This window comes from Mustela nivalis (genome assembly GCF_964662115.1).
Source record: "Mustela nivalis genome assembly, chromosome: 4".
Classification (NCBI taxonomy): Eukaryota; Metazoa; Chordata; class Mammalia; order Carnivora; family Mustelidae; genus Mustela; species Mustela nivalis.
Window position 1 is genome coordinate 17,083,248 of NC_139023.1, and position 144,179 is coordinate 17,227,426.

At 34.1% G+C, this 144,179-nt stretch overlaps 1 long non-coding RNA gene and 1 pseudogene across 2 annotated transcripts; one reads left to right on the forward strand and one right to left on the reverse strand.

Moving 5' to 3' along the window:
- Positions 1–20,727: 20,727 nt before the first annotated feature.
- LOC309863760 lies at positions 20,728–73,811 on the reverse strand. The gene is made up of 3 exons (XR_014311243.1): positions 73,702–73,811; positions 38,792–38,891; positions 20,728–21,054 (listed from the first exon to the last, which is right to left on the reverse strand). It is a non-coding gene; the product is annotated as an uncharacterized lncRNA (long non-coding RNA).
- A 17,085-nt stretch (positions 73,812–90,896) lies between these two features.
- LOC309862443 (F-box/WD repeat-containing protein 1A pseudogene) lies at positions 90,897–92,715 on the forward strand (annotated as a pseudogene). Its single transcript has one exon. The product of its transcript is annotated as an F-box/WD repeat-containing protein 1A pseudogene (transcript).
- The last annotated feature ends 51,464 nt before the right edge of the window (positions 92,716–144,179 follow it).

A 144,179-nucleotide genomic window follows, 5' to 3' on the forward strand; every position in this document is an offset into this window, starting at 1 on the left:
CATTTCTTGATTAGGATTATTTGTTCTTTGGGTGTTGAGTTTGCTAAGTTCTTTATAGATTTTGGACACTAGTCCTTGGGAGAAGATATTTGCAAATGACATATCAGAAGCTCTTTTAAAAATAAAGAAGAGAGGAGAGAGAGATTAAATAGTTATGAAAAACACAAAATGGCAGATTCATATAACATATAACAACTAAATATAGAAACAATGAGTACTTCCAGAAAATTTATAGAGAAAATAGTGGATAAAGGTACCATCTGACAAAACACGAATGGATGATAAAATACAAGTCTTAAGGGAGGATGTTAAAGGAAAGTTGTTTCATGGCATCTGACCATTCTGAGTTTGAAGGGCATAGGGGACAGTGAAACACAAAACCCTAATGAGAGCCTGAACTAGGAAGAAAATGATTACTCAAAGAATGGTTTTAATAAAAATAATTGCAAATCTGAAAATCAACCAGTTTCTGGAATTTTTGTGTTGTTTTTCTTTTAAAGACAGGAAAAAAGGGAAGAATTTCAGCTAGGTTCCTCAAGTGCCAAAACCACTTGCAAGTTTAAAGTTAACCATATTTTATCTAAAGTTATCATTAATAAATAGCATTTATAAAATAAGAATTATTAAAATAAAAATATTAAAAATAAAACATATCATTAATAAAATCATTAATCCTGAATAGGACACAATGGAATGGGATCAGTTGTTTAGGATCCTTTTTATAGGAATGTGTTCATTAAAAAGAAATATAATTAGACATTAAGAAAATATGAATCATATTTCCCTACTTCCATTGGTAGATTATAATCAGCTGGGGCTAATGTATGACAAATGAAAAACAGTGGATGGGACTTCCTTTACCATAAACAAGTATTTCAATTTGCAACATTGAACACTGAGAGTATGGTAAAGTAGCCATCTATTATTGTCACTAAGATGCCCAGTAAAAATTTGAAAAAAAAAACAGGAGTTATTAGATCCTTTATAACACCATTTAAGACAGATTAAATTTCCTTTTCATTTTCCATACTCCAGACCCCTAAATGATCCAATTTATATAAGATGCATTTGGGTTCAACTATACATAAAAAGAATATCATACAACTGAAATTTTTGCTGCCTAGACAATAATATACTGAATACTTTATAGTTAGCTTTTTACATGGTAAAATGTAATTCTCTCAAAGATAGAAATATGATTGTATTCTGAGACTTTAACTGGTTAAAATAAATTTTACTTAAAGGATACCATTAGCTATCTATTGTAGGAGGAACAAGCTCTCTCTCTAGTAAAGTTAAAATATGAAGAACTTGAAGTAGAAACAAAACATAACCATGAATAATACACTTTATAGTGTATAATAAATAAATTAAGGGAAGGGGAATGTCCCATAAGGGCCTATCCTGAAGGAATCTATGGCCAAATATGTGTTAAAAGGATGACTAATTGTGCAACTTAAAAACAACTCAGATTTTCTATAGATATAGGCAATTAGAAAAAGTAACGTGGTAATTGGTTTCAAGTCTATTGCAAAAATGACTAACATGATCAAACGTATTAATGTTTTCTATCTTACCAAGTTATAATACACAAAGATGAAAATATTATTTTATTTCAAAGCTATGGTATATTTTCATTTATATAAATGAAGACATATATAACAAGGACTCTGAAAATTTTATTGACTAGCTTCCCATTAAATTTTAAAACTACTGAAAACAGAATTCAGATTTTTCATACAAAAACTTATCACCAGTGGTCAGAAAAAGAAGCTATATTCATGGGATTTTATATAAAGAAAAGTCTGCATAATAAAAAGTGCAAATTTTTAAAGAAACTCACATACATAATTGAATCTATTGGAGTCCCAGTCCCAATACTTACTATTAATGAGTGATTAAACTATCCTATATTTCTCTGATTAATTTTCTCATCTGTTAAATAGGAATAACAATAATATAGATATTGAATAGTAGTTATTAGATTGGTAAGTATAATATCAACCAAATCTCCTCATACATAAACACTCTCAAAACAGACAGAAAATGTAGGTGTTTCACTGTAGAGTCTTGTTCTGTCATAGAAAACACACTTCCCTTCAAACAGTTTGTAATGAGCAAGTTGTGTGATCCCCTGACATTTCCTTTCTCTATCAAGTTTTCCCCATAAAACCACATGAACAAATTAATCACATTCTTCAAGATTTTGCTCAAAACTTACCTTGTCAATGTTTATTCTGAATTGTAAAACTCAACTTTCATAATTATTGTACCAGTGTATTATACTTTCCAACCTAATATTATACTTTTCCACCCTTAGTGTCCCTCGTGTCTCTTAAATTGGTCTATTGTTTTTCTTTATTACAAAGCAGTAATCTTCTCTTAACATACAATATATCTGTTCATTTTATATGTATATATATATATATTTTAAGATAGAGTCTGACATGAGGCTTCATCCCAGGACGCTGAGATCATGACCTGGACCAAAATCAAAAGCCAACCACTTAACCAATTAAGTCACCCAGGCATCCCTATATTTATTATTTTTTATCTGCATTTCCTTCTTAGACTGTAGACAACAGGAAATGAATATGAATAATATGAAGGGACATAATAAATTAGATAGTTCTTGATTCTAAGGAAAAAAATATTTTTGCATGAATATTACCTAAAATAGAGGAAAAAGGAAAAAAAGTTCCTATTCCAACATTTATAAACAAGCAAACACCAGAATGATAAAATCTCCTGGAGTCAGCGGGAATGGGGAATAAGGCATACTAATCTACTTTGGAATTGTTACCTATCCAATAGTCACTTATGCAACATTACTAGGTAATTCTAAGCATTTTACCTAACTCACTGAATTGCCTTTTGAAATCTATTTCTCTCTACATCATTATATTTGGAGATTTCATTTAACATGTCAATCTCTCTTATCCATATAGTTGTTCAGAATACATTTTTGTTAAAGAGAATATTAGAAGTATTTTCAAGACAAGAACTGGGTGTTTGAGAATAAGATACAATGTTATAAAAGGCTTTAGATATTCAAAGGTAGAAATTCATATTTCTCTGCTTTTCCAACTCATCTGTAGGGTGTAAGACCTGTAGTCTCCTTGGATTCCATGGAATTTATTTTATTTCTTTTTAGCATAGTGATATATCTCAGATATGCATCCTCCTCACTTTAAAGGATACCACTCTGGGATGTGCTTTGCATTTACATAATGCAGGGAAGAGGAACACTTAAAATTGTTGGGGAATCTCTGTTTAGGACTCTTATTCAAATATTGCATTTAGGATGGTTACATTTCTTATCCCTGACCCTTTCACACTGGTTTAGTGTACTTTTTAGGCCTGGAAAAGATTAGCTTTAGCTAAACCACAGACATATTTTTTAGAGATACAAATGTTTCATAGAGGTCCCAGAACTGACAGATCTGAATCTCTTTATTCTCTGAAATGTGACAGAATTCAAGTTCAAAGACATGAGAATACAAGGCACAGATTGTTTTATTGAGAATAACAAAAAAGTTGATCTGTTTAGTTTATATATGATAACTATGATCATTGAAATCTAAAATAACCATTTAGACATTTTAATTTCTTGAGTTCAGCTAAATATAAACAAGTTTACAAATTAATATATTTTACACACAAAAGCTTGATTTAAAAACAAAACAAAAAAACAGTGAATGTCTACTACACAAAAGGTGCATCTGTTGTTCCCAGAGAATGAAAAGTTGAGTAAGAAACAATCCTGATCCTCAAAAAGTTTACAGTTTTAACAAATTAAAACAAATTTAGGTTTATAGGGAGTACAAAACAGAATTGCCTAATATTGACTGTACAGGTTGCACTTGATAAGACACTGAAGAATCTTTGTCCTTTTGCTGAATGACATAAAGTGTTTCTAGCTAGAGTAAACAACGTAAAAAAGGCATACAGGCATGAAGTTGTTCAGATTATTAGAGGATTTCACGGGAGATTGTTTTGAATGGAACTTTAGTGTCATGAGACACTGTAGGTAAGAAAAAGTTGGTAAAAGAAAAGTGAGAGAATTGTTTAAAGCCAGAAATTTTCTTAATCTTAAATGACAAATTTAAGAAAATAGATTTTACTATATTTGCAATTAAAATTTTGAAAGCATTTGAAGTGTCATTGTTTAAAAGAATTTTAATTATTTTAGACAGAAATGTAATAATTAGAGACTGGAGTATTAATTAAAACTTAAAATGGGGCTTTCTGCTCCTCCCTGTGTAACAGACAGCTGCATCTTCTGGTGCAGTGCCAGCCACATCCTCAAGACATAATGATGAAGGTTGGAGTAAACAAATTTGGCTGTACTAGGCTCTTAGTCACCAGAACTGCTTTTAACTCTGGTGAAGAAGGCATTGTTGCCATCAGTGATTCCTTCATTGACCTGCATTACATGGTCCACGAATTCCAGTATGATTCCATCCATGGCAAATTCAACCACACAATGAAGACCGAAAAAGGGAAATCTGTCATCAGTGGAAAACCCTCTGCATCTTCCAGGAGCAAGATCCAGTCAGATCAAATGGCCCAGTACTGGTACTGAATACGATGTGGAATCCACAGGGGTCTTCATCAACATGGAGAAGTCTATGGATCACTAGAAGGGTGGGACCAGGGCGTCATCATCTCTGTCCCTTCTGCTGATGCTCCCATGTTTATGATGAGTGTGAAACCATGAGAATATGATAATACCCTCAATATTGTTAACAATGCTTCCTGCACCATGACCTGCGTGGACCCTCCAGCCAAGGTCATCCAAGACAAGTTTGGAATTGTGGACAGGACTCATGACCACAGTCCATGCCATCATTACCAGCCAGAAGACCATGAATGGGACCTCTGGAAAGCTGTGCTGTGATGGCTAAGGGGCCACACAGAACATCTATTCTGCTCCTATTGGCACCAGCAAGGCTATAGGAAAGATGATCCCTGAGCTGAATGGTAAGTTTACTGGCATGGCCTTCTGTGCCCCTTTCCCCAATGTGTCAGTCATGCATCTGACCTGCTGCCTAGAGAAAGCTGCCAAATATGATGACATCAAGAAAGTGGTGAAGCAGGCATTGGAGGACCTCCTCAAGGGCATGCTAGGCTATACTCAGGATCAGGTTGTCTCTTGTGACTTTAACAGTGACCCCCACTCTTCTATCTTCTATGCTGGGGCTAGCACTGTTCTTGATGACTACTTTGTCGAGATCATTTGCCAGTTTGACAATGAATTTGTCTATAACAACTGGGTGGTGGACCTTATGGTCCAAATGACCTCCAAGGAATAAGAGCTCCCTAGACCACCAGCCCCAGCAAGAGCAAGAGGAAGAGAAACAGAGAGACTCAGCTGCTAAGGAGTCCTTACCCCAACCCATCCCCTAACACACTGAAAATCTCCCAACCTCAAAGCAGTTTCCATCTCAGACCCCCTGAAGAAGGGGCAGGACTCAGGGAGCCCTCCCTTATTTCATACCATTAATAAAGTATACTGCATTCATCCTAAAAAAAATAAATAGAATTTTAAATGGATTACATGATTACATGATTACCTACATCAAGGTACTGATAGTGATGGTGATGTCACATTTTTCATCATTGACACTCTAACTTATTTACTAAAGTTCAGTCTTTGAGTGATATTCTTGGTTCATAACTGGTCACTGAAATCACTTTGAAGATACTATATTCCTGATTTCAGGAAACTAGAGCCATAATTTAGATAAATACTCATGCAAGGAAATGACATAGAGCCACTAACTTAGTGCTAAAGAAAGCCATTACCTACCTTATTTTAGGTAAAGCTGTACATGAAACAGAGTTTTTCAACTGGAATGATGGTAATTTTTAAAAAATAGTTTATTTACTTATTGGCAAACAGGATCACAAGTAGGCAGAGAGGGAGGCAGAGAGAGAGGGAAGCAGCCTCCCTGCTGAGCAGAGAGCCTGACACAGGGCTTGATCCCAGGACCCTGAGATCATGACCTAAGCCGAAGGCAGAGGCTTAACCCACTGAGCCACCCAGGTGCCCCTCAACTGGAATGATGGTAATTTTTAATGACAGTTTACAGATCTGCAGTATGAAATCAGAGTTAAAACTCATTTATTGAAAAATATCTTGTACGATAAAATAAAAAACACATGAAATCCTTAGGACTAAGTCAAGCAAAACATAATCCTTAAGGACAAGTAGAAACTTTGTTCAGAGTGATTAAAGAAACTCTAAAACAAACCAAAAACTGGAAGAGACAAATAATTGTGAAGAAAAAAACTATGCTTATGATTATGTCTCAAAGTGTAAAATATCAATTCTAAAATTGATCTATAGATTCAATATAATCCCAATCGAAAGACCAGCATAATTTTTTTGTGGAACTAAACAAGCTTATTCTAAGATTTAAGAATAGGAAAGGTCATTCTAAGAATAAAAAATAGAAGAACTAACTCTACCAGATTTCCAGACTTACTATAATATTATAGTAATTTAGGCAATGCAGTAGGCAGAACAATGTTCCCCTAAAGATTTCCATGCTTTAACTCCCAGGGATGGCGAATATGTTATTTTATGTGGTAAAAGGTATTTCGTAGTTGTGATTAAGTTTAAGCACCTTAAAACAGGAAAATTATCCTGGATTATCTGGGTTGCCCCCCAAAATAAGGAGGTTATCCTGAATTCTCTGGGTGGGCCAAATATAATCAATGACTCATACAAAAAGGAAAAAAGGAAGAAAGAAAGACAAAAACATGAGGTAAATGTGACCATAAAAGAAGGATATGAGAAGTTAGTCTGAGATAGACTCAACCCAATATTTCTACCTTTTATCTATAGATTGCTACCTTTTTATAGATCTATAGATCTATAAAGAGCTAGAGATACATCTTTATAGATGGAACCAAGGATTGCAGGTAGCACCTAGAAGCTAAGAACAACTCTCAGTCCTATAATCAAAAGAAAAATGAATTCTGCCATCAAGCTAAATAAACCAGAAAAGAGTCTCCTCTAGATACCCCAGAAAGGAATGAAGTCCTGCAACACTTTGAATTTGCCTAATAAGACCAATATCATATGTATGACCTATAGAACTGTAAAAGAATACAGCCACTTCATTTATGGGAAGAGGAGGAGGAGAAGAAAAAAGACTAGTTTCCAATTATGCATGGAAGGAGCTTAGAAGTCACTAGACTGTCCTAACAAGTAAATGCTAAACAGAATTAAATATCAAAAAGTTTTCTTGACTCTGTAAGAAAGTGGAGGACACAGGGCAAACTGTTACAACCAGCATTGCAGTGGCACACAGATGAATACAGGAAACCAGGACTTATCAGAGTAGGGACTTGTGAGTAGAAACTGCCTTTGGGAACAGTACCTAGGTAGGAAAACTTGAACTGTAATTCACTAACTGCTGAAGCCTTGGTACAGATAATTCTGAGAGTTAAAAACTCCAGGAGGACCCAGTTATAGGAGGAATGTGGGTGGCACATTTCCTAATTTTTACCTCAGCAGCTTGATGAGGTTCTTATTGTAAATATTAGAGAGAAATTCCCTCTTGCTTCCAACAAGAAAAGGGAAAGAAGAACCATTTTAAAATATACCAGAACACTCTGTTCTTTTTTTTTTTTTTTTTTAAGATTTTATTTATTCATTTGACAGACATAGATCACAAGTAGCCAGAGAGGCAGACAGAGAGAGGAAGGGAAGCAGGCTCTCCACTGAGCAGATAGCCTGATGCGGGGCTCAATCCCAGGACCCCGAGACCACGACCCGAGCCGAAGGCAGAGGCTTAACCCACTGAGCCACCCAGGTGCCCCAGAACACTCTGTTCTTAACAAGGCCTGCCCTCACATGAAACTAGTTAATCAAAGCCTAACATCGAGAGAGATATTATCAGAACCTAACTGACTGGGAGTGGGGAATTATTCAACTCCAGCTGGCCCTAACCTTCCACATGGAGGAATGGGAATATTCAACTTCAGCCCCTTTTAGCCTTCCTTCCCCTCCTAAGTGGGAAGAAAAATCTGAGGAACTCTTGTAAAATTCACTATCCAAAGACTGAGACTTAATCATTGGAATGATTCTTTCCCCCGACTCCTCACCACTGTATTACTAAAGATCTATTTATAACAGTTACTTTCGCCCTGGACATCATGTCCAGCTATCAAGAAAAAAATCACAACACATAACAAAAAGCAGAAACAAACAAATAAACAAAACAAAACAACAACAACAACAACAAAAACCCTGCTACACGTTAAAGGCATAGAGCAAGTAACATAATCAGAGATGTTGGAATTATCAGACCAAGAATTTAAAACAACTAAAAACTATGATTAAAATCGTAAGCGCTCTAAAGGATAAAGTAGATAACATACAAGAGCAGATGGGCAATGTAAGTGGAAAGATGAAAATCCTAGAAAGAACCAACTAAAAGAAGTGCTAGAAATTAAAAACAAAAACAAAAAAAAAAACAAACAAAAACTGTAACAGAAATAAAATAAGGCCTTTGATGGGCTTATTAGTCTGGACACAATGGAGGAAAGAATCTATGAGCTAAAGGACATATCAGTAATAACTGTGAAAACCAAAAAAAAAAGAAAAAAAGAAAAGAAATGCTGAAAAATTCAAAAACTGTGGGATAACAACTACAAAAGGTATGCAGATAATGGAAATACCAGAAGGAGAAGGAACAAAATAAATATTTGAAATAATAATTAATGAACATTTCTCCCCAATTAATGTCAGACACCAAACCACAGATTCAGGAAGCCCAGAGATCACTAAGTAGGAAGAATGCTCCCTCACCAAAACAAAACAAAACAAAAAAAGCAAAAAACAAACAAACAAAACTATATTTAAGCACATCAACTTCAAACTACAGAAAATCAAAGATAAAGAAAAAGTTCTGAAAGAAGCCAAAGGTGGTAAAAAAAAAAAAAAAACAGTATTATTTATGGAGGAATATAGATAAGAATTCATCTGATGTGTCAGAAATCATGCATACAAGAAGAGAATGGAATGAAATACCTAAAGTGTTGAGAAGAAAACAAAACAAAAAGTGAATGCCCACCAATCTAGAAATTCTACCTGAGAAGTTATCCTTCAAAAGTAAAGGAGAAGAAAAAACAGAGAGATTCTCAAGGGGAGTTGCAAAGTGCGGGGTTTGGGGGTAGGAAAAGAATAAATGAAACAAGATGGCATCAGGAGAGAGACAAAGCATAAGAGACTTTTAATCTCACAAAACAAACTGAGGGTTGCTGGGGTGGGGGTGGGGTGGTAGCGAGAGAGTGGTTGGGTTATGGACATTGGGGAGGGTATGTGCTATGGTGAGTGCTGTGAAGTGTGTAAACCTGGCGATTCACAGACTTGTACCCCTAGGGCTAATAATACATTATATATTAATTTTTTAAAAATCCTGATTTGAATGATAAATTAAATGGCCATTCAATTTATGTCTCCAGGAAAAAAAAAAAAAAGAGAGAGAGAGAGATTCTCAGACAAAAATTGAAGGAATTCATTTTCAGTAAGTTAGAAGAGAATAATAGAGATCAGAAACTGGGATCTATGTACAATAAGGAAGAAAATCAAAAAGGGAATAAGCAAAGATAAAATAAAAAGTTTTATTTTTCTTATAATTTATTGAGATAACAGATAAGAGTTTGTTCAAAGCAATATTAATGATGTAGTTGACTATGTATGTTTATGCATATATCTTATGTATGTATATTTGGTTATGTATGCATATATAAAAGTAAGATGAGTAACAGCAATGGTATGAGAGATAAGAGGGAGGAATTAGGATTATTTCATTATAAATTACACTACCTGTAAATTGGTACAGTGTTATTTGAAAGTGGACTTGAATTAGTTGTACAGGTATACAGCAAATTCTAGGACAATTTTAAAAAATAAAAAAGGAAGTATAATTGATATGCTAAGAAAGTAAGAAAATGGAATTACATAAAATGCTCAGTTAAAGCCATGACAAAAACATGGAACACAGAAAAACAACAAAAACAAATAGAAAAGAGCAATGGATGTTACTTTTTTTATATTGATTATATCAATAATCACTTTGCATGTCAACAATCTAAACACAATGATTATTAAACAACAGAATTTGTCAAAGTGGATAGAAAAAAAAAATTAAAGTGTAGTTTGTCTCCAAAAAACTCACTTTAAATACATGGACCATCTTGATCAAAAGTAAATGGATGGACAAAAAATACACTATACTAACACTAGTCAGAGTAGGAGTAGCTCTTCAGACAGAACAGACTTCAACACAAGATAAATTATCAGTAATAAACAAGGAAATTACATAATAATAAAGAAGTGAATAATCCAAGATGATTTAAGAATATTTGAGGTTTATGTGTTTAAATAAAAGTCAAACTATGTAAGGTAAAAACTGATATAACTTCAAGGAGAAATAGATGAATCCACTGTCATTGTTAGTGAGTTCCACAGCCTTCTCTCAGAAATGGACAGATTTAACAAACAAAAATCAGTAATAACCTAAAACACATCTCAGATTATTTTTAAAAATAAAAATCATACATCCATTCTATATTAAAAAAAAAAACCTTAAAAGCTCCACCAAAAAATACTAGAACTGATAAATGCATTCAATAAAGTCACAGGATATAAAATCAATGTACGGGAATCTATAGTATTTCCATACACTAATAAAGAATCAACAGAAAGGGAAATTAAGAAAACAATGCCATTTAAAACTGTACCAAAAAAAAAAATGTTTAGGAATCAACTTAACCAAAGAGGTGAAAGACATGTGTTCTGAGAGTTATAAAACATTGATAAAAGAAATTGAAGTTGACACAAAAAAATTGAAAGAAATTTCATGCTCATGGGTTGAAAGAATTAATATTATTAAAATGTCCATACTACCCAAAGCAATCTAAGTACTTCATGCATTCCCTGTCAAAATACTAACAGCATTTTTCATAGAACTAGAACAAACAATCCTAAAAATTTTATGAAACCACAAAAGACCTCAAATAGCCAAAGCAATCTTGAAAAAGAAAAACAAAACAAAGTATCACAATTCCAGAATCCAAGTTACATTATAAAACTGAAGTAATCAGAACAGTTTGGTACTGGCACAAAAATAGACACATAGATCAATAGAACAGAATAGAAAATCCCAAAATAAATCCACAATTATATGGTCAGTTAATTTTTGATAAAAGGAGGAAATAATATACCATGAGTAAAAGAGAGACTCTTCAACAAATGGTGTTAGGAAAACTGATAGCTACATGCAAAAGAATGCTACTGGACCACCTTTTAAGCACCATATGAAAAATTACAAAATAGATTAAAGACCTAAATGTGAGATCTGAAACCATAAAAATCCCAGAAGGAAACACAGGCAGTAATCTCTTTGACATAAGTTGCAGCAACATTTTTCTAGATATATCTCCTGAGGCAAGGGAAATAAAAGCAAAAATAAACAATTGGGACTACATCAAAATCAAAAGCTTCTTCACAGCAAGGGAAACAATCATCAAAACTGAAAGGCAACCTACAGAATGGGAGAAGATATTTGCCCATGACATACCCAATAAAGGGTTAATATCCAAGATACACAAAGAACTTATAAAACTCAATATTTCCCAAAACCCAAAACTCTAATTAAAAAATGGGCAGAAGGCATGAACAGACATTTCTCTAAGAGACATACAGATGGCCATCAAACACATGAAAAGATGCTTAACATCACTAATCCTGAGGGAAATGCAAATCTAAACTACAATGAGATATCACCTCACACCTGTCAGAGTGGCTAAAACCAAGAAACAAGTGTTGGGGAGGATGTGGATGAAAAGGAACTGGTTTACACAGTTTGTGGGAATGAAACTCGTGCACCCACTGTAGAAAAAATTATAGTTTCCTCAAAAAGTTAAAAATAGAGAGGTTCCTGGGTGGCCCAGTCAGTTAAGCATCTGCCTTTGGTTCAGGTCATGATCCCAGGGTCCTGGGATGGAAACCTACATAGGGCTTTCTGCTCAGTGCAGCATCTGCTTCTTGCTCTGTCCCTCTCCGCCCATCCCTCCCCTACTTGTGCTTGCACACACTCCCTCTCTGTCTCTCTCAAATAAATAAATGAAATCTTTTTAAAAATTTAAAAATATAATTACCCCAGGATCCAGCAATCATGTTATTGAATATTTACCCCCAAAATACAAAAAATACAAAAAATACAAAAACACTAATTCAAACCTGCACCCTTGTGTTCATAGCAGTATTATTACAATAGCTAAATTATGGAAACATGACATAACACAATAAAAAATAAATAAAATAAATAAATTATGTTAACAGTCCATGTCCATCGGTAGAGGAATGGATAAAGAAAATGTGTTGTATGTAATACAACAGAATATTATTCAGCCATAAAAAGGAATGAAATCTTGCCATTTTCAAAAACATGCATGAAGCTAGGAAGTATAATGAAATCAGTAAAATAAGTCAGTCATAGAAAGACAAATACCATATGATAGTACTCACATGTGGAATTTAAAAACAAAACAAAACAAAACAAAAAAACATAACAAAGAGAAAGGAAAAAAAGAGCAAAAAAGCAAGAAATGTATTCTTAACCATAGAGAACAGGGTATAGTTACCAGAGGGGAGCTGGGTGGGTAGATGGGTGAAATAAGTGATAGGGATTAAGGGTGCACTTATCATGATGAGCACTGAGTAGTGTATAGATGTGTTGAACCACTCTATTCCATTCCTGAAACATATATAACACTGTATGTTAAACTGTCGTAGAATTAAAATTTTAAAAATCAATTAAAAACTTTAAAATAAGTAAATAAACAAATAAATAAACAATACAGCAAGGAAGTAATCTCAATAGAAATTAAAAATATTTTGAACTAACAAAAGAAAATACAGCTTATCAAAATTCATATGACGCAATGAAAACAGCACTGAAATTTATGGCACTGAATTCATTATTAGGAACAAAAGATCAGGGTGCCTGGGTGGTTCAGTCGGTTGAGTGTCGGACTCTTGATTTCAGCTCAGCACTGGGTGTGAAGCCTTCTTAAGATTCTCTCTCTTTCTCTCTCCTTCTCCCTCTGCCCCGCCCCCTCTCTAAAAAATAAAAATCACAAATAAGATTCAAAATCAATACTAGAAGTTCCCATAAAAAAAACAAACAAACAAACAAAAAAAAACAAGGACAAACCCAACAAATCCAAAGCAAGCAGAAGAAAAGAGAAGGGGGAAAAAAATTGGAGCAGAAATCAATTAAATTCCAAGGAAGGATCTAATAGAAAAAAAATTAATAAAACAAAAAACCCTTCAATTCTTTTTTTTAAAGATCAACAAAACCAGAAAGCCTCTAGCCAAACTAAGAAAAAGGAGATAGGATACAAATGATTAAAATCATAAATGACAGCAGGTCTAAAACTACAGATCACAAATATTTAAAGAATAATAATTTTAAAAAGTATGAACAAACTCTATACCCAAAATTTGTTAACTTAGAATTCTTTGAAATACACAATTTTGTCAAAACTCACACAAGAAGAAATAGACACACTGAATAAACCTATACCTATTAAATAGATGAAATCAATTATTTTAAAACTTCCAAAACAGAAGTTGATTGCTTTCTGATAAATATGTTAGCAAACATTTAAGGAAGATTGATTTCTGATTAATATTTTAGCAAACATTTAAGGAAGAAATTACACCAGATCTCTGCATCTCTTTCTGAGGACAAAAATAAAGGGAATATTTTCTAACTTATTCTATGAAGCCAGGGTCACCGTGTTACCCAAACCATTCACAGACATTAAAGGAAAAGAAAAAAAAAAAGAAAAAAGAAAACTACAAACCAGTATATCTCATGAGCATAGATGTAAAAACCATAAACAAGATATTAGAAGTACTATATATATGATATGTGTATATATGTATATATGATATATTGATATGTATATATATCATATATATGATATATATGATAAAAATTCTTCTTGAGAAGACAAGGCACATTGGAAGAAAATTTTGCAAGAGTCATGCCAAATAAATGTGAGAATGAATTGAAAATCACTTTGTAGCAGTTTGTCCTTAACTGTAAAGATAAATCTACATCTTCTGTGGCCCCTCAATTCCACTCCTAGGTATTTGCTAGTGAAAATACATGCTATACAATCCAAGACACATGTGCATAATTCTGGATAGCAGCATTGTTCATAATATTCCCAAACTGGAAGACTTAAAAATATCTATCAAAATTAGAAAAGTTAATTATGAGTTCTAATTTATAGAGCAATGCCAATGAGCTAATTACATCTATGTATTTCTGCATGAGATGGGAGAATTTCTTTAAAATGTTGAGTTAAAGAAATTGGCATAAAACAATGAAGAGTGTTTAGTTCCCACTTGCACAAATTTCAAAACAAGTTCATTATAATGCTTGGAGACACACATCTATTTAGTGTACCTATAAAGCAAGGAGGTGATTACCATGAAAGTCAAGATAACGATTATGCAAAGTGCAAGAAGGAGATTTTAATTCAAAAAGCAGTCAAAGGCTCTGGGGAATTGGGCAAATTTCTGTTTACATAGGTGTTCACAGTACAATACAGCAATTACATGTATTTCTTACTGTTTTGAATAGTCTTCTATAGTATATTGCCTTCTACAACAAAAATTTTGAAACAAACGAAGTTAAATGATGTCTTTTCCCTACTGAAAGCTGCAATGACTTCAAGGGCCACTTTGAGTGAAGCCCAAAGTACTTGTAACAACATACAAGGACTTTGCTTATCTGGCCAGCTTGATCTGTTGGAGCTCATCACCTACTTACTCTCCCTTGCTCATTCTGCCGTCCACACACTGGGCTCTTTGCAGTTTTTTGAACACCTAACCCCACTTCAGGGCTTTTTCACTTGTTTATTCCTCTGTCTAGGAAATGATATCCAAAGATATCCTCATGCCTTCCTTCACACTTGCTCTAGGTCTTTGCTGAAACTTCTCACTCTCAGTGAACAACCTATTTAAAAGTGTAAAGTACTATATGCCTCATTCTAATTGTTGAAACCTCACACCCCCTCCCTTTCTTTAAATTTCTCCATATTTCCTATGACCATTTAGCTCACTACACTTTTATACATTTATGTACTCAGTTTTTTTTTTTTTGGTTTATTTTAACCATCTGTAGAGAAATATTAGCTCCATGAAAGCAGAGGTTTCTATTAAATCAGCAAATAAATTAATTGAATGAATATTTATATTACATAACTTTCTCATGCCTTCAAAGGACTTTCCTTATGATGGATGTAAATTTGATGATCATCCTGCATTTACTTTCAAGTCTTACAACTTCTGTGACTATTTTCTTCGAAGAAGTGTTTTTACATGAAATTACTTTATACTCAATGCCTCATTTTATTTATTACAGGGTGGATTTAATTATTAGTATTCTGTATCCAGACTTGCATTTAAATATTAGTAGTCTGAATCCAGACTTGCATTTAAAAATGTATTATTAAAAATAAACCCCTGGTTCTGTAAGAAAAAAAAATACTTATCCTGGCATGATTGTGTTACTGTACCACAGAAATATGGTATCTCAGGGTTTGTAGATTACAACAGGATTATAAGAGACTGGTATTCACCTAGAAAAGACTGTATTTTGAATACAAAATGAATGCCATATACGCAAAAAAAAAAAAAAATTGCTAGCAGTTTTTTAGATATAAGGAAAGTTGGCAGATGTTGCCTGATGAAGAAAATCAACATCTTGCTATTTGACAGTTGGTTGTCTGTTCCAGATTTAATATGAGCAAAAGAAAATACAAGAATAAGAGGAAACTGAGAATAAGAGGCAAAGATAGACAAACCCTGAAGAAAAAGACTGGAATGATGTATGGAGATCTGCAAAAGTATGTTAAATTATGAGAAAGTACTGGGAGATATGAGAATTACATAATGAATAACAGTTAAAGGTTAAGGAGAATGGAATAAATTGTGAACCAGGAAAAGTGAATTTAAAGGGGGATAAATAATTTTTTATTCGATGGCACGTTTAGGTAAAAAAATTTATATATATGTTAGTGTTAGAAAAAAAAAAAAAAGAGTTGAAACCGAGAGTAAACAAACACTGGGTACGCAGGCAGGGAAAAAAAAAAAAAATCTGTCCCTCTCTTCCCTTTGGAGTGATAGGTAAGAACAGCAACCACAGAAACAACAGCAGAAAATTCCCTTAGGTGGCAGGTTATAGACAGAAATCTGAAATCTGTGCTTTGGGGTAGAGTAATATAAAAGTCAAATGGTCAAAAAATATATCAGAGAGAAATCATCTAAAAGTGGTGATTTTAAAGTGCTATTGAGGTTAACATCATATGGCTTGGGAAAGGTCTAAAGGAAGATAAGAAAAGTAAACTTTGCCACTTGGAATGTGACTGTATGGATAGCTGTGCCTGGAAGTGCTATCGGCTGATATGAAAGTGAGAAAGGTCAACATAGATTTTACACACACACACACACACACACACAAACACACACATACACAGAGGATTGCCATATCTATTTATTTTTACCTACTGAATTTTGGCCTTTGAAAGAAAGCCAATATCCAGATGATGCTGAAGAAAGTACCAGATTATAACAGCCTAAAATATCAAAAGGCAATTCTCCCATTAAAAGTTTAAAGGAACATTTTAATAAAAGTCAAAAATTAACATACAAATATTGAGCAAAACCTAATAAGAAGACACATACATTGGAGCCATCACACTCTTCATACACACATACTGTTAGGAAAACAATAGGACAAGGTACCTTAAATAAAATAATTCAACAAAGCCAAAGTTAAATCTTAAAAAATAATTAAATTTGAATGTTATTACAGACTATAAAAACACAATCATCAATTAATGTGAGCCAGAAATGGGAGAAAATATTATGGACTTTTTTGATTGACATCCAAAGTAACATTATACCTTTATTATTTTGAAGAACCATTAGTAATATAGTTTGTCTATGTTCACCCTATTACAAAACTTATTTTATAATATATTTACATATTAATGAAATGACCTAATTTAAAATATTGTACATCACAAAACAAGCATTTTTTATCTCTTATTTATAGTTGTATAAGACAATGTGAGAGATGCCATAAAATAGGGGGAAAAAAGGCTCAGTGGTATAAAAGGAAAAAAGTGTGTATTTATATATTAAATATATATATAAATGTGTATATAAATATACATAAGTATATAAATTATATATATTAAGTATATATTATAAATCCTACATTGTGTATATATATACACATAATTGTACATAATGATGTATATATCATATAATGTATAATATATCATACTATATATCATATATTATATATATGATATACATATCCAATGTATATATCATAATTGTATATAATGTATCATGTTATAATATATCATATGATATATGCACACATTGTATAACATATATAACATAGGATATGTAATATATAACATATTAACATGTATCATAATATATTATATTATAATATATTATAAATAATATATGATTTATAATTATAGATTATATAAATATATTTATATGAATATAAATGTGTATATAAATATATGTAAATACATACAGAAATGTATATAATATGTATATTTATATATATTTATAAATTTGTAAGTCACTGAATGCTTAATATGTCTTAGGAATGCTATGAAACATGTTACATTCTCTCATGCAAATGCAAACATCTCTATTAAAAGTGAAGTTGGGGGCACCTGGGTGGCTCAGTTAGTTAAGTGCCTGCCTTTGGCTCAGGTCATGATCTCAAGGTCCTGAGATCAAGTTCCATATCAGACTCTTTGCTCAGCCGGGAGCCTGCTTCTCCCTCTGCAGTCTTCTCCCTCTGCCTGCTGCTTCCCCTCTTAGTGCTCTCTCTTTCCTTTATCTCCCTCTCTCTCTAACAAATAAAAAATAAAACTTAAAAAAGAAATTAAAGTTGTAAGCATTAAGGTGATACGCTATAAGAGAATAATTACATTTCGGAAAAGGGAGACATTTCTATTGGCCGGCCCGTTCTCCAAAAATAGTATCCTATGGTAACTTGCTTCAAAGGCTGGGCTTGAAGAAGAGGTAGGGTTTGGATAAATGACAAGAATAATATAGCATTCTATGTGGATGCAATATTGTTAGTAAAAATACAGAAATCACCAAACAAGGGACACAGATGAAGAAAGAGGCGATCAACCGGAGTATAGCAAGGAATATAGTAAACGTATAGTATGCGTGGGTGGTGGGAAGTAGTGGGAGAAAAGAAAAACTAGGGTGCTGCACATTTGCCATATTCTATAATAATGTGTGAGTCATGGAACTAAATCTCTTGATTTTTATCAATGTCATTTTGATCAATGCTGTTATTTTGTAATCCATGTCCTGATGTAGAAAGTATTATCATTAACATTCTTATTACTAAAAAAAAAAAAAAAAAATCAGGTGAAAGCACAGTCAATGCCTTTTATTCTTCAGTTATACCTGTACATATTTGTTAAGTGTGCAGTTATAAGCAAAGATGGACACGTATGATACCACCTATCATGACTATTTCCTTACCTTATCCTTACAATTTTTGATAGTAATAAAACTTACGGGTTTTCCATAGAAGAAAATGGCTCTTGATGAGCATTCACAGTCAGGATTCCTTCTGCCTATGATACAGTTTGTCTTAAAATAGCTCTGGTGGACACAGCCTACAGTAACTCCCAATTCCCAGTGACTCATGGCCTTGTATAATCCCTTCCTCATGAGTGGGATTATAGCCGTCATGACTTGCTGCAAGCCAACAGAATATATGGCAAAGATGAAGCAATTTTGCAGATACAATTAAGGTCTCAAATCACTTGATTATGAGTTTCTCACAAAAGAGATTATCCTGATTGGTCCTGACTTAATCAGGCTAAAGCCCTTTAAAGAGGGACTAGTATCTTCCTTGAAGTCGAGACTCCCTTTCTTCCTGGCCTCAAACAAGGGAACCACTGTGAGTTCAATAGCCACAAGGAAGTAAATTCTACTAGTAATCTGAGGGAGCTTGGAAATGATTTTTTTTCCTAATGGAAACTCTGATGAAAATTCAGTCCAGCTGAAATTTTTATTCCAGCCTCAAAATAAGAGTATAAGTAGAGGATCCTGCTGACAAGATGCCCTCCTTGACCAAACTTTAGTCAGACTCTTCTCAAACCTCATCTCATCTAGGTCTTGACCATTAGATTTCCATGTCCATTTTTGAACAGCTTAATTTCAGCAAAAATCCTACTAAGTTAGTTTGGCAAGATTCCTCACTTTTTTTTTTTTTTTTAAAGATTTTATTTATTTGACAGAGATCACAAGTAGGCAGAGAGGCAGGCAGAGAGAGGGGAGAAAGCAGGCTCCCCATGGAGCAGAGAGCCCAATTCAGGGCTTGATCCCAGGACCCTGAGATCATGATCCAAGCCGAAGGCAGAGGCTTTAACCCACTGAGCCATCCGAGTGCCCCATTCTTCTTCTTCTTTTTTTTTTAAGAGAGGGAGTGTGTGGGGGGTGGCAGGGTTTGCAGAAGCAGAGGGACAGGGAGAGAGAGAGAATATTAAGCAGGCTTTATGCCCAGTACTGAGCCTGATGTGGGGCTTAATCTTACAACCCTGAGATCATAACCTGAACCAAAATTAAGAGTCAGATGCTTAACCAACTGAGCCACCCAGGCACCCCAGCAAGATTCCTTACTCTAGATATCTGATCATCATCAATTATCTGATCAAATTTTTTATCCTCTGACACTTATTATCTGACCACCCTAGCCTGCCTACAGTAAGAAGCCTGTCAAGTTGTTTTAGCCAGAATTTCTCCTTACTCTTGATGTTCCTCTTAGTAATTTTCCATCCACTTACCTCCACCTGCTTCTTGGTATAAATCTGCACTTTTTCAAGCTGCATTTGGAATTGAGTAAAGTCCTACACTGAATTATCTTCTCCCTTATTCAATAGTCCTGAGTAGAATCTGTTTTTACTGCTTTAACTACTATCCAGCTATGGTTTCTCTTTAACACAGCTAAACTTTGCCTGGACTTCTGATCCATGATAATTAGTGTATTTTCTAATCCACTAAATTTGTGATAATTTGGTATATCACAAGAAAAAAACTAGTGCAGCAGCCAACATAAAAATATTTTCTTTTCAGTAATGAGAGTGAAAATTAAAATTTTATATCTGATCACAGACTCCCCCTCAAGAAAAAAAAAAAATATATATATATATATACAGGTACAGAATACCCATGGGAGGACCAAAAAATGTTTTCTTATGCTCATACCCATATAACACTGATTTCTTCTCATCTTTTGCAGATCATGGGGTTAAGTAAGTGTATCTCTTTCTGCTTGATCTCAGAATCTTTTCAAAGTGCTTATAAATAAAGAGTGAAAAAGTATTAACAAAGCAAACCATTAAGTTGCAATTGAGAACATTTGATTTACTAAAGAAATTTTGATAATGTGAATAATATGCATATGGAAATGTAAGAATTGAGCGTACAGGTTTGGGGAGATAAATTCTAAAATCTTTTCAACAAACATTTGAATTACTCATAAATTCTTTGCTTAGTTATTAAACAACAACAACAACAAAAAAGGATTGAAATTGGTAAAAATTCAAGCTCTTAATGATGTTTTTCTCGACATGTACATTGTCTGATTTGGTTTTACCTAGAAAGAACCATTAACAGTTAAATATTTCTAAGGAAGTATGTTAACTCCAAGTGTCAAGGGACCCCAGGAGAGTAGTGAATAAAAAATAACAGCATTTCTTCTTTGTTAGACTCTCACATCTATGCTTACTGAATATCATGCTGAGTATCCAAAGAAAGTGTGTATTTTTCTGAAACAGAAGCAGGATACTATAGAGCCAACTTCATTCTAACTTCAGAGGATCCCTTGCTGTGCCATCCAGACAATTAAATCACCACATTCCCTTGGTGAGTTACCTGGAACACAGCAGTGCCTAGAAAATTAAATCGAATATATCTTGTTTTTATCCATTTTATTAGAACTATTTCAATTGAGATTTTAGAGGATTTTTGGTGCTTGTTTGCTTACTCTAATATTTCATAAGGTGGATTTTTTTCCAATAATGGCATATAATAAATAAAATGAATAAATTGTAAGTGGAATGATCATTAAATAACTGCATTGATAAAACACTGAAAATTAAGAAAAAGTTTTAAAGGGCACATAAGAAAGTAGCCTGTAGCATTAATTGGCTGCTGTGACTTCATAATATTATGATCTATTATGGCTATGATCAATGATAAAGTAAAACCAAACCACAGTGCTGAAATAATATTCATGTATTATAAAATTGAAAGAAAAAGGTCAAATGTAGAAAACTTAACTCCAAGAAAATAAATCTTGTATCTTCCATTAATGCCACATCTTAATGTTGATAAACATTTATTCCATAAAGAGCATCTTCTAACTATTAAAGCTGTTGCTATCCTTTTAAATTGGGTAAACTTAATGAATTGTTATTCCAATAATAATGTAAAATTTTATCCACAGAATTATCTTAATAATGATGTGAAATGGATTATCAATTTTGCTTATAAACTCTCCATATTGCTTCATCTCTAATTCTTTTTAAATTTAACTCAATCATACAATTCAAAGAAAAATAATAGTGCTTTGTGGGGTGCCTGGGTGGCTCAGTTTGTTAAACATCTGCCACCCGTTCAGGTCATGACCTCAAGGTGCTGGGATCAAGTCCCACATCTGAATCCCTGCTTAGTATGGAGCCTGCTTCTGCCTCACCAGAATTAAATCATGCTGGCACCCCAACCTCGGACTTCCAGGCTCCAAAACGGTGAGAAGCAAATTTCTGTTGTTTATAAGCCACCCCATGTGTAGTATTTTGTTAAGTAGCCCTAATACACCTGGGTGGCTCAGTGGGTTAAGCCTCTGCCTTCAACTCAGGTCATGATCTCAGGATCCTGGGATCGGATCGAGCTCTCTGCTCAGCAGGGAGCCTGCTTCCCCCTCTCTCTCTGCCTGCCTCTCTGCCTACTTGTGATCTCTGTCTGTCAAATAAATAAATAAAATTTAAAAAAAAAAAAAAAAGGAGCCCTAGTAGACTAAGAAAATTGCCTCCCTGAATGTTTCATTATTTTCATGTTTGAATTTATATTAAAGGATGATAATTGTGACAGACTGTATTTTCCAAGAAAGATCACATTATCTCCTATCAGACATGCTTATTTGTAATGTAATGTTATAGCTCTTTCATTAAAAGGTGGTCTATCTCCCAACCCCTTTCAACCTGGTAGAACTGGTAACTGCATTGACCAATAGAATACAACAGAGGTGTTGTACCAATTCCATAGGTCAACAGTAACTAGCCTGAAATCTACAGCTTATCACTAGGAAGCCATTTGGTTTTATGGAATGCAGTTACCCTGGCATGACAATGCTGGGAAAAATTTCAGGTTCAGGCTCACGGAAGGTGAACTATCACGTAGAGCAAGAAGAGGTGGTGCAGAGACAGAAAAATGGAGAAATCAGTATCATCAAGGTCCCAGACATTTGAGTATAGAAAATCTTGAGTGATGGACATTGGGGAGGGTACATGCTATGGTGAGTGCTGTGAATTGTGTAAAACTGATGATTCACAGACCTGTGCCCCTGAAACAAATAATACATTATATGTTAATAAAATTTAAAAAATAAAGATAATAGTTAAAAAATGCCATCTTGAAAGTGAAACTTCCATCCCCAACCATCTCAACCAACACCACATAGATAAAAAATAAACCACTTAAATAAACTATTCCAGAATCTCTGCCATAAAAATTTGGGCAAAATGAAATGATTTTTACACAATTATAGTCCAGTGTGGTTTGTTATTAATTGACCCTTGTGGAGCTTGCTAACTAGAAATAGGATCCTGCCATTACAAGACAGTGAAAAGAACCCTGAAATGGAAGATTGGAAAGACAGTGAGAAAACCATATTTAGGCTAGACAAAATTGATTGTACTATGTACTTGTGCAAAGTTGAGTGAAACGAGTGTCTGTAATAACATGGAAAATAGATACTGTTTTTAATGAACTGACTGACCCACAGAAGACACCCAGGCAAAAAGCTTAATGAGCTAACTGGCTTTAACAAAGCTGTAAGAAACCCAAGACTTGGAGAGGCCCTGGAGAATGAAATGACTTGAGAGGAGAGGGATCAAGGCCAAGTAGCTCCAAGAAATCTGGTAGGCTAAATAAAAAGCTATCTTGAAAGTAGAACTTTCAGCTTTATTAGCCCTGACAAACACCACATTCTGATACAAATCATCCAACTACTCATCTTTCAAATTCCTATGCCTTAAATTATGAGCAAAATAAATTGTTATTTTAAGCCACTAAGTTTGGAGTGGTTTTGTTATAAAGCAATAAATAACTGGAACCTAATGACTGATTTCCCTATGTGACTATAATTTAAATAGATTACTCCATTAATTTTTTTAATTACAGAAAATAAGTTATAATACTGGTTCTAAATGTGCCATTTAAGGTCTTAGAAATTTCTAAACTATAAATAGGATCAGATTTAAACAGCTGGATAATTGGATTTTTAGAATTGTATTTTCTCAATAATATATTACTCCCTCTCTCTCTCTTTCTCAAATAAATAAATCTTTAAAACTTATAGCACATAGAAGGGGAGAGAATCCAGAGTCAATGGGCAAAAATAAACAGTTCTTTTTTTCTTTTTTTTTTCCATATTCACCAGTCAAAGGAATCTACCTCTGTTTGATGGGATGGTGCCCCAAAAGCCATAGGGATATAGGTCAGGACTACCCTATATATGTAAGGATTAATTTTTCTTAAAATGTTGTTTTCTTTGTTTATGCTTTCTTTTGAGGGAAACCAAATCAAATATAAAGTCTAACAGTTGACATATCCAAAAATGATCATGTGTGCCTGTATCTATGTCTGTATATGTTTTCTCTCAGTTCTTTGACTATAGTAACGCATTGGCATCTATTTTTTTGTTGAAGAGAACTTTGTTTTCAGACTATCATTCCTATGTAGTCAATTTTTCTTCTCTCTGATAGTTTTAAAGATTTTTTTTTTCTCTTTACTATGTTCTACAGCATTACTATGTGGTCTAGGATTAACTGCATTTATCCTGTCTAGAAGTCTGTGTGTACTTTCAATCTGAAAGCTAAGGTAATTCTCAATTCAGAAATATTTTTAGGCATTTTCACTTTAGATAAGCTTTTTCTTCACTGTGCTCTCATATTAGTTATGGTTGAGTCATAAGTATATTCTCTATAACTTTCAATTTCTCTTCTAACTTTTAATTTCTTTATCAGTCTATGCTGCATTCCAGGTGAATTACTTGGTATACCTTCCTGCTCAATATATCTTTGTGCTCAGTCTGAAGATTATGGTGCTGTAGGGAGTTTTATTTTTATATAAGTTGCTGCATTTTAATACCCACAAACTATAAATCAAATTATATGATTTTAATATCCATCAGTTCTTATATAATGTCTGTCTTTGTTTCATAATTTATGATTTTAGGTGTGTTATGTCTTTCCATTTTCTCTTTTAGTATCTTCAACATGAAGTCATGTTGAAATTGCCCTAATGTGTGCACTTTATTTAATCGCTTCTATTTTTCACTGCTGTTGATTTTGCTGATCAGTTGTTTGGTTTTTTTGGTCTTTTTTTGTTTTGTTTTGTTTTTTTAGCATTAGCTTTCCTTACATACTTGGAATATCTGCACAAATCTCACATGGGAAACCAGCCCCTCCTCCATACCCCCGTACTTAACTCTTCTCCCATCTTCATCCAGGGGTTTTACATTTGCCCCGATTTGGATTCCCAGACCCCATTCTGGAATCAGGAATTATACCAACTCCCATGCTGTAATGACTTATGGCCATTCTAGATCTAATTATTGAGTTAATGGGTAGACAAGGTATAGGGATAACTTGTTCATTTTCTTCCTTCTTTCAAGCAGCTTTATAAAAAAAAAAAATGAAAACAAAAACAAAAAACAAAACATAGCTCCTAGATATGGTTATAACTTTTTAAGTCTCTTTTCTTGCACAAATAAGGAGTCTTATTCCAGCTCTCATTTTCGTGTGGAGTGACTGGATCTTGTCCTATAGAGCAGATTTGCCATTCAATAATTTGCCCCATAGGAGTTGATATATGATGCCTTTGCTTACTTAGAGTCCTTTCCACCAGTATACCCATGGGATTAGTAAAAATTTGTGGAAAAACAATATGTATTTTTAAATTTTAGTTTTGTTATGGTTGGAAGAAAAGGGGCAGCTTGAAGTATTCACAGAGTTATCTTGACCAGAAATCTCCCGAGAACTCATTATTGCTTGTTTCCCATTAGTGTATGTTCCCTATTCTCATCAAGACAACAAAGCCTTCACTCTAAACATCAGGCAATATTTTTCCAGATATCTATATGCTATAAAGGATCTTAATCAAGGAATGTATAAAGACAATAAAAATATCCACTAAAAGAGAAGGAGTTTAAACATAGTTCTTGGTGGGTGGGGGGCCTAGGTGGCTCAGTTGGTTAAACGTCTTGCCTTCAACTTGGATCATGATCCCAGGATATTGGAATCAAACCCAAGTCAGGCTCCCTGCTCTCAGCGGGAGCCTGTTTTTCCCTTTCTTCCACACTTGTGCTCTTTCTTGCTATCTCTCTCTCTCTCTCTCTCTTTATATCAAATAAATAAAAAGTCTTTATAAAGGGGCGCCTGGGTGGCTCCATGGGGTAAAGCCTCTGCCTTCGGCTCAGGTCATGATCCCAGGGTCCTGGGATCGAGCCCCACATGGGGCTCTCTACTCAGCGAGGAGCCTATTTCCCCTGCACCCCTCTCTCTGCCTGCCTCTCTGACTACTTGTGATCTCTGTCAAATAAATAAATAAAATCTTTTAAAAAAATCTTTATAAAAAGATAAAATAAAAATAAGCATAGTTCTTGAAACATGTTAAGTTCACCATATAAATAGATAAAATGAATCATAAGAATTAAATATACTTTAATAATCAGTTCTGTTTCCTGCATATCCAGAAACAGGGGATAGATCTTAAACTAGTTGAATGAAGAGTGTGCTATGAACTCTGATTTGTCTTCATTTTCTCTACGTTTGATCCTGTTGTGTATCCCTGGTTTCTCTGACATATGTTTTGCATTGAATCTTTCATTGTTAATCACAGGTAGTCATCATTCTTTTCTTTGCTAATGTTGGCAATTGCTATAGAATATTTCTCTCGTTTTCCTTCTGGCTAGATTCCTCGAAGTGAATTTCTTTCGGTGAGCATGCATTCTTGTGAGTATGCAGGATAAAGAAAAGACTTACTAGACTAACTTTGGTGGGGGAAAAAATTGACATGTGTTTTCATCTAAGGAGTGCTCTCCAAGGAAACAAGGAAACATCATGAACCTTTCCAAGTAACTCAGTTTCTCTCAAGATCAGTAGTTTGCGCTGTATTACTACTTAGCTACTTCATGGCGGCATAACATAAGTCAAATAAGAATGCAGTCAATTACTGAGAGTACATAATACAAGGCATAATTCCTATATTTAAGAAGATGCCATCTATTTGGAAAGGTGGAGAAAAAATTTTTCAATACATTTATTTTGTTCCATGCAGGTTACAGTGAAAGAAGAAAATGTGAGCAATGGACAGATTAGGTCCTGGAAAATTGTCACGACAGTATGAGATAAGAAAGGTCTAAATTGTTAGAGAGAAGGAAGTTGGGGTAAATTGGAAGGGGAGGTGAATCATGAGAGACTATGGACTCTGAAAAACAATCTGAGGGGTTTGAAGTGGCAGGGGGTTGGGAGGTTGGGGTACCAGGTGGTGGGTATTAGAGAGGGCACAGATTGCATGGAGCACTGGGTGTGGTGCAAAAATAATGAATACTGTTATGCTGAAAATAAATAAATTTTAAAAATAAATTAATTAATTAAAAAAAAAAGAAATGTCTAAATCATAATGATGGCATAGAACTGAAAAGAGCACACCAAGAACCAAAGCAAAAAGGAGTCAGGATACCAGGAAAATAGACCTGAAGAAATACAAGAAGAAATACAAGAAAGAGGAATAAAATATGATGATCATAGTAACAAGGAAAACACTGGCAGAAAACAACAACAACAGGTTCTGTTTGCTAAGTGCTGACGGAAGTATTTCAAGCAGAGGAAAATAGAACAATGTTAGCACCGGAGACAGAACAATAAGAGCAATTTTATTTATTTTTTTTAAAGATTTTATTTATTTATTTGACAGAGAGAGATCACAAGTAGGCAGAGAGGCAGGCAGAGAGAGAGAGAGGAGGAAGCAGGCTCCCTGCTGAGCAGAGAGCCCGATGCGGGACTCGATCCCAGGACCCTGAGATCATGACCTGAGCCGAAGGCAGTGGCTTAACCCACTGAGCCACCCAGGCGCCCCTATAAGAGCAATTTTAATGAGAAAAACTAAGTTATAGGAGTTCCAAGTTTGATGTGACTGAATGCCATCTTAAAGGAGAAGCCTTTAGACACAACTTTTAAAGACAATAATACAAGGGGGAGTATAGCCTTGAAGAACATTCAAGAAAATGTATAAAATGGGAAATAAAGTGTAATTCATCTTAGATTTAGTTACTTTCATCAAATCTATCTAAGTTCTGGGTACTTAAGATGGAATTTTACATTGTTCTTGTCACTTCAACAGTTAAGTAGTGAAGAAATGGCTTTTCTACTACTTTAAAAAAAAATTAGATCTTCCTTAAGAATATTTATGCTTTAGTTGTGTTGCTTAATTGCCATATCTCTACATAGCATATCTCTACACCATCAGAGCCCTATGGTAAAAGCTACTACAGAAAACTGAAAATTCCCCTGCTTCTTTCTGTAAATGCATTCTCATTTTCATCTGTAATTTAATTTAAAAAAAAAGTTATCATTTTAGATATGCAGAAGTGTAAAGTATGCCTGAATCAATGCCCTCTGGAATTTCTCTTTGGAATATCTTAAGTACTTTGAAATACACAGTTAATTAATAAAACTGTAACAGTTTTCCTGGATTTTTTTTTTCCCCAAGCACTAAAGTTCCATAAAGAGCAGAGTTAAGGAGCTCTAAGGAGCTCACGTAGTGTCATTTGTGTCCCTTTCCATCTTGGCCCTGTAGCCTACTTTGTAGAGGGCTCCATAGAGAATTCTACAACACTGGGTGGCGCTATATACTAACAGAAAAAATATATATATATTCAGCATGAATATAGGTTTTTCTAGTTTCAGTTCATTTTTGCAATTTTGATATCAAGTTACGAGATATTATTTTGCTGGTCCTTCTGATATTCTACTCACACAAATGTCTGGTGCAAATTGGCCTATTAGCAAAGAAATGTCAACCATGTTGCTCCAGCTAGGTAACATTTCAAGAGAAAGCCTTATGACAGACTGGAAGGAAATAAAAACATTTGATAAGGAAGCATTTTCCCTCATGTTGATGACTGAGGATATTTGTTGGAGGAAAACATTAAACAAGTCACAAATTTGCATAGCCAGTGAATTCCAAACTAGCACCACATTTTCTACAACTTGGTTTTTTAATCAGTGATGTAATAATTCAAACACAATATTGAAGTTATTTAATTCACTCACCTAGATCTTCCCAGAGTCATTAAGAAATAAATTGAGCCATCCTTTTTGGGAAATTGGATACCAATATATTTGTATTCAAAACAGATAAATATAGGAGAGTGTTTTGCTAAGTTTTTAACAAAACAATTAAAAATGCATTTTTGTAGGCAAGTGCTTTTCGCTTTTCTCTTATCAATGATGTGTAACTACTGTGCATTTTTTCAATTTCCAGGTAAAGAATTGCATTAGCATGTGAATGTCCTCTTTTGCTAGCATCCGGCCTCCACACTACCACTTCCACTCCATAACTAGGGGTAAATTTGTTGTTATCTATCCAGTGGTTTTTTTTTTTTTTTTATTCATGAAGTACATTTTTACACATATATACCATTTCCTGTTTTATACTAATAGGATCATACAATGCTTATTGTTTGACAACTTGCTTTTTCAGTTAAGAGCAGATCTTAAACATCTGTGTCAACTTGAAAGTCTAATCAAACTTAAAGCAGCAGATACTCTATAGCATGGATATGTCATAAATTCTTTAACCATTTTTCTAATTGAATTGTTAGGGTGTTTTTTTTTTTTTCTTCATGGAAAACAGTGCTGCAATAAACATCCTTTTACACATATCTCTGTGCATATGTGTATTTCTATTAGATGGATTTTAAAAGTAAAATTGTTGAAGTGAAAGGAATGAGTTTTCATACCTTTAATCTAATTTTGCATTCTCTCTGATTATATACTAGGAGAGCTGTTTATGGGAATTCCAACCCTTGTTCTTGGAAAAACAAAACAAAACAAAACAAAAAATCAGTATGAATTTTTCTTTAATTCTTTTTTACCCTATTTTTTTTTAATTTTTCACATATCTAAATGGTGCGATGCTATGTCTCTAGTGTTTTCATTGATAAGCATATGTGAAATTGTGGATTCTTCTATATTTTATTGTAATTTATAGGCTTTTTAAGAATTGCACATTTATACCAACATATTTTCATTCTAGGTTTTTTTTTTTTGCATGGCATCATAAACATTTTTTAAAGATTTTATATATTTATTTGACAGATCACAAGTAGGAAGAAAGGCAGGCAAAGAGAGAGAGGGGAAAGCAGGCTCCCTGTAGAGCAGAGAGCCAGATGTGGGGCTGGATTACAGGACTCTGAGATCATGACTTGAGCCAAAGGCAGGGGTTAAACCCAATGAGCTACTTAGGCGCCCCTATAAACAATTTTTTATCATGCATTCTTACTTTTTGTTAATATAGCCACTCCAAATATTTGTTCTAGCCTCTCATTTGTCTATTAGCATTGCTTATACCATCTTTTATGAATATAAGCTAAAAATTGCTGATTATCTCTATTAGTTTCTTTCTTTATGAATTCTAACTTGTATCTTACTAAAGAAAACGTTTTCCACTCAAAAATTTTCAAGCTATTTGCATTTATTTTTTGTGACTATTTTTATAGTTTAGACTGTTACATTTTTCTCTTCAGTTCTTCTAAAATTCAATTTTGTGTAGGGCATATAGGAGAGAATTAAAACTCTTTTTCTCAAATTTAGCCAATTTTCCAGACCATTTATTAAAGAGTTTATCTGTGTCCCACTGATTTGAAATACTGCTTCAGTTAAAAACTCTAAAAATCTTTTTTGGAGTTTTGAATAAATATTTATTTTTTGTTTTATTGTTTATGCTTCATTTCATAAAACTTCTATCACTATAGTCAAATGATATCAATAGCATTCATAAGCTTATTTTAAAAACATATATGATTACATGAGATGTTATTTCTCAAATTATAATGTAACTGAATTAAGCTAAAGAAGATTAAAATTCTCCTTCAAAAATGTTAAAATGACTGTTTTTCTATTATATATACATATTTTACATAATTCATAGTGAGTTTCTTTAATATTTATAAAATACTATCTTTCTCAACAGATTGAAAACAGCTATCCTGGACCTGGAAGCTAACAGTCATATGATGATCTAGGTATGAGACAATTTATATTGGCAAGGAGAAGAGATAATGGTTTTAGTAATTTTGCAATTACTGTGTCTGTATAGCTTGACCTTTTTTAGAATGTAAAGCTGGACAAGCTAAACATTTCTCTTGGTAATACAGATGAAGACTTCTTGGACTAGATTTTAGTCTGTGGTACATCTTCTGACAATATGATATTTTTTTCTAGATACAAGTTCCTTATCAGATATGTGTTTTGCAAATATTTTCTCTCAGTATGTGGGCTGTCCTTCATTTTCTTTTCTTTTTTCTTTTTCCATTAACATATAATGTATTATTTGTTTCGTGGGTACAGGTCTATGACTCAACAGGCTTATGCAATACACAGAGCTCATCACAACACATACCCTCCCCAGTGTCCATCACCCAGCCACCCCATCCTTCTCACCCCCCCCCACTCCAAGGCCTTTTTTTTTTCCTTTGAAGAAGAGCAAGAACAGTTCTTTATAACTCATTCTTGATAAAGGTGCCAAATTTACATAAATTTAGTGTAGGACTATGAACTGCTTTTATCCACCGCATTTTTGCCACCAGATTTGTGGGGTTTTCCTCACATTAACCAATTCTTTAACTCTATGCCCCAAGTACAGGTCCTGCAATTTAATTGAACTCTGACACTAACTATCCAGAGTTCATGCAGACCCCACAGGTTGGGGATTCGGTCCCACAAAACTGCCTTTGTACTGCAGATCCCTGGAATAATGACTCCCAGGTCTCCTGTACTTTTGATTGATGGCTATAAATCAATAATTGATAATTTGCTAGAATGATTCACAGAACTCAAGAAAGTGCTTTACTTACTATTATTAGTTTATTATAAGAGATAAAACACAGGCAGAGCCAAATGAAAGAGCTGCATAGGACAAGGCATGGGGGAACGGGCATGAAGCTTTTATGTTCACTCTAAGTACATCACCATCCCAGCATCTCAATGAATTCACCAACCCAAAACTTCTTCATTATTTAGAGGGTTTTATGGAGGTTCATTACATAGGCATGGTTGACTAGATCTTTGGCCATTGGTATAATCTCAATCTCCAGTGCCTCTGCACTCACTACAGGGCAGGGATGAGACCAAAGCTTCCAACCCTCTAATCATGACTTGGTCTTTCCACACACCAGCACCTATCCTGAAATATCTAGGGGCCCTCAAAAAGTCTAAGAATCACCTTATTAGCATGGACACAAGTATCGCCTTAAAAAGGGATTATGAATAACAAAAGATGTTCCTGCCATCCTTATCTGCATCATGTTTTAGAAGCTCTGAATCAGGAACAAAAGACAAAGACCAAATGTATATTTCTTATAGTATCACTGAAGCTTGCATTATAAATAAAATATGATTTCTAATAACATATTCACATTTCTAATATTTATATTTATGTAAGAATAAATAATACTAATTTTCACTAATTTAAGACCTATTGTATATATTAAAATATTGAATATGACTTCTTATAAATAAAATTCTACTGTAGACATAATAATCGTATGGTAAGATGTTTAGATTAAGCAATAAAATATAAGCATTGTTTAAGTATTTTTCAAATATAAAACATATTCTTAAACAGTGTGAACTATATAATCCTATCAAAATACATATATTACTAATTTATAATTCAGAGTTTTCTTCAACTTTATTCCATTTCATCTGTAATTAGAACGTTAAGCTCCACATTTAAAACAGTGAAGATGGAAATTCATGTGTCCTAAGAAACTGAAAATAGCTAAGTAACCCTTATATGAGGTTACTTTTATTCAACTGAACACAATGTTTGGAATCTGTTTAAATGAACACAATAATTAATTATATTACATTATCGCTCTTATTTGCTATGATTGTTATTGCTTTAGATATTATAGGACCTCTCCAGATCACTTTCTGATATCAACAATATAAACTACTCAATGTATTCATCATATTTTTATATTAATCATTATTCCATGAACTACTATGCATTTAAGATCATTATTAAAACTTTGGTCTGTCTTCATTCCACATAGACTTTAATAGAATCTGGACTTTCATTTAACTTGTAAGTCAATATAAGAACACTCATATTTCTTCATAACAATATCCCTCCTATTCACTCTGTCTTGAATGTGTAAACTCTTAAACAGAACATTCTAAAACTAAATTATTTTAATTCATGCATTAACAATTTAACTTAACAAATAATTATGATTTCACAGGAAAGGAAGTAAGACTGTTAAATTATTTGTATTAGTTTAGCAGTTGCAAATTAATTTTAAGACAAGAGTATATTTGTCTTTTGATATTGTGTTTGTGAGTAATATAACTGCAGATGCAGATATTATTAAAGTCTAATGTAGTTATTCTTCTTATCAATATTGATGGTTGTCAAGATAAAATTAGAAGAATTGTATGATTTTTTTGTACATATAATCAGATTTTGGAAGGATTTAATATCCATATATTTGAGGAAAACATAAGGTACCCACTCCAATGTGAGTATATCTACACTTGATTTTGCTGAAGAATTTTAATGAAAATTTATAACTTTGGCTAACATGAAATTTAAGTCCATTTAAAAGATAATTAAGAAATTATTGTGAATGTATTAACATTTAATATAAAACTATATCTTTAAATATGCAATTTCTTACACTGGTGTATTTCAAAACAATGCATTTTTATATGTACATTAAAATGAAAGATGTAAATACTATGTCCATATAGACTTTCACTATTTCCCACAAATATTTCTCTTTTTTTGAGATCAAAATTTTTCTCTTCTCTAATATTTTTTAAAGATTTTATTCGTTTATTTGGCACCGAGAGAGAGCACAAGCAGAGGAAGGGCAGGCAGGCAGAGCGAGAGGGAGAAACAGTCTCCCTGCTGAACAAGGAGCAAGGAACAAGGATCCCTATGTGGGGTTCGATTACAGGACCCTGGGATCATGACCTGAGCCAAAGGCAGCAGTCTAACAGACTGAGTCACCCAGGTGCCCCACCAACAAAGATTTCTTTAAAGCGATTTAATATGTCATTGATACTTCAAATGCCTTTATCTATAATGTCCAAACCAGTTCTGTTGCTCTCTCTACCTTGCTTCTCCACATATCACATTTCTAACCATGTTCTTAAAAACCTGAGAATGTCCTACCTACCATATGGTATTGTCCTGAGTGCCTAGGTTTTAACATCAGTGAAGCCAATTTTGTATCTAAGCTATTCCTAAGCATTAAAAAATGTTGGAAATTTGTATCCATTGTCTTAAGAAATTAAGTTAAATTGAGAAGTCCATGACAGAAACTGAACAGGAGTCTGTTTGCCGGCCTCAGGTTTCTTCTGTGCCTGAATTAGGTTTATCACCTGCTGCCTTAGGAGACTAGATGTCTGGTACTGTCCCAATTACAGAAATATCCACCTGTGCATACTATGCAAAGCAAACATATTCCTTTGAGTCTATAACATCAAATACAATATTTGGCTATAAATTAGAGTGGTAAGAGGATGGACATAGATATACGTGTGCTATATAAAATTTCCAGCTAAAGTTTTAGAATCTTTGAAGTAATGAACTCTTGCTTCTATTTTGTTTTCAATCCAAAAGACATTTAAAAAGTACTAGATAAATGCTTGCTTAACTTAAAAAATTATAAAAATAATTATGTCATGGAATTGCAAGAATTAAGTGGTTAATATATGTAAGATATTAGAATACAACAAGGTACAGCACGTAATATTTTATATACGTAGCATTTTATATACATAGCAATTTATAGAGAGAGCAGCTGCAACCATTGTGAAGTACAGTAAAATAAATATTAATCAGACACATTTACTTGTATCAGGGAGCAAAAATTCCTGATTCCCTTTCAAGGTCCTTCTAACTGGACTAAATCAAATTTACTTGAGACAAATTAACAGGAGAAAATCAAAATTTTATTTTGTACACATGAGGAATCCACACAAACATGGAATTTCTAAAGATGGTGATGCAAAATGAGGTATATATGTCATTCTGAACTAAGACGGGGATAGAATCTAGAACTTCAAAGGGAAGGAATGCAAATCACAGGAAGATGAAAAGTAAATATTTGATAAACAAATGGTTACTGGTCCACTCAGAAGCAATGGGACATACAGGACTTCCGTCTGATGGGTTTTTCTCGGTTCTTCTAGTTTATATTATAATGTAGATATTTATGGGTATAGCTTTCTTCCTGGATTTGTTTCTCTATCTAAATTCTTTTTAGGTAGTTAAGGAGGAAAAAGTAAAGAGCTTTTTCTGATTCTACTGGGTTTTAATTGCTTTTTAACTCAAAACAATCATTTATATCAAAGTGGCCCATGTTCGGGAAGCCTGTGCTTGGACCCTACATTTAACTTGCGAATATGCATTTCTTTTTAAAGAACAAAATAAGAGCTAGATTACCTTTGATTAGTTTTGGCTTCTAGATGGTGTTTCCCTTTGAAAACAAGGGTTAGTTTAGTTTGAACAATGTCTGTTCCAGGTTTTATTCAAATTTACTTGCAATAACCAAATATTCCTGATAAAAAGAAGCAACTTCTAAAATAGTTAATTGTGGTAATAGAAGAAACATTTGAGAACAACTCCTCCCAAAAAAAAGTTGGGAGTGGCAATGAAAAAATTTACATAGGAACAACTTAGAAATGTCCTATGAACCTGAACCTTTTATAAAGTCCTTGGGTTTTGTACTCCTACAAACTGAGGGCCTGGTAAATTTTCCGTTGGCAATTTAATCAGGCCGTCTTCAAAGGAAAAGTATTCAGAGATATGTAGTTGGACTTATATTGAGAAAATTACATATAGTTTAATAAGGCAAGAGTTATGATGGATGGAAGGCACAGGACAAATTGAGAGAGATAGCGTGTCTCAAACCGAAGAGTGGTTCCACCAGTAATAGGGAGTCACTGTAGGATTTTAAACAGGTAGTGACATGATACTGCATTTTAAAGAAGGTATTTTGGATTTACTAGGTTAAGTTTATATGTTCATTTATCTGACAAATATTCATTGTTATATGTGCCAGATACTGTTCATAGATGTTCAGAATAGCAAGCTGAACAGGACAAAAAGAAGTCTTTTTCACGGAACTGACAATCTAGCAGGACAATTTTGCAATACACAAGTAAGTAAATAAATAAGATTTTAGGCAGTGCTAATATCATGAAAAGAATAAGTATAATTAAGTGATACCATGTGATTGATGGGTGTGATCAACTGTTGGCAACATTAAATAGCACAATAAATGAAGACTTGTTAAAGAGTAATGTCAGATTTGAGACCAGAATGAAAGGAAGGAAGTCGTCACTCAAAGGGTTGGAGTCAGAGAAAGAACCAATACAAAGAGCTGAAGAAGAGCTAGTGGTGTTACAGCAATGGAATGAAAGCTAGTGAATATACAGCAAATTTTATGAGAATAAAAGTGGAGCAACTGAAGATTTAAAGCATGAACAGCTCATGTACAGTGTCATAGCAGAAGACTTCAGAAAGACTATGATTTCATCTTAAGAATGGGAATCTATTGGTTGATGTTTAAAAATAAATAGGGTCTTAATTACATGTTTAAAACATATAAGCTTAGCAGTTGATTTAGCAGTTGATAAATGAGAATTATGGAAGAGGGCAACTAGCCAGGGAGATATCACAAGTGTCCATGTGAAAATTCGTGGTGGTTTGTCCTAAGTGGTAACAAAGGAGATGGTGAACCTGGAGGTAGAGCTGTCAGCACTCACTAATAGGACAGATAGGAGGGGTAAAAGGGAGAAAGACAAACTGAAGATGATTCCAGAGCCTTAAAAAAGAAAGTAGATGACTAAGGTACATCATTAACTGAGGAGCAGAAGTAAATTTGGGTACATATAATTAAGGTCACACCCTATATATAATATGGCTTCATGAAAAGATGCAAGAATCATTTCAGGATTATGATGATGGAAAATTAAGTCCAGATTTTACACAAGACTACAAAGAAAAAAGAAGTAACTATGTCTTTCTCCATTTAAAAGTCTTCATTTTCTAAGATCAATTACTCTAAAGTCTGCTCTTCTATTTCTTAAAGCTCTAATAGTCTATAGTTTTCTCAAAATAGTAATTCTTACCTTATTGTGTTACTGTGAGAAATAATCAGATAGAAATAAACCTGGTGTGGTCAGATTATGTGGAATAGTCCTTTACATAATATATTGGCAAATTTTAATGTTACAATATAGTAATATGTAAAATGATGTATAAATATTATTTATTGAACACATGTATTCATTGAATAAATTTTAATTGCCATTTCTTATATATAATAGTTTAATAATTTTAATATATATAATAGTTTAATAGTATTCTAGATATATTCTAGATATATTTAACATAGAAGAGAAAAAGATAAATAATTACCTTGCTATCATAGAGTCTTTCATTAAGACGTCTACTAAGTTTAGATGGAAAACAAAACAAGCAAATAATATATAAATCAATAATTCAGTCAACAAAGATTTATTGAGCACCAACAACATTCTGGGCATTGCTATAGAAGCAGGAAGTACAGAAGTGAGCAAAACAGACATATCTCTTCTCTCATGGAAATTATGCTCAGGAAGGCAAAGAAACAATGAAACAGATTAGATTAAATCCTGGATCAAGTTTCCTAATAGAATGATGATTTCGTGGGTGACAATTTTGATTTGTTAAAATGCAAATCAGGTATTTAACTGGTACTCATTGGGAGTTATTGGGAGTCTCCTTAGAATGTGTCTACAACAGTCCCCAAACACTGAGACCAGAACTTTGCAGATATTCTAAAACATATAAGAATGTTTAGCAATGTTGGTAAGTTGTCAATAAATTTAAATTTTTATATAATTTTCACAAAGAATATACAATGTGAATTTTAATATTTAAGGAAATGGAATTTTAGTGAACTTTTTTTAAAGATAACATTCACGATGATAATAGTATATTGATTTAGAGTAAATATCTTATATTGAACATGATCAAAAGTTATAATGTTCGGGAAAAAATTAATTCTTTTGAGTTCACTTAAGTAAAAATCACAGTATAAAAGCAAGAAAGGACCTGAAAGATTATTAGTGACTCACTGTTAATTGTTTCTTTAGAAGACTAAAGGAAACACTGCAGTTGATACCCTATTCATTTTACCAACTTTCTTTCCACTGACACTCTTCTAGAGTTCCAGACTGGTACCACGTGTCTCCATGGAGGGTGACTGAGCTAAAATCCTCAATCAATTAGATGAGCAGGTTAATATAACCTAAGTCCCTTTCTCAGGAGGAGCAGGATAAAGTAATGGAAAGTGAGTGGACTTAAAAGTCAGATAGATGTGACTGGAATCCCACTTATCAGCTGAGAGAATCTGGTTAAATCCTTGAATCTTACTGAAGCTTAAATTCCTCATCTGTAAAAATGGAGATAACAATATCTCTCTTACAGAGTTATGGGAAGCCTGGAATGAGATAATATGTATAATTCATTGAACATAGTGTCTTACACATAGAAATGCAGCTCAATAAGTTTTAGATTTTCTCAGAATTAATAAAATTGTCTTTTTACCCACATCGGTCTCATCTTACTACCTCCTTCACACCAGAAAAGTGTGATGGTTATTTAATTAACAATTTTACTATTTGTTGATTAATCAGACACATTATACTGCATCATTTTTTAATTTTTATATTGGTCGTTTTTAGAATCTTGGAACACTGAAAAAAATAAAATTAAATTAAGATGCTAAAAAAATGAAATGAAATGAAAAGTCACGTAAAATAACAACGTTTTTGTTTGGGTGCACTTATTTCTAAATTTCAAGATAAACGGTTTCCACTTTGCTTCTAAAAACTTAGCAGATAACTCTAATCAAACGGCCCTGCCCTATTTTTTATCAACATTTTCTATCATTCTTTTGCAGCCATAATATTTTAATTGTACCATCACTATCTGTATCTCTGAAAATGCTGTTTCCTCTCCATGCCACTCTTTTTCGACTCTTCTTCAGCTGTTTGAAACCCACTCTGCTCGATGTACGATGTACACATCCATCTGCATTCTCAAAGAACCACCCACCTTTCTATCTGCAGAACAATGCTGATCTGGAGTTCCTTGAGATGCAGCTTATTTCCCCATTCTTGTCCTCTTCTCTAGGATAGAGCCTGAGTATTTAGCACTAAATAAATAAATGAGGAGATAAAAATAAAAACCAAAGTGTTCAAATTAAAATACATAGGTACCTGCTGATACATTTTACCAGTGTGTAGGGTCACAGAGGACTTTTGAAATCTATTACGGACTGAATGTTTGTGCTCCATCTGCATCAATTTCATATGTTGAGGATGTAGCCCTGGTGTTATTGGACTGTATTTGGGGAGAAAGTGATAAGGGTTAAATGAGAACATAAAGGTGCTGGTCTAATTGGATAGAGCTGATGTCCTGTAGGAAGAGGAAAAGACACCCACACTCACCCTCTACCATGTGAGGGCACAAGTCAGGAAGAGAATTCTCATCAGGAATTAAATTGGCCAGCAACTTGATCTTAGATTTCCCACCCACCAGAACAGGGAGAAAGTAAATTTCTCTCATTTAAGCTTGTCTCTGGTATTTTGCTATGGCAGCTCAAGCTAAGACAAAACCCAGTTATGCTTTATATAATATGGATTTTATACTTTATATTCTTTAAGAATTATTCCCTGACTTGAATAACTCTGCTAGTAAAATATGTATAATTTGTTTACTAAAGAAAAATTAGTATTAATAAATTATGGGAAATAAAATTGTGTTTGACATTTGAGATTTAGCTAAATGATTTGCAGATGTAAATGCATATATTCTATTAAAAATTCCACTGGATACTATGCATCCCAGATAGAATTGAGCTGTCTCCAGTTTTATACATCCATTACAGAATTAGTTCTACTTAGGATATTTTCACTAAACAGTGTGCATCTTTGAGACCCAAATTATATCACTTTAATAAAGCCTTGTATGATGGAAAATAGCTTCTCTAAGGAACCCACAGTGAAAGCAGCATGTATGAAGATACTTGTTTCATGAATCACCTCTGAAATTGAATCCTCCTAATATATTATTGACAAGAGACTTGGGGCTCCAGATTTTTTTTTTTTAAGATTTTTTTATTTATTTATTTGACAGACAGAGATCACAAGTAGGCAGAGAGGCAGGCAGAGAGAGAGGAAGGGAAGCAGGCTCCCCGCTGAGCAGAGAACCAGATGTGGGGCTCGATCCCAGGACCCTGGGATCACAACCTGAGCCGAAGGCAGAGGCTTTAACCCACTGAGCCACCCAGGTGCCCCCCCCTTTTTTTTTTAAGATTTCATTGATTTACCTGACAGACAGAGATCACAAGTAGGCAGAGAAGCAGGCAGAGAGAAGAGGAAGCAGGCTCCCCGCTGAGCAGAGAGCCCGATGTGAGGCTCCATCCCAGGACCCGAGCCGAAGGCAGAGGCTTTAACCTACTGAGCCACCCAGGAGCCCAGGCTCCAGATTTTAAAACATACTAACAAAAAAAAACTCTTAAATATCAAAAAGAATTTTTGCAGAAAAAACAATCTCCACTTATAATCTATACCTCATTCTAAGAACGAAATGACATTGTTAACCTACTTTTATCTCATTCTTTCTCAGTTCATCTCCATATTCCCTACAACAAGCAAGGCCAATAAATTAGAAAGTTTTTAGTCTAGCTGATTTATTAAAGAAAATATACTTTTTCTTAACTCTCATTTAAGATATGGACTTAAACTTCTGATGTTTGTGTAAAGAAAGTACCCTTATATTAATTCAGGATAAATTCAAGGTAAATTTTCCCTTCTCACTCTTACATCCACCCTAAAAAAATTGGCATCACCCTTGTTTTATAAAACAAACAGTGGAGCAAAGAATTGACAAATAATGTGATCGAAGTAGAATTTTCAGTAAATGGTAGAAAGAAGATTGGAATTGGCCTTCTTTTAGAAGTCCAGATTTTTTAAAAAGATTTTATTTATTTGAGAGAAAGAGAGACGACACCTGGGCATGGAGGACAGAGAGAGAGGGAAAGCACACTCCCCACTGAGCAGGGAGCCTGATGTGAGGTTTGATCCCAGAACCCCGAGATCATGACCTGAGCCTAAGGGAGATGCTTAACACAAGGAGCTACCCAGGCGCCCCTAGAATTCCAAAATTGAGGAGTAGATGATGATGATGATAAAGATAAAATAGAAGTCCCTCTTTTCCCCAAAACTCTTACAATACTAAGAGATAGTGGTCCACCTAAACACTTAAAAACAATTCAAAAGGTTTACAAAAGATATTAAGTTATATGTCCTTAAGTAAAACATAAAATCAAAGGAGAGGGGAAAATACACACTACTAAAGTCAAAGAACAGTTCACAAGCAAACTATTTAACCAACATTGTTTCTTTTGCATCTGAAACATAATAATGACATGTTGCATGTAGTGTAGGGATGTTTTTCCTGGCATTTTACAATGCCACAGTTTGTTAAGTATTATTATTTTAAGTATTATTTTCATCCCAATAATAAAATAAGGAAACTGAGTTTAAGACCATTGAATAACTTATCCAAGGTCACTTAGCCAAAAGATGTCAGTGCTGAATCAAGAATCAAACATTTCACTCCTGTTCCAGAAACATTTTTCTTAAAATCTTCAAATCTAGAACAAATGCCACTTCCTCTTCCATAAAGCTGCACTTAGAATTGCCTTCAAGCTATATGTAATCCATATATCTTACAATAAGAAATGTTAATATTCATTAATCAAAGCACTTATTTATTGGCTTTGTTATCAAAGTAAAAAACACGCTTTTAATAAATATTTAATTCCCTCCTAAGGGCACCAAACAAATAATACCATTCATCTTCTACCTCTTGTACATACAGGCATGGAAAGGTTACTGAGGATTGAAGTGCTTGCAGGAATCAATATTAGGCTGTTTAGATTTACAAATTCTTGGTGGTAGCAATGCTAGTAAATATAGCCCATTTGTCATTTTTTATTTTAAACTCAGAATGGAAATAATATACTCACTCTCACAGTGCATACTGAGTTATGAAACCAATAAAATTTAGATCAAATATTAGGTAAAAAGACTGACATAGGCAGAACAATGAGTACAGACTAATAAACTTACTAAAACTTTAGTTTGAAACAAAACACAAAGAAAAAGAGCTACTAAAAGTGTTTAACACTTCCACAGTGCAATCTCACTTTCAGTTTCATCATCAACTATAGAACTAGCATAAAGATGCAGCATTAAGAAAAATCAAATTAAAAAATGTTGCATTAACCTACTTAAAATAGGATTTAAAGACATTTGAAAGAGACATTAAAGCCTTATATATTATTGAGGGCTTCAAAGATCATAAAATTGTTGCTTTTTGTAAAAAAATGTTGCCTTTTTTATGAAATTTTCACAAATGTAGAAATGGCATCACATATTGTATAATCTAATGATTACTCATATTGCTTGGAAGTTGGAACTCTTTTTGCTCATTAGGCAGATACTGGAAATAATTAGTAATTAGGGAACCAATAGTGTCACACTGCTTCCAGTCCTGTCTTTCAATAAATTCACATTTTGATTAATTGCCTTTTCCTTTTTTTGTTTCTATTATTGCCCAGAAGACCGTCTCTTATCATTATGTATTTCCAAATAGAAGCAGACTAAGAGGAATTCATTAATGTCGTTCTTTTACAGGATAATATTTGTAAGTTTGAATAACTTAGTTACTGATGACAGTTCAACACATTAGGTTAATTATAAGACATAGAAAACAGGACTTAATTTGATCTTAGCCATCTCTTGCCATAGCTCATTGTGTTAAGAGATATACTTAATGAGTAATAATACTTGCCGCTGGCAAGACAACAAATCCTAGAGTTCATTAAAATCCATTATATGACTATTTTATTTTAATTTTTTCATGAAATTCTGATTAGGTTGACATATTTTTCTTTGTATTTTTATGGCTGATCTTTTTTTTTTTTTTTTAATTATAACCATTGTATCTTCCTTGGTTGCTCAAGGACAGTTAACCATTAGATATGAAAGACAATAAAAATACAGAAATATCATCTTATTCATCTGTTTCAGAGGGAAGTATATTGTCATTCTAAATGGATTTTACATATTTAACATGCAAAAAGTAGTGCATTTTAAGAGAGTGGCTAGTAATCAGTTACAGGTTGCACTTAATTTTCTTCCTCGGAACTTGAAACTATCAAACTTCAGTTTTTCTTTATGTAAAATGATGAACATTGAAAATCTCAAATAAACAACCTAGCTTTACACCACAACAAACCAGAAAAAGAAAAAAAATGAAGCCCCAAATTAGTAGAAAGGAGAAAATAATAAAGATCACAGCAGAAATAGAGACTAAAATGACAGTGGAAAAGACCCATGAAATCAAGAGCTAGTTCTTTGAAAAGATAAACAAAATGATGACTCTTAGCTAGACTTACCAACAAAGAAAGAGAGATGACTTAAATAAATAAAATCAGAAATGAAAGAGGAGATATTCCATCTGATACCACAGAAATACAAAGGATCTTAAGAGACTACTATGAAAAATTTATATGCCAACAAATTGGACAACCTAAAAGAAACAGATAAACTTCCAGAAATAGTCAAACTTTCAAGACTGAATCATGAAGAGATAGAAAATCTGAAGAGTGATGACTAGTAAGGAGATTAAATCAGCAATCAAAACACCCTACCTAGGACTAGGTTTGGTGTATTCTACCAAACAGTCAAAGAATTAACACCAATTCTTGTCAAATTCTTCCAGAAATAAGAGAGGTGGGAATATTTCCAAGTGTATTGTATAAGGCCAGCGCCATCTTGATAACAAAATCACACAAGAACACCAAAAGAAAAGAGAATTACAGGCCAATATCTCTGAATAACATAGACACAAAATCTTTAACAAAATATTGGTAAGCCAAATTCAACAATACATTAAAAGAATCATATACTATGATCAAGTGACACTTATTCCAGGGATGCAAGAATGATTCAACCTCTACAAATCAAATGATGTGATACATTATATTAACAAAATGAAGAATAAAAATCCTATGATCATCTCAGTAAATACTGACAGAGCATTTGACAAAATTCAACCTTCATTTATGATAAAAACTCTCAATGAAGTGGGTATACAGACAAAGTACCTCATTATCATAAAGGTCATATATGATGGAACTAACATCATTCAATAATGAAAAGCTGAAAGCTTTTCTTCTAAGATCAGGTACAACACAGGAATGCCTCACTCTTGCCACTTTTATTCAACATAGTATTGGAAGCTCTAGCCAGTGTGATTAGGCAAGTAAAAGAGCTAAAGTCATCCAAGTTGGTAAGGAATAAGTTAAACTGTAATTCTTCACAGATAACAGAGTATTATGTACAGAAAACCATAAAGACCCCACCAAAAAACTGTTGGAACTAATAAATAAATTCCCTAAAGTTACAGGATGATGAATCAATGTATACAAATCTATTGTTTCTATACATTAATTATTAATAAACTATGAAAGGGGCATCAGGGTGACTCAGTCAGTTAAGTGTCTGCCTTCAGCGCAGGTCATGGTTCTGGGGTCCTGGGATGGAGCTCTGGGTTGGGCTCCTGCTCAGCAAGGGGCATGCTTCTCCCTCTCCCTCTGCCCCTCCCTGTGCTTGTGCTCTCTCTCTCTCTCTCTTGCTCACTCCCTCTCTCAAATAAATAAAGAAAATCTTTAAAAAAATAATAAACTATGAGAAAGAGAATTTAAGGAAACAATCTCATTTATAATTGCATAAAAGAAAATGAAATACCAGGAGTGAATTTAACCAAGGAGATGACATAAGTGTATACTATGAATTATGTCAGTGAGTAGATAAACTGAAAAAGACACAAAAATAAAAATATTCTATGCTCATAGATTAGAAGAATTAATCATGTTTAAATGTCTATATTACCCAAAGCAACCTACAGATTCAGTAAAATTCCTATCAAAATTCCAGCAGCATTTTTTTTTTAAAGATTTTCATTTATTTATTTATTTGACAGACAGATCACAAGTAGGCAGAGAAAGAGAGAGAAGAGAAAGCAGGGTCCCTGCCGAGCAGAGAGGCCAATGTGGGGCTCGATCCCAAGACCCCGAGACCATGACCTGAGCCTAAGGTAGAGCCTTCAACCCACTGAGCCACCCAGGTGCCCCTCCAGCAGCATTTTTCACAGAAATAGAAAAATCCTAAAATTATATGGAACCACGAAAGACCTGGAGGAGCCAAAGCAATCTTGAGAAAGAAGAACAAATCTAAAAACGTCAACACTGCCTGACTTCAAACTATATTACAAAAGTATAGTAAAACCATATGAAATAAAGGGACAGAAAAATAGACACATAGATCAATGGAAGAGAACAGACAGCCCACAGATAAATCCAGGCATGTTATGGTCAACTAAGTTACAACAAAGGAACCAAGGATATACAATGTGCTGGGGGAGACAATCTCTTCAATAAATGGTATTGGGAAAACTGGACGACCACAGGTGAAAGAATGAAACTGGACTGCTATCTTACATATTACACAAATATTACCTTAAATTAGATTGAAGGTTTAAATATTGCTCCTGAAACCATAATACTCCTAGAAGAAAACATAGACAGTAAGTTCTGTGACATCGGTCTTGCTATGATCAAGAGGTGGGACTACTTGAAACTAAACACCTATTGCACAGCAAAGAAAACTATCAAAAATGTGAAAAAGCAATCTGCTAAATTAGAGAAAGTATTTACCAATCTTAGTTTGGATAAGCGGCTAATATCCAAAATAAATTTTTATCTATTTCTTTTTAAGATTATATTTATTCATGAGAGTGAGAGAGAGAACATGAGCTGGGTGAGGACAGAGCTCCCTGCTGACCAGGGAGCCTGACCCCAGGCTCAATCCTAGGCCTTCTGGATCATGACCCGAGTGGAAGGCAGACACGTAACCCCCTGAGCCACCCAGGCACCCCCAAAATAAATTAGTAAAAACTCATGTAATTCAATAGCAAAACAAACAAAGAATCTGATTGAAAAAAATGGACAATCTGGACAGACATTTTTCCAAAGCAATCATTCAGATGACTAACAGGTACACGGAAAAAATCCTTAACATCACTCTTCAGGGAAAAGAAAATTAAAGCCATAATGAGCTATTACCTCATAGCTATTAAAATGGTTATTATCAAAAAGCCTACAAATAGCAAGTGTTGATGAGGATTTGGAGAAAAGGGAGTGCACATGCACTGTTGACGGGAATTTAAGTTGGTACAGCCCCTGTGAAAAGCACTGTGGAGTTTCCTTAAAAAACTAAAAAAATAGACTTACCATATGATCCAGCAATTCCATTTCAGGTTATTTATCCAAAGAAAATAAAAACACTACCTTGAAAATATATATGTACCGCCCCATTCATTTCAAACTTACTTATATAGCCAAGATATGGAAACGACCTGAGGATCCAACAATAGATGAATGGATAAAGAAAATGTGTATATATATATATATATATATATATATATATATGCAATAGAACATTATTCAGCCATACCAAAAGAATGAAAACGCAATTTGTGACAACATGGATGGACCTTCATGGCATTATGCCAAGTGAAGTAAGTCAAAGAAAACCAAATACCATATTATCTCATTTAAATATGGAATGTTCTTCCCCCCCCCCCACAAAAAAAAAAGGAAAGAAAGAAAAATGAGCAAATGGGCAAAATGAATGAAGAGAGCCAAAAGATAACTTCCAGTTATAAAATAAATGAATCATGGGGATATAATATACATGGCAATTATAGTTAATAATACTGTATTGCATATTCAAGAGTTGCTATAATAATAAATCTCAAAATTCTCATCACAAGAAAAAAAAATCTATAACTAGACTTATGGTAATGAATGGTAATTAGATGTACTGTGATGAACATCTTCAATATTTATAAATATTGAATTGTTATGCTATATATCTGAAACTAATATAATGTCATATGGTAATTATTACTCCATAAAAAGAGAGAGAAGTCAAATCAATGAAATTCATTAGAGAATAAATATTTAATAGTTAAACATTTATAATATTTTCTATTATTCTTTGTGAGTCAGAATTATTTTAATCATAGATCACTTTTTATGTGGATTTTAAAAAGGACACAGTATAATAAATTTATGTCTACATAGAGCATTAAAGGGCCTTTCTTAGATATAAGTCATAGTCCAAAAAGTTCAAAATGCTGAGACATTGCTGTTTGTAGAATAAGCTTAAAAGTAAATGAAGAGTTGGTTACCTTGTATTCTGATTTAACTCATCCCATTTGTCCGAATTAGACATGTAAAATATGCATTTTATCCTCCTTACTCTTACTTTTTTTTTTTTGAAGACTTGAAAAACTTTTCTGTTTACTCAAAACTTTCTGTTTATTAGTATTCATATACCACAGATAATCCAAGCTGACTCTTGGAAAAAATATTCAAGCAAGAAGTATTAATTTTCAGAGTACTTTAAATTTTCCTCCCATGCAATTGGTTTCACAACTTAAATCTAACTGACATTCTTGGATTATTCCCTTCCTCCTCCTAATCAATGACTTTGAATGAAATTAAGTCAACTTGGAAATAAGGGTATTTTAATTTAATACATAGATGTTGTTCTGGGAAGTTGATATTATTACCATTCTCATAAGAAAGTAGTTGTCAAGGAAATATAGCAGATCATCAGCAAAGCAAACATTTGCACTCAGGTCTCTTTGAGGCATTTAACTCGAACTGAAGCATTGGCAGTTTTTGTTCTGGTAAAGGAATTCCTGATGTTATCAAAAACACAGAGCAAAGATTTACAAGTCAGTCCCTCACCACTTCCCATCTCTTAGTATCCATAAACTTCTACTAGTAAGTAGTCGATGGACACGCACATGCACAATCCTAGAGAGGAAGTATTATTGTTCTTTCCAAAGGGCAGTAAAAGTCACATAACAGTAACTATAGCATCTCCTTTCCTCTCAAATAGTACTTGGAGAAGCCCATTGTTCACTTATTCATAAATAAGAACTGAAAGCCTGAAACTGAAAAAAAGTGGTGGCTGAGTGGTTAAGAAGCTCAATAAAACTGTCATTTGTTTCAGTCTGAAAAGGAAAGTAATTAGAGTTAAGAGCTCACAGGGACAGGGTCTAGTCTTCATGTGGTGACCAACATCATGAACATATCTGGCACCTAGACCTTGGTGTTTAAAAACAATTCTTTACTAAAAGGTACTAGAATTCCTTGGAGAATTGTCTAATTTCAAAACTAGGAAAGGGAATAAACAAGATGATCCCGAAACATCATTTTGCCTAAAGAATGAATAAAAATGTTCAAAAGACACTGAAACAAGCAAAAAGGGGATCCTACCAATCAATGGACAAATTTATCTTCAAAGTAGTTTTTAAAAGCAATTGTTTGCAATATATTGGGTAAACTTAGAATATCAAGTTTTTTTTAAAGCTTTGGTAATTAAAAATGTGTTCCGTTGGTGCAAGGACAACCTATGTAAATTAACGGAGCACAACATTTAATTTGTCAAAATTGGCATTTCAAAACAGTAGGAAAAGTTTATAATATGGAATATATATCAATTCATATATAACTCATACTACAAACACACACAAAAGTGTTTATATGTAAATTGTGTATTTAAATGTAGGAGATAGGGTCACCTGGGTGGTACAGTTAGTTGAGCCACAAACTCACAATTTTGGCTCACTAGGGCAGTGATCTCAGAGCGAGAGGATCCAGCCCTGTGACTGACGGGCTTTGCCCTCAGCTCATAGTCGGCTTGAGATTCTCTTTCTCTCCCTCTGCCCCTCTCCACTGAGCACACATGCATTCACACTCTCTCTCAAATAAATACATGAATCTTTAAAAATAAATAAATACATGGGGGAGGCAGAACATTATGGTTCTAGAAAATATTAATAACAAAGAAAAAGAATAATAAATGGACATACAAAATAAATGTATATTGGGATTGGAAATACTTGTTTTTATGATATAATTCACATATAATAAAATAAAAAATTTTACTACTTCCTAGAATATCACTTCTGTTCTCTGAAACTGCGTGTAGAGCAGGAGAAGATGGGAGTCAAGTTATCTCAGAAAATCAAAACTTAATAGCTAATACGTAACAGCATACAGCAGGAAATTGTAGTGGGCACCAATTTGAGAGTCAGTCTAGACTTTTTTTTTTTTAAAGATTTTATTTATTTATTTGACACAGAGAGATCACAAGTAGGCAGAGAGGCAGGCAGAGAGAGAGGAGGAAGCAGGCTCCCTGCTAAGCATAGAGTCTGATGCGGGGCTGGATCCCAAAACCCTGGGATCAGGACCTGAGCTGAAGGCAGAGGCTTAACCCACTGAGCCACCCAGGTGCCCCGCAGTCTAGACTTCTTTATCAAGAGTTCCCCACCCACAGATTTCGTTCCTTGTATTGATTTTTTTTTTCTTTCTATATTTTTACTTCCCTGGAGGCAGATCTAAATACAGGTGGAAAAATCACTGAAACTGGGACATCTTGATTCTATCTCTTGGAAACTTGGAATTTAAGTAATATCATATATATATATTATTCCTTTTGTTTTTAACAACACACTATCTACATCATAATTTTATCTAGGATGTTTTGGTTTGTGTGTGTGTGCATGAGTGTTAGAAAAGAAAAGTAATGCAAGTTTTTCCAAGGTAAAACTATTTATTATGGGATAAAGCCTACTCTGATATCAAGAAATTTAGATTTTAGATATTAGGGTATTTTGGTTAACTGGTTGTCTTTATACCTAATTGGAGATACAGATCCAAATCAAAGAAAAATTTTTAAATGATATAAGTTGCATGCTTATAAATAGAATAAAGTGGAGTTAAAGCTGTAACTCTTTGTCCTCATTGACCAATAATGTCATTTTAATTCTAAATTTACACTTCGGCAGACCATTATATTATGATGGAAGTTTTTACCAACACTAAGTGTTTATACAGAATCCTTATCCCTGAATTGTCTTCACAAGCCTTTCATTACCGTGTATAAAAAGCACCCCCTTAAAGTGACTTATAATTTAGATGCAATTTTTAGTTAACAAGCAATCTTAATGACTGTGTATAATGCTAACTATAAACATAGCACAAAGGTTATAGAATAATGTGCATGTCACAGGAGCAAAATTATAGTAAAAAAACCCATTATTTGTATTTTTTGTACATTTAAAACTACAAAGCCCTACTATTTTTAGAAATCAAAACAAAACACCACATTTAAGGAAGGTATTAGGGATGGCATTTATATGTGTGTGTGTCTCTGTGTGTGTTTGTGAACAAACTTGTTTTAGAACACTATTAAAAAAACAAAATGAAAAGCATCTATATTAAACAAAATTATTTGTTGAAGTGCTCTCACTAGTTTCTTACAGAGAGTATGACCAGCCAAATAAGTTAGACCGAATTGTCATTTTAATTATGATGTTATAAGTCACTGGATAAACAATAAAAACTAAATTTCAGTGTTTTCCATCCTTTGGATAAAAGGAAAGTAGCTAATGGTCATTAATGGCGCAAACAGAAGTCTTCTCACCCCTTTCTGCTTTGCCATCTAGTAATTGAGACAGTGTTAATTTCATAATAACTGGATGCTTAGATCCAAGTCAATATGGTTCAAAAAGTGCTAAATTTGTGGTTAGATTTGGGATTATATCCTTTCTTTCTGACTGGCTAGCTATGTGAGGCAAAAGAAATTACAGTTTTTCTAAATGTTATTTTCTTAACTTAGAAACTGTAGATAATAGTACCTTTCTTACAAAACTATTATAACAACTAACTAAAACATTAACTATAAAGTTTGTGAGATAAAAATGTCTGTAAATAATCTTTTCTTATATATAGAGATGCACTTGAGATCCTGATAATATTGTCATAATTCATTCAACATTTTCAAATTTAGGTTTCAGAAATACAAAAATCTTGTTCTTTTGAAATTTGCATTATAATAAACAGTCAGATAACTAAAACATGAGTTATAATTATTTATGATAAGTTTTATAAAATAATAAACAGGACAAGGTCATAAAGAATGGGTAGAACAAGATGGTCTGGGATGACCTTCCTGAGTAGATGACATTGGAAAGGGCTAATAAAGAACTACATATATGTAGACTTTGGAAAAGAAGAGAAAGAAGGAATATATTGTTTAGTTGATATAAGAGAGAAGTCGGAATATGTTGTTGGAAAGTAATCAGACACCAGTTTTTTGTGGGGTCTTATGAGTCCTGTTAAAGAGTCTGATCATTAATAAGTGAAACAAAGGCATTTGAAAATTTAAAACAGAATCGTAGTTTGATTTATAGGGCTCTCTACAGTCTGTGTCTACTTTGTTTATGCATTAGAAGAAGATGAACAGAAAAGAAGGACCAGTTAAAGGATTATTGATATAATCCATTGATAAAGCCTGTATTCTGTATCAGAAGGCTAGAAACATAAATGTGCCGAGAAAAGGTTACAAAAATAAACTCAAAAAAGTCAACCATTTGATTTCTTCTCATCTGTGCCAAGAAGCCAATTTTCTTAGAAAGTCACATGTAAACAATGGAGAACAAACATACTCTAGGTTATGAACCCCCACGAACACTCTCACTCTTATTGCACAGTAGCAATTTGAAACCTATCAACAATCCCAAAACAGTGACTCTGAATAAAATAAAATCCATCACATCAGAACCCTATAATCTTCATGATACCAAAGTCTGCATCCTTCTTTTATGTTAGATAATTTTTTCCTTCTCTGAAGCAATCCTGTTTCTCAATTCCACAATTTCACTGAAAATATTTTATAATGTATTTATCCCTCTCATTTATGCTTATTCAAATATTGTCTCAATTATGTCTTTCAACAACTTTAACACCAATTCAAGATGATCCTGTTAGTGGCTTTTGCAATAATCCACGCAGAAGGCAAAAATAATTTGGAAATAGCAGTGGGGTTGAAGGGATGTATGTGTGTGTGTGTGTGTGTGTGTGCACTGACACACATACAAACAAGTAGAGAAATACATATATATTTATCTTGAATATATTCAATAGATATTTAGAAAGACCGACTTGACAAATCAAAAAACATATAGAGAGGAAAGTTGGTAAATGCAATTCAATGTCATAGATGATTTTGGAAGAAAAGCTTTCAGGGGTTAGCCCGGGCAGAAACAGTACACTGGGATAAAGAATAATATGAAGTAGAAAAAGTAGAAAGGATGAACATAATTCTTGCAAGAAATTTGGAGATAAGTCCCCGGTAAAAGAAAAGTAGGATGTGAAAATCAACAATATGTGCTTAGAGTGGGGTTTTGAAAGGACATGATGTTTTGTTTTTATTTTGCTGTCATTGTTAATCCTTGGAGTATTTTTGTACTTATCAGAAAGAGTAGGTAAAGGGAGAAAAGTGAAAGATCTGTGGAAAATAAAGGGAAAGCAATATCTTAAAGAGCCACATCCATGGTGGGATACATGGGGTTGAGTATCAGGGTAAAGAAAGAGAAAAACATGGATGCACGTACAGCCATTTGTTGTGGGAAATGATGGAAACTCGAAGGAATTTCAAAAGGGCGATGCACTAGGCATTGGAATACACCAGTCAGTCTTTCTTCAAGAGAGAAACTGCTAGGAAGAGTGTGGTTAGTTACCTCCCACCTTCCAGCCACTGCCCCTTCATAACCTGCCACGGTATTTACTTTGAAGTCCCTCTCTGCCTGGACTGCTTCCTGCACAGCTAGGGTACTAGACCCAGGCCATTCCAGGTCAGTGAGGCCTCCTGTAGTGGGACAGCTTGGCGCTGACTCTCCCTAGTGGTCTGCCCAAAACTTGGTCAGAGAGGCACCGTAACCTGCAGTTCTTCCCGAAGGCTTCCTGAATTTCTCTCTCCTTTCACCAGCACCAGACTGGCACTGCAGTCTGCAGACTCTCTCCCACTGCTGTTCCCTCTCTATCATTCACAAGCATGTCCCCAAATAAATATTGCGTGTGCTTGATTCCATCTTGGTGCCTTTGCCCAGAGGACCTGAACTGTCAAGGGATAGTGTCTCCCTTTAATAGAGGACCATATATATGTATTAAAAAAAAAAAAAAAAAGCCTGTGGAAAATCTAAAAGTTAGACTAGTTAGACTAAGGAAATCATTTTTCTTATGAGATATTAAAACATATCAATAAGCTGTAATAAGCAAAAAAAAAAAACAGGAATAAAACAAATGACTTAAATATTATAAAGTTTTCTATAACATATTCCCATATTATTAAAATCTAACTTGGGGCTCCTGGGTGGCTCAGTGGGTTAAAGCCTCGGCCTTCAGCTCGGGTCATGATCCCAGGGTCCTGAAATTGAACCCCGCATCGGGCTCTCTGTTCTGCGGGGAGCCTGCTTCCTCCTCTCTCTCTGCCTGCCTCTCTCCCTACTTGTAATCTCTGTCTGTCAAATAAATAAATAAAATCTTTTAAAATAAATAAATAAATAAATAAAATCTAACTTCAGAAGAACAGGATATCATAGAAGGTATTAAATCAATTTCTATTTGAACAAAAAGTAAATTTTTCTTCCTCAGCTTTAATTATTTACTACACAATATTACAAATAAAATAATGAAATAAAAGATGTAATAGAAAAAAATCAAAATAAAGAGAAAACTATGATATAATGACTATAAACATCTAATCATTAGAAATGAGGTGTTTCATTTTTAAAGGAAATAAAACATTGCAAAGGAAATTATACATGTGATCATGAAATTTATTTTTTTTTAAGATTTTCTTTATTTATTTGACAGACAGAGATCACAAGCAGGCAGAGAGGCAGGCAGAGAGAGAGGGGGAAGCAGGCTCCCTGCCTAGCAAAGAGCCCAATGCAGGGCTCAATCCCAGGACCCTGAGATCATGATCTGGGCCAAAGGCAGAGGCTTAACCCACTGAGCCACCCAGGCACCGCATGATGATAAAATTTAAATGTCTACCTATTACAAAGCTTCTTAAACAAAATTTAAAAACAAGAAAATATACATTTTTTTCCAATAAACATTTATACAAGTATTAATATCTTCATTAAAAAAGAAGATATATTTCATTAAAAATCTCTATTAAAGAAGTAGAACAAAATGGTAGCTTGGTTTTTCTGAGCAAAGTATTTGCACACGTGAGCAAAACCAATTTGAAATTATCAATCAAGGATTAGAAAAAATGAATCTTAGAGTGATTGAAAGAGTTCATAGCATACAGAAAATTAATAGTGGTAGCCAGATAATAGTCAGAAGACTAGACTAGAGGATCAGACAGCCCAGATCTGAATCCAGATCCAACACATTATGGCCAAAAATGTCAATTTTATCTTTTTTTAAAGGGATTTTGGGTGGGTTTTAAACTAATAATTTTTATTTTTGTATATTTTATAAATTTGCTCACTGATCATATTTATTCAGGAATTTGTTTTTTTAAATGATCCATATTGTATTATTTTTATCTGTCTTATCTTATTTTATCTTAGCTTTTAGGTAACATTTAAGAGCTGTACCTTCTTGACAAAATTCACATCAGGATAATGGCAAAAAATGTCAATGGTGGATAAAATAAAAGGAAGGCTTATATCCGTGGGATAGAAATAGAGCAGCACTAGGGAGATATAGAACTTCATGAATGAAATGAAAATTAAAAATTTGCTCAATATTTTTTTTTCTGAAAATAATTTCTTACATTTTGGGGGAAAGTTTAGGACATCATCTGTGAAGAGTGAAATTCCCTTAACTATAGCATAGAAACTATAAATTTTAAGTTATCTATACTTTGTTTGTGAATAATACATTTCAGTAAGATCAGAAGTTGGTCCTCTGTTATTTAGGATATGTGTAGGGATTTTTATGGAAAAGTATTGACAAAAATCTAGGTATGATGCCATAAAATTGATTCTGATGTTCAAAAAGTTATAATTATATGCTAAGCTATTACACATAATTTTTATTTTTCACGCTTAATTAAGAACCCATACTAATTTTGTATTTTTATTAGAGCAAAACTTACCTTGCTTAAGGAAAGCTACAATTCTAATAGACTGGAAGTTTTTCCATGTTCTCTCTCAAACTCCTATCTCTACAATCCCAAGTCCTCATCAGTTACTTGAAGAATTCGTATTGTCTAGCCAGACATTACCGTTTCTGACAATAAGTTCTCACTGTTGAGTTTAAGAAATGTGTGGACAGAATTTTTTTACTTCCCACATTTCACAGTTGCCTCTAGTCACCCTCAAGCAATAGCCGGCCAGAAAGAATGACATTAGATAATTAGGGCTCTCTAAAACTGCATTTTAAAGCTTAGCTACCAGACATGTGAAACTTTTTCTGTTCAAACTTTTGCTCCATGTTCAAATACAGGGTAAAATGTAGAGGCTAGGAGAATTACATTTGGATTTCTACTGACCTGGACTTAAATGCCAGCGCTGTCATTTAACAGATGTAATTTGCCAAATTACACAAACATTTAAACCTCTATTTTCTTATCTGTAAAATTAGGACAGAAAATATCTACCTCATAAGTAAATAGAAGGATTGTCTTAACTGGAATGATGTATATAAAGCTCAGAGTAAATATTTGACAGATAATAGTGAATACTGTTGTGATAGCAGTGGTGATAGAAGTAGTAATTGTAGGATTTTATTGCTTTGATGATTTATTTCTATCATAGCCGAATTATGATCAATTGGACTAACAATAGCTCATTCTAGACTTTGCATTCTCATTCTTATAAGAGTGATATGTATAAATTTGCTTAGAAGAGGAAGATAGTTATAGAGCTACCAAAGCCTGAAACAAGTTCACAAGAAACCAATTACTTAATAGAAAAAAAAAAAAGTAAATCTAACCTCAGTGAACACTAATGTACTAAGCCTAACTACTTGAAATGGTGACAATAGACAAAATTTATGCCTAAGCCATTGAATAGAAACTTCTATTTTCATTATCTTAAGGTCATGAGTTTCTAATTCAAAACCAGTGAGATTAAAGGAACAAGGAATTGCTCAGCAAGAAAGAAATTGAGTTCAAAACTGTGTAAACTTATCTAATATAAACTTCAGGTGACATCCAAGACTGGAAAATAGGGCAGTCAAGTCATAAAGGTTAAGATCAAAATAGTTTTTAAAAATTTGCACTTGACTCTGAAATTTGCATACAACCCACAAGGTATGCTGGAGAATTGAAAAGTGATCACTGTTGCTAAATGGCCTGTAAATAGTAACTAGAGAAGTATCATTATCTTAATCAAAAGCAGTCATTAAACCCACATTTAAATTGGCTGGTGGTGCAGTGTTGGGCATTGTGAGCAAGGCAGCTTAAGATGTAGTGATTCTTACCCTGGGGAAGGGAAGAAGACAAAAAAAAAAAAAAAAAAAAAACAACAACAACAAAAAAGACCCCACAACTTTATATCTGGTGTGAAAGACAAACAGAATAGCATTAACAAAATACATTAATAAGAAAAATATATGCATTAAAACAAGAAAAAAGAGGATTCATAGTATTTCTAAATGATTTTATATGTAAAACAGCTCTTTTGTTATTCCTTTAAATAGATTCATCAGTGCACTTACATCACAAGACTGATTTAATCCCAATTTTAAAGGTTTCCGTAACTACATGCATTGTGGTACATTTAATGATACCATCTGAGCCCATTTGCAAAAGCCAGAGAAAGTAGCCAACAAAGGGTACACTAAGCAACCGACAAATCTCACAATTGTCACTTTCAGGACTATCATGATAGTAAGATCATGCTCTCTGTTTTTCCATAATGAGTTCTCATGCCAGTGGTTGCCTATATTATGTCATATTTTAACTAACATTTAACATAATCAGGATACTATATCTTATGTGTGCATGCGTACATCTCCTATATTGCATAGAGAGGGATGATATACATCAATGCACCCAAGAAGCAGGAGGTATTTATTCAGGTAATTATTCAGAGCATTCAAAAGACTGTGCCCTGAATTTAAACATATCTCTAAGTCAAATGCCAAACCCTACATATCATAAAAAGGGCTATGTCTACAAGAATTAATCAAATATTATCATGAAGTCATGAATTCTTTGAGATTCTCCTAGTTTGGTTTGGAGAAGACCTACCTTACTTCACTTACACATGTCAGTTCTCAGGCTGTGCCTTGAAAACATACAGAAACTGTGCAGATGTTTTATAAATGGACACGCTTTAAAAAAAATGTTCCTTTTATCCTCAGGTAAAAGAAAGATAGCATCAGCCAATCAAAAGAAGAAGCAAGAGCAATTCAAGGAGAGACTTTTTTTTATTGCTAATTTCCAGAGGGAATTAACCAATTTTCTGTATTACGATAGAATCAGCATATTGCGGATTGGACCTATAGATAATGTCAAAGCAGAAGAGGTGCTTTCAGCTTTGTGTGCCTGCTGAATCTTAAATATGAACAACTGCTGGGCTTCTGTTTGCTCCACGATTTCCGGTCAGGTTTCATCAGATTGGAGCCTGCTGTTTAAGCTGTATTTAGGACATGACCCTAGCAGCTGGCTCCAGTGAATGAGCCGCTTCAAGGTGGTTATTACTATGCATGTAATAACTAAAGAATTTGGAAGAGCTAAGGGAAACACTGATCCTGTGTATTCTATTGAATATTTTGGTAGAGTTGAGCCCAACTAAGCAAGGAGCATATGAAAAATAAAAGTATGGTAATTTATACTAAAAATAACTTTAATATTACCATCTGGATGAGAGAAAATGCCATATGACTATGTCAGAGTAAGGAGAGTCTGTATTTTTAACTGCCCACAACTTAAAAAGAGCTTGAGAGGTTTTATTAAATTTCACAAATTTACAAAAGCATTATTTTAATACTTGATGTTTGAATAATGTCTTGCAAAATTAAAAAGGTCAAAACAGGTTCACCTAGGTGGCCCAGTCACTTAAGTGTCTGTCTTCCACTCAGGTCATGATCTCAAGGTCCTAGCCCCAGGATATCAGGCTCCCAGCTCAGTGGGGAGTCTACTTCTCCCTCTCCCTCTGCCCCTCTCCCAGCTAGTGCATGTGCTCTGTCTCTCTCTCAAATAAATAAATAAAATTTTTTTAAAAATAAAAATTAAAAATACATTTATCTTTATATCCAATTTTTGTAAGGATGAAGACTATATCTTATTCAACATTTTATTCCCGTAAGACACACCATATTGTGCCTACCAATAAATGTTTCTTGAATTAAAAATTGTCTACTAACATTTGAAAACAAAAATGAGAGATTTGGAGAAGGTCTAAAGAAATTTAAAAACCACCCAAAAGTGTACGCTGTAACATGAAATAACCCTAAATGTCTGGGCATATTCAATCTTGTATTTTCTGTGCAAAAGACTAAAAATGAAAATACAGAGTAGTGACAAATGTCATACTTCTAATGTGAGAGATCAAAAAAGAAAAGTTATGAGTATATCCTTGCTAGGTTTTATAATATCTACCTGATTCCAGAAAATATAAGATGTTAGAAGTTCTATATCACTCTTTCACAAGGTAAACAACTTGGATGTGGTCAGTATATTCATTTACTCAAGTATATCATTCACTAAATACTTAAGTAACTGGTTACCATTACCAAGGTCACCAAACCATTTGGAAATGGGAAATGACATATCTTTGAAGTGGTTGCATGTAGAGTGGTAAACACATTTGTTTTAGGTCAACAGTCTAGGGTTGTCTAAACACTAAAATATAGACAATTCCAGGAGAAATTGTGGTACTAGAATCCAATGAAGCCCCGAATCTAACCAAAATGTTTAATGAAAAATTAAAATGTTGTGCTTCGGGGGATAAAGGATTAAATGAAGACACTTCATCTATGCTGAAATGGAGATAAGGTATTTAATATATTTTAAACATTACAAGGTAGTATTCTTTTTACCATTTTAATTAAAAAAATATATATATAGAATTCAAAAATATTTCTTTCTTGTTTTTCCCCTAAGACATAAGTAAAATTTCCCCTAGTCACTTTCATTCCCTCCCCCTAGGTGAATGACATACTCTAACTAGATCATATCTGATCAAGGGTTATACAGATTAATCTCCAATGACAAGGTAAATCTCCGGGTTCATAAGTATCTCCACGACTTTTTTCTCCTCTCCTTCCAGACTATTATACCAGCAGAGTCACACTGGACTGGGATACTGTAACCTGCCTCTAGGGGACTACTGTGACACAAACAGTCATCTCCCAATGAAATCTGGAGATAATCTTTTAGGTTGTATAAAGTTTTGACCTTACCTAAAAAGTTTAGGAATAAACATGTTGTATAGTTACATAAATACATGTTTTCAGTTAGGGCTTCTCTCCATTGAACTGTCTCTATTCCACAGAGACTTAATGGATGCATTTTGCTTTCACTCAGTTCTTTCCTATTCATTCCAAATGCTTAATGCAATTGCAGGCCATTATTTTGCAATTACTCAATAAGAAAATACTTTTAAATGGGAGCTTATGAAAACATTTCATAGTTTTTCAATTGAAGCAAAAAAAAAATCAGGTACAATTCTTATTTTAAGAAAACAGCAACCAAATACACAGTAAATAGAAAAGTTAATATTAGATATTTCTTTCCCCATATTTCAGCTAAAACTGAAATATGGAGAGTTAAAGAATATTACATTTTGTGCTCTCTTTATATTAGGTTAGGTGTGAAGAATTTGCTTGGCAGATGACAATGAATTCAAACTCATTTATTCCACTGCAATTTTCAGCACTTCTGTATTAACATGTCCACATATATTAAACTATTTTGATTTCACCAGAAAAGTATTATAATGACTTTTAAAGTCACATTTTAAACAGAAAAAATCATTCTAGAATGTAAATATACTATTCAGATTTTATAAGTTAGTATGTTTAAATATTCTATACTTAGAATTCTAAAAATATGTAATGGCTTTCTATTTTTACATTACATATTAGAATTACTACAACGTATACTTATGAATAACTTCATATGCAACTGCATAGCATTTCCAAACTCTTGCTAGTAAATTAAAAATAATAATATTATAAATAAGAACAAAAGGCATTATAGACAAAGTACTTAGTATTAGAAAGAATCCAAAGTAATCAAATCAATTTTTTAATTTTACATAGAAATTTTCTGTACTATCCCTGACTTCTCATATCGAAATATAAGTTATTTCAAATTATTGCTGCTATTGAATATTTAATTTTCACATGATTTCCATATTTGTAAAGAAAATTTTTTAGGGCACCTGGGTGTCTCAGTTGAGCATCTGCCTCAGCTCAGGTCATGATCCCAGAGTCCTAGGAACAGCCGCATATCAGGATCTCTGCTCAGCAGGGAGTCTGCTTCTCCCTTTCCTGCTGCCTCTCTCCCTGGCTTGTGTACTCTTTCTCTCTCTCTCTCTCAATAAATAAATAAAATCTTAAAAAAAAAATTAAGTTTTTTTTTAAAAGATTTTATTTATTTATTTGACAGACAGAGATCACAAGTAGGCAGAGAGGCAGGCAGAGAGAGAGGAAGGAAAGCAGGCTCCCTGCCGAGCAGAGAGCCCGATGTGGGGCTCGATCCCAGAACCCTGGGATCATGACCCAAGCTGAAAGCAGAGGCCTTAACCCACTGAGCCACCCAGGCGCCCCTGTGGTTCCTTTTCTAATTAAAGAAACCTTCTACTAGGTTTTACTCCTCCTCCATTTATCATACCAGAACAAAAAGAAACACTTAAAATAAAACAAAACAGTAAATGAAATAAAGTGCCATCACTGTGTAAAAATAATCAGACCTGCAAGAGACCAAGTGACACTCAGAGAAGTAGGAGAACTCAGATTTATTTTACTCCGATGGACCCAGATGAGCTCATGTTCGAGGTTCTGGGCCCCAGAACGTGGAATTATAGGGTTTTTATGGGGGGTGCTGTGGGTCAGGTTCTAAGGGCTATGCTGGTTGCTGGTAGGTGGTTTTAAATTGGGGGACCTGGTGGGTATTGCTTTAGGCTGTTAGGTCAGTGCAGTGGGCTTATAGAAGGAACCTGTTTACAAAAGCAGAAGCAGCTGGTTATCTTTTGCTCACTAGTGGGGCTTCTGGTTATCTCTTGCTCTTTCTATCTACTGGGGTCTGCTGGCCCGGGCTTGCTCTGGGTAATTTTCCTCTTCATTATGGTATAAAAAAAGGGTAATGAGAAATCCAACCAGTCACTTTTTGAATGGAATGTATGGAGCTTTATTCAGATAACTTGAATTAGTACTGAGTGTACTCAAAACCCTCAGTAGAGTAACTTATCTTTAACAATTCGTTTTAAAGTCCATCAGAAACATTTGGAGCAGTGCTAGTTGCTTACATAATAAGATCAAATCTGTAAGGCTTGAGTACGATTGCTTAGTTCTTACTTTTTTTATTCCACGTAATTTAGTTATATCAGTTTTCTAGTTACTCTATAAAATAGATTTAAAATCTGCAATACAAATTAAAATAAGTTGAACAAAGTGAAAAATAACATATTTTAAATCTCAGCTTTATCTTTTAAAAAAATCAGGAAAAACTATCAGAAACTATAAAGAGCTATATGCTAGTTATATCTCTAAATCAAACAAATGTCTTCTTCCACTTATTTACTTTATTAGAGTTCAGTAAGGAAATAAAAATACAATAATTTGAACAGAAAAAATTAACATAAAGAATTCTTAATTATAGCGAGAGATTAGAATAACAAGGGATTGGCTAATAGGCCCTAAAGAGAATTCTTTTTTTTTTTTCAATTTCTTAAAATTTCATTTACTTATTCTACAGAGAGAGAGAGAGCGCAAGAGCAAGCAGGATTAGCATCAGAAGGAGAGGGAGAAGCATACTCCCCACTTCACAGGGAGACCAATGTGGGCCTCAATCCCAGAAACCTGAAGGCAGAGACACCTTATTAACCCACTAAACCAACCAGGCATCCCAGGACCTAAAGAGAATTCTGAGTAACACAGGACTCACAGATATAATGAATAACATAATTGCAAAGATAATATATAATAACTACTGTAATGGACTAAATGTCCCCCTCCCTCCAAATTTCATATTTTGAAAACCCCACACACAATGTGATGGTATTAGGAGGTGGAGAGTTTGGGAGGAAGTTAACATTAGATGAGGTCATGAGGGTAAAACTTTATGAGTGGAATTTGTGCCCTACAAGAATCATGAAAAAGCTTGCTTCTCCTCTCTCCTCTCTGCCATGCGAGGGTATAAGAAGTCATCAATTGGCCAAGAAGGCCCTTGCCATAACTTGGCCATGTTGGCTCTGACTTTAAACTTCCAGCTTCCAGCATTGTGAGAAACAAAGTTTCTCTTGACTAAGCCACCCAGTCTATGATAGTCCATCAAAGCAGCCTGGACTGACTAAGACAGTCACTACTTGAATGGTTGAGAGAAAGCACCTGGGCTAGTGTTCCCTCCTTACTTGCCCTCACCCATAGTCCTGGGCCAGGATCCTGACTTTCTTGGAGAAGGCACGGCCATGACTCAGCAAATGACAGAGTCATTTTGCTGGTGCTGGGTACTATGAACTTGAAAATCCTCCCTCTGGAACTTGCTAGGAACCTGTCCTCTGGGTGCCTGGCAAAGCCATTCACAGGGAGCTGCTACTCCTCAGAATCTGCTGTGAATCAAACCAAAAGGATGGCAGAGAAAACTGCTTGTTGTTGAGTGCTGGTGGCTGCCTTGAACTGCAGAGCCAGGAACTACAAGCTGAGGAACACATCAGAACCAAGAAGAAAAAGCCCCTACCTCCTCCAACATCTCTTCTGGCAAAGTGCTCTACAGCTAAAGCGTAACATTAGTTCAGCTGCCAAAGGAGAAATAGCACAGCTGAGAGGCAATAAATTGATCCATGTCATAGTTATTTATCTTATCAATGAGTATGTCTCTTTTAGCTCTTCTCCTAACTAGATTGGTAACACCAATTCCATTTCTTTGTTTTCCTTTATTAACAGAATATAAAAACTATCAACTATAAACTCTTGTATCTTTTTAAAAAAGATTTTATTATTTTATTTGAGAGAAGTTGAGAGTCAGAGAAAGAGTATGAGTGGGGAGGGGAGGTAAGGGCAGAAGGAGAGGGAGAAGCAGGTGCCCAGCTGAGCAGGGAGCCTGACAAGGGCTGAAATCACAACCTGAGCTGGAATCACAACCTGAGCTGAAGGCAGACACTTAAACCACTGAGTCATTCAGGCACTCTTTGCATCATTTTTTTTTTAAACTCTTGTTTAGTTTCCCCCACTATGGTTAACTAAAGATAGTAAAGCTTTACCTTTATTATACATTTTTCAATCTTGAGCAAAGTTTATTTTATTACTACTGACAACCACAAGACTGAAGGAAGTGTCAAGACTTTCTAAATCCTTCATTTAAATACTAATAATACATACTTTCTAGTACTACTGTAAGGGCCTATTTAGCCAGAGTGGCCTCACTCCGGTTGAACTGCCATTTTGCTGTAAAAGTTAAACTGACTCTGCTCCTCTCCCACTCCTGCCCCCGCCAGGGGAACTTGCTTAAAAACTAGTCCTGGAATCCAGTCCCAGGTAACAAAATTCCAGTACAAGGGTGGATCAGGCCAGGTGGAGGTATTCAATCAGTGGGGGCGCATACTGTCTCCTAGCTACCAAGGTGATGGGCTAGTTTCCATGACTACTGTGGGGTGAATTGTAAGTCAGTTAGCCACCCGTGTGTGGCCAGGCCCAACCACATGGCCTTTGCTCTATAAAAATTAGTCTGGAAAGCAGGGAGGGGTCGTCTTCTCTGTAAGGGGTGGACCCGGCCAGTAGGTTTGATTCTTGATGCTTGGCGTGAACTAAAGCTTTGCTTGACTTTTGCTTTGTATCAGTCTCGCTCCTTTAATCATGGACCCATTATTGGGGTACCCATTTTTGGGGGGACCCAACACTATACAAATTTATTTTTTTCTTTTACCTAACTTATAAAGCAAACAGTAAGATAGAACAAGCTACTAACTCCATTATTCCGAAGACACATGGGATGCAGCCCACCCAGTCCATTTCTGCACACTTCTTAAAATGAGTTCACTCCCTCCCCAAATCCTGTAATGTTAGGATACAGCTTTAAAAGTTATGTTGGTTTCTTTCTTCTTACAAAATGAAATCTAAGCTCCTTAATTTAGACTTTCACATATTGAATGCAACCTACTTTTTCAATCTTTATTTCTTTTTCATGTATCATATTTAATATTCCTTTTTAAGACACAATATGACTCTCCATATCCTCATTAAGTCATGTGCCTTTATGGCAAATCCATTACTCAATGTAGTCTATTTCTTCTTCTGGCCCAAAAAAGCCAAGGTTAATAAGCAGGGTAATTATGTCCACTTGGTGGAACCAGGAGAGCCATCTTACTTTATTACTTTTAAATAGAGTAAGATGATACATGAAATGTGTTGAGAACATGGACTACCACATGTAAATGCTCAATAAATAATACCTATTTTTTGTATTATTATTAGCGTAACTTCAGTTTTCTCACCTCCAGCATTGGTGAAGTGGCTCTATTAGAAACACAGCACATTCAAATTTTCTTACTTCTGGAATGAACAGAAAAATACTGGGCTTTATAATGACTAAATTGCAAGAAAATACCAAGTCAATTACATGATGAATCCCAAGTCCAACTCCCCATGGCCAGAAGTGTTTGCTCCTCTGGCCATTGCTATAGCCTTTCCATTACCATCATTATCACATACAAAAGTAAAAAAAAAAAAAAAAGTGAGTCATTGTGGTTCAAGTAACATAATGTTTAAAGGGCCCAGTTTGAGCTATAGCATTATCCTAGCTCTATTGAAAGTAAATGAGCTTACTGTAGGGTAGAGGCAGAGAGGGCCCCTCAGGGAGAAATCAACATATTATCCAAAGAAATGTGAGGAGTACTGAAGAGAAAAAAAAAAAAAGATGCCTTCTACACATACCCATTAAAAAAAGGTCTCTTTTAAAGAATTCTAAAGTAACCAGATATAGATTAAAAAACCCAGGTGCCTTGATAATTACTTACAATTCCATTATTTTAGGAGCGAATATACTAATGGTCTAAAGAATGTGTATTTGGTCCAAGGTCAAATCCTGGAACATATCAAAGCCAGGAGTAGAACCCAGTTATTTTAATTAAGTTAGTGCTTTCACAAAGAGTTATTCTCTAGAAAGGTACTTTAACATAACAAGCTAAGAAATGCAACTAAATTAGAAGCATCAGCAAAGAAAACTAATAATTTGCAAACTGCTGCATACTAAATAGCAAAGAAGGAATATTCTGCTGAATATCGTATCAACCCTTCAGATCTAACCAAAATTCACAAAAATCCCTCAGAAGGCACTTTTCTAACTTTCCCTGAAACCCATTATTATATTAGTTTATGGCTTCATGTTTCCCATTAGCTGAGTTATTACTTTAGTGTTGTGCAGATTTAGCATATCTGTTTGTGCTGTGCTTTTCAGTACTTCTAAGGAATGCTGATGTTCCTTGCTTCCTAACGGCAAGCTCTCCATTTCGAGACTGATGACCATGTTACATAAGCGGTATGAACCAAACAAGCGGTCAAAAACCAAGTACTATAGACTCGCGAGTTCTCAAAGATCTTCCCTATCAATGTAGTGTTCCAGAACAGTTCTTTCACACAAAGGCTAACATATTTGTCTCAGGACTCAGAAGATCTGAGTTCAAATCCCAGGTGGAATTTACAAGCTGTGTGATCTATGGAAGGATACTAAAACTTTGTTTCTCCAATTTTGCATCTTCAAAATGGATAAAATAATAATAATATCAACCTATTGTGCTATTTTCAAGAGTCAATGAAATTAAAATATATAAAGCATTTAATACATTACCTTGACCAGAAGAATCACACAATTAATGCTGTGATTGTTGTCTTGGTTATCCATGGTCTGGGGTGAAGGCAAGGAGTTTCAAAGCCCTGAGGAGAGGCGAATAGTCTTTACTACAGATGGAAAATGAACCGATAAAAAAAACAGGGGCACCAGACCTTATTAGAGAGGATGAAAATGTAAACATCCAAAGGAGCTTAAGTGTCAAGGTCTAGAAGGATGGAAAGGACATTTATTTTAAGGAATGTCTCATATATGGGTTACTTTCAGTAGCTAGCTTTGGACCTTCATCTCTCCTAAACCTCAATTCCTTCATATTTAAAGTGACGTTTGCAGCTTATAGTCACTGAAGGATTGTTTTTCCTAGGCATTGTTCAAATACTCAAAACAATCAACCTTATAAGCTCAATTATTCATTTCCCCTCAGAGAATGGGGACCAGAAAGGTGACATCGATTACCAAAGATCACCTAAAATTTACTGATGGAGCAGGACCATGTATTTTGGCTCTTAGTTTCTTCAAATTCTCAGCAATTCTGCCTCCTCCAGACCAGCCTGGAAACTACTTTATTAAATCTGTCTAAAGATGAGTTCAAGGATGCATGGAAAATAATAACCATAGAGCCTATCACATAAACTACAATCAGTCTTAGCTGTTTCCACTAATATGATATTGTTGAAATAAAGAGTTCACTGGAATCTGACAGCTTTGTTATGCAGAAAGCACTTATATCTATTTTTTCCCTATATAAGAGAAAGCCTAATTTGAAAGCTAAATTCGTGATTCAAAGAAAGTATTTATGCAAGTGAATGGCTAAAGAAGAAGTAACATTCTTCTTTATATGTTCTACCATATATAGCTCCCACTCCATTTTTATGTCACAGCATTTTTCAGTTTATAAGTAATAAAATATATCAAATTATATTAAATTAAGATATAATATCACCCAAGCTTTTGGAACATTTTCTTTCTTTGACCCTAATTAAAGTGAGTTTGCACAAACTTGTGGACTCATACCTCAGATTTAACCTTTTTGAGCTTGTTTTCTAAATTCCATTAAATAGAAATTGGCATCATTGGTAAATGTGAAAACAGATGTAAAAAAAAAAGTCTTGCAAATTATTTTTTTTAATAAATGGAGGAATTTAGATCTGTTTTCATGTTTAGAAAGATGACTCCAAAAGACCTATTTCAAAAACAGAATTCTAGCCCATGTCTCCAATGTAAGAGTTTTGTAGTTCAGTTGAATTTTTCCATGATGTCATTATATTAAATATATGCCAAGCCAAATTCATCATTTCTTGCCCACCAAATAAGTACTTTTGTTTTCAACCTATAGAAAAGTATAGTATTACAATAGATAAAAAACAAGTAGACAATAACACTTCAAGTTGAGAGTAGATTCAAAAACGAGAGACAGGGTCTTCAGACTTCTAATTCAAGATACTTCTGGCTAATTCCGTTAAGACCAAATAATGTTAGAGAAGCAGTATAACGTGATGTTTAAGGTACTTTGAATCTGGAATACCTGGATATGACTCTTTGTTCTGCCACGTACTAGCCCTGTGACCTTAGAAAAGTTATGTAACTGTTCCATGTCTCTTCTCTCATCTCAATCCTATATACTTCCAATGACCACTATGGGGACTAAATGTAGTAATTCATGTAAAGTACTTAGAGGAATCTGACATATACTGAATAACTATGAGATAGTATTTATTGTTTTTTTTTTTTTTAATTTTATTTATTTATTTATTTTTTAGAGTGAGAGAGTATCATGAGTGGGTCTGGGGAGGGCAGGAAGAAGGAGAGACAGAATCTTAAGCAGGCTCCTTGCCCAGCACGCAGCTGGATATGGGGCTCAATCTCACAGCTCTGAGATCATGACCTGAGCTGAAATCAAGAGTTGGAAGCTTACCCAAGTATGAGATACTATTAAATATTGTTTTTAGTCGAAACACATTGATTAATCATTCTTTCTCCCTTTCGAGTTCTAATCAAATGATAGATGACATAAGCATGCACATGGGAATTCATATGCAGTTGTCAATTCTCACTTGTAGAGCTAGGTTAGAAGATATGGTAGAGTTTTCTATCTTACTTGGAACTAAAGCCACCAGACCCACACAATCTTGACTTAACTAGGGTAGAGAGGCCAAAGAATGACATAACACTCTTCCTTCATAGCACACTCACCTTTCCATCCAACCTGGAGGTTTTGGCCAGAGGATAAGAAACAGCAGAGAGAATATTTCAAAGGTGAAAGGACAATACAGTAAGAACACACTGATCATCATCACAACTTCAAAAATGGGAACCACTAGTTATGAAACTCAGAAATCAGATAAGTCACACAGCATCATAAATGGGAGGATAGAATGTTAGGAGTATAAAGATGGTCCATAAGTGTTTACTATGACATTTTTCCCTTGATAAAAGGAGCTGAACTTTCTTCTCCTTTGTGAAAAACATAAATGAAAAACAAAAACATGTTAAGAAACAAGCATTCTTTGACCAGAGATTTCATATGGATTAGGACAGCTACTATGCAGAAAATGCTTTCTGTAAGTACTTGTTATTTTAACAAATATGGATTGAGATCCTCTTATATACCAGGCATTGTACAGGCACAAGATTTAAAAAAAAAAAAAAAAAAAAAAAGCTAAGGGTGCCTGGATGGCTCAGTTGTTAAGCGGTTGCCTTCAGCTCAGGTCATGATCCCAGGGTCCTGGAATCAAGGCCCACATCGGGCTTCTTGCTTAGCAGGAAGCCTGCCTTTCCCTCTCCCACTTCCCCACTTGTGCTTGTGTTCCCTCTCTCTCTGTCTCTTTTTCAAATAAATAAATAAATAAAATCTTAAAAAAAAAAAAAAGCTAAGATTAATAGTCAGATTCAGTGGTGTATGGATTTTAGGTCGTATTAAGCAAATTAGTAGAGAATCCTGTTTAGAATCTCTGCAGAATGTCATATGCTCCACAAAATACAGGTAATAATATTTCCCCCAAAATATGTTATAGTGTCCAACATAATTTATTTGTAATCTACCAGAATATGTACATAAGCATTCTACAGGTATTTGATCTAGTGCTGAGGAAGCTGGACTAGATAAATGATCCTCAAGTCTTTTGCTTGAACAGATTTCTTTAAGAGCATAAACTCTTGTTTTAAACTTCCAAATGTAAACCAGAAAAAGAGTGTCTTCCTGGTCTCTCCTTTATCACCTTCGGCTTGACCTGAGATACTCCTGAAGAACTTACATCTCCAAGGGACATATTTGAAGACACTGCACCTAGGAGCAACAAGGCTTTTTCCCAATTATTAAACTGTGTGTTCAAAGAGTATTTATCTTTAATACCTAAAGCTTAAAATCCTAAATGAAAAGACACTTCTAGCAGAATTACCTCCCTCAAAACATGCTTTTCTTTAAAACATAATCAAAAACAATCTACATGTTTCTAAGAATGTCTCAGTAGCCATGTGTTTATATGAATTAAAAGAAAAAGTTATTAATTATAAGGATAATACCATATACATAAAACATTGGTTTTGCTTTAAACATAATTATATTGCTTGTGTAGTGTTTTAGTAAAGTACTTTCACAGAAGCTGTTTAGCAGATTTTCCTTCTTTTAGAGTTTTCTGGTGCCAATTTCTCTGAATTAAAGCAATTGTAATAATTCCTTATTATATTTCTATGCATATCTAAGTATTCATAACAAAATATAAGCCTGAGTATGAAGATATGTGTTTAGATATTATGTTTTGTGGAATACTTTCTTGCCCTCATACATCACATAATAATATATATCAATCCACTGTTTTGCAATGACAGTTCTAGCTGTTTTCTTTTTTCTGTGCTTCTGTTCTTCCTGCTTCTTTAAAACACAAACCATTGAGAAGAAGTGAAGCTATCAGAATAGTCACTTTATATTAGCACTCATAGGACACAGTAAAATTGAAAGAAGAAATTGGCAAAGAATAAGAGCTTGACAGGGTTTTTCTGTTCTTTGCGATTTTTCCTTGGCACTTGCAGATGGCTGTTTAAGAATGGGCACAGTGTTCAGCCTGAGGTTTGCAAACAATGTAGACTTAGAAGGTAGAATAAAGAGTCATCAATGAGCATAGTAATGGCAGGAAATGGTTCAAAAGAGAACCCTGTGTTGCATACAGAAATATCCTAAAAACCTGAAAGTAACGCAAGTGATCACTAATTATAAAATTTAGGTTTTCAATTTGGTCAGAGTGTACCTAGCCAAAAAAAAAAAAAAAAAAAAGAAAAGAAAAGAAAAGAAAGAAGAAGAATATAATTATCAAAAAGCTTTTAGGGGCACCTGGGTGGCTCAGAGGGTTAAGCCTCTGCCTTTGCCTCAGGTCATGATCTCAGAGTGCTGGGGTCAAGCCTTGTGTTGGCCTCTCGGCTTGGCAGGGAGCCTGATTCCCCCTCTCTCTCTGCCTGCCTGCTTGTGATCTCTTACTCTCAATCTGTCAAATAAATAAATAAAATCTTAAAAAAAAATCTTTATAACTAGGATATCATTAATCCATTTATTTTCACGTATAACATCAACAAATATTTACAGCTTGTTAGTGTGAGCCAGAACCTCTACTGGGCCAGAGAGCATTGGTCATGCTTTCACAGAACGATCACCCAAGCAAATTATGTATTTGGTTAAACACACAAATCTCATTAAGAATGATCTCTCCCATAAAGTATTTTCTCTAGGGAGCTGTGTGGTATACTGGAGAGACCATGAACCTTAGAGTTGCAGATAATTTCTTTCAGGATTCTCACTCGGACACATTCTAGTTTTGTTATCTTAGAAAAGTTATTTAACCTGTATGAAACCGTTTCCCTAACTGAACGACAGATATGCTAGCTTCAACGTTTGGCCTCAAATATTAAATGAAACAGTGAACAAAAAGGACATCTCACATGGAACCATGCAGGTATTTGATATTTTATACTTATTATTCTAAAATTTCAATAATGGAGGTAGAAATTAATGAAGTCCTGAATTTATTTAAATTATTCTCAGAGAAATCCTGTGGGCCAGGAGTGCCTGGATGACTCAGTTGGTTAAGCATCTGCCTTTGGCTCAGGTTATGATCCCAGGGTCCTGGGATACAGCCTGCACCTGGCTCCCTGATCAATGGGAAGTCTGGTTCTTCCTCTCCCTCTACACCCCCCTCCCCCCCGGTGTTCACATACATGCAAGCACACACAAGTGCACTCTCTCTCTCAAATAAGTAAATAAAATCTTAAAAAAGAAAGAAACAAACAAACAAAAAAACAAACAAAAAAAGTCCTGTGGGCCATTCCAAAATGATTACTGCAGTTATTGTGAATAACTTGATTTTTTGCCTGTGCAATGCTATTCTAAGGAAATTAATTTTATTATTTCCCTTTACTGTTTCTTGCTTTAATTGTCCCTATACACATGTATTTTTATTTATAACCTGAGGAGGAATACTAAAAAAAAAAGAATAAACCAACCTTCATTATTCTCAAATCCTGTTTACGTCAATTTGCCAAAATAGCTAAAGTTTATTTGTAACCCCTAAATCAATATTTGCAGTGCTTTAGGGCAATTTACTGACATACAGAGAGAGAAGGGCAGGGGTTGGGGTTTGAGTTGCCTAGTGCCAGGTTCCCACTTGAGGTCAGGTGAAGCAGCACTGCCTTCTTGTTTCTTTCTCACACAGATATCACCAAACGATGGAGAGGGTAGGGGGGATGTAGTGTAGTGCAAGAAGCTCCTGCTCTGGGGTTGGTTGTATAGGGTTCAACTCAAGAATCACGACTCTGACACCTGTTAGTGGGGGACCTCAGAAAAGTCACTTACTTTTGAATCTTTGTTTTCTTTTTCATAAAATGAAATAAATCTACCAAGGTGAGTTGTTTTAAGATTATGGTAGATAGATAGATAGATAGATAGATGATAGATATGGAAAATTTTCCCTAGGAGCAATAATCAAGTGTTTGCTAATTCAGTATTTTGGGGGGACATTACAGAACATAACTACCATGAATAATAGAATCTAGTGTAGTTTATTTATTATCTGTATTTCAAACTTTGAAAGTTTGTGTGCTATTAATTACCAAACAACTATTTGGAAAATAACCTAAACTTTGGTTAATTTTCCTTTGGAAGAGAAAAAGTTGTTGATGTTAGACTCAGGTGGCCAAGAGCTTCATATAGGAGATAAGAAGTTCACACCTTATTATAAAGTGATTAAATGTCTCCCTATTTGTGGGATAATAAAGTGATTCAGAATGCATTTATTATTTATACAGATAGACTTTTAAAATAACATGGTGGTAAAATTTACAGTTACAATTTGTGCAAACAAGAGTTATCAGAGTCTGTCACATTTCAACCAAAGTAATTGAATTAAGTAATTAAAATCATAAATTAAATTACAATGAACATGAAACATCCTCTGTACCTGTCATAATATATTTTGTGGAAATAGAGACCATTCACATCCCTATGCTTAGACAGATTACCAATAACTGTAACTATATAATTAGATATAACTAATGCAATCTTTTCTTATAAATCCCATTTTTTGAAATAAAATATTACTTTTAAAGTGTTATAGGTTTTCTACAAGTTAAAAGAATAAACTTACAAATATGAAATATAGCTGAAAACAATACTCTTATTTTAGCCTTTATGATCCAAATACTTCAAGGAGAATATTTTAAATTTAAGCTCCAGGTTACTCAAGATTTTGATCTCAAACAAGATTCAGAAAAATAAGTCATAATAATTTTAAAACAGTCTTTCTGTGGTAGGCATAAAGCTCTTTCAGAAAAGTTTTCAAAGAGATCTGTCAGGCAATGCAGATGTAAGTTGAATTTATCTCAAAACATCTCAAAGACATGCTAAGCAAAGTCAGTTGCCCAGAACTAATGATCATATATATCATTATGTATTTTAAGTCAAGTTCATACTTAAAAAACTGTTAAAAGAAATTTCAAAAACCAATCCAAGTAAAGTACTTCTCCTTTAGACAAAAATAGCTGACATTTGGAATGACTTGCCAGCATAAGATGTTTTTTATTCTTTTTCTTTTTTGTCTCACTCAGCTAATTTACGAGGTCCAATAAAATATGTGCTGTACATATGAATGCTTATATTTAAATAAAAGAAAATATCAAATGGTGAGTATATGTATCCTATTGTTTCTTCAATGTTAACCTGAAATAAACTGGCATTTTTCTTCAAAGACTGATATGTGATTGTGTGACCTCAATTTTACCAACTCATACTATATTCAGCAGTGCTACAAGTTGGTGCACATAGCCAAAACAATAATTTGAATGGGCTAAAAGTTGGAATTACAATACAATTCCTACTCTGCCACAATGTAATTTCTGTAAAAACATGTAAAATTAAGTAGGCAGATAACTAAATAAATTCACATAATTTTCTCAGTGGTCATGTGAACCAAGCACAAATTTTGGTTTCCCTTGTTTTTTTTTTTTTTAATCTGGATACAAATTGTTCAAGGATCACAGAGACATTTCTTTTCTGAACACAACCATACAAAAGGAACTCTAAGGATATCATTGCAGGAAATAAAAGTTGGCAATGTTTAAAATAACATGAACTAGGTCCCTGGCTCTGTGGATTTTTCACAAAATTAGACAAAATGGAAATGAGAGGAAAGCATCTTGATATTAAATAAAAATAAATTTTAAGGGGGGATTCAGCATCAATAATTTTAACCTTCTTAGTATTACAAGTAACTAATAGCTTTGAACTCTGGTGCCAGATCATTTCTACTATGCTACAGTGCTTCTTTGAAATGGCTTTGAAACACAATTATAAGCTTCATAAATATATTAGCATTCCATCATAGCTGAGTTCATTATTACATGTATTGAAATAAACTTTGGATCAAATAATTTTCCTTAAATCTTGACCTCCACTAAAAAAAAATTATATAAAAAAGTTATAAACTTTCAAGGTAAGCATTCAGTTTGTACCTTCCAATCAGCGTAGTTACAAATGTTACCATTCTTAAGAATCGTAGGCCAGGAAAACATCAAAGAAGACACAAAATATATGATACTTCCACAAAGTCAGTGCCTGTAAACTATGCCACAATAGGCAGAATGATATCCCCCAAATATCTCCACATCCTACCCCCTTGGAACCTAGGAATGTGTATGTTGCATCATAAAAGGCATTTTGTGATGTAATTGAATTGAGGGTATTAAAATAGAAAGATTATTCTGAATTATAAATGTGGCTCCATGTAATCACCAGGTCCCTTACAGGACTGAGGAGAAGAGGAGACAGAATCAGAAATGGTAACGTGAAAAAGCTCAGTGTGCTAGTTTTAAAGGTAATGGAATGGGGCCAAGAGCCAAGGAAATGCAACTGGCCTCTAAAAACTGTAAAGAAGGCAAGATAAAAGGTTTTCTCTTCATGCTTCCAGAAGGGAAACAACCCTGCCAGCATCCTGATTTTAGCTCTGTGAGACTGATCCATTTGGGTGAACTTGTGGAGTGTGTGTGTGGTGTGTGTTTGTATGTGTGTAAGCAGATTATTTTGGAGGTGACAGAACTGTTCTGTACCTTGATTGTGTTTATAATTGTCAGTACATGTTTTTTAAATTTCATATAATTATACACTGAGTACTAAATTTCACTCTAAGTAAATAAAAGATTTTTGAAAAAGTAAGTTTTCATTAATTTTGAAGGAGTGTTTCACATTTCTTTATAGAAAATTCTCTGATTTTCCTTGTTTCCTATAAATGTTATTTTCTCCTACTATAATCCTCGAAAAGCAAATCAATGTATTATTTTTTCATTATAAACCTTGAAATACTTGTATCAATAGAACTGGAATCTTATGTGTGGCCTTAACATTGTTTTGGAAGAATAAAAAGATTATAGTTCAATTTTTCATTCCTTGTGTAAAAATGATTGTGTTCACTCTGTGCACTAAAGTTGGGTTGAGGGGCGCCTGGGTGGCTCAGTGGGTTAAGCCTCTGCCTTCGGCTCAGGTCATGATCTCAAGGTCCTGGGATCGAGCCCCACATCGGGCTCTCTGCTCAGCAGGGACCCTGCTTCCCCCCCCTCTCCCTGTCTGCCTCTCTGCCTACATGTAATCTCCATCTGTCAAAGAAATAAATAAAATCTTTAAAAAAAAACAAAAAGTTGGGTTGAGACAGGAATGAATAGGAAGATCATGTTAATTTTTTTAAAACTTTCAATAGAGAACTCAGAAAACTCATAATTTAGAAATAGTCATGAACTACTGAATAATTCTACATTCATAAAATTCATACCACTTGGTTCCCAATCAAAAAATTATTAGACATGCAAAAAAACAGGAAAATAAGTCTAACAGAATAAAAATTAAAAATAGACTCAGTAGTAACAGAAATCATGAAATTATCCAACAAATATATCAATCATCTATTGAAGTATTAAAAAATGTAATGAAAATGTAAAGCAAAATAATTCAGATGATGGACTTAGCATGATAGACAAGACAGACAAAAATAAATATGAACAAAGGAGGCCAAAAATTTGAACAAAGCCAGAGTGATCTCTGGGACCATATCAAGCAATCTAGAGAATATGTAATTTAAGTCCTAGGAGATGGTGGATGAAGAAAAAATATTTGAAAAAATAATCGTCAAACATCCTCCAGATTTATCAAAAAACTTAAACCCACAGTACTAAGGAAGCTCAAAAAAATTTGAAAATCTTTGTGTAAACCCAAAGAAAGTTATACCAAAACATCTCCTGTTCAAAATTTTGAAAACTAAGGATAAAGAGAAAATATTTGAAGCAGAGATAAAGACACATTTCATCAGAGAAGGAAAAAATAAAAACAAGCAATTTCTACTTATATAAAACAAAGCTAGTCAAAGTCAACGGAACATATTTAAAGAGTGGAGAGGGGAAAAAAAAATCTGGAATTCTATATCTAGTGAAAATACTCTTCAAAAAATGAAAGCAAAGTCAAGTCATTTTCAGAAAATAAAAAGGTAAAAGAATTTGTCACTGGTGCTTATACTATAAGAAAATTTGAAACATCTTAGTTTATAGAGACTCAAGAAGGAGCGATAATACAAATAGTGGAAGGGTGACCAAATAGACTTTGGTTGTAGTGAATAGTAATAGGCAAAATTAATATTAGAGTAAAAACTAAAAAAAAAAAATAATAATTTTGATTAAGAGTAAACAGAATTTTGTTTTATCCCATGGGTTTTGTGGTCATATTATTAATTTCTTTAAAATGAATAATCTGACACTATTTTATAAAATGTATCACAACTGAAAGAGAAGGATTACAAGAATAAAGACTGTGAAAGGGATGTTTGCTAGTACCTGTAAACATCCTCCTCCCCCGCCTCCTTCTCCATTTTATTTTTTTCAAGTGTATCGCTGCACCCAATGTGGGGCTCTAGCTCATAAGCCCAAGCTCAAGAGTAACAGGCTCTTCTGCCTGAGCTTGCCAGGCATATTTTCAGTCTGGTAATTAATGATTAATGCTTAGTCAACCTGAAGAACTGCAAATTTTGGAAAGGGAGGATTTTTCAAGAAAACATAATCTTTTCCCCAAGTCTCAGAAATTCAGGTATATACCTTCAACACTCCTCTTCCTGCCTCTGGGATTAAGTTCCAAATCTTTAAAATCACTCTCATAAATGTGTTATATACCTCATTCATGTTTAGGTGGGGAGATAAAACAGTATTGAAGATCAGTATTATACAGAGTGTGTTAATTAACTGCATAATGAGAAAGTGGTTTTTAAAAATACAAGGGAACGTTTATGAGGTCTGAATACAAATGGATAAATTGACTGTTCTTTCACATTACTGACTTGTGATAGCAGATAACAGCATTCTAGGCAAAAGAAGCTGCCTGTTTAACCTAGGATAAGTTTTTATACCTGTAATGTTAACTGAAAAGAACATTACAAGCACAGTTTGTCTTTATTTTTAATGCATTATACTTCCATTATATAATTGGTAGACATTACTAGGTACCTGGTTATATGAAATGAATGCATTCCAGGAGCCAGACACTCAAAATCCAGGTAGAGCTGACTTATTCCATAAACCATATCTAAGTCATTTCCTCTCATTGTGGTTGTCCAAAGTCCTATGCAAGATTTTCAGTAAATTCTTCAGAGGCTTCCATTTTCATATAAGGTCCTGCTTCTGTGCATGTAGGAAAAAGTACATTTTCTTTTTTTTAACCAGAGAAATTTTTTCTAAATAGAATGCTAATTTTATTACATTTAATCGAAAATTTTACATTGTTTTACAAAACAGGGAAACATCGAGGAACTAAATAAACGTTAGCATTGTTCCCCTGCTTTCAATCTTCTCTGCAATGCTGGGAACACTATACATAATCTGCAACACAAGTTGGTCTCTCTGATCCTAAACAAACAGGGTTTTGGTGGGGAAGGGGTGGGAGGTTGGGTGAGCTTGGTGGTGAGTGTTATGGAGGGCACGTATTACATGGAGCACTGGTGTGGTGCATAAACAATGAATGCTGGGACACTGAAAAGAAATAAAATAAAATAAAATAATAAAATAAAATAAAATAATAAAACCATTGAGTATTAATGCTTATTTGAGTATTTTCATAGAAAACATGGGCATGTCTCTGAGGTGGCCAGCAATGCTACTGGCAGCATTATCTGTGTCTCTAGGAGAATGGAAGACAGGAAGAAGGAAGAGATTACACAGGTATTATAGTTCCCACATTGATGAATGGATGGCTTTATGGAAAACTTCTGGTTTAGTACATTGGCTAGGATAAAGACTTTTAATCCACTGGTAAAACAATTCCAGAAAGAACCTGTGGTCCCACCACTCCAGCAGAAAGTTTTCTGCTTAAAGAATAAGGTCAGATATATTAACACTTAAAGCTCTATAAAAAATAGATAAGCTCTTTTAAGAGCTGCTCAGTTGTTCAAATTAATGTGAAGCAGGTACTATGGTATGAAATGCTGATGCCTTCCAGAAACTTAGCAATTGGAAAAGTTACTCTGACTGTATTTGCTGAATGAAAGGAATTATTGATAAATCATGTCATTGAATATGATATCATCATATTTCCTATGGACTGAATTGTGCCTCCTGCCCATACTTCATAGGTTGAAGCCCTACTCCCCAGTGTGACTGCATTTTCAGAAAGGGTCTTTAGGAGGTGATTAAAGTTAAGTGAGACCATTAGGGTGGGGCCAGTCCAATAAGGCTAATGACCTCATAAGAAGAGGAAGGAAAAGAGATCATTCTCTCTATATCTGTGCACTCATGTGAAGACACAGTGAAAAGGCAGACATCTACAAGCCAGGAAGAGAGCACTCACCAGGAAAACAGGCATCTTGAGCTGAGACTTCTAGCCTTCAGAATCATGAGAAAATAAGTTTTTGTTATTTAAGCTCCTTGGTGTATGGTATTTTGTTATGGAAGCCCAAGTTAACCAAGATAGTAGTTATTTCCTAAGTCTTAATCTGCTGCCTGATAGACATATATGTCTCACTAAGTTTCACACTAAAAAGCATTAACAGCAAGATCATATTTTTTAATAGGTCATAGAAAAGAGAATCATAATTTTTAACTGAAACTGACTTCATGATATGTTAGTAGTTATTGTCATGGCTACATTCAGTTTTCTTGTTGCCTTGGATAAATTTTCTCCCTATTCTCTATTGGGTAAGGTTATCTTGTTCTTTCTAATTTCCAAAATATAACTTAGATCTGTTGCTTTAGAATTTGACTCACATATTAACTGATCATATCTAGAATGATGTATTTATTCATATTATTCATATACAAGACATTTTAGAAAAATAAAATTTTATTTTAATAATAAATAAAGTAATAATAGTAAACAATAATAGTAATAATAGTAAATAATAATCATTTAGAAATACAGCATCACATTTGCAGTTGGTCAAAGACTCCAAATATTGGTCATTCAAAGTAAAAGGAACGTATGCATTTATTAATAATAAAGGTACAGGGGCTCAATTCAAAGTAGGGTATACTCTAAATTCCCACCACCAATTTCCCATAATTTCAATATTTGGAACAATGAAAAAAAGTTAGTCACAGAACATGTTCAGTTTCATATATTTTGTATATTTTTATAATTACATCTAAAACTCAGGAGCCATGTGCTAACATAAACATTTCTCTCCATAATTTTACTAAGTTTTAGTTATGATTCTTTATGTGAAATATCTAGGCCTGGTTCTGCTTGTAACATCCAATAAATTATCTCATTTCTCGTCATTTATTTTATTTTTATGAAGATGGTATACTTATGTTTCACTAATATAGTTGAAACTCATAAACTTTCATTTAATCAAGAAAGATATGTTACATAGGACAGATTTTATATATATGAGAATGAAACAAAATATATTAAAATATATATAAAATTTTACTAAAATATATATAAATGTAATTCCTAAGTAAAATTATCAACATAAAACTAAGACATTTGCAGTTTCTTAAGTTATTTTCATTCCCTTCAGAAGACCAAATCATCAGCATTTTGCTTAATTCTTCATAGAAAATGACAGTAAGAAATTCAATTTGTAGGGAAAAAAAACTTCTTTTAATCCTAACAACTATGTTTTCTACAGAAAACAAAACTAATATTTCCCCTTATGAAAAAATAAAATTGAGCCAGACACTAGAATATTGAATTATTTTAAAAGCAAGATTATATATGTATGTATGTATGTATGTGTGTGTATATATACATATATTTATATACACACATACCTATATGTATATGGTATGTAGACTTACATGTATATGTGTGCATGTATATATATTGTGTGTATATATATCTAGATAGATAGATAGATAGATAGTAACCAACATCACATTTTCTGTTCTTTTTTACACAGGTGAAACTTAAAAATAATAGCTTTTTTTTCTATTTGTATAGTATATTTTAAATGAACTATCAAGTACATCCTTGGAGTTGGAACAATAAGTTTCTTGCTATTTGAGGAGGTAAGGAGATTTTATTTTCCCTCTCAGCCAAATTATTTTTTCATACAAAGTATAAAAATCAAGTGGCACTCAGGTAGTATAAAACTGTCTATTTTTATATATGTATCTTTTTTTTAAAGATTTTATTTATTTATTTGACAGAGAGAGAGCACAAGTAAACAGAGCAGCAGGCAGAGGGAAAGAGAGAGAAGCTCTCTGCTCAGCAGCCCATGTGGGGCTCGATCCAGGACCCTGGAATCATGACCTGAGCCGAAGGCAGCTGCTTAACCAACTGAGCCACCTAGGCACCCCTATATATGTATCTTTATATGATCATAAATCATATGGATATCCCCTCCTCATTTTGTTCCCTTTCCCCAATAATTCCTTTGCCAATTAGTTTTTCTGTCATTCTATTATTCTTTTCTGAGCCTAAAAACTATTCCTAATCAACTTTTATTCTTAAACATATTAATTTCTCCAAAGTTTCAGAGGATCTGAGAACTTATCCTACTTACAAGCTAATAATGAGCCTTCCACAACCTCATGAATAGTGACAGAAGACATGATACACCTGAAGAAAGTATTTTATTACTCACAGCACAGCGGACACCACTGGCTTCATATTTGCATCAGTTTCTCTTACCCTTCAGATCCATGAGGTGACATGAAACAACCAAGGTAAATGGTGCACACTAAATGAATTTGTGTTAATACTGTGGCACCTCAGACTTTGGGAACCCTGATACATTATGCTGTAATGAACTGCAAGGAAACATGCCTGACCTTTTCCCCAGAGGGGGATATTATCTTTATTATTCTGCATAGTAAATGAACATATTCTCTGATCCAGAGGGAGATATTACTTTTATCTTTCAAGGTTTTTTGCTACTCAAACATCTTGAAAATATGGTCTGGGCATAAAGCTGACAGTGTCTTGGCTCACAAAATATATAGGAATGTGAGTGACCTCCCAACATAACCTTTTCCCTTAAAAAAAAGTATATAATAATAAAAACATTAGCAGTTACCTGGCTTTAACACATATACACACACAGCACACAAATATCTTGTTCTTTTGTCATGTTTAACTTATATTTATTGTCACTATAAAAATTATGTGGCACAGTACAAAAGAAAGTGCTTTGTAAAATTCAACTTACACAAATGTAATTATCACTCTGTTGTTTATTGTTTAGATCTTCTGTTTCCATTTCACCTAATATTGCCACATAACAAAGGGCATGCCTTCCCTCAGAAGATTTTTCTATATTAGAGAAGGGTTCTATATGAGCAAAATGACTTCTGAGACTTAGAGTAACTATAGAAGTATACAAAGTATATGACACTAAAAATATTCCATGATTCCTATTAAACATTTTCATTGTTCCAAATAGTTTATGAAAACTATTAATAAAAAATAATCCTCTATTAATTCCTTTTATTTACAGATAAGGACTAAACTATATTTAGCCAGGACAGCACACCTGATACTGATAAGTAATTTTAAATTTCCCAGCCACTACATTTCAAAAGGCAAAATGAAATAATAATAACAATCATATTTTATACAAAATATCTAAAAATATTACCATTTAAACATATACTTAATAAAAATTACTAATGAAAAAATTCTCATTCTGTTTCTCATACTAAGTCTTCAAACCCCAGTGTGTATTTTCTAGTTTTAGCACATCTCAGTTCAGATACTATTTTTTATTGGACATAGTCATATCCAATAAAATGTATTTCGAGTTCTTCATTTCATCTAATTTTTATTTCAGGGGCTCAATAACTATATGCAACTATTGGTTATCCTACTGGACAATGCAGAGTTAGAAGCTACTGAGGCAGAATTTGTGTTATTTCTCAAGTCGACTTGGTAGATTCCTTCCCACCACGTTCTGTTTTTAAAGGTGTCTCAGATACATGGATTACTAGTTCAGGCCTGGAGAATCCATTTCTAAGAGACTGAATATAAAATATTTGCAAGACAGTGCTGCTAAACACCAGCAAATGGAGGCCAACAGCAACAGGAGTAAACAGAACCTTATCCAGACTCTGAGTGGAAAGAAAGGTATCAGCACTGATAAAAGCAAGGGTACAACTTGAAGAATGTGGCTGACGTATATCAAGAGTGAAGGGAGAGGGCAAAAAAAAGTGATGGGAGAGGCTTTGAATAGGATGCTAAGAGCTAAGAAGATTCTAACTGGTGTAAAGTGGTCTCTTATTGTGCTTTTGATTTGTATTTCCCTGATGGCTAATGATGATGAACATTTTCTCATGTGGCTGTTAGCCATTTGTATGTCTTCCCTGGAGAAGTGTCTATCCATGTCTTCTGCTTATTTATTGGGGTTTTTTGTTTGTTTGTTTGTTTGTTTTGAATGAGTTATTTATTTTTGAATGTTGAGTTTGAGAAGCTCTTTATAGATCTTGGATATCAGCCCTTTATCTGTAATGTCATTTGCAATTATCTCCTCTCATTTTGTGAGCTGCCTCTTAGTTTTGTTGACTGTTTCCTTAGCTGTGCAGAAGCTTTTTTATATTATTTTATTTTATTTTTTTTAAGATTTTATTTATTTATCTGGCAGACAGAGATCACAAGGAGACAGAGAGGCAGGCAGAGAGAGAGAGAAGGAGAAGTTTTTTATCTTGCTGAGTTTCCAAAATTTCATTTTTGCTTTTGTTTCCCTTGCCTTTGGAGATGTATCTTGAAAGAAGTTACTGGGGCTGATGTCAAAGAGGTTATTGCCAATGTTGTAGGATTTTGATGGATTCCTGTCTCACATTGAAGTCTTTCATCCATTTTGACTTTACCTTTGTGTATGGTGTAACGGAATGGTCCATTTCATTCTTCTATATGTAGCTGTCCAATTTTCCCAGCACCACTTATTGAAGAGACTGCCTTTTTTCTACCGGATATTTTTTCCTGATTTGTCAAAGATTAGTTGACCATAGAGTTAAGCGTCCATTTCTGGAGCCTCTATTCTGTTACATATATAGACAGAAAACAAACAAGTATTGGTGAGGAAGTGGGGAAAGGGAAACAATCTTACATTCCTGGTAGAAATGCAAACTGATATAGCCACTCTGGAAAATGGTAAGGAGGTTCCTCAAGATGTTAACAATAGACCTACCCTGTGACCAGAAATTGCATTACTAGGGATTTACCCTAAAGATACAGATGTAGTGAAAAGAATGGGCATGTGCACCCCGGTGTTCATAGCGGCAATGTCCACAATAACCAAACTATAGAAGAAGTCTAGATGTCCTTCAACAGATGAATGGATAAAGAAGATGTGGTTCATATATACAATGGAATATTATTCAGCCGTCAGAAAGGATGAGTACCCACTATTTGCACCAGCATGGGTGGAGCTAGAAGGGATTATGCTAAATGAAGTCAAGCAGAGAAAGACAATTAGCATATTGTTTCACTCATATGTAGAACATAAGCAATAGCACAGAGGAGCCCAGGAGAAGGAATGGAAATCTGAAAGGGGAGAAATCAGAAAGGGAGATGAACCATGAGAGACTATGGACCCCAGGTTTCAGAGGACAGGGAGGTAGGGTATCAGGGTGATGGGTATTAAGGAGGGTTTGTGTTATGATGAGCACTGGGTGTTATGCATAACTAATGAATCATTGAACACTACATCAAAAACTAATGGTGTACTATGCAGTGGCGAACTGAATGTAACAAAAAAATGAAATAAAATAAATAAGCAAAATTTTTAAAAAGAGAGAGAGAGATAAGGAGGTACTAATGAGATGAGATAGGAGATTGACATAAACCTAAGTCATTGCAAGAAAGAAATAATATAAGGATACAAGCATCAGGAAAATTATAAAGAAATATTTGAATTTGTGAACTCAGTACAACTCCCCAATCCATACACACACAGTCACCCACACAGATGGCTGCACACGCATGCACACACACAGAAAGTGAATGGAAGATAATTGGATAAGAGCAAAAACTCTAAAAGGAATATAATTAAAACTTTAATATTTTATTTTCTTGAAAGTTGACTACAATAGCTAATATTAGGTTAACATTGTAATAATTATAATTCTGTAATAACACTATGTAAATATATTACAGCAAGTAGTGAGCTTAAATAGATTTTAATTGAAAACTGACAAGTCCCATTAATCTCTCATGATATATTATGCTTTGTATATCTAGATAACAAATTCTGAATATGTGTTATTTTTAACAAAACTAACATAAACGAAGTGTTTAACATATTAATATGTAGTCTAAGATGAAGCACTCAACATAATTTATCTTTTAAAATTCCTTATTTAGTGATCAACCATTTTCTTTATATACAAAATTTTTCAATTTCCTAGAAGTAGAATGTTAAAGATACATATTGCATGGAAACAATTTAATGTAAACTCACTACAAGTAGATTAACACCTGATTTAGCCAATTGTTTAGAAAAAAATGTTTCACGTCCTTTTAAAGATAGTGAAAGAAAGATACTTACGATCTGTCAAAAGATACTTTTGAAATGCAAAACTGAGGTTACTCTTTATTTAAGTAAATACCACGAAGTGTAAACACTACAATATGAATATTTTAGCACATACAGCAAGCAGATTTATCAAAACCCTTGGGAAGCATGAACTCCAACCTAATGAGAGAACACTTGCAAAGGACAAAGCATGTGTTTTGGAACACTTTGAAAAGAAAACAGATGCAGGGAAATTAGTGCTATATTTTATAGCTACATGATGCAATGAATGTACCATTGATCTGTCAATATCTGTTAATATGATTTTACATAAAAGTATATGGAAACCCATGAAAATTGATAATCCTACTAAATGTAATTTTATATATTTTTCTTTTGTTTCTCTGGGCATTTGTATCTTTGTTATATGCTCTCATTTTTCCATTACTTGATTTTGCTTTCTTAAAAAATGTAGTATTTCATGCTATGAGAGCAACTATAGAATAACTTTAAAACTTTAAAACTTTAAAAATATCTCATTGTTTACAGATGATCTTTCTTAATATTCCCAAATTCGGTTTTTATGTTTAAGAGACAATGTTTGGACTAAGGATTATTCTCAAAACCACATACTTGTGACATTATCTTGTGATGGGAGTACAAAGGAATCCAGAATGTTTTGTTGTAGCTTTTTTACTATGTAACTATGTATCGGACATTTTTCCTGGAGACAGTTCATTAAAAAGGCCTTGGCGGCTGTTTTCTCTCCTTGTGATGGATGTTATGCTCATGTAAAGTGGGAAATAACTGCTATTACTTTTTGTTATGTCCCCTGGAGGTTCAGAAACTCTACTTATTTTGGATTTATCAGTCAGACCTCTCAGATGTGCCATATTTAATTGGGCTACATGGAGGCATCCCTAATAAAATCATACACATTGCTGTGAGCCTCAGGATTTTTTCCCTCTGATTGTCTTTGAATGTGCCATGCTAAAGGAAGACTGTGAAATACAGCAGAGATAACAATACTTTATCATAAAATAACCTTGTTAAATCACAGGACTACTAATAAACTCAATCATCTTCCATATTATTGAGCTACTACTGCCTTCTATGTTGTGCTAATGGGAGGCCCTTCTCATAGCTAACTTTTTATCTTCTTTTCTCTTTTCAATGCCTAATATACAAAGGACTCATTTTTGTCTATTATCTTAGAAATATATGCTTGAAGTCACTGGATACATTCAGGCAGGCAGCTAAGTAATTTATCTTACTCAGGAAAACAACAACAGTAACAACTAAAAAGTAAGTAATAAATCACAAAAAAGTCAAGAAATACGTTTTTCTTTATTATACTTACCATTATGTTGTTTTTTGCCATTTTTGGGTAGAAAAGCAAAGCTTGCTATGATAGCTAATCAAAGCTGCTTATTCTCCAATACCTATCTAGTCTTTTCAAAACATATAATTTATTTATTATTTTTTTAGGCCAATGAGGGGCAGAGGGAGAGGGAAAGAGAGAATCTTAAGCAGATTCCATATTCAGAGTAGAGCTGGATGATAGGCTCAGTTTCATGACCCCGAGATCATGACTTGAGCTGAAATCAAGTGCTAGACATTTAACTGATTGAGTGACCCCAAAACTCTTAGATTATCCCATTCTTTAAAAAAAAAAAAATAGAGTTGGATGTTTAACTGACTGAGCCACCAAGGTGCCCTTCAAGACATAATATTATTTTATTTTCTCTTAAGCTATAATAACAATAATATATATTTTTATAATAGTATTTCACATACATATTTATTGTACTAATTATTACATGATAAGGATTAGGCTATATTATACACATACATTCTCTCTAATCTTTACTATAGACTTGTAAGGTTTCAGTTGTACTTCAGATAAAGAAAATGAACCTTAAAGAGGTTAAGTGGCTGGCTGGAAGTTTACAAAATGGCTGTTGGGACACTAAAGACACTTCAAATGTAAAGTACTTAATTACTGAAGTGACTAAAACACAAATATTTAAAGGGTAATTTTTTCTAAAAGATATATTGAACATAGCTACATAAAATATAAACTTTATGAGGAGTGCTTGCACCTCTCAGTTGGTTAAGGATCTGACTTCAGTTTAGGTCATGACCTCAAGGTCCTGGGATTGAGCCCTGCATTGGAAATTTCCAATCGGCAGGGATTCTGCTAATCTCTCTGCCTTTCCCCCAACTCATACTCTTTCTCTCTCAAATAAATAAATTCTTTAAAAGTTTAAATCTTCATGAAATTTGCCCACACAATTTAATAAATTGATAGCATTTTCTGAAGTTTTCCACCCAATAAACAGGAAACTATTGAGAATTACAGATTGCTACAACATTTAAACTATGGTTATAAATATGAAATACACTTATTCTGTGTGCTACTTTGAAATTGGTTCCTCATTTCCGACTTATCTTACTAACTTCATTTAAATAATAATTACCAGTGAATTCTTAATACTCTAGTCAAATATATTTTTAATATTTCTATGAGAAAAAAAGAAACTAAAAATCACTCAGACACACCCCAGACTAGGCAGCCACCTGGGATATAATGGGGAAAATATTGTTACTGCACTTCGATTGGGACAAGTAATCATCCTGTTAAAACACTTAAATTACTCTTTTTCTTTTACTTCCAAATACCTTATTTGTATATTGTAACTGTAATTGTAGTTATTATAATTTATTGTAATATCTCACTAAAAGAATGCTTTTTTAATATAATTAAGAAGGATTTTAGACTTGTGTATTAAGAATAGAGGATATTATATCAAGAAACAAAAAAGTCAAAGCCATAAGCTGTTAATAGTGAGATGATGTCTTTATTCTCCTCTCTAAAATCTCCCTTACACCAGAAACTAATCCAGTAATTCAGTAAGAAAAATGGCATTTCAATGACCTTACTCAGAAGGTTCTTCGATATTGATTCCATCTCAGCCTGAAAACAAGGACACATTCCTACAATATTGGAAACTTTTGAGTATTTTATATCTCAATGCTTTAGAAAAAAAAGTTATAATATCTCCATAATCCAACTTGATTAGTATTGGGAGGTGTTTATTTAGAGCAGTCTTATATGAGGCTGCTGTGTGAAATAGCACATTCACAATTAACACCAGGTTGGTTTTTCAAACAGGCAGTGATACAATTTTAAGAGTTCCCCAAAGCATTTTAAAGACTGAAAAAACATTTGTGTCATTACAGAGCCATAGTTTAAAGCTTATGAGCTTTCCACCCTACTAAGAAAAGCATTTAAAACAACCCACAGAGGATAGTGTAGGACAAAAATAGGTGGATCTGTAATTACTAGGAGCACTATGGTTTAGCATACAAAATAGGATCACTCCTTTATCTATGAATATTTAATAGCAAAACATATTTTAATAGTTAGCCACCTGTACTCAGTTTTTTCTAAGTTTGCCATTCTTTAGAAGTCTTGGCTTTATAATTTCTTTTGCTGTTTGTGAGACAAACTAAGTTAAATCATTTGGTTGCTCTGGATATCTTTTTACATCTCGAGCCATATCTGCTTCTAAGAACAGTGTTTCTGTCTGGGATAAATGTCTCCCCTTCACCAAATGACTGGACCCAAATTCAACTATTTGAATAGAATTTTTCTACTATTATTGCCACAGATCTCCTGATATCTTTTCATCTGGACTCTTGTAATAGCTGTTGGGCCTCTGGTCCCTTCTTCCTTAAATTCACCCCAAGCACTCCAGAGTGTTCTTTATAAAATGCAATTCTGATAAGGTCAAAAGTCACTGTAGTATAAGTATTTAGATTGGGAGTTTAGATTTTGTTGTTTCCTCATATTACCAATGTGTTTTAAACCAACTAAGGCTTAATTTCCGCCCTCTATGAATTGAGAATAATAATAATATAGCCTAACCTATAAGACAGTAAAAGGGATTAAGTGTTAGTTCATTACAGCCAGGCAACTTTTAGGTACTCAAAAAAAAATGTTAGTTATTAGTGTTAGTACCATATTTTCAAAATCTTTAATTCTTCTTTATAGGATGTAGCAGCAAATCAGAGCTTTCTGGATAAAATCTCCACAAATTGGTCTTAATGAAGTTTTCAAAACATCTCACCACAGATAATACATACTAGACATACATACTATACACGCTGTATTCTTACTCTAATACCGGTTTATATTTTATTTTTTATACAACTATATTGAAACAGAATTCACATACCACAAATTAACACTTCAGAGTGTACCAATGTAGCAATTTTTAGGATATTGACAAATCTGAGTAACCACTACAATGACCGAATTTTAGTACATTTCATCATCCTATTAAAAAAGTCCCATACTCATTGGCAGTCATTCCATTCGCCACTCAATAACCCCCAACTGTCCTTAGCAACTATTAATCTAATCTCTGTCTCTCTGGATTTGCCTTTTTATATGATATATACTACAATATTATATTATACTAATCATTATAATATAATTAATAATACTTAATATTATAATAAATATATTTGCATTTTTATATAAATAGGATAATGCAAGATCTGGTCTTCTGTTTCTGCTTCTTTCATTTAGTACAATGTTTTCAAGGTTTATCCATGTCTTAGCAAGTGTCAATACTAGATCCCCTTTTTATAGCCAAATAATTATCCATCCATTCACCTGTTGATAAACATCTTGATTCTTTCCAGTTTAAGCTATATAATGGTGCCATAAACTAATGTACAAATTTTTATGTGCACATTTATTTTTCTATTGTGGAGGTCTATATACCTAGGGATAGACTTGCAGGGCATGATCAATCCATGCTTAACATTTTGGGGAATCCTCAAACTGTTTTTGCAAGTGGCATGACCATTTTGCCATCCCACCGACAACACAGAAGAGTTACAACATCTCCACCTTCCCCCCACCACTTAGTATTGTTTATCCCTTTTTAGCTTAGCCATCTTAGTGGGGGCAAAGTGATATTAGATTCTGAAATTTTTAACTCACTCTGTGTTCTTATATCTCTGGCCATTTATTCCTGCTGTTCCCTGTTTACAAATCTCCCTTTCTCCTACCTGATCTCTTACTGAGGAGTTGAACTCCTATTTTTCCTTAAAGGGACAGTTAAAAATCCTATATCTGATGAAGCATAATCTAATCTACTAGCAAAAAAAGAAATCACCCTCCACCTACTGCTATAGCATATTAATCTGTATTATAACACTTAAAATATTCTGCTGTGTAACAAATGCAAGTGTTATATTTTTGTGTCCTGCCTCAACAGACTCTAAGATGCCCAGAGGAAAGAATTTTGCTTAACATAGTGTTTTATATATGGAAGACACTTACCGTTCATCAGATTTACATTTGGCCAGTCATTCATTTTGATAACTAGAGAAGTGAACACCCTTTGACTAAGGCATATCAAATGTTTTCCAATGAAGTACTAAGACATAAAAAAATAATGACTATTCTTAGATTATCTAAAGACAAACTGAATTGATATTTCATAATATATGTTAATAATGTGTTTAGCTCTCAGACTCCCTCACTTGATTCCAATTTTCTTCAGGATAGGTATTGTCCCAGTATCTAGAACAATTCCAGAGCCATTTTGTTTACTCAGTCTACTGAATTACAGGGAAATAACAGTTGTAGTTTATGTTTTCTCTCTCAGTAAAGGACAATGATGCAAAGGCTAAAATATCATTTATTCCTTCAGCTTCAGTACTCTCCCAAATTCAAGTATGAGTCAAAACAATGTGTCTTTTTTTTTTTAAAGATTTTATTTACTTATTTGACAGAGAGAGAGAGAGAGATCATAAGGAGGCAGAGAGGCAGAGTGGGGGGTGGGGGGAAGCAGGCTCCCTGCTGAGCAGAGATCCTGCGAGGGGCTCCATCCCAGGATCCTGAGATCATGACCTGCGCCAAAGGCAGAGGCTTAACCGACTGAGCCACCCAGGTAGCTCAACAACAGCAACAAAAAACCAACAATGTGTCTTTGAGAACTACATTAGGCTTCTCATGAAAACTTTGTAGCCACTAGCACGACTGCCATCCACATATATTCATATTCATGATTCAAATTTCTTTCATCGAGAGAGAAAATAATTGATGATGTATTTTTGACATTGGTTACTGCTTCTACCTTGCACAGTATGGCATGGTCTTGCAGAAAGATAACCACAAGAGCCTTGGTCTTCCAATGGGACAGCCTTGTTGTTCTACATCAAATATTCTTCAAGAAGAAATCTGCTTTAGGAAGTTTTCTAATTAATACCTTTCCCTTCCACCCTCAACAATAATGGTTGCTATTATGTATTCATTGCTTACTCCAGGTCAAACATTGTAGTTATTTCTTCATATAAATTGCCTCATTTAATATTCACAGAAAACAAAGAGATAAATAGTATAAATTAGGCAATTACTGTTTACTTAAATAAGTTACTTTATTCTGTATCACCAACACACAGAGTAAAGTAACTTATCCAAAATTTTATGTAGTTAGTGGTGAAGCTAGAATTTGAACACAAGAATACCATTTTTTGATGCAGTGAGGTTGCTGGCAGGGTCTTCTCGGTGTCAGGGTTATGGGTAAGGCCCAGCAGAGGAGAATTCCTCAGAGATAGAAGACTGTAATAATGGCGAACCACCCAGGAAGATAATACCAGAGAAGAATTCACTTAGGCAGATCTATAACGGCTGTGCCAGGCTCTGCTTAAACCAAGATAGAGTATGTCTAGCAAGCACTGCTATGAAGACTGAAAATTGTGTGGCCAAAACAAAACTTGCCAATGGCATTTCCAGTATGATTGTGCCCAAGCAACAAAAGCTCTCAGTAAGCTATGAGAAGGAAAAAGAACCATGTGTCAAATATTTTGAGCAGCGGTCAGAGTCTGATCAAGTGGAATTTGTGGAACATCTTATATCCCAAATGTGTCATTACCAACATGGGCACATAAACTCGTATCTTAAACCTATGTTGCAGAGGGATTTCATACCTGCTCTGCCAGCTCGGGGTTTGGATCACATTGCTGAGAACATTCTGTCATACTTGGATGCCAAATCACTATGTGCTGCTGAACTTGTATGTTAAGGAATGGTACCGAGTGACATCTGATGGCATGTTACGGAAGAAGCTCATTGAGAGAATGGTCAGGACAGATTCTCTGTGGCGAGGATTGGTGGAACAAAGAGGGTGGGGACAGTATTTATTCAAAAACAATCCTCCTGATGGGAATGCTCTTCCCAATTCTTTTTCTAGAGTACTTTATCCTAAAATTATACAAGACATTGAGACAATAGAATTTAATTGGAGATGTGGAAGACATTTACAGAGAATCCACTGCCAAAGTGAAAGAAGCAATGGGGTTTGCTGTTTGCAGTATGATGATCAAAAGATAGTCAGCGGCCTTCGATAGTCAAGATCTGGGATAAAAGCATGTTGGAACACAAGCAAATTCTCACAGGCCACACGGGTTCTGTCCTGTGTCTCCCATATGATGTGAGGGTGATCATAACTGGATCATCAGATTCCACAGTCAGAGAATGGGATGTAAATACAGGTGAGATGCTAAACACGCTGACTCACCATTGTGAAGCAGTTCTGCATTCGCATTTCAATAATGGCATGATGGTGATGTGCTCCAAAGACCGTTCCACTGATGTATGGGATATGGCCTCCCCAACTGACATCACCCTCTGGAGGGTGCTAGTTGGACACCGAGCTGCTGTCAATGTTGTAGATTTTGATGACAAGTACATCGTTTCTGCATCTGGAGATAAGACTATAAAGGTATGGAACACAAGCACTTGTGAATTTGTGAGGACCTTAAATGGACACCAACGTGGCCTTGCCTGTTGGCAGTACCAAGACAGACTGGTTGTGAGTGGCTCATCTGACAACACTATTAGATTATGGGACATAGAATGTGGTGCATGTTTATGAGTATTAGAAAACCATGAGGAACTGGTGCACTGTATTAGATTCAATAACAAGAGAATAGTCAGTGGGGCCTATGATGGAGAATTTAAAGTGTGGGATCTTGTAGCTACTGTGGACCCCCATCTCCTGCAGGGACACTCTGTCTACGGACCCTTGTGGAGCATTCTGGGAGAGTTTTCCGACTCCAGTTTGATGAATTCCAGATTGTCAGTAGTTCACATGATGACACAATCCTCATCTGGGACTTCCTAAACAATCCAGCTGCCCAAGCTGAACCCCTGTGCTCCCCTTCTCGAACATACACCTATATCTCCAGATAAATAATCATACAGTGACCTCATATTTGCCCAGGACTCATTAAAGTTGCGGTATTTGACATATCTGCCAATACCAGGATGAGCAACAACAGTAACTATCAAACTACTACCCACTTCCCCAGACTAGCCGAGGAGTGGGGCTCTGAGACTCCTGTTGGGACACAGTTGGTCTGCAATCAGCCCAGGAGGGTCTGCTCAGCACAGCTGACTGCTTCCATGCTGCTATCAGAAGATGTCTTTTATCTTTTGTGAATGATTGGAACTTTTAAACCTCCCCTCCCCCCCTCTTCTCTCTGCAACTGTTTTTCCTCATTTGGTTCCAGACAAAGATGACTTATAAATATATTTAGTGTTTTGCCAAAAAAAAAAAAAAAAAAAAAAAGAATACCATTTTTCTTGAAAATGCTGCATCTCCCTTTGATTAGTTCCAAATTTCAAAAATGTCCAGAATATGAAATAAAAGCAATGATTCTTAGTTAGAACAACACTACCTTGTCTTCTGTTACTCAGCTCTTCATTCCTCTTCTTATCCACCAATATTACATTTTGTTTTGAAATAGACAATAATTAAATTAACTTTTAAAGCTTTACAGTATAAAATAGGTCAATTGATTATTGTTGGGTTATCTCAAAATTATGGCTAAGAATTACTTAAGATGTTGGAAAAATATGTTATACAGCAAATACAAAAACTTTGAGTAGTATGAAGGACACCTGTATTTTGACAAATAGAAGTATCTACTAGGTGGTACGCTTTACTTGGAATCATATATTATAATCTGCTCTTTCCAGTCTTGTAGGTGAGAAACTCTTTTGGCTTGATAAAATTCTATAAACTGCTTCACATAGAGTCATTCTAGGAAATATTATTACTGGAAAAGCTAATAAAGCTGGCAATTTTTTTAAAAGATAATATGGCATTCATACACCAGAATTGTTTTCAAGAACTATTATATTAAAATACATCATGGACAGGAAGGTTGATTCTCACTTGATCTTTTACATTCAGTGTTTTTGGTTTACATGTTTGGAAGAGTCAGTGTCACCACCAACAAGAACCAGAGTCAACTCAAATTCAAAAAAAGAGCAATATTTTTTTCTCTCTCTCTCAACACTACACAGTGTATCTATATTTTAACAGTATCTTGAAAGAAATCTTTGGCATTCAACACCTATAAATTTTATTTAGACATACAGATTCCCTACTGTAAAAAATGATAGCATAGTTTTTAGACAATTTAAGAAAAAAAAAATCACTCCCTGAGTTGTGCCAAGGGTTTAGTGCATAGATAAATTTCAGTAAACCACACTAATTTTGAGAAACAGAACAATATAAACATAGTAAGTGGGTTAGTCTGGCCATTTGTCTACATGCTTTCACAGTAGTTATTCCTTTACTGCAAACACATTTATCATTTCCCCTTTCTGACTCTAACTTCCCTTGCTATTTCCTTACCAAAAGAATTTCTCCTGATACATTTAGGTTACTCTCTAACATTAGTTTCTTCCCTAAACATCAAACAAAAATGCCTGATGAAAACAGTAAGCAAGAGCAAGCACTACCAATTCAGAAATTCTTGGAATATAGAATTGATTCATCAAAACTTGCATTCATTCACTCAATATTCATTGGGAATTAGACATGTATTAAATAATACAATATCCCTCTGAAAAGAACATACACCTAATCCTATGTAACTTAGTAAATTGAAAATTGTATTTTTCCCCCATTATCCTGACACTGACTATTCCCTTTGACTTAGCGAAATAAGTCAAATGGAGAAAGACAACTATCATATGATCTCCCTGATATGAGGAAGTGGTAATGCAACATGGGGGCTTAAGTGGATAGGAGAAGAATAAATGAAACAAGATGGGATTGGGAGGGAGACAAACCATAAGTGACTCTTAATCTCACAAAACACTCTGAGGGTTGCTGGGGGGAGGGGGTTTGGGAGAAGGGGGTGGGACTATGGACATTGGGGAGGGTATGTGCTTTGGTGAGTGCTGTGAAGTGTGTAAACCTGGTGATTCACAGACCTGGGGATAAAATATATATGTTTATAAAAAATAAAAAATTAAACATGAAAAAAAAAAGAAATTCTGGTTTCTTAATGCAACTCTGTACTAAAACTTTTGTATCTCTATGGTCTAGAATAAGCAGGACAGGCTATCATTGATATCATATCATATGTCAAACAAAGCAGTAAAAAATTTAACTGAATTATCTTAACAACAAATCACTAAGATTTCTTTTAAAAAGGATTATCAATAATTTTAGCACATTGCACTTATGTTATCAACTAATCACTTTAAAATAATACAAAAACATTTTGCACAAGTCTCAGGGTTTTTTTCAGCGCTTGAAGTTCCTCTCAGCTGTATCTGTGGCATCATGGCAGATGGTACATTTCTTTTAATATGAGAATGTGTGCTAAATGTGGATAACCTGCTTCTTTTCTTTCCTTTTTTTTTTTTTTTTTCACTTGTTATTTGACACAGAGAGCACAAGCGCGCAAGTAGGCAGAGCAGTAGCCACAGGGAGAGAGAGAAGCAGGCTCCCCACTGAGCAGGAAGCCTGATAGGGCTGGATCCCGAGATCATGACCTGTGCTGAAAGCAGACTTAACCAACTGTGCCACCCAGGCACCCTTGCTTATTTTCTTTGAAACAACCATTTTATGAGCCTTCTGTCCAAAGTTTAATTAGCTCTTCCGCACTTTGTCCCTTTTTCAAAATTGCAGTTATTTTCATTTTCATTTTCATTTGGGTTAAGAAAAAGGTTGAGATGTACATTTAAAACATTAGCTAGTCACCAAAGAATAGAACGGCCTCCTGAGTTCTGCCAAGGAGAGTAAATTGCTTGGAAAGATGTCAACACTAAAAAACTGTCAATAACTTTTTTGGCTGCTGTTGTTCAAAACATTTTATTAGTATTTGATCGGTGTTTTTAAAACAGACTGAAAGACACTCAGGATTTATAGACTCTGGAAACAAATAATTATATGTGAAGCCAAAATCCATTCCCTTCTCATTATACTATTTCTATTCAAATGTATGAATCCATACTTGAAACTCTGGCATTATATATATTTTTTGAGATGAGGTATCTTCCATCTGGATCCCATCCAGAGAGCTTTAATAATTAAAGTACTAGTGAAATGTCTCATAATGTTGAGGAAAAAGCACACAACAAAGATTCAGGAAACAGATTCCAACCATTGTAGTAGTCAGATTCCCTAGGTCTCAGTTCTGAAAAGTAAGGTATAATTCCTGCCTTCTTTATTTTAAGGGGTTGTTAATAGGAAATGAAATAAAAATCTAAATAATTTTTTTCAAATTAGAAGTAATCTAGAAAATATAAAGCTTTTGTTTTGTAGATACTTGGTATCAACAAAAGAATATCAAAGAATCTTAAGATTTATTTACTAAGAGCAAAATCTATTAAGTGTAAAAAACAGGATAGAAATGGACACATGCAATGCATATGGAACTATGTAAAAAATGCTTAGAAATACCAAAAGATAAACATACTAAAATGTTAATTATAGGTCTCTCTAGGTAAGGCAACTAGGGTGAATGCTACTTTCTTTAATTTTATCCACTTTTTAAAATATTGAGTATTTGTTAGTTTCATAAGAAAAACATCAAGATAAGACTTGAGAATTCTCTCTCACTTATTCATTCATAGTGAATATATTATATTAATAGTGATTTATATTTTATAATTATATTATATTATATATTATATTAATAGTGAATATAAAATGCAAACTTTCTATCACATTAATAACAATTGCTTTAGAAATTAAGATACAGTTAAAACTGAACTTTTCACAACCTTAGCTTTGGATGTCTCAAATATATCATCTATATCTCTCAACAATTATAAAATAAAGAGAAAAATTTTCTATCCTATATAGTTCTTAAAAGTTTTCTCAAGATTATTCTTTCCTCTTCTATTATATTAAAATTTCCACTCCCTTTTATTTAATTTTCCATGTGATCATTTTTTTTAATCTAGATTTTTTTGCCCCAGAGTGTGCCATGCTTCTTCAGCTCTGTGTCTTGCCTGAATGTTAGCCAGGGGTTGTAGCCAACATTTGCAAGCTCCTGGGAGGATCCAAAGACAAGAGCGCCTCACAGTATCTTTAGTCCTGCAGCTCATGGATAGTGATAGAATGACTCTCATACTAAAGAACAACTAGAAGAAGTCAACCGAGGTCTCAGTTTTGTATATGATGCCTTCCTGAAAAGTAGGTATATAATAAGTGTGAAATAGTTCTTAAATAGTTCTATGATATTACATAAGGTGAAAACTGAAATTAGCTGCTTCCCTATATTTCTACTTTATAATAATGTTAAACACTAAAATTGTTGAAGCTAAGGTTTGGTTCTGTAGAATTTAGGTCCTTTTTCAAAAACTTATAGGAAGAGTTCAAGGTTTCACAAACTAAAGTGAGGATGGGGAAGGGAATGCTCGATGGAAAGAGATAATTTTTTCCTTAATATCTATCAGGGAATATATTTTACCATTGTAAAAGGAAATTTAAATGTGGATCATGTGCTTCTTTTATTAATGCTCCTCTTCCCTCACCTTTCAGTTCCATGAAAGGCCGTAGGGTAACTCTCTCAATGGTACCTGGATTACCCCCATGAAAGTTAATTGAACTCCAAAGATAAGTCCTTCAATACTTCAATCTTATTCAAAGGGTATAAAGTACACTGACTAATCAATGAGTATGGTACTTTGAAAACCATCTAAAATATAATATATAATTATCTTCCATTAGGGAAACATATCTGAAAGTTTTATTTTCATTTTTGTAAACAGTTGAGTTCAGGCCAGTTTCTTATTTTGTTTCATTTTTCTCATCTTGCTCTGGCTTGTGTTCAGAACTCCCATTGACTTCCAGAAAGATCTTTGCATTTGGCTCAGCTTCAATAGTGGAAAACAAGATATTGAACAGACCCCATTGCATTTGAATAGCTCTAAAATGGCGATGCTCCCCCTTCCAACTGGCTACCTTACGGTGTATTTTTCATCATCAACATCAAAGAGTGCAAATGACACTATACAAAATATTTTACAAACTGAATTCAAAGACTATAAAATAGTTGCTGACTGTTTTGCAGGATTTTTTGTTTTCTATTATCATGGATATGTAATTTTATGTTGTCTTTATAATATCTTGTGAAGTTTTTAGGGTAGATATGAGTTTTTCTATTGTGCAGAGGAGAAAACATGTGATAGAACTGTTAGCTGTTTGATAATAACTCATAGGTCAGCAGACATCTGACAAGCTTCAGCATTATTTATGGGAGTTTTACAGGTCACTCAGGTGCACTAACTATTTATAGAACGGAAGTGTTTTTCATGTACATATGTATTATACTTTTAAAGTATTTTTAGGTTCCACTGTCTCACTCAAAGACTCTATCTCACTCAAAGACAGATAAAATGACAAGAATCTTTCTCATTTTAATATCAATATCTTCAATAGCTATGATAGTAACATAAATAAGCCATCAGTATCAATGGGTGAAAAAATGAATCAGATTTGAAAGAATCCACAAGTTAGAATTCTCTGATTTATTAATAAAATGTGGATGAAGCAATTCTTATTTTCTCTCAAAATACCATAATATTCATAATTGTCTTAGAATTATGAGAAGAGAAAGGTGACATATTAAATGATGACAGAGGAGAGGATAGAATAAGGAGAAAACAAATTAAAGGACTAAATTACAAATGCGATGTGTAAAGAGTAAAACCAAAGATTTAACAGACCCTGAAGGAGTGCCTGTGGATGAAAAACAATAATGGGAAATAAAGACAAGGGATATTGAATATATCTCCTAAAGGGGAACAATATCACTCTGCTTTCCTTTTGGATACAATTATGTCTACTCTTTGCATCATAAACATTATCAAATTGTCAATTTTCTTCTTTTTCAATAATCATTAGGTGAACAAAGGGCATGCAAGGAAATGTTATGATGTTTATAATATCAAAGTGCACTGGCAAAAACAGTAAGAAACTCATTTGGACATTTCTCCCCTAACTCCTCCATAAAATAAAAGCCTTAATATGTGGAAGGAGGGGTGATAAACACTGTTGGTGATGGTGTATGAGTGAAATACAATTGCATCTGTGGAAGAGGAGAGAAAAAAAACTCCTTCCTCTGCTGGAGAGGAAGAGTTTTCTACTAGGTTCAGAACTCTGCCTGGAGAGAATAAAAATCACTAAGCCACACACCAAAGACTAACATACAGACTCTCTCACAAAGAGGCTTCATTAGAGCAACAGAGAATGCCTCACAAGTTCTCCCTCTTTTAGCAAGTGTTGAAAAAAAAATAATTTGTGAGACACATATTTTCTCTGAGACATAGCACAATGAGAAAATTTAAAGTTGAAAGGAGAGCAATCTGTCATCGGAAAACAAAATCTCCTGGCAAACCATTTCTCACACTTAACACAAGGTCTCCTTAAAGGAATTTGAAGCCAGGGTTGCATTTGGAAAAACTACAGAAACAAGAAACCTCAAATATAACCCAACTTCAAATTAGATTGTCTCACATCTTACACTAGAGGCAAAACAGAAGAAAAACATTTCCAGGGAGAACATTGATGTACTTCACTTCTTATTGTCTCACAAATGATGTCCATCTAGTTTTCAACAAAAGTGTATGAGAACTGTTAAAGGGCAAGAAAAAAAGAAAAAAAAAAAAAAAAACATGAGAGACAAATCTATTACCAGATCCAAATATGCCACAGATGCTGGAATTATTTCAGAGAAAACTTGAAGTAACCATGTTTATTATGTTAAAGGCTTTAAAGGAAAAGATGAACAATATGCAACACTAGATAGATAATTTCAAGAGAGAAATGGAAACTATATGAAAGAATCAAATGGAAATGCTAAGAATACAAACAGTAAATGGAGATGAAGAATGAAGTCTTTCAAGAATTTTTGTTATAAAAGGATGCTTTGAAGGACAGTCCAGCACAAAGCCTGTCAATACCATTCCTATAAGATGTGCAGAGATGAGAAACCCATGGAAGATTATCTCCCCACAGTTTAAATTTGAGTGATTATATAATGGTTCCACAGTCAAACTATTACCATAGTATAATTAATTGTACTCTTTCAAGTGTTAATATTTCATAGCTTAAAATAATGTTGAACATATCCAACAGTTTTAAAGCAATATTTAAATTCCCCTATATTTCTCTAAATGGGTCTATAGTGCCACATTGCTACATCCCTCAGAGCTCCACAGTCCAGTGCTAGAATTCCTTTGGTGAGTTATACCCGACATTCATGTAAGTACCTGATCTTGAGTACTGATGCTTGAAAACAAACTGTATCAATTAGAGTTATCTAGGATGCAATAAAAGAAGCAGGTTTTTACATGTTGAACACAATTTTTGGAATAATATTGGTAATTCACACCTTTAGCAAGTGACAATGAAGTAGATCCTCAGGAACCAATGTAGCGCAAGTGCCAGAAAGAATAACCCATAATACAGAATGCTAAACACCCTTAATATTTTGCCTGCCTCTTTAACATTCAAACTTCAGAGTTCATCATGGGAGCACTGTTTTGATCTAGGCTGGATCAAATGACAACCTCCAGTTACTGCCTATGATATATATCTGATAGAGAAGAGGAAAGTTCTCAAACAGAAATGGAAGTGCTCATAAACTTAGCCCACATGAACAAACATACAAAATAAGACAAAACAAAAAACAGAAAGCACATTCAGGAGACTCACCCAAATAATGGTGAAACAGCAGTAGGAAAACAATATTATTAAACAATGGGGAGATGCCTCAAAAAATTAAAAAACAGAGCTACCCTATGACCCTGCAATTGCACTACTGGGTATTTACCCCAAAGATACAGATGTAGTGAACAGAAGGGCCATCTGTACCCCAATGTTCATAGCAGCAATGGCCACAGTCACCAAACTGTGGAAAGAGCCAAGATACCTTTCAATGGTTGAATGGATAAAGATACGGTCCATATTTACAATGGAGTATTACGCCCCCATCAGAAAGAATGAATACCCAACTTTTGTGTCAACATGGACAAGACTGGAGGAGATTATGCTGAGTGAAATAAGTCAAGGAGAGAAAACCAATTATCATATGGTTTCACTTACTTGTGGAGCAGAAGAAATAACATGGAGGACATTAGGAGAAGGAAAGGAAAAGTGAATTGGGGAAAATTGGTGGGGAAGATGAACCACGAGAGACTGTGGACTCTGAAACACAAACTGAGGGTTTTGGAGGGGAGGAGGATGGGGGATGGGTGAGCCTGGTGGTGGGTATTAAGGAGGACACACACTCCATGGTGCATAAACAATCTTGGAACACTGAAAAAATAAAATTTAATTTAATTTAATTTAAAAAATAAAAGGAATGCCAAAAAAAAGAAACACAAAAGAAAGAAAGAAACTTTTAATGACTCCATCCTATTGTTAAAATACAGTTAATATATATCTCCATCAGTACTTTATAAACTTAATAATTCTTACGCTTGGTCCTGATTATATTTTGAAACTTGGTTATTAATATCACTATCTGTATAGTCTTCATATTAGAATTCTGGACTCCCTCATTTTCTTCTTCTTTCTTGATCTCACTTGTCAGAAAAAAAAAGTTGTAGAGCTCAAAAATGGTATTAAATTGATTCCTCCTTGTGTTTACAACTGTATTGCTTCATTTCAGGCTTTCTGCTGACCTTCTAACTATCAGGATCTCCTCATTTCCCCTCAACTTCCATGTTCTTGCTTTGGTTTCTCTCTCTAAAAAGAAATTGGATCGCATAATTTAGTACTCAATAATGGAAAAACATAAAATAAAAACTCTACTAAAGTCCCATTCTGATATCCCCATAGCATAAGACATAGATCTACCCAATCTCTAAACAATTTGGAAAATAAATTATTACAAGTAAAAGAATACAAGTAAATCTATTTTAATTTACTTAAAACAAGTCAATTAAATTAATGACTAAAAAATTACTTTTTGAGCATAAGTAACAAGTAAAATAATATTTCCATTTTATCCTTGTTTTTTCTATGACATTATTTTGTTTTTAGAATGGCAGAATAGTTTATTTAGAGTCAATGGTTTCCTTTATAAACACTACAAAATTAAATATGATGTATCATTTAATCAACAGAGACTACTCGAAGAAATAACTACAGAATGATCAAAAGATCTTTATCAATAATTCTTCTTTCAAACTGTTATTTCAAAATTTTTTCTTGAAAAACATTAGTATGAGTATTTATGTAAAATGATAACTAGATGAAATATTATCATTGTGGACAAGGAAAATGTCCAAAAGTTCTTATCTATTTTTATTTCATTGTTAAATATGTTATTATATTAAATTTAAGACTATAATTTTAAAAGGCAAAAAATATCATTGAAAGGTAAGGTTTTTTTAAATAGATTGATACTCCAAAGACACAAGGGTTTTTATCATATTAATTGCAGCAAAAACATCTTAGACCTATATCCTTCTTTATTAAAAAATTATTTAGCATATGAAGTGAATTTAATAATATTTACTCAGCTCTAACTTACTTAAGCAACATATCTTTTTATCATAGTTTCTTTTTAAAAAAGTGATATAAAATTTCAGTTTCAAAGTCTAACCAAAAATATTTCAAGATTAAATTAGATTGCCTATAATCTGCATTTAAGGTATTTTAAAAATACAGCTGTGAAGATGTTTTTCCCATTTGAGTATGAAGGAAGATTGTTCAAAGGCTAACAGTTATACATATGCAAAACTTATAAGAAAGACTACTTGAAAACTGTTCATAAACCTGAGGCTATAATTTTACATTTTGAAGGATTGGCTGTAATCTAGTTATGATCATTTAATGTTGACCTCTCAGCCTTTGGCCTTGCATCACATAAAGTGGCCATTTTTATATTTTTCTATGTTTTAAAAAGAATATGATATATGAAACCCATTTAGATATGAAGAACCAGAACTTAATCCAAAATTATGTTTCAATTACCAGATTCTACTTTGTATCAACTAAATTTACATAAAAATCACCAGAATGACTTTTAATTTTAGTCAATCCATCCATATGCAATTGAATTAGCTGGGAAGATGTTCTATCTTATCTATATAAAAAAGGGAAAGGCCGCTCTTGTCTGTTAACAGGGTACCAAAAATCTGTTGGGTTGGATAATATATTCAGTTACAAGTTCTTTAAAGAGCTACAATTTGTTTATGCTGAGGTTAATAAGGAACGCATATTTTATTGGAAGACGGGGAATCAGTAAAAATACGTAGTGCAGAAATGTATTAAAACAAGAAAAAGCAACAAATATGATAGTATTCGTTCTGCAAGAAAAAGAAAAATAACTATGAAGTAGATAATTAGTATGAATTTAATGAGTTAATTTTTTCATCCAATTATATATATTTAAGCATTAGATAGTCCTTTATTTTTCCAGACGAGTAGTTGGATAAGAGCACAGAAACAGTACCAAAAGGTTTTACTTCTGCCTATTATTTTTTAATTGTGTAATTAAAGTAAAGCCATTATATAATGGTTGCAATGAAAACCAAGTAATCATAGTTCAGAAGACAGTAATAGTTGAAAATAAAAGTCCATACAGACACTTTAGATACACTGGAAAGAAAATATCAAGATATACAGAATTATTTGTAATAATTTTCTTATGAAGCATTATTCACATTATTAATATTTCCATTGTCTATTAGTAAATTTACTTACTATAACTGTATTACTACATTTAAAATGATAGAAAAGCAAACCAAAAGATTTCTTTAATGTTTTGATGGTTTTAAATATCAATGCATACTTTAATTGTAATTTCTGAAGTACATTTTAGAAAAAAATAATCTGAAAGAAAAATTCAAACCAATATTTCACAGTATGGAAACTTCTGAATAAAATAAAATCTCCATCTAAATATACTGAATAGAACACTGAAACATAGTTGCTGTGCATAGGAAATAAAGCCAGTATTCACACTGACTTTGAATTTCAGCCACACCTACTTGCTGTGGGACCTGCAGCAGTCATCTAAATTCTTCTCTCAATATATTTACATTCAAAAATAGATTAGTTATAGTATTTCCATTGTAAGGTCATCTAAAGATTAAATGGTTTAATTATTGAAAAGTTCTTAATGCAGTCCTCACTGCATGATAAGCACTAAATAAATGTTGGTATTATTACTATTATTATTATTAACTCATCTGCAGTTTATAATTGCTGCCTTGAATCCCTGACTTAAATGTGTTTTGTTAACACGGAACAAAGAGGTTCACTGAAGTTTCTGGCTGAACTTTTCTGATCTGGCATCATCCTCTCTCCTTAAGCTGCAGCAGCCTTGAGCCTTGTAGTTAAGCTCATGCTTGACTATTTCCAAGTTGAAGAAATGTGTCCTGGTCAAAGCATGCAAATAATTTGTTCATGTTCAGCATCTCTTATGTCTCTAGATATAATTGAAAATCTATCTAATGTCTATAGAAGCCTTTGAACTCTGCAGACCTTAATGTAGGACCTGAGATAAATCTATGGTCGAGCTCATCTACTGAAACACCTATTAAAAATTTAAAGATTTAATTTTCATTTCCCTTTTTTTGTCTTCTTTAAAACTATACAACAATACATTTTTATTGTTTAAAGTACTGGTTATAGACATACAGTAAAGATTAATAATATTTTTCCTGAAATAACTTCAGTCCATTCTCAAAAGTCACTGTCAATCTCACATGTGTGTGTATCTAATAAAAATCTAATTCTTTTTAGTTATACTACATATTTTTCCTATAAGTTATATAAATATATAATTTAAAGTTATAAATACATGTAATACTTTAAAATGATATGCAAGACATAAAAGGTATATTTAAAGGTATATCCAGCTGATAAAAAGAGAGATATCGGATAATGTTTATTTACTAACATGCATATGTATACATACATAATTTAATGTGGATGTTAGCATAATCTGTATATAAATTAAATACAGAGAAATCCAATATTTTTAATTGATCTGTGACATTCCTACAAGTGTTGTATTATTTATAAATATACGCATAGATATACACACACGTAAATTCTCAATTGACAGACATCATATAACATACACATTTTCTTATTTTTGCTTCCATAAACAATTTCCAAAAAGTATTTTTGTATATATGTGTGTTAGAATATGAATTTATAAATATAGATATATATCATGCATCCTTAAAATTAATGAGTATTTTTAGAAATTGCATCCACCAGGAAAAATTTCTGGGTAAAAATGGTTATATATTTAGAATTTTAAAAAATATTTATAGGAGGGGCACCTGGGTGGCTCAGTCATTAAGTGTCTGCTTTCAGCTCAGGTCATGATCTCAGGGTCCTCCAGTCAAGCCCTGCATTTGGCTCCCTGCTCAGCGGGAAGGCCGCTTCTCCATCTCCCACTCTCCCTGCTTGTGTTCCCTCTCACACTGTGTTCCCTCTGTTAAATACATAAATAAAATCTTTAAAACAATATTTACAGCATACACTGTTGAAATTGGGTAAAGCTGCTAAAAATTCCAGAGTCTATGGCACAAATAACTAACTATATAAAGACTTTTAATCTGCCTACCTTTACCACTGGGGTTATGGGAGGAATGACAAAATCTTGTCATCAGATCTAGAATCTTAATCCTGGAAAACTGTTTTCCAGAAAGTTTATAGCAATTTACTCTCCCAGTGGAGGTGTATGGAAGTACTTGATAGAGTAGGCAGTTAGCTAAAGATGAGCAGGCAATGAGACTGCCCAACTGTTAAAAAAGATGGAAATCTCCAACTACCTCCCCAAGGCAAACAGCCCGGGAAAATCCAGGAGAACGCTCTTGGGCCTTCCCTAAAAACCTGGCCCTGCAGTAACATATAGCTTTATTATAATACATTTACTCTGAGGTTTTGACTCTCCTTTGAAGTGGGATGGGAGGGATGGTTGCTATGACATTTCCAAGAAGGACCGTATAAAGAAAAAACTCACTCTCTTAATGGTAGGAGTAATCTTAAATGGTTGGAGGCAACCTCAGTCAGAGACCACCTAGCTATGACCCATAACCCATGCAAGTATAAAAAACAAGGCAACACTGACACCCTACTTCCAACCCAAGCCCTCAGTTATAGCCTCTGGGCCTGCCTACTTTCCCATTTAGAGAGTATGCTTTCTCTGGGACCACTATTCGATGCTTGCTTGCTTCAAGTTTTGACTGAATTCTTTCATGACAGAGCTCAAGGACCAAAGCCAAGGAATAGGACTGTCACTAACTAACGTACTTAACCCTGCACACAGCATCATCAGCCATGGATATTACTCTTTTATCCCCTAGCTTTATTGGTTAAAACTATATTACATTATTAATTTAATTTTTATTTCCTTGACATTTTGGGAGGTTGAACAAAATGATATATATTTTACTGGTAAAATGTATTTCACTTACTGTGAATTATATCTTTATCAATTATCTATTTTCCTCTTAGGTCAATTTATTTCTCATCATTAGAATAAATTCCCATTATATTTACACAGTGATTTTTATTATTCATAACTTTGCATTCTGTTTCTTATAAATCATTTTTTGTCATTAAAAGTTTTAATTTAAACATTTAAATATATCTATATTAAGACATATTAAATATGTTTCTATGGTTTTCCTCTTTCTTTCCATACATAGATAGCTCCATTTGTTTGAATTACACATTTGTGCTTGTAAAGTTTTTAATCTTATTTTTTAATAAACTCTATCTTGCAATCCTATTTCTTTTTACAGTTCTTGTTACACATATCTATTCATGAGCATCAATTACAATATTAGGTTTTGAGAGAAGATGAATGACAACTCACATTACACTATTTGGGAAGCTTTGAGAATGTATATATTATGTACAATCAACTGAAAAAGATCAATATAATTTGCATACCAGGTCAAGGCAAAATTTGCTATACAATTGAAAAATATAACTTACATTCTTTCCCAAAATAGGGACCAATCTATCTCTAAAAGGTTACCCACTGACAAGGTAGGGGTTTTTTTGTGTGTGCGTTGTTTTGTTTTGTTTGCTTTTTTCCCCCTAAAGATAGGAAAATATTTAGGCCTATTTAAATGTCCAATACATAATTGAATTTCTGGATTTCTGCACCACAAAGCATGGAAGATAAGATTTCACCAGTAATATTTTTAGAGCAGATGTTGTCTGTTGTCCACTCTGACTTTTTCTATCAAATATATGATTTTGAATAGTAGTGCCTTTGAATGTTATTGCTAGGGTGAGTCAGCCATAAAATGTGTCAACAGTTAATTTAGTAAATTGACCAAAGGGGTGGCTTCTATTGTTCTCCATTTAAAATTGGATGCCATCTTCCAAATTAAATAAGTTTTCTTTTTTTCAATAGTTGCCATCAAACTGCACTTTCTGGTACTAGTTAAAAAGATCAAGTGATATTTCAAAAACCACAGATTTAGGATATTAAAAAAGATATTTTTAATACAGAATGAGATAATGTCATGTTCATGCTAGTAATAGCATATGGATACACTTTTTTACTAAAAGTTTATCAATATATTCATAATATACATTTAAAAAATGGAGTCCATTGAATACAAGGGTGCTGCTTTATATTTGTGGGAATAATGCTTATTACAAAACTTAAATAAAAATCTGTAAAAATTATTTAAAAATACATGAAAGGAAGAATAAAGTAATATTTCATTTTATAACACTTGAGTTGAAATCTGATACTTTATAAGACTTTTGCATTTATTCTGAACCCATAATAGCTTTCAAACTGCAAACTTGGAAGAACTTTTGATAATCTTGTGTTAATAAGGAGCTGATATAATTTGATACACAAACACTTTCTAACCATAGTATTTCACTGTAGTAGACTGAAGAATGTCATGATCTTGGCTCATTATCAGCGTAAATTGAGAGCATAATAAAGACAAGACAGCAGTCTGAGCCTTTCACATATTTCACTGAATTTTCAAACACAAGCTGGGAGTTTATTTTTTTTTTAAGATTTTATTTATTTATTTGACAGAGATCCCAAGTAGGCAGAGAGGCAGGCACAGAAAGTGGGGGAAGCAGGCTCTGGACTGATCAGAGAGCCCGATGTGAGGCTTGATCCCAGGACCCTGGGATCATGACCTGAGCTGAAGGCAGAGGACTTAACCCACTGCGCCACCCAGGCACCTCAAGCTGGGAGTTTATTAAGAAGAAATAGACTTGGAAATCAAGCAAGCTAAATTTTTAACTACTAACATGTACATCATGTAAGGACCTTTACTAAGAATGCTACCCATGTATTGACTTTATTTCTTACAGCACCCATATGTGATAGGAACTATTATTAATGCTTTTTTTGCAGCTAAGAAAAAGTAGATACACACAGTTATACAACTTCATCAAAGGAATTCACAACGTTTTGATGAGAATGTAAATTTGTAAAGCCACTGTAAAAAATTGTATGAAGTATTCCCCAAAAAATAAAAATATAAATACCACATGATCCAATAGTTCTACTAAATATATACCCAATGGGGAAAAAAAGGGTACAAACATTTCTATGTTTATTGCAGTGTTATATGCAATAATGCTAAATGACTACTGACAGGTGGATCAATAAGGAAGATGTATTTTATATATATATATATAATGTAATGTTACATAGCCATAAAAAAGATGAGATATTGCTTTCTTTGATGACTTGGACAGATCTAGAGCTTATTACACTAAGTGAAACATATCAAACTAAGAGAGACAAATACTATATGATTTCACTTATAAAAAGAACCTAAAGACAAAACAAACAAACATTCAGAAAGCAGAATCAGACCTACAAATACAGAGAACAAGCTGGTGGTTGCCAGAGGGAAAAGGGCTAGGGGGATGAGTAAAATGGGTGAAGGGGAGTAAGAGATACAGGCTTCCAGTTATGGAATGAATAGGTCATGGGACTAAAAGACACAGCATAAGAAATAAACTTGAGAGTATTGTAGTAGCATTCTATGGTGACAGATGGTAGCTATACTTGTAGTGAGTATAGAAAGTAATATCCTATAATGCATGTCTGAAATTAATATAACATTTTATGCCAAATACACTCAAATGTAAAAATTTTAAAAACAAATTTGCAAAGCTAAAATATGAACCCATATCTGTCTGATGTCAAAATGCAATTTATCAACTACACAAAAATATATATTAACATGTGTATATATTATTGTTTGATTTACCATTTTTCTTGTGTGAGATTTTTCTTTTATTACTAGGATTTCTTATCAAAACAAGAGCAAGAATTACAAATCTCTGATTACTCTGTGAGATGCTGAAAAAAAAACCACTTCTAATGTGAGAAATAATTGAGAACAAAGCCCCTCTCAAAAAACTATTGAACAAAACGTTTATTATTTGTATGTGTAACCGAAAGAAGATGACAGCTATTTTTGTTAAACAAACAAAAAAACCCATAGACATTCAGAACAGAATGTATGTATTATTTTTATTTTAGAAGTCTGATTAAGAGATTAAAGCAACCAGCACACCATCTCTGTCTTCTTATATATATATCAATTCATCACTCCTTTTTTTCATTTAGCAAACTTAAGAACAGAGCTTTGGTAAGCAATGATTTGAACATAAAGATGAATAAGATATATTTCCTTGTCTTAAGATAATTTGTTATCTAATTATAATAGAGTGAGATAAATGCTTCAAAATAAAAGAAGAGTTTAAAACAAAGTATTGTGAAATAAATAATGAAGTGGCAATTTCTGCACAATATGTTTGAGGACTCTTATTTAAGTAAGTATTAGGTGAGATAAAATTTGATGTTCATAAGACACAAAAGGTGGAGGCTATTCTTTTTTTTTTTTTAAGATTTTATCTATTTATTTGACAGAGACCACAAGTAGGCAAAGAGAGAGGGGGAAGCAGGCTCGCTGCTGAGCAGAGAGCCCGATGCGGGGCTTGATGCCAGGACACTGAGATCATACATGAGCCAAAGGCAGAGGCCCAACCCACTGAGCCACCCGGGTGCCCTGAGGCTATTCTTGATATACGAAACAATGTAGTCAACCAAAGGTACATGTTAATTGTCCATTGTCCCATAATACATTTTTATCACCTTTACCAAAGTCCTACAAATACACACAATCTGTCATCAAATTCTATTGTTTTTAGAGTGCTGGGTAGCCCAGTTGGTTAAACATCTGCATTTGGCTGAGGTCATGATCCCAGAGCCCTGAGATCAAATCCTACATCAGGCTTTCTATTCATTGGGGAAGGCTGCCTCTCCCTCTCCCTCTGTCTGCTGCTCCCCTTGCTTATACTCTCTCCCTCACTCTCTGTCAAATAAATAAATAAAATCCTTTTAAAATTGTATTGTTTCTGTAACCAAAAGCTATAATGCATTAGTGCTCAAAATAGTAAGTATTTCAGATGAATATTTACCAGTGTAATACTGGTATTTGGTATGAATGCACTCATAAAACATTGTGAGCCATTGCTAAAGTCAGATTAAAACAATAAGATTTTACTTCAGTAAGGCAGACTAGGTAAGTTGTACAACACTCTTAATGAGACAATTGGAAAATATGAACAAAAGAAAATTTCTTTTCTTGAAAGTTTTAACGAGTATTTTTTTAAGTGAAAAATTATAGGGTTAAGATTCAGAAGAATAATGAAATGCAGAGGACAACCTAGCATTTTTCACCATCTACCCCCTAGGAGCTTATTTGAATTATAGAAAGGATATCTTCAAGAGTTAGAGTCACTATTTGGATGGGATAATAAAGCTGGCAGTAAATTTGACTTGGGACTTAATGATCTACAGGGATTTCTAATTACCCACCACATACACATCCTCAATAGGTATAGACACAAAAGAGTGAGAAAAAATGGATATAGTTCCTTCTAGAGACTAATCTAGAAATAAGAGACAAGCTTCAAATGATCCCAGTCATTGAAATTAGAAAATAACGATTATATTTCCCCGGCTACTTACTTCTCAGATGTGAGCATAAATCTTCAGTAGAAGAATGTAATTATATTTGGCCTCAAGTATATCTCCAATTTTTATATATAATGACTGGTTTTTAATTAATCAAACTTTCAAACACATAAAATGATAAAACAGACAATAAAAACAGTCCCACAGATGACTCAGATAATGAATTTATTAGACAGTATTCTTTAAAAATATGTAAAATATATTCATAGAACTAAAAGATGTGATTAACAATTTGAACAGGGAATTAGAAATTATATTCTACATGGGTTCTGAGATTCTACACTGGTTTCTGCTCTCTCACTCTCAATGCGCTCTACTTGGAGATTATTTTTAATGAAGAACAATAGCTTCCACACAGAGAACCACCCTCAAAATCAATAAAAGTAGGTCTACACCCTGTCATCTAATAGTAAAACTTACAAGTCTCAGCGACAAAGAAAAAATCCTGAAAGCAGCTTGGGAAAGAGGTATATAACATACAATGGTAGAAATATTACACTGGCAGCATACCCATCCACAGAGACCTGGCAGGCCAGCAAGGACTGGCAAGATATATTCAAAGCACTAAGTGAGAAAAATATGCAGCGAGGAATATATATCCAGCTAGGCTGTCATTGAAAATGTAGAGATAAAAAACTTCCAGGACAAACAAAATTTAAAAGAATTTGCAAACAACAAACCAGCCCTACAGGAAATATTGAAAGCGGTCCTCTAAGCAAAGAGAGAGACTAAAAGTAACAGACCATAAAGGAACAGAAACAATATACAGTAACAGTTACCTTATAGGCAATATAATGGAACCAAAATCATATCTTTCAATAGTTACCCTGAATTTAAATGGGCTAAATGTCCTAATCAAAAGACAGAGGATATCAGAGTGGATTTAAAAAAAAAAAACTGCATAGATATGCTGTCTATAAGAAACTCATTTTAGACCCAAAGATACCTCCAGATTTAAAGTGAGGTGGTGGAAAACCATGTACCATGACAAAGGACACCGAAAGAAAGCTGGGATGGCAATCCCTATATCAGATAAATTAGATTTTAAGCCAAAGGCTACAATAAGAAATGAGGAAGGACATTATATCATACTTAAAGGGTCTGGCCAACAAGATCTAATAACTTTAAATATCTATGCCCCTAACATGGGAGCAGCCAACTACATAAACCAATTAACAGCAAAATCAAAGAAACACATCGACAATAATATCATAACAGAAAGGGACTTTAATACCCCCTAAAATGGACAGATCATCCAAGCAAAAGATCAACAAGGAAATAAAGGCTTTAAATGACACACTGGACCAGATGGACTGCACAGATATATTTAGAACATTCCATCCCAAAGCAACATAATACACATTCCTCTCTAGTGTACATGGAACATTCTCCAGAACAGATCACATTCTGGGTCACAAATCAGGACTCAACTGGTACCAAAAGATTCCTTCCCTGCCTATTTTCAGACCATAATACTTTGAAACTAGAATCCGATAGAAGAGGAAAGTTGGAAACAACTCAAATACAGGGAGGCTAAAGAGCATCCTACTAAAGAATGAATGGGTCAACCAGGAAATTAAAGATGAATTGGAAAAAATTCATGGAAACAAATTAAAATGAAAACACAACTGTTCAAAATCTTTGGGATGCAGCAAAGGTGGTCCTGAGAGGCAAGTATATAGCAATACAAGCCTTTTTCAAGAAACAAGAAAGGTCTTAATTATACAACCTAACCCTACACCTAAAGGAGCTGGAGAAAGAACAGCAAAGAAAGCCTAAACCCAACAGAGAAGAGAAATCATGAAAATCAGAGAGATATCAATGAAATAGAAACCAAAAGAATAGTAAAACAAATCAACAAAACTAGGAGCTGGTTTTGTGAAAGAATTGATAATATTGAAAACCACTGGCCAGACTTACCAAATAGAAAAGAGAAAAGACCCCAATTAATAAAATCATGAATGAAAGAGGAGAGATCACAACCAACACCAAAGAAATACAAAGAATTATAAGAACATGTTTTGAGCAACTATACACCAGCAAATTTGACAATCTGGAAGAAATGGATGAATTCCTAGAGATATATAAACTACCACTACTGAACCAGGAAGAAATAGAAAACCTGAACAGACCCATAATCAGTTAGGAGATTGAAGCAGTCATCAAAAATCTCCCAAAAAACAAAAGCCCAGGCCCAGACAGATTTCCAGGGGAATTCTATCAAACATTTAAAGAAGAGTTAATACATATTCTCCTGAAACCATTCCAAAAAATGGAAAAAAACAAAAAACAAAAAAAACCAGAAAACTTTCAAACTCATTTTATGAGCCAGCATTATCTTGATCCAAAGACCAGTCAAAGACCGCATCAAAAAAAGAGAATTACAGACCAGTATCCTTAATGAACACGGATGCAAAAATTCTCACCAAACTACTGGCCAGTAGGATCCAATAGTACTTTAAAATGATTATTCCCATGACCAAGTGGGCTTTATTCCAGGGCTGCAAGTTTGGTCCAACACCCACAAATCAATCAATGTGATACAAAACATTAATAAAGGAAAGAACAAGAACCATATGACACTCTCAATAGATGCTGAAAAATCATTTGACAAAGTACAATATCCTTTCTTGATCAAAACTCTTCACAGTGTAGGAATGGGAGGGTATGTACCTTAATACCATCAAAGCCATTTATGAAAAACCCACAGCAAATATCATTCTCAATGGAGGAAAACTGAGATCTTTTCCCTGAAGGTCAGGAACATGGCAGTGCTATTTACTATCACCACTGCTATTCAATATAGTACTAGAAGCCCTAGCTTCATCAATCAGACAACAAAAAGAAATAAAAGGCGTCCAAGTTGGCAAAGAAGTCAAACTCTCCCTCTTTGCAGATGATATGATACTATATGTGGAAAACCCAAAAGATTCCACCCCAGAACTGCTAGAACTCATACAGGAGTTCAGTAAAGTGTGAGGATATAAAATTAAAGCACAGAAATCAGTTGCATTTCTATACACCCACATCAAGACAGAAGAAAGAGAAATTAAGGAGTCAATACCCCCAAAACTATAGGATACCTAAGAATAAACCTAACCAATGAGGCAAAGAATCTGTACTCAGAAAACAATAAAATACTCATGAAAGAAATTGAGGAAGACACAAAGAAATGGGAGAACATTCCATGCTCCTGGATTGAAAGAACAAATATTGTGAAAATGTCTATGTTACCTGGGACATAAATCCCTATCAAAATACCATTCATTTTTTTCAAAGAAATGGAACAAATAATCCTAAAATTTGTATGGAACCAGAAAGAGCCCAAATAGCCAGAGAAAAATTGAAAAAGAAAAGTGAAGTTGGTGTCATCACAGTTCCAGACTTCAACCTCTATTACAGAACTGTAATCATCAAGACAGTATGGTACTGACACAAAAACAGACACATAGATCAATGGAACAGAATAGAGAGAACAGAAATGGACCCTCAACTTTATGGTCAACTAATCTTTGAAAAGCAGAACAGAATGACCAATGGAAAAAATTCTCTTCAACAAATGGTGTTGGGGAAATTGGACAGCCACATGCAGAAGAAGGAAACTCAACCATTTCCTTACACCACACACAAAAATAGACTCAAAGTGGCCGAAAGACCTCAATGTGAGAAAGGAATCCATCAAAATCCTTGAGGAGAAAAAAGGGAGCAACCTCTTTAACCTCAGCCACAGCAATTTCTTCCTAGAAATTTTCCAGGAAGCAAGGGCAAAAAAGAACTATTGTGACTTCATCAAGATCAAAAAAGCTTTTGCACAGCAAAGGAATCAGTCAACAAAACCAAAAACAACTGACAGAATGGGAGAAGATATTTGCAAAAGACATATCAGATAAAGGGCTAGTATCCAAAATCTATAAAGAACTTATCAAACTGGGACGCCTGGGTCGCTCAGTGGGTTAAAGTCTCTGCCTTCGGCTTGGATCATGATCCCAGGGTCCTGGGATCGAGCCCCACATAGGGCTCTCTGCTCAGAAGGGAACCTGCTTCCTCCTCTCTGCCTCTCCTCCTACTTGTGATCTCTGTCTGTTAAATAAATAAAATCTTAAAAAAAAAAAAAAAAGAACTTATCAAACTCAACACCCAAAGAACAAATAATCCAGGCAAGAAATGAGCGGAAGACATGAACAGACATTTCTGCAAAGAAGACATCCAAATGGCCAACAGATACATGAAAATGTGCTCAACATCACTCAGGAACTGGGAAATACAAATCAAAACCACAATGAGATACCACCTCACACCAGTCAGAACTAACAAGTCAGGAAATGACTGGTGTTGGTAAGGATGTGGAGAAAGTGGAAATCTCTTACACTGTTGGTGGGAATGCAAGCTGGTGCAGCCACTCTCAAAAACAGTATGGAGGTTCCTCAAAAAGTTGAAAATTGAGCTACCCTATGACCCAGCAATCTCACTACTGAGTATTTACTAGTGTATGTTTATAGCAGCAATGTCCACAATAGCCAAACTATGGAAAGAGTCTAGATGTCCATCAACAGATGAATGGATAAAGAAGATGTGGTATATTTATGCAATGGAATATTATGCAGCCATCAAAAAACCAGAAATCTTGCCATTGGCAATGACATGGATAGAACTATCGGGTATTATGCTGAACAAAATAAGTCAATCAAAGACAATTAACATGTCATCTCTCTGATATGAGGAATTTGAGAGGCAGGGGGGTCATTGGGGAAGGGAGGGAAAAATGAAACAAGATGGGACTGGGGTGGGGAGAGACAAACCATAAGAGACTCTAAATCTCATGAAAAAACTCAAGGTTGCTGGAGGTGGAGGGAAGGATAGGGTGGCTGGGTTATGGACATTGGGGAGGGTATGTGCTATGGTGAGTGCTGTAAGTTGTGTAAAACGGATGATTCACAGACCTGTACCCCTGAAGCAAATAATACATTATATGTTCATAAAATTTTTAAAAAGAAGAAGAAAAAAGCAATAGCCTCCAATTCTAACAATTCTATGTATTTCAATCCACTCTCTTAAAGAAAATATTAATCTCAATCTAAAGTAGAAGTCATTACAAAGGGTGTAGGAACATAATAGTCCATATTGAATTTACTGTATTATTGAATAAATGGTAAAAAATAAGTGAATAAAACATGAATTCTAATACCAGTCCTATCACTAGCTGCCTACCCTACAAAGTGTCCCAGACTTTTTTGTACCTTAATTTATTCTTCAAAATTAGAAACACTATCTTTCTCTTTCTTCAAGGTTTTTGCAAGGACCAAATGAGATAATGCAATGAAAGTTTTCTGTCAATCTCAGGTCATTTTTCCCCCTAAGTTAGAAGCTAAGTGGGTTTAATTTAAGGGGAAAAAAGTCTCCACAGAAAAGAACTACCTTTGAGCTGTTCCTGACTGACATCTGGTTTTTAGAAAAAAAGAAAAATAATAATGTGCCTTTTCTAAACACCATATGTCTGCTACTCTTCTTTCCCTTGAACTTTAATATTGTAGTTATGTTACTATTAACATGTGCTGGTAATAGGAATAACAAAAAAATGAAAAAGTTATTCTTCTTTAGTATTTTATTAATTTAAATGTGAATATTAAGCATGAAACACCTTTGCATCTTGATTGGAAATCTCTATGAATCTTCCAACCCTGAACCAAAGTGGCAGCATGAAAATACAGTTATCCTTATGCAAATATTTTTCTTAGTGTTTCTTCCTTACATTAGGATATCATTTCTAAAAGATATTTTGGGAAATCATTTTTTAAATCATATTCTTTGAGAGAAATTTGGTAAGTGATAGTATCACAGACCACAGACCCACCATCCACAAAGTAGCATAAATGTATAGAATGATCTCTACACCTAAAAATTAAATATTAAATTTCCAATGAGTCTTCATGCAAATCAGCAGGAATAGCATCAATGTAAAAGTTATCTCTTGTACCCATTACCAAGATACATACAAACAAATTGCAAAGAAGAAAACATCTGTCAAACACAAAAAAAAACAAAAACAAAAACCTAACTCTAAAAAGATCTACATGAAGAGATGTCAGTTATTCATTGTCCCTTTGGTAACCTGGCAACTACTGGAAGATGGAAGGGGAAGAAAAGCCTTGGAAAGTTTTTATTAATGTATCCTCTAGCACTTTTTATAATTATTGTCATCAGACTCCACTGGAATTTGATGTAAGATTGCTATATCACAGACATGAATTCTACTTAACACTTTTGCTACTCTGTCACAAATTCTAGTTAATTCAGTTACCAGTAATACCCTGCTGCATTTAAGGTCAAGGAGATCTTTTTAATTAAGACAGCTCTAATTAAGGTGGCTCAGTTGGTTGGACAACTGCCTTCGGCTCAGGTCATGATCCTGGAGTCCCGGGATCGGGTCCCGCATCAGGCTCCCAGCTCCATGGGGAGTCTGCTTCTCTCTCTGACCTTCTCCTCCTTAATGCTCTCTCTCACTGTCTCTCTCTCAAGTAAATAAATAATAAAATCTTTAAAAAAAAAAAAAGATAGCTCTATCATTCAAGTAATCTTTTTCTATGCTAGTCACCTTAATCCATTGTTGCTTATCTCTGACTCACTCCAAGTTCTTTGGGGTCCAGATTTGTTCTTTCTTTATTTTACCTGAGCAACCTCATGCAGATACTCTCTCTAGGTCTGCATAACATATTTAGCCCCATCAGGCTATGTCAGGGCAGCTGATTTTTACAAGGTACATCAGTTTCCCAGGAATACCATAATTAAGGACTGCAAATTGGGGAGGGGGGTTGCTTAACACAACAGAAATTTATTGTCTTACATTTCTGGAGACTTGAAGTACTAAATCAAACTGTTGTTAAGATTAAGTTCCCTCTGAAGGGAAGAATCCTTACTTGCCTCTTCCTAGCTTCTGGTGATTTGTAACAATCCTTCATATTCCTTGGCTTTCCCCTAGAGCATTTCAATCTCTGCCTTTATGTCACATGGTATTCTCTCCTTTTTTTCTCTGTCTCCACATGGAATTTCCACTTCTTGTAAGGACACCAGTTACATGGGATTAGGGCCTACACTAATGACTCCATCTTAACTTGATTGTATTTACAAAGACTCAATTTCCCAATAAGATCACATTCTCAGGTACTAGGGATTAGGATTTCAACATATCTTTTTGGGGAACACAATTTGGCCCATAAGAAAGGGTTAGGAATACTTTTCTTTAGCCCTTTGTTTCATGTCCTTTCAGAACTTGCAAGCCTCAATTCTTATGATACAGTCAAATAACTATACTCCTCAATTCTCCTCATTAATTTTGGTGTTGAAGGGGGAATTCTGGATTTTCAACTTCCTATACTAAAAGTCTATCTCCACAGCCTTTGCCATGTAATTTTGTAGTAACATCTCATAGTAGATTATACAGACATTCTTGCATCCGTGAGGTAAGACCTTCCCACATAACTTGCTTGGCCAATGAAATTTTGTGACTGTGTTACAAGTGGAAGACGAAACGATACTTGCTTAATTTGGTTGGTTCTTGGACTCCTGCCATAACTCATGAGAAGAACATGCCTCAGGTAACCACTGGTCAAAGGATCAAATAAGAAACATGTGGATCTGTTTGATCCAATCTTTAACCAGTAAACAAACCCAGTAAAATACCTAGATTACAGCTGACCTAACCTGATGAACCACAAAGCTCATGTTTTTGTAAGCCACTGAATATTGGGGTAGTTTGTTTCACAGTATTTTTATAGTAACAGCTGACCTATATTGCTGTGTTCTGATGATTCCATATATATGTCCACTTTATCACTTTCTCCTCTCTAAAATTTTTCTGATTGATTTTGTATGTTCTTCCTATTGAAAATTATGCTAGGTTTAATTTATTGGGAAAACTACTCAAAATTAAAAGAAATGTTTTTCTGTGTCATATATTTCAGAAATTATGCTTCTGATATTATTTGTGGTTATGACAGTTGGTCTATCATAAATTCTACTGAAATTAACTTCCTATATGATGGGGAAAAGCAGGTTCTAAAGACTTAGGCCTGTAGGAACTAATTCCAAGGGTCTCTTATAGCTAAGGTAAACTCATAGTTAATCATACACTCGGGGACACCTTTGGGAATGAAAAGGAATGCTCTTAATACTTATCCCATAAGAAGGCATAAACCAGATTTCCTGTGCATTCTGATGAGGATGATCACTGTTCTAATAATAAAACAACACTAAGGTACGTAGAGAGTTCAATTTCTGTCACTATTATGTCACTTTATGCCTTTCATACAGATCCTGGCTAAGGTATTCGCATTTAGATTTTCTAGATAGTTAGCTATCAGAAAGAGTAACTTCAGGGAACTCCCAAGTTCTCTGAGAGAGCGCCTAAGGGGAGAAGCAGCTCTTTGTTTTTATGGGTACAGGTTCACTGAGTCTGTATTTAGCATCAGAGTAATTCTTACTGAGGAAGATTCATGAAAAATGTATTTCAGAAAGAGTTCAGGCTGGAGGAAGCAGGTTCATTTCCTGTTGACATTTCTACTTCTAGGATTTTTTAGAAATGGTTTTAGAGGGGTGGAGGTGGGGGAAGAGGTGAGCCTGGTGGTGGGTATAATGGAGAGCACATAGTCCTTTATTGGGTTAAGATAGCAAATCCAAACCACATGTCTTTTAACCTTATATGCCCCAGTTATTCTCAAAGCCTTCAACACTGGTTTCAGAATAAAAAGATGATTCACCATCTATTTTTCTATTTTCCTCTTCTAGTCCAGTGGTTCCCAGAGTGTGGTTCAGGACTCCTAGGAATTTCTGAGATTTTTTTCAGGGAGTGGGTAAGATCAAAAATAGTAATAACAATACGTAATAATAATAAGACATGACTTTTTATTTCAATGTGTTGACATTACAATGATGTGGAAAAGCAGAAGTGGGTAAATCTGGTGGGATCTTAGCACAAATCAAAACAATGACTCAAAACTGTATGAGTAGTTATGCCTTCAATACCATGCAGTAGTGCTGAAAGAAAATTCAAATTTTAACTAAGAATATCCTTGATGAACAAGTAAATATATTTATTTTATGAAATCTAACCATTGAGTATACATCTTTTTAACTCTGTGCAAAACATGAGAAATAGGGACACCTGGGTGGCTCAGTTGGTTAAGCAGCTGCCTTCGGCTCAGGTCATGATCCCGGGGTTCTGGGATCGAATCCCACATCAGGCTCCTTGCTCGGCAGAGAGCCTGCTTCTCCCTCTGCCTCTGCCTGCCTCTCTGTCTGCCTGTGCTCGCTCGCTCTCTCTCTCTCTGTCTCTGACAAATAAATAAAATCTTAAAAAAAAAAACCATGAGAAATACACGCTTGCTATTATATAATAAAGTGCAATGGTTGTCTCACAGGAAACCTGTATGAAGATATGTGCGCTTATGTGTTTGAGTCCAAAGTTAGCACAGTTTTTCATGAAACACAGTTTTTTGAAAGGATAACTGACACATCAACTATGGCTATTCAGACTTGCGTTTTGGCAGAAACTTTCTTGAAAATAGATAAAGTGAAACTGCCATATCAAGGAAAAGAAGTAACAGGTAGTTTGCCAAGACTTTAAGCAAAAGGTTGAATCTGGGAAAGGTTGAATCTGAGTCTACCAACTCCCATGAGCCTAAACGTTCCCAATAGGTAAAGAATTTCTTGAAAAGTAGAGAGGTAATATTAATGCAGGTGACATTTTGATATTTGATTCATACAATGAAATGTGCCAACATTTGGAAGATTTTCATAATTTGATGAACAAATATTTGTCAAGTAACAAAGTATGATGGATGTTAAAAATAATCCACTTGGAAATGAGGCAATCAAAATGCAAAATAGACAGTGGTCTTTAAGGTAACAATGTACAAAACATTCATTGATACTGTTTCATATACTATATAGCAACTGACTTTAAAGAAATTACCACATGTTGACTTTTGGTGTAGAATCAAAGAATAATATTCCAAAATGTCTAAAAAGGCTATTTAAATATGTTTCCCCTTTCCAACTACGAATCTGTATAAAGCCAGATTTTCTTCATGTTCTGCAACCAAATTAACATATTGCAGCGGGTTGAATTCAGAGACCAAAAAAAATTTTCTTGTATCTTCTCTATGCTAGACATCAAAAAGATTTGCAGATATATGTTTAAATGATCTTATCAGTAATGTTGTTTTTATTTTGAAAATTGCAGTTATTTTATTTAAAGTATAATTTTATGCTATCTAACGAACATACTATTATTCATAGTTTAAAATTTGGTTTTAATTTTCAACACAATATGTTGGTGGATATAACTCATGTAAACAAAAGCTTTTGGGGGTACACAAAGTTTTTTAAGATTATGAAAGAGTCCTTAAAGCAAAAGTTTTGAGAATCATTGCTCAAGTCAAAACCTTTCTGTCTCTTACGGATGCTTTCTTTCTTTCTTTCTTTCTTTTCTTTTTTTTTTTTTAACTGTTGAAGATACAGAGATAAAAATCAACATTTATTTCCTAAAAACCTTGTTGTTCACAATCCCAATTCTAGACAGCTCTTGTTTAATTCTTATTTTAAGAAGAACATTAATAAAACCTAAAGCATAAAATCATCTGTTATAAGCCTTGCTCTGATGGTAGAAAAATCAATTTGTTGAGGTTTATGTAAAGTACAGGCCAAAGTAAAGGGACAGTGATATGATTATGATTCTTCTGGTGTGTCTTTCTATGAAGTATTATGTGAAATTAGAAGAGTTACACTGTAGATTTCTTTTCTGGATGAGATTATTCCCCCATTTCCATCTCCTTATCTATTGTGAGCTGCTTTCAAATTGTTAAAGTAATGGGTTGCATAGCTAATGTATTTGTTCTGAAAGAAAAGAAATTGTTTTTGACATATATTAAGAAAAATGGTTCTGATGTTTTCTGAGGATTAAGTTTATTTTTTGTCCACTTAGTTTGGTCATAGTGACTTTTTAATCTGTTTGACTTTCTGTTTTATTTTGTTTTTGGAATTTTGTAACACAGTGTTTTTTGCTTTCTTCTTTCTTTTCTTTTCTAAAAAAACTTGTTTCTCTTTGTTCTGATTCAAAGTTTAAGGATTTCATGAGGAATTTGTTGTTCCCCAATAGCTTACTGCAGAGCCAGTTTCAAGGAAGAAATGAAATAACTTAAGTTCCCCAATTTCAGGCATATTCTATTCAGTATACCTCTCACATTATGACTCTCTGGGTTAAAATGTAAAAGAAGAAGGAGTAGGAGGAGGAGGGGGAGGGAGAGGGGGAGGGGGAGGAGGGGGGAGGGGAGCAGCAGCTTTATGAGACATTAGAAAAACTAACTTAGGAAAAATGGGTAAGGTAAATTTAAAAATATGATATTCCAAGATATAAAATCCAAGAACAGACTCTCTTACAGATCAACAAGCATATCCTCCTTGACAAGCTGAAAGGCTTAAAGTTCATGGGAGGTATTCTGTACTTTGTAGTCTTCAGTGCTCTGGGGAAAGATCCTTCAGGAACAAAGGGATTGGATGTGTCTAGTCAGAATAATAGTAAAGGATCCTTTTCTCATCCTATGACTCAAACCCCTAATTATATTAGAAATTCTTATTTGTAAGGATGCTTAAAATATGTTCTTATCTATTTTTTATTCAGTACCTACTAGAGTTTCTGGCACCTAGTAGTCCTGAAATGTATGTTTGTTGAATCATAATCCAGACTTAGTTCTATGTTAGTTTTTCTCAATAAATTTCAATATGAAAAACAACAACAAAAATGCAATGTACCCAATATTCAAATTCTTTGTCTTTCTTTCAAGAAATCACAGCCAGTCCAACACTAACTCAGAAAACATCCCCAGTATGCTCTTTTTTCTGCTCCAGTTTTAGCTATTTGATGTAAAAATTAAATATGTGTGTGATCTGAAAATATAACAGCAATAAACTTTGGCTGCTATACTCAGACATGTGAGTATTTAACTAATAAAAGGTTAATATTATACCAGAGAGAGCCAGGAACTCTTTTCTTCTTACTTAGTATAGAAGAGTCAAATGACAGCATGTGGCAGAGTACCGCTCAGAAGAAAATGTGTGCCAGGCATTTACAGAAAAAATACCAAAGCCCAAGTGTACAATAAAAACTGCCTAGAAAAAGGAAAGGGGGACACACTTCCTCTTAAATCTTTTGAAATTCTGCCTTTTATATCTTTAGTCGGGCTTTTGGCTGTCAAAACGGGAAAGTAGACATAACATTGGAGGAAAATGATGGAAGAACCGTATTTTATTCCTGCAACTCAGGGTGCCATAGTAGAAGCTTTGGGTAAAGAGTGACTTCACAGCAGTGTAGGGTAAACATTGCTTGCTATGAGGTTCTCATATTTCCAAGTTTGGCTGCAGGTGACCATTGATATAATAGTGCAGTGCTATAGACATGATGTCCAAGATTAGAACAAGTCATTCAACAGCAAACCATGAAGGTATAGTTCCAAGCCTTACAACTTTACTTTATAAAATTATATATATATAATTATATAAATATATATATATACATACACACACATTCACATATAATTATATATAATATAATTTTTATAAAATTATATATATATAATTTTATATATTTATATATTTATAATATATAAATATATTTATATTATATATATATATAGAGAGAGAGAGAGAGAAAGAGTTGCTCCTGCCAGTGAGGTTGGGAATTTAGATCAATTTGCTCAGCTCTCAGTGAAAAAAATAAAATAAAATAAAATAAAGATGTATTCTGGATGACCAGCAAATGCAATCTGAGATTACGTGTGCCTAGTACTGGTAGACATGGAAGGATTTCCTTGAGCACAGGAATAAAGAAATATCAGGAAGTGCTAAAATGAAAAACTTGGAATATTCAGAAGATAATAGTAACTTTAGTATAAAATTCTAGGACTCAGTTATTTAGGCAAAAAAAAAAATAAATAGATAAATAAATAAATAAATAAATAAGAAAATAAAATTAAAAAGTCATTCGAATTCGTTCCCTAATGACTATAAAGAATTTTTCTTGCTAACAAATATAGTCCACTTCAAAATTTCCTCACAATTCTAACTTTGAAATTCTCTTTTCTCGCAGAAGGTTTCTAAGGTTTTAAGACTGTTTTTGTTTATGCCTATGCACTTTTAGTGACATATTTTATTTCCTTCATCTAGCTTTATTCTGCACTCAGATTATGTAATGAGACAACATCTATCTCACATGTTATGAGTTCTAAAAGTTTACTTCATGTTGTAACTGATAACATCATTTAAATAATTATAGTTGGAAATGTATTTTACAAATGAATACTAGAAAGAAAAAGCAACCCAGTTATAAATCTCCTAATGGTGCATTTGCCTGAGGAACTTCGTGTTAATAAACTTTACTTAAGGAAGAATTTATTTATCTTAAACTATGTATGGTATTTAATATAATCTAAAATATCCCAATGCATAGCAGTCAACACCTTATTTTTAAAAAATATTTTATATGTGAGTTTATAAATCCAATCTTCAAACTCCGGTATGTGTTAGTCAATGTTAATGACAATTACAGATACTACTAACTATTATAAAAAAGAAAGAAAGACTGGTATTGGTGGACTAGACTTTACTGGACTTGCTTTTGCACAGAGAACAAGTGTGGTCTCTGGACAAAGGAAAAAAGGCACTCCATAGTGATCAAAATCAGACAGAACCTGGAGAGAATTTGACTCTTGAAAGAAAAAAAACTGCATTGGATTAAATCCATGTTTATACAGATCTTCCCCTGAGGGCAGTCCCTCATCTGAAGGTCAAGGAGTACCTAAAAGTTTGGGAAAAAAGCCACAGACTTATTAGGTTGAGGTGTCACAAGACAAAGTTTGGGGCTGCCAGACTGCTGGAATTTAAAGAAAAAAAATGTAAAAAGAGCACACAGTAGGAAACAGCAGGGAAACCCCAAAACCTATATATAAAACATCCAGAAACTGTGCATTCCTGGGGACGCTTTCAGGAGCCCAGCAGAAAGCAATTGGTTGCTAACAGCATAAGAGACACAGAAATCAGGAGATTTTAGATGCTCGATAAACACGTCAGGTTTTCTATTGAAATCCAAGACTGCCCATGCCTGGTATTTGCTTTAAATAGAAGGACCCAGCTGGTTAAAAGTAAAGGATAGAAAGATATATACCATGCAAACATTAATCAAAAGAAAGTTAGAGTGCTTATATTAATATGAAATAAACTAGAATTTAAGTGAGGAATATTATTAGGGATAAAGAAGGACATTAATGTCAATAAAGAGTCAGTTTCCCAAAGGAACAAAACTATCTTAAATAAACCTCATCTAATATCAGAGCCTTGACATATATGAAGCAAAAATGTAAAAAATCTATGGTGATACAAATTAAATAAAAATGATGTTTGCACATGTAGGTGGGTGAGTGTTTCTAGAGTAGTGGAATAGTCTATATTTAATTTGGGTGATGGCTGTCATTTATGTGGTTTTATGAAAACATACTGAATCATATATTTAAGGTTTATCTGTTTCACTGCATGTAAATTCTACCTTGGTGGGAAAAAAAAAAATGAAAGAAACTAATGCATGTCAGACACAGTTACACAAGAGACAAGATTTCATTTATTATCTATATGCATATTATGAGGTAGATATCATTTATTTTAATATGATGGGACGTATTTTAAGAGAGATTAAATGATTCATTCAAGGTCACAGAGTTAGTGAGCGGCAGAATCAATATTCGAACGCCGTTTGGTATTCACTCCAATGTACCATACTCTAATTAAAAGATCTTACATAACATAAGCATTACAATCTTTCATAAAATTATATGTGTCTAATCTTGAGTTATGCTTTTCTATTTTTGTGTTCTTCATTAATGATCATTTTACTATAAATCACCCAGCTTCTCTATGCTCAAAGGTTTGAGTCTTCTGCAAGGTCATTGTCAAGAAAGATCTTTCTTTGTCAGCAGTGGAAAATTTAAGATAGCTAAGATAAACTCAATGGTCACTGGTATGGGGAACACATTGAGAACTACAAACAAGTCCTACCAAACGTTATGCTAATTTAACAGAAATTAAACATAGAGCAAGATAACCCAATACATTCCAACCTCCTTTTACAAAAGTATGTTGATAAAATTGTCTTCTTGTGAAGGCTCAGAGCATTTTTTCTTACTTTTTTTGTACTTCTTTTATTTTTTAATTGACAAAAATTCTTCTTTTCAAAGGATAACATTTTTCTAAATGTGATTTATAATTATGATGCAAACTGAATGAATTGAATCCTTGCCTTATTTGAGCTTCACCTTTTCCTGAGAGACAACTAAAAATTAATTGGAATGATCAAGCCTGATTTCTGAATACTAATACTCCCAGAGGGAACTTTCTGCATCCTTGAATAGCAGAGAATTGATAGTCCTAGATTTAGCAAATTTAAAAAATTTAATAAAATACACAACAGTTAAATTGTACAGAACTATCCTTATTGACTCTGAAAGCTCTGGAGAATCTTGCAATATGTCAGAGTCAATCAGCATTGTGAACATTGTGATTATCGTTCCCCATCATAGATTAATAAACTAGTCTTTTGAACTTTAAATTGGTTTGAAATCTACATAAAGAAAGTTATTCTATTATGTTTATAGAAGCCTTACATTTGAATTCAGTTGATAATTTTCTTGCTTTGTATTTATCATCACATTATATATAGCTCACCTTATAGTGTTTAAATTTGCATATTCTGAAATTATTGCATTATTTTTGACACCTATCCCTAACTTAGCATTTAATCAATCACTTATTCATTACTTCATATACCCTTGAATGATGCCAATATTTTTATTTCTCACACACACACACACACACACACACACACACACACTCCACACCCAAATTGGAGATCTTCTTCAGGCCAAACACCAAATCGGTCAATGAACAAATAAGTGCCCATATATATACTCTGTCCTCCAGATGCAATCAGCAATCACCCCCAGGTATGTCTGGGATCCTAACAGCAAACTCAAGGACATTGCTCCTATAATTTTGAGATTTCTATCTTATCGTTGCTTTTGCCTTCATATCTAGATCATAGCTTGAAGATAAATCACATTTTACCTTTCTCATTTTAAAACCAAACAAACAACTCTCCCTTGATCTCATGTCCTCCTGCAGACACTGTCCTTTCTTACATCTCACTGTTACAGACTGAATGTCTGTGTCCCTGCACCCCAAATTACATCTGTTGAAATCTGATCTCAAATGATATCTTCAAAAGAGTTTTCAAGACCCATTGTTTCTACCTCCTGTTCTTCAGTTCTCTCTTGAACTCTCTCCAGTCATCACTTACCAACTGCTTGTTCCCACAACATTGATACTGTCAAGGTCACTAATAACCTCCTTTATATGAAGCCCCACAGTCTTTGGTGCCCATTTCCGCAAGCCTCTCAACACCACTTGAATTTTATCACTCTTTCTTTTTAAAATATCTCCTCACTTATCTGGAATACCAGTCTTTCTCAGTTCTTCCCCCCTGTTTCTTCCCTTCTATGTTGATCCCAGCTGTGGGATATATACAATATATACAATATATACAACTGTGACTGCAGTGACTTAAGCACCCAGTAAATACTTCTTGAATGAATGAATGAATGAATAGATGAATACTGCTGTTTCAAAGCCACTTTTTCTCTTCAACTAAAGGTAATCATAGAGTAGATCCAAATATAAGTATTAAAAAAATGAATGCCAGTTATTTGGCTCTTCTAACAGTATAACATGAAGAGAAATGTTCCTATAAAAAATCATAAATGCAATTTTTTTGTATGATAAACCACAAGATTTCTAACAACTTAATTTTAGTATTGTCTTTCTAGTCAGAGCTCATTAACATTGCTTAGCATTTGTAAATGGTGTTAATTTTAATGTATTCATCTATACTGTCCATAAATGTCAAATATATATTTACCTCCACACATAAGATTTTCTAAGTAAATTACTTGCTTATCAATAGACTTTTCAAATTAAATGATGAAGATATGCCTACCTAGAAATTTTCTATCTTAAGATCACTTTAAAAATTAATTTTCTATTTAAAAAAATAACAACAAACAAAAACAAAACTGCACTTAGCATTCAAGAATCATTAGTTTAGGGGCAACTGGGTGGTTCAGTTGGTTAAATGTCCCACTCTTGATTTCTGCTCAGGTCATGATCTCAGGCATTAAACCCCATGTTGGCACTCAGTACAGAGTCTGCTTAAGATTCTCTCCCTCTGCCTCTACCTCTCTCCCCACCCACTGTACTTTCCCTCTAAAAAAAAAAAAAAGAAAAGAAAAGAAAAGAAAAAAAAAGAAAAATTAGTTTATTTAACATGACCCTTAGGGTCACAGCAAGGTCCCTATAAGAACAAATAAAGCAGGAAAAATACGACATTACTATATAATTTGGCACGTATATTTATATTTTTCTTGGTTAAAAATAGTTTACTATAACTCAGGAGAGTATTCTAACAAGTGGAGGCTTTACCATCTAGACTCATGACATTAAAAGGAGATATCATTATTTTCTTTTTTTAGAACAGACATACTTGAAGTATGCTCTAGTATAATTATATTATTCAGGACTGGCTCACTGTTTTACCTAGCAAACTGAGTCTCCTTTAGGTGAAAGGAAAAAAAATATCACATAATTATTATCAGACAGATGTGGTTTAATAAATATTTGAGAATAAAAGCACTGCACAATTTTAATGGATCTCTAATTGTAATTCCCAAGTATCTTTCCTTCCTCAACTAATTGGGTAATGACATTGCTAGAATTAATCCAAGGTCATCAGCTTGCACACAGTACAGATGGTTTCTCCACTTTACGGGTATATAGGGGATTCGAGATTACTGTTGCCTGCTGCTTTTCAAACTAATTTTTATTCTTAAAAATTCACATTTTCACTGCAGCTGAACAGCTAAGCCATATGTTGCTTTGTGAATACTTTAAAATATCTGATGCATGTAATTATTACACTAAAACTAGCATGCATTAGTACTTTTCAATTTTGTTGTAAGCAAAGGACACTTACAGTACTATACTATGTGCTTTTTTCGTTTTTGTTTTGTTTTGTTTTTGTTTTGTCTTGTTTTGCTTTCCTCTAAGTACCAAGCTTTAGTTTAAATTATGGTCCTAGGAGAATTTTTTTTTTTAATATTTGTTTATTTATTTGACAGAGAGAGGGAATATAAGCAGGGGGAGTGGGAGAGGGAGAAGGAGGCTTCCCACCCAGCAGGGAGCCTGATACAGGGCTCAATCCCAGGACCCTGGGATCATGACCCAAACCAAAGGCAGGTGTCCAAAGACTGAGCCACCCAAGTGCCCCTCCGAGGGAGATTTTTAACCTAGAATACATTGGTTTGTTGATCTGTCTTCTCGCATTCAATATACGCCTGCATAGTTTTGAACTTACCTAATGTTATTTGAGATATTATGTTAGTCCATCCAGCTTCTAGAAAGTTTGGCTTTGAATTATTTCTGTGCTTTTGTCAAAATTCTGACATGCCATTAATATGTTGGACAACGGGGGGATTTGAGAAGCCTTTGTATGTAGTGCCATGAGTGAAATGTCCTTAAAAATAGGGTTAAGCCGCTGCCTTCGGCTCAGGTCATGATCTCAGGGTCCTGGGATCGAGTCCCGCATCGGGCTCTCTGCTCGGCAGGGAGTCTGCTTCCTCCTCTCTCTCTCTCTGCCTGTCTCTCTGCCTACTTGTGATCTCTGTCTGTCAAATAAATAAATAAAATCTTTAAAAAAAATAGTATTAGCAATAATACTTGTTACCTGTTAATATTTAACAGTCATTAGGGGCACCAGGGCGGCTCAGTCTGTTAAGCTCTGCCTTTGGCTCAGCTCATGATCCTGGGGTTCTGGGGTTGAGTGCCACATCGGGCTCCTTGCTCAGTGGGGAGCCTGCTTCTCCTTCTGTCTACCGCTCCCCCCACCCCCACTTTTGTGCTTTTTCTCTCTCTTTCTCTCTCTGACAAATAAATAAATTAAATCTTAAAAAAATATATATTTAGCTGAATGAAATATCTTCTTTACCCAAACCATTCTGGGGAATCAGAAGGCAGATTTATCATCAGTTTGCATGAAAAATCTCAAAGAATGATCTTAAATGATTTATTTAAGGTCACACAGCCAGTAAGTGACAAAACAAGATTGGGGCTTGCTACTTCATTGGTCGGTGTTTCTGGAGCCTATTCTGCTCCAGTGAATAGGTCCAGTGTCTGGTTTTTTTGTTTTTTGTTTTTTTCATTTTCCTTTTTCCCCATTTGAAAGTTACTAACTAGCTATTCAAAGGCAACAGGCAAGATAAATCTGTATTAGACAGGGTTCTCCAGAGAAACAGAACCACTATATGTGTGTGTGTTTGTATACATGTACACATATATATGAATGTGTGTGTGTGTGTGTGTGTGTGTGTGTGTGTGTGTGTGTGTGTGTATGAAGAAATTTATTATGGGGAATTATTAACTCATGTAATTATGGATGCGGGCAAGTCCCAAGATATATAGGGTGGGTCAGCAAGGTCGATACCCAGGAGAGCCAATAATTGGTTCTCAGTATGCCCTGAGAACCAAAAACACTGTATAATTCCTGATCAAAGGCCACCAGACTTGAGAGCCAGAAAGAGCATATGTTTCAGTTTGAGTCTGAAGGTAGAAAAAAGCCAGTGCTCCAGTTTGAAATCAGGCATAAGAAATTCTCTTTCTTGAGGAAAGGTAGTCCTTCCTATATTATCAGGACTTCATCTGTTTGGATGAGGCCCACTCACATTAGGGAGGGCAAAGTGCTCTATTCAGTCTGTTGATTTAAATGTTAATGTTATCAACAAACACCTGCATATAAACACCCAGAATAATGTTTGACCAAATATCTAGGTACTTCATGGCCCAGTCAATTTGACACATAAATTAACCATCACAGAATGAAATAGATTTTTACTATAATTACGTATTCTCCTATACCACATTCCTATTTCAAATAAGCATTGTTAAAATTAATCTGCATGAATCATTTTGTGAGTAAATAGAATAAATCCTTACATAAGTAGAAACTACACGCAAAGATATATATATATATATATATATATATATATATATATATATATATATATCCAACAGTCATCAACAAGCAAAATACATAAACCTAAAAGTTTACCTCAGAAGTATCTGAAAAATACCACAGAAAGAGCTGATCCTCTGTATTCCATGTTGAATACATCACAAGAGTTGAATATGGAAACAAAGTAGGACCTGAGTCAGACCCCAAAAGATGGGTTTAATCAGTTAAATTAAATGGACAAAGAAAGCTATTCCAAGTCTGGGAAATGGTCTGAGTAAAGTAAAAAGAAGCCGATTTGGTAAGTAACCTTTGAAACATTTGTTGGGGACAATCAATGTTCAAATAAGAGAGATTAGTTAGCATGATTACGAATATCATCAAACTCCTCAAACAGGCAGGATTTAATCTAGAAAAATATGGGATCTGCTAATAATTTTGAGCCAAAAGGTAGTATGATGAAAGTAGTTGGGTTTCTGAAAAATTTCCTTGAAATGATGAATGAAATTGGTTCAAAATAAAGGCATAGAGATAAAAAGGAAAACAAATGAAAACTCATAAGTCTTGGCAGAAATTGAAGTGTATATAACAGGGTAGCTATGGAAGGTTAAGAAAGTAAGGAAACATTAGTAAGGAAAACTAAAAATAAATGTTTGAATACATAGTAAAGAAAAATTGATAAAGATTTTAAGACAATATAGATTGGGGAATGATGGTATTGCTAATAGGTATTGAGAACCAGAGACTGAGACTTTGGTAAGGTTATCATTAAGAATATATGGAACAAATAGTAAACAAGGAAGAGAAAAAAATTATAATAAAGGAAGGATCAAGTTGTAAATTTTATTTGGAGATCTAAAGAGAAGAATGTACCCAAAAGAGAAAATATTCAAGGAAAAAATGCATATAGTTAGACACATGTAGAAAACAATGTAGTCTGGGCTTCCACAAGGGAAATGACTGTTGAAACTGTTTAGAACTCTTCTACCAGATGAACATTCTGTACACTAATCAATTGCAGACGAAAACACTGTCACTGAGTTCTAATTGCTAGCTTTCACTACTTAATCTCTCTGTGGAGATAAGAATTAGTTTCGGAGTGTTTATGTAGATGGCAGTCATCTTGCTTGCCACAAACTCATTTGCATGGAGAAGCACCATCAGTTAGACCCCTGTCAAAATAATTAGCTAAGCTCAAGATAAGGCCTTTTAGATTTTAGAACATTCAAAGCAGTAAATCTTGTTTTTTTATTAATGAAGTCAAATCAACATATTTGACAAAAATAGTAAGCATTGTACGTAATTCAACATTTTTTCATCATATTACTTTTTCTTTGGTTTTTCTTATCTGTTTAATAAAGCATCTAATTTAGTAAAATAAAACATTAGCCGCTGGTAATCATGGAGATAATGAGAAATGGAATTCTTCTTCCTGGTATCTCTCTCGTTCTGTGTTAGGCATTATGAAATTGAAATAAAATCCATTCCAATTAAAAGAGCTCTGTTCTCTTACTGTAGAGCTTGACAAACAGCATTACTGAATTCAGGTCAATCACAATTTAATCACTACGCATCCATCATTGAACACAAGGTTCAGAAGACTATATCCCTCTCTCTTCCTAAACAAAGTGAAAGCCCAAGGCTAAAATATACTTGAGGGCAGTTATTCCTAAGAATTCTCTCCTTTGCTTCTTGTACTGAACCAGGAAAACGGAAACAAAGGTCAGGGCTTATATTTCTGGAAGATGGGACGCGATTTGTTGATTTCTGCAATAAGTTCATTTTAAAAATATTTAGTCTGATCTTTTTGTGAATTTACTGTCCTCTATCAAAAGTTTGAAAAACATAAGGTTGATATTCCTTTCATCAGTTCCCATTTGATGAACACATTAGCAGAACCATAATCATTTCAGTAAATTAACTTCCCCAATTTCCATGGCTTCAGGCTACTTTAAAAGTTGAACAAACCTTTTTAGTATTTACTACCCTAAGTTCTATGGATATGCAGATGACTGAGAAGCAATTCCTGTCCTTAAATGTGCTCTACAGAGGCTAAAGCATTTACAGTTATTGCTCTATTAATTAAAAAAAAGAAAAAAAAATTTGAAGGTCACTCCATACAAAAGTGCTTGCCTTTCTTACTTTGCATAGGCAAAAACAGTCCTAAACACACAAACATTACATTCTTCTAACTCGAGGTGTCCCAACTCTGTCACTATTGACATTTTAGGCCAGATAATCCATTGTTGTAGGGGCTGCTCTGTGCAATGTTTAGATGTTTAGTGGCACCCTCAGTCTCTACACACTAGATGCTGGTAGTGCACCCCAAGGCACGACAATGATCAATGTGTCCAGACCTTGTCAAATTGTCCCCAGTCAAGAACCAGTGTGCTAACTGTGGAGGAGGTTACAGGCACTTAGAGGGTAATTAGAGAAAAGAGAGTCCACACAGGAGACTCAAACAGGCAAGAAATAGCAGGGGAAAAACAAGAAAGTCTGAGAAACCAAGAGAGGGAAGGATTTTTAGAAAGAACCAGGTAAATGGTGTCACACACTGTGTCCAACAATAACAATGAGGTCTAGGAATGGAGTTTCAACAGAGCATTTCACGAGTGAGTTTTACGTATTGATATTTAGCACATAGGATCCTTCTCCAGTCCAGTAGTTCTTAAGTGGTCCTGTGCATCTGCATTACCAAACATCTCTACTTTCAGAGATTCAAATTCAGTTATTCTGGAATGTCCTGGGATATATATGTTTATATGAAAATAAATATATATTTATATATATTAAATATATGTGTGTGTGTATATATACCTATATATGTCTATATATATGTGGACATATATATGTGTGTGTATATATGTGTGTGTGTGTGTGTGTATACATATATATATGAAAGAAATTTATCTGAGAGATATCCTGGAATACATCCTCAATTAAGACCTATTTCTCTAATCTCATTTTCTATTTCCTTTATTCCTTTTGTAATTTTGTCCTTATCTTTAGCAGTGTAGGGTAGTATAAAGAATATTGAACTCAACTGTTCTGGTCAGACCCTTAAACTCTCAATCTCAATTTAATCACCTGTAAAATTAAATTAGACAATCTCTCCAACACTAATCTACATATAATCTGATAAAATGGTCACTTGAAATAGATCCCTGGTGGCAAGAATAGCTGAACCATTCTAATCAGATATAAATATTATGAAAATAGTGAGGTAAACTAAAGATTAAAGACCAGATTATGCTCTAAAATGTGAGGCAACAAGCACACAACTACTGTGGAATATTCAAATTATAATATATTTTGGACACATCTGAAAAAACCATCTAAATATGCTCTATGACCAAAGAGAAATAAATAATTCTCTAAATAGCATTCTGAGTGATATTTCTATATTCTGAAAAATGAATTCTCACATATTTGCTTATAGTATGGAGTTTCTTTCCCACCCATGAAATCACTCCACACAGCTGGTTTGGAATTTTGCTTTCCATATAAATTTACTGCAGTTATTTCATTCCTATAGAAGTTGTTACTTCTAACACAACTGCTGAAGAGAGTCAAGAAGCAGGAAGTTGCTGTGTCCCCCACTGCCACCAACACTGCTTCTTAAACAGTGAGGAGGAGTAGATCCGCAACCAAAGCTGTCTTTTGTGAGATCATGTATCTGAATGAGCACCCATCACAAGGGACACAGGGGACTAGATGAAGGAATCCTGGTGTCACATACTTGCACACTTTCAAACTTTGTTTTAAACAGCCAAGAACCTCAGGAAGAAGGGTTCTGCTTTATGTTTCCCTTATAGGACTCAAACAAACACATCTTATATTAGTGGAACCTAATTCACACCCTCAGGAAAGGCACCAATTAACTTTTAAACATTCCCCAGAAGGAGACTTGCTCCACAGGGTATTTCTGAATTTTCCTCCATAATGGGGTAAAAAGAGCAACAGTAATTTTTTTGAGTTAGTAATCTTCTTTCTTGGCTATGATGGCATATCAGCAAAGAATTTGGGCTATCTAAATGTTTAGTGGGTATCAGTGCGGTTGATATGAATATTAAGGAATGAATCATAAAAATAGTTGATGTAAACTGAAGAAGGATAAATTAGTTAAATGTTTAAATTCTGGATTAGGATTACTGGGTTAAAACCCTATCCGTCCCATTTAGCTAGCTGTGGAACCGTGCACAAGTTACATAAAGTTCCTTTTGCTTAGAGATTTCCCCATACATAAAGTGAGAGTAATAATGTTACCCACTATCAGGATTAAATGGGAAAAATCCATGGAAGGTATCTAACTCAGGTTTTGACTTGGTATAAACAACACTAATGACAATGATAATTAAATTAAACTGATTGTATTTATCAGATCTACCAAGGACGTCCTGAAAGAATTTTTGAAATTATTATATTGTCTGCCTATTCCTGTACATCCAATTTAAGGTAATGTTATATACTAAGTGCTATGCATTATATATGAATGCGTGTATATTTTTTCTCAGAATTTTTTGTGGTTAGAATGGTGGCTATATTGTATAGCCTAAAATGAACTCTATTTTATTACATAATAGAATCTTTGGGAGAAAAAGCTCATCATCCAAAAACATGACAGAAATTTTCACCAAAGTTACAGGCCCATGATCTCTCTATTACCATTTATAGCTGGATTCTGAAGTACTTTATTTGAATTTCTAAAACATGATTTAAACTCTTCAATGACTGCCTGAAGAGGGGTATTATTCCCCAGATTACTACTCCCTAATATGATTATGAGATAATGAGAAGTTCCTAAGATGGTTCTAACAATGTAGATCTAAAGAAATGTTTTCTTTTATTTACACAACTTCGCAAAGGCCAGGACAATGTTGTCTTCATCTTAGAATTAAAAATGATCAATGATCAGTGAACAATGTGATGTAATAGAAAGAGCATGATTTTGAAATTGAGTTTTTATGATAGATTTCAAGACGCCCGCACATCTATGCCTTCGCTATATGCATATCCCTCTGCAATGTGACTTTGCCTTTTCTCCTTTCGAGAAGTGGAGAAATGTTCTCTGTTGGTTTTGGCCATAGGACTTGTTTTACTCAATGTGTCATTCGAAAATGTAATGTACAGCCTTAAAACATGTTTGAGTACTGAAGGCTTTCCATCTTTTATATTACAAACCCTGCTGTATGTGAATAAGCTAGGAAAGACTTCCTAGATGTTGAAAAAATATGGACGAAGGTCCCAAGTCTTCCCAGTCACTGTATCTGTTCCAAATATGGGAGTGAGGCTTTCTAGATTATTCAATTTCTTCCTGACCAAACTGATAGAGACTGGAACAACTGCCCAGATAACACACAGAATTATGAGGAAAAAAAATGTATAATTTTTAGCCTTGTATTGTTTTTGGCATTCATTTGCTGAACAGAAAAAAATTTAGCTAAAAGAGCTCATATTATACTTCCACCATTTAATAGAGCTGTTTAAACTTGGACAGGTTATTTATCCCTTTGAAACTCAATTACCTTACTTGGAACATTGAGATAATAACTTCTGTGTATATGTGTTTGTGATGAGAATTAAAAGATATAACATGTTTGAAACACTTAGCACAAAGTCTAATACATGTTAGGGACTCAGTTACATTCCTTGACTTTCCTTTCCTCTCCCAAAAGTTTCATTCATTGAGTGTATTTGGGGCCAAAGTGTATGTTTGTGCAAGATGTGCCAAGCACAAAAGTACCAGGACTAAGAAAGCAGTGAGACCTACAGTCCATGCTCCATTTCGCGAACTATGTACTCAGATTGAAGGTTTTCCCTGCCCAGGGAAAGGGGAGTTTCTCCATAGTTCATACAGAGAGGATAGAAGCCTAACTGTAGCCTGGATTATATGCTTGTCAAATTTCTGTTGAACTGAATTGAATTAAATTATTCAGTAATACAAATGTTAAGTTTTAGAAAATAAATTAGCAAGAGTTATCTTGGCAGATTTCAGTCTTTAAAAAATAGAGTTATCCGAAACCCATCCTCTCCCTTCCTTGATCTCCTGTGCATATCACATCTATTTCATTTCAGCCTTTATATACATGGCTACATTCTGGAAATTATCATCACTTGTCATTTTTCAGCCTCAGAAAATTTAAAATATAGCCCATTCTACTTGGATTATAACTGCAATCTTCTGCTATTCTGACTTCCTTAATTGTTCTACATTTGGACGTCATCTCTTTTGATTCCATCATTTTCTCCAATCTATCAACAGCCTTTTGTAACACTTATTTTTCTACCAACCCAGATTATGTTGTAAATTATCTCAACTCCTTGGTCACAAATGCCCTCAATTCCCTTGTATTTCTTCCTTTTACTTCATCTGCATTACAAAGAAAGCCCTAATGCTGGATACAGAACCAGCCTCCTTTTTGGCTCTTATACCTTTGTTGCCAAGCTATACTAGAGAAAAGAAAATAGTATAAAAATATAGATGTTTTATACATTAATATTCTCTAACCAAAGCTGGATTTTAAATACTGCTTAGAAATCCTCGTCCATTTTCCTCTGCCTCCTTGAAGTAGTCCTTTCAAATCTTTGTCACACTTCTCAATCCCCTAACTTATACCCACCCATCCATTTAGTCACTCATTCATTCAAAAGTTTGCATGGTTTCCACCATGAAATCATATTTTGATGGGATCCAGAGGTAAAACAGTCACCAAAATACGATCTCGCCTGTCAAGAAACTTGTATTTTAGTCAGCAAATGAGAAAATAAACCAATAAATAAACCAAAATTTTAAAACCAAAAAATAAACCACGATTTTGGGTTTATGGAAGAGCTAAATAGAAATGATGCTCTGAGAATTACAAATTGGTTTGGTGAAGGAGAGACGGAGATAGAATTCTTATATGTTAATCAGAGTAGAACTTTACTGAAACTTTTTTTGTTTTAGAATTTAAAAAGAAGTTTATGAAGAGAAGACTCCAAAGAACGATGAGAAGATGCATGACAAATAGTATATCATGGGCAAAGGCTTTGAGTTTATAAAAACACAGTGTTCTAGAATCTGTCAGAAATTCAGTGTACCTAGATCATGGAAAAACTCAGATGTGGGGTTTAGCATGATATAAGAAATAGTGTAATTGATTCATATATCATGCAAATGGAAGGAAGGAAGGAAGAAAAAAAAAAGGAAGGGCAAGAAAGAAGGAAAGAGAAAGAAAACAACTTAAAACATACTCCAATTAGGGGCTCCTGGGTGGCTCAGTCATTAAAGCATCTGCCTTCAGCTCAGGTCATGATCCCAGGGTCCTGGGATCAAGCCCCACTCTGGGTTCCCTGCTAAACAGAAAGCCCACTTGCTCTCTTACTCCCCCTGCTTGTGTTCCATATCTCACTGTGTCTCTCTTTGTCAAATAAATAAAATATCTAAAAAAAAAAAAAGAAAGAAAAGGAAAAAAAAAGAAAGAAAGAAACCATACTCCAATTAAAGCAATACCACTGCAAAAACCATACCATACACATGGATTAAGTGGGATGGCTGTGCCTCTGTTATAATCTGTGGGGAAGATTTGTATCCAGTATACACTGTAGGACTATGCCAGTGGAGAACTTGTGTCACCGCTTTTGGGATCAGGAACCTCTCTTGGCATCAGTGATCCCAGGCATTGGGTACCTGATTCTCTCTCACCACTGTTCTTAAAAGCCTACACTATCATCCTCAACTAAACATGAACTCAGTGTGACACCTGTTTCCTCATGATTGTCTCTTTTGAATTGAAGTTCATTGTAGCTGCATTTAGTTTGCCTAACATGTGCTAGTTTATAAGTCTGTGCCTTTGTTGCAAAGACATCTATAAAAGTGAATACCTGGCTTCTACCTTGGACTAGAGGAATATGACTAGTGAGCAATTTTCCAAATATATGAAATGTGCTTGGCAGCTAGGTACCATGAGGTTCACACTATGAAACATAACATTCCCAAACTTCAGAAACTTACAACAAAAGTTCATTTCTTTCTTGTATTACATATAGAGACTATGAGTTCCCTGAATCTCTGTTCTATGTGTCTTCTCATTCTGGGACCCAGTTTGAAGGAACAACCCTATACCTGTCATGCCTTTCTTATGGTAGAAACACAATCAAGAGGCAAGCTATTCCATGCAATCACATTTAATGCTTCAGCCTGCCAAACAGCATGGCTGCTCATTTCATTTGACCAAATTGAGTCTCATGACAAGTAGACTACAAGAAACAAGCTGAGGGTTTGGGAGAGGAGGGCGGGGGGATGGGTGAGCCTGGTGGTGGTATTAAGGAGGGCACATATTTCATGGAGCACTGCGTATGATGCATGAACAGTGAATCTTGGAACACTGAAAATAATAATAAAATTTTTTTAAAAATATTTTTTTTTTAAGTAGAATGAGGAATTATGCTTCTCCAATGGCGGGGCTAAGGAGAGGAAGGGAGGAGGGGTAAATATTTGTGATCAATAATCTATTAACACAGTCTGTCCTCTTAGTCACATTTATTCCCCCTCCTTCTGCACAAAATACACACCCCAAGAAAGACATCCCAACTATCTTAACCACTCATGGCATCAGACTATAAATCCATCATTTTCTAATAATCTCCACTTTAAATGATGGCACTCCTCAGGCTCATACATCCATCATAAAATGGTGGAATACCTACCAAAAAAAGCATTAGTGTTTAAAAAGAGAATAGTGAGAGACAGACAGAAATCAATCACTATTCCATAAATATCTGAAATTCAGCTAGACGAACATTGCACATCCCTCTTGTTGGTAGTGGATCATTTTCCTTGATTAGTCTCTGGTTCTGTTCACTAGGAGGAATTCTTGATTTGTTGTTCTCCATAGGTTTAAGCCTTGCCTTCTGGTAAGAGTTTTCTTTTGATTAGCCTTTATGGCAACATGTGATGATAATTTTCTGTCTTTTTCTTTCCAATAGAAATTGCAAGCCAAAAGTTCATTTTACATATTGAATAGTCTCAAACTCTCTTACTACAGACTTGCATTGATTTCAAAAGTACAAAGTCTCAATGTTCATAGCAGCAATGTTCACAATAGCCAAAATGTGGAAATAGCCAAGATGTTCTTCAACAGATGAATGGGTAAAGATGTGGTCCATATACACAATGGAATATTACTCAGCCATCAGAAAAGATGAATACCCAACTTTTGCATCAACGTGGATGAGACTGGAGGAGATTATGTTAAGTGAAATAAGTCAAAAGAGAAAGTCAATTATCATATGGTTTCACTTATTTGTGGAATATAAGGAATAACATGGAGGACATAGAGAATGGGAAAATGAAGAAGGAGAAATCTGATATAAATATCAAATATTCAAAGCTCTAATTTCCTTTTTATCCTTTCTTAAAAATAAGCATGGTGTATTATTTTGTTTTGTTTTGATTTTTTTCTTCCTGAGTTCATCTCTTGCTTTTACCTGGCAGCATTTTATTCAATGCAACTTAATAACTAACTAATCCTCACATTAACATATATTTTCCCAACCTCATAGGTCAAAAACACACTTTCACTGGATACATTATCTTACTTTCCTAATTACCATACTTGATTGTTTTATTATTTTTTTTTACTCAGTGCAAATGAGTTATCTTTGATTTAAAGAATATAGGTGCAGATTTTTATATCAGTCAGCTTTTGATAGACTATGTTGTGTAACAAACAACCCCAAAATCCTTAATGGACAACAATAGCATAGGTTACTTCTCACTCTTTTTACATGGATTTTGTGGGATGCCTGTGCCACTGTTGTAATCTATGGGACAGATTTGTATCTTCTACATTTGTCCTTTAATTCTATATGCCAGGTGAAGGAACAGTGGCAATCTAGGACATGAACTTTCTCATAGTACAGGGGAAACACAAGAGAAACTAAGCCAAAGAATGACATTTTATTTATAGCTCCTGCTCAGCTACGGCATATGGTAGATCTGCTCATGTAAAGTTGGACAAAGTAAGTCACTTGACCAATTGATCAAAAGTTAAAATCATCCACTGAGAAGTTAGTAGTAAAGGAGAAGGAAGAATAAATAATAATATCATAATAATTGTATTAAATTGTATAAAAACAACCATGCAACCACAGGGGAATATATAAACAAATCTCAGGATCAAGTCCTTGGAGACTATAATAGGATATAAAAATTAGAGTTTGATTTAAAAAGAAGAGTCAAAAAAAGAGAAAGAATCAACTGATGAGTATCAGAGAAATATAAAATCATGTAATCAAATAAGAATTGTTAAATAAAAAACAAAGGGCTAACTATGTCAAGAACCACTGAAGTTAAGTAAAGATGAGGCCTGAAACATGTCTATGAATGTGACAACATGAAGACCATTGGAGAACTAGATATGAAAAATTTCAGTAGACCAGAGGAACTATTGCAAGGCCAGAAGCTATTCAAAAAAAAAAAAAAAAAAGGAGATTTTGAAGTTTGAAAGAACTGATAAATTACACCCTTCTCTTCCCTATCAAATTCAGAGTAAAATTTTAAGCGCATACAGGAGTAAGAGATATTGTGATCATAGCAACAATCTATAACTAGTAAAGGTGAACTGGAAATTGCTTGCGTTATATCCACAGGGAAGATTCGATCTGCAGAATAGACTCCAATTATCCATCCATGTGCAAGGGGAAAAAAAGTCTGCCTCAAATTCAGACTCTTCAATCCCTTCATGTCAGTATATAGAGTAATTGGCTTTCAGGAGTTTTATTTTCCACATAAAGACAATGAACAAAAGAAGAATGCCTTCACTGACCAGGTACACGTAACAGAGACTATCCATTGTCTCTCAGTATCACATTTATTTCCCTTCATAACTTTAGAACGATACCTCCTAACCACTGACTTCTGTCCAGGCAAATGGATTCTGAGCTAGAAATCAAATTGCCCCACCTTTCATTTTCATGCTATGGTTCGGATTAAGTGACAGATAAAGTAATAGGAACAAATTCTAGGTCACATCCTTTAAAAGAAAATATTTTATCATCTGTTTTCTTTTTCTATCTTTCCAGGTTCTTGGAGATAGAAACAAATAGCACATAAAAGATGGAAACTATGCATACTACTATAGTAATTTATGTTACACTATAATTGATATATAATTTAGAACTTACTAATGTCATGCTATCATAATAAAAATCCCAAATGAAGCATTGACTTCTCAGGTAAGCCATGAGCCTCAAGCACATACAAATCTTAGTTTTAAAAGCTATCAACACTTAATACATCATAACAAAATATTTGGTCAATCAGCTGTAGTAGTATGGAAGACAAACCACATGTTTTCCAAGCCTGTATGTAGTTCTGGAAAGGTAAGTGTACTGCACTTTGTATGACTTTACCTTGTTGCTTTTAGCAATATCCTGAATGAAATAAATGCAGACAGGAAGAATTAGCCAGATCATAAGGAGAGAGTGAATGGAACACAGTTCTGAGGAGGTTTATTTAGTTCTGTGGCTTGCAACTTGAATAGACTTAAGTTCAGTGTTTGGGTGTCTTACATTATTGGAAATGCTAGTTGTTTGTTTTGTTTTTTTGTTTTTTTTCTATATAACTCTACTCAACAGAGATAAAATTGTTTTCCATATCCTTTTTATAGTTCATCTCACCAAGATTTCTCAACTTAATATGATAGATTACCATGGTGTTTCTCTCACAGCCAAGACTTTTTTTTTTTCTATTATATAGTTTCAGTTAATCTGAGAAAGGAAGAATGGACTTAACAATATAAATAAGATACAGATGTAGTGAAAAGAAAGGCCATCTGTACCCCAATGTTTATAGCAGCAATGGCCACGGTTGCCAAACTGTGGAAAGAATCAAGATGCCCTTCAACAGATGAATGGATAAGGAAGATATGGTCCATATACACTATGGAGTATTGGAAAGGATGAATACCCAACTTTTGTATCAACATGGACGGGACTGGAAGAGATTATGCTGAGTGAAATAAGTCAAGCAGAGAGAGTCAATTATCAGATGGTCTCACTTATTTGTGGAGCATAACAAATAACATGGAGGACATAGGGAAACGGAGAGGAGAAGGGAGTTGAGGGAAATTGGAAGGAGAGATGAACCATGAGAGACTATGGACTCTAAAAAAAAAAACAACCTGAGGGTTTTGAAGGGGCGGGGGGTGGTAGGTTGGGGGAGTCAGGTGGTGGGTATTATAGAGGGCACGTATTACATGGAGCACTGGGTGTGGTGCACAAACAATGAATTCTGTTATGCTGAAAAGAAATTAAAAAAATAAATAATTTAAAAATGCAATACAGTAGTAAAAAAAGAAAAAATGACGACATAATGAACATGAAAATCTTCTGGAAGGCAAGCTGAAATCCAAGGACAATGAACAAATCAGACAAGAACCAAGGTCTAACCAAGGAAGTTTTTCCACCACTAACTGAGCAAGTCTTTACAGTTTCTGTCTAGCTGGAGTCCATCATCATTATATATTAATGACTATGTGTTATATGTTCTCCCTAATTCCAGATGGCCAAAGGAGTGGTTTTTATTGTCAATGTTCTGTTCTCATTTTACTGTGTATTAGGGATATGCTTGCACATGTGTGTATGACAGGACTAGGAAGTGGTGGAAGTAATTATCTCTTAATGTATGTGTCACCAGACTTTTAATAGTAACATCCACACTCAATGGAGAGTACTGCATATTACCCAGAGATGGTGGACTTTGCATAGAATAGGACCTTGTGTGAGAGAAATGAAGAGAAAAAGAAACTGCTAATCACCACTTGCTATCCATTCATCCATTTGTTAACAATCTTCTGCCTTTGATTTTGAACCATGACAGCACAGATAAAAAGTACACTTCTCAGTTTCCCTTGTCACTAAATGGCCACAGTCTCAATTCAATTGAGAGTAAAAGAGATATGTGCAACACATATGTAACATTTTGAAAAGAAAGCTTACTGTACTCTATTTCATTTCCTCTTTCCTCCTTTATGCTTGCTGGGAAATGGTGATAACTGGAACAGCCACTTTCAATCAAGAAATGGAAGTCAGGTGTTGAAGATAATGAATGTCTGCTCATCTAGCATGCCTAATACCCTTGAAACTTCTGTCAACCTCTGGGCCAAAAAACGACAGAGAAATAAACTTCTGTTAGATCCAAAGAATCTTTGCACCTTTTTTTTTTTTCTTTACAGAAACTTAACTCGTGCCCTAATTCAATAAGCATCCATGCATGTTTCATTCCTTCACCCAACATCACCAATCACATAGATCATTCATCTTACATAGCAGATTGAATGAGAAGGACCAGAAGTATAATAAAACTTATCCTTACAATATAGTTCTCTCTAGATACAAAGTAGAAATTTTGTTCTTCCTTAAGAGAAGAAGTAGATATTAGTTATACAAGAGTAATACCAAGAATTAGTGAAAGGAAGAGAAATGAAGAAATGAAGTATATTTAGAATAATTAGAAGACACTA